This window comes from Dermochelys coriacea, chromosome 3 (assembly GCF_009764565.3).
Source record: "Dermochelys coriacea isolate rDerCor1 chromosome 3, rDerCor1.pri.v4, whole genome shotgun sequence".
Lineage (NCBI taxonomy): Eukaryota > Metazoa > Chordata > Testudines > Dermochelyidae > Dermochelys > Dermochelys coriacea.
The window spans coordinates 92,151,212-92,273,107 of NC_050070.1; the positions used below are offsets into that span (position 1 = coordinate 92,151,212).

The 121,896-nt window shown below is 44.0% G+C and overlaps 2 protein-coding genes across 8 annotated transcripts; one reads left to right on the forward strand and one right to left on the reverse strand.

The window, feature by feature from the left end:
• Positions 1-33,423: 33,423 nt before the first annotated feature.
• MCM9 (minichromosome maintenance 9 homologous recombination repair factor) lies at positions 33,424-107,280 on the reverse strand. 7 transcript variants are annotated; one of them, XM_038394407.1, is made up of 13 exons: positions 107,170-107,280; positions 104,515-104,831; positions 94,345-94,661; positions 86,999-87,080; positions 84,604-84,804; positions 82,097-82,222; positions 80,700-80,819; positions 52,420-52,594; positions 46,644-46,846; positions 44,541-44,744; positions 43,285-43,367; positions 37,837-37,982; positions 33,424-35,644 (listed from the first exon to the last, which is right to left on the reverse strand). In XM_038394407.1, the coding sequence occupies exons 2-13, from the start codon at positions 104,822-104,824 to the stop codon at positions 34,021-34,023; spliced, it is 3,591 nt and encodes a 1,196-aa protein (XP_038250335.1). In that variant the 5' UTR covers positions 104,825-104,831; positions 107,170-107,280; the 3' UTR covers positions 33,424-34,020. The 7 variants fall into 7 exon arrangements, with proteins under 7 accessions (XP_038250335.1, XP_043366811.1, XP_038250333.1 ...); XM_043510876.1 differs by lacking the exon at positions 107,170-107,280 and adding an exon at positions 106,711-106,822 and having other exon boundaries at positions 104,515-104,833; XM_038394405.2 differs by lacking the exon at positions 107,170-107,280 and adding an exon at positions 106,699-106,819.
• ASF1A (anti-silencing function 1A histone chaperone) lies at positions 58,704-73,661 on the forward strand. The gene is made up of 4 exons (XM_038394415.2): positions 58,704-59,046; positions 63,716-63,831; positions 69,803-69,979; positions 73,202-73,661. Exons 1-4 carry the CDS (start codon positions 58,938-58,940, stop codon positions 73,412-73,414), a joined length of 615 nt encoding a protein of 204 aa, XP_038250343.1. The 5' UTR covers positions 58,704-58,937; the 3' UTR covers positions 73,415-73,661.
• Positions 107,281-121,896: the final 14,616 nt, after the last annotated feature.

Below are 121,896 nucleotides of genomic sequence, written 5' to 3' on the forward strand. Positions count from 1 at the left end.
AGTAGCTAGGCAGCCAGGGGAGACCCAGGGATGGTGGTGATGGGGTCAGTCACTCCTCTCGGGAGGACAGGCAGGCCAGCAGGGCCCTCCCTGCTCCACAGCAGCCTGGGGAACAGCTCCAGCCAGCAGGGCAGCCAGAGCAGACTGGCCAGTCGCTGGAGTGAGGCCTTATTGGAAGTCATCAGAGGTGGGCAGGCACAAGCCCACCCATATCTAAAGGCACTTCCCCCAGCCTAAAGGACCCAGGAACCAGCTAAATTTGGGGGACAACTAAGAAACAGGGTTAGGAGTGAAGATCACAGGTTCAAAACTAGGGATCCAGAGGGATCTGTACTTGTTCTGTGGAGACCCAGGCTGCTCTCCGGTGCTCAAACAGGGGCAGGGTTTCTAGCAGCCTCCTGAAGCAGGAGAGCTCTCAGGAAGCTGTGTATATTGAAGCACAGTATCAAAGAGCCAGAGAAGCTTCCTGCTCAGCCACATCTGTTGACTGCAGAGCAGCTGCAGAGCCCCTCCTCTGTTACTGCTGCGGTGGCAGGGATCTAGAGACAGAAAGGAGAGGCTGGTAAGGCACCCTTGGGCCCAGACTTTTCCTACAAGCAATGGCTCAATGCTGGCTGGGAGTAACTATATCATCCATCATGTGTTGGCCCATGTGGGGCATTGGGAGGACTCCCTCTGAATGTCCAAGGTTGGAGCCTGGTGCCCACCATGGAGTGGGGTCAGCTTGTCTTGGGGCCCTATCCAGGAATCTCCCTTAAAGTGTAGAACCTGGGATGCCCCCTTGTAGACCCCAGTCCAGCAGATCAAGAAAATTGCTCAGAAGAGCAACCACAAAGGTCCCTCCCCCAGGAACCATCAGTCTGAAATTTCTCTCTCCTTCTGAAGATCAAGAGAAGCATAAGAAAGGGATCTCAGATGTTCAGATCCCTCTAATTACCCCAACATAAAGCATGTGTGCACACAGCCCTCCCAATCTCCATCTTCTGAAGAGTGATTCAGGGGATTTCTCTAGGAAGTGATCTAAGGTTTTCAAGCTCTTAGTTTAATTGGATACTAGGCTAGTGGTTTTTCATGAACATTATTATTTTCAGTCAGGTGCCAGGGATTTACAGAATACATTAAGAGAACTACATGGGGAAGGTTTTACTCTGCCTGGCCTACACACTAGACTCCCCATGTTCAAAGCTGGGGACTGCTTGTCAGAGTTCCTAAGCTGATAACTGTTGGGATAGTGTAGGAGAAGAGATGTTAGGCTTTGAGATAATCAGGACTCAAAGCAGATAGGTCTTTGTTGATCAAAGCCAACATTTTGAAATGCATCCAGAAACGTACTGGAAGCCAAGCTAGCTGTACTTGTTACATTATTTCTTAGGACACAGTAAAGCTGAAGACTGAAAGTGCCAAGCAAAAGGGCATTCCTTTTCTTCTCTAGTGGCCTCCCTACCCCACAAAAGTGGGCCTTTTAAATCTTCACTGTTGTGTCACAATACAATGGACTTGCTTGTGTAATCACTGAAGCAAAGCACAAGCTATTATTTAAATGGAAAACAATTTTAAATTCTGGAGGTTCTGGAATGGACATTCAGCTATTACGGATACTTTTCATTAATATTTCCTTCATTCTTTTGCCTCCAAATTAGTTGACAAGTGAATCAAAGATTCCTTGGTATCCTTGGAGGGGAAAAAAGATCCACAGTAGAATTCAAAATACAACCTCAAAAATGACTGCAGTCCTTTAGTAACTTGTTAAAGCACAACACGGAAACTCTGTCAAGGCAGAGGTGATCAGATTTTCTGCATTTGCTCCTCTGATTGTTTTCAGCATGTGGGGGTTTGGTTTTTTTGGGAAGACATTGTAGGCATCTTTGCCATCTACATCCAAAGAGCTGCCCCTCCAGCCAGGCAAGATAGGTAAGTTTGGAGGATCTAGTTTAAAAATCCCACTTTGGGGCTTCAGCCTGAACTAGAAGTTTGAGCAGTGGCAGCAACAGCAGCACATAGGGTGCTTTGAAAGTGCCTACCAATGAAACTGTAGGCACCTAAGAAGATTAGGCAGTTCCTGAGCTGTAGCTTGAAAGTGTCAGTGGCACCACATGGTGGATTTAGGCACTTGTCTGTTCTGGCACCTAAATCCTTTTAGGATAGTCTAGCCTACAGACCCTTTTGAAAAACCTCACCCGGAATAACCAAAACATACCCAGTTCTAGAAACTGACAGTTGCATTTAGTCCATGTTCAATACTACTACTGAAGTCAAACCAACACACTGAACTAATTAAGACTTTTGGAACCAGAATCCCACACCTTGCCCAGGGTAATGGCTTTTCTGTGGCAGCAATAAGAACCAATTTAAAGAAACCCCACAAGTCTCAGATATAATAGATGAGACATTGACAGTGGCAGTTTGGATAAAGTAGAAAATTGTAGAGGGATAGTCTCTCAGCAGTATCAGTTTGGCAGGTTTGTACATAAAGGAAGATAATTGAATTGTTGTTTTACTAAGTTAAAGACTTAAATACAAGTTATTGTGGAACAATAGGTTAAAAAGGTTTTTAAATGTTAGGAATAATGGATTTTATATATGCCAGGGTTTAAAAAAAGTTTTGAAGCATTTAGATTAAAGTTCTGAAATCCCTTACCAAATCAGATAAGTTATTTCTAGACTTCATCTTTTAAGATTAAATGCTTGAACTGAAAGAATTATAAATTAAGTGGACATAACCATAACAGATACTGTTTTACTTCTCCAAAGTATTTCTAACTAATCTGGGGATTGTACTTAAAATGACTAAATAGCTCAAAAATTATCTTAAGTGACTAAGGAGCCTAAGTCCCATTTTCAAAAGGGACAATGTTAATTTGACTATTGAAGAATCTAGATTATGAACCATTGTTCTTTTGAGTTACAAAATAGGCACACAGTTAACACATGTTCCTTTTGACATCTGTGCCACTCACTATGACAAATAAAACCCATAGGCTTAGGTAATCACATACATGTATGAATATACTAAAATCCTTTTATTTTTCTCATTGTTTGTCCAAGTTGATATTCATCTCCTTGCTAATACATTAAATTTGAGTGGTGATTATCTTCTGCTTTATGCTTGTGAAATAGCTCCCATCTCGCATTCCCACAGTTTTTACAAGTAGTAAATACATCACAACTAACACACCTCTGGGATCTTGGGCTTCTATCACTAGCAGCACAGCCAGCTAAATACATGCAAGACTCTCAATTAGGTCTGTTTGTGTTTACATCTCCAAGAAAAGCTGAAGACAAACTGGCAGTCCTATTGCCAAGTAAAGGAACATTCCTAATGTTGACAGACTGATCTGGTAGACTATATGGAAAGGCTCAGTGAAATATATAGGTCTTTCAAGAAGCTGATTTTTTGACAGGAGATCATTCCCCAATTGAATACAAGCCACAAATAAAATGGCTCCACAGTTCAATATGATTTGGAGAGAAAGCAACCTACTAAAGGTCCACAGGAAATGCAGATAGAAACTCTGTCCAGTCTCTTCTCATTTTGACTACATACGTCTTTGTACAAGCGATTTTAAAAATGTATAGTTTCCAAGACCCAAACCAACATATACAGCCAACTATCTTTTCTTCATGTCCCCAAATGTGTTGCATTATTGTGTTTATATAGTTTCTTAAATTCAGGATGAGACTAAATTGCATACTACCTCCTAAATTTGAAAGTCTGGACACTTGTCTCTAGAAAATAAATCCCTTGGTTTAGTGCAGGAGAAAAACAGTAGTTTTAGTTATTCTTGCCCAACTGTAGCACTTCAAAGTTGTAACGGAAGTTAGTTGTTTTTTGTCTCTTGTGCAGTGGTTACAAGAGCCAGTGTGATCCTCAGATGTATAAACAGGAATTTCAAGTGGGAGTTGGTAGATATCACCTTTGTCTTTGGCATTAGTGAAACCCTTACTGAACTATTTTGTTCCCAATGTATAAAGATATTGACAAACTGGAAAGGATTCAGAAAAGAACTACAAGAATGACTTTTGTAGACTTGCCTTACAATGAGAGATTTCAACTAAATAGACTGAACTTCTTATCTGAGAAAAGGTAACTGGGGTGGATTGATCAATCTAACACAGTCCTTTGCTGTCAGCCTCACTTCTAGCCCTATTTCCATTGTAGTTGCACCCAGAGGCCCAAAGTAGGACTAGCATTATGCTCGGTGTTGTGCTTACACACAAGTCATCCTTGCACTGAAAAGTTTATAATCTAATTTAAAGTAAGTAGTAACATGTGGGTATGAAATGATATGAAGGGGAGGATAAGGGGGCAGAGGGCTCTGTGTGCTGCCCTTGCCTTCAGGCACCGCCCCCCACAGCTCCCATTGGCCGGGAATGGGGAACTGCAGCCAATGGGAGCTTTGGGGGAGGTACCCACAGGGAAGGGCAGCACCTGGAGCCCTCTGTCCCCCCCCCCCCCGCTCCCCAGGGGCCACAGGGACATGGTGCTGGCTGCTTCTGGGAGTGGCGCAGGGCCAAGACAGGCAGGCAGGGAGCCTGCCCTGGCACGTGCTGCTGTCACCCTGGAGCCTCTCCAGGTAAGTGGCACTAGGCCAGATCGGGAACCCCTCCTGCACCCCAATTCCCTGCCCTGAGCCCCCTGCCACACTCTGCATCCCTTGCCCTGAGCCCCTTCCTCACACTCCCTCCACACCCCAGCCCCCTGTCCCAGCCCTGCATGCAATTTCTCCACCCAGATGTGGCCCTCAGGCCAAAAAGTTTGCCCACCCCTGAGCTAGAGGGTGGGACAGACTGAGGCAGGAGCACAGGAGTTAGTGGGGTGACACTGAGCCAGGGGCTGAATAGGAGTGGCAGTGCAGGGTGACATGGGGATAGGGAGAGTGGGGATGGTTTAGTGGGGGTGCAGGGCCACATGAGAACAGGGGCAGATGTGTGACTGAATGGAAGAGGCTAGTGGGGAGCATCCACCATGCAGACCCTGGCTGACCAACTCCCTAACAATCCTCCCCATCCCCAAACCCTGTTCTATACTTCTCCCACCCACACCCAACACCACTCTAGATTCACTCCCAGGTTCCTTCCCAGCAATTACTTCCCTCTCCCTCAGTTCCCCCTATTGCCCAAACCTTTGCACTGCTTCTTAGGGGTAGGGAAAAAATTCATTTAAACTAAAATACAGAAATGTATTACTCAAAGTTCTGTATTAATATGCCAAGTAAGGAATCTGTTTGCCAAAAAATATTTCCTGAAACTTGTTTGTTTGTTGTCTGTAACAATATAGACATACTTGTTGACAGATATTTTGAAATAAATTACCAAAATAATTGAAACTGGTGAGATTATATTGTATTATTTTGTCAAAATAATATATGCATCATTTAAAATTATGCATAGAATTTTTAATTTTTTGGCACAGAATTCCTGCAGGAACAAAGTAGTTTTAGTTTAACTACCAATCACAGTCTGCAATTTTCAATAGTTACCTACCTTGCTATTATCAATTTCCCCTAAGCATCATCCTACTTGAGCTTCTTAAGAAGGAAGTCTGGATAATGGTTTTACAGATTAGTAGGTTAGATCAGGGAGAGCATTTGGGTCCATATAGGCTAGTGTCTTTGGGTGATACTACAACAAACAGCTACTGTTCAACATTTATATAGTAATCCCTGGAGCAAAGTATCCAAAAGTTTGGTTATAGACTCCATTTAGAGAGATCTGTGGTGGAATTCAAATGCCATCCTGCATCAGCAAAATAACCATTTCCTCTCCTAAAATGTGATAACAACTGATCCCAAAACAAAGACACCAGAAACTTAAGTAGCATACAATTAACTCATTTAATTTGGCCACACCCCCATTCTTGCAAAAGTGGGCTTGACATTTTTGCAGTAGGATAGGGCACATTCTGATTGATGCAGTTTTCCTCCTACCTTTTTTTTTTCTTAACTCAGCTCTCCAGCTAGGTTATCCTCAGTTTCCCCCTTCTGGGGTTAGGTATCTCTGTCCCACAGGCCAGCCACTTCCACAGTGGCAAGAGGGGGAATCCAGGCCCTCCCACTATTCAAGGCCTCAACCCAGAAACCCTGTAAATAGCAATCTCCAATGCTTCATTTCCCGAGGCCACTTCCCCATGGTCCCAGCACCTTCTTTGCCCTTATCTCAGGGCCTCAGCTTCTCAATGCCAGGAGCCAGCCACTGCCCTGTTCAAGGTGCTTACAGTTCTCTCAGGCTTCTAGGGATACAGTCCTTATTCCCTGGGCTCCCAGTAGCAACTAGCCCTACTTTGCCCTGTGGCTTTTTTTATATAGCCCTGCTGGATCCTGATTGGCTGTTCCTTGCAGCCCCTCTCCTATTGGCTGTTTCTCACACAACCGCCACAGGGCTCTATTAACCCCTTCTCTGCCAGTATGGGACCTCAAGACCAGTACCCTTGGGTGGGATGGAGGGTTTCCCACACAGCTGGCCCACTGGGCATCCCTCTTCTGTCTTATCTCTTTCAACAGAAAATGTATGTTTCCTTTCTCCAATTTGGTGTACCAGACTTGGTTTCTCTGGAACCTTAAGTTCCCCTCTGCTATTTTCAGGGCCTCCTCAGCAGTTTCTAATTTTTCCTGCAGCTCCTTTCCCTGCCCCTCAGGGTCCCCGCAATCCCTTTTTCCCCCAGGGTCTGGGTCCCCACAGTAGCCTGCTGTGCCTCTGGGCTCATCCTTACATCTTCCTAGGCCCTCTCTGTCCCAATCTTTTTGTCTATCAGTTCTTTCTTACCCACCCACCAAGTATGGGGGTGGAGCATCCACCCTTTGTGGTTATGCCCACTTTCTCTGTACTCCCAGCATAAGAGTCCTGTCCTGCATTCCTGGGAACATTACCCCTCTCTGGGACATTCCTTTTCTTTCTACAAGGGCACTTCCTTTCTATGTGCCTCAACTCCCCACACAAATACATGCCATCCCCTACCTATTCTCTCAGCGGTGCCCTTGCCACTCGCATTTCCTAGGGAGCTTCCTCATTACAGCTCAAATAGGGGCACTGACTCATTAAGTGTACCCTCTGACCACAGACCAATTTTAGTCAGGCTTCTGATCTCCAAGCATTAGTCCTTTGCCCTTGCTCCCAGCCCTTATGGCTTCTCCCTTTTCTCTCTCTCCAGCACTTAAATAAGTACTGCTGCTCCATAACCTCAAGCAAGTACTCCTGCAGGTACCGGTTTGCCTCCTGCAGTCTTTGCTAATTTTCCAGCAGCTGTATCAGCAGGGCCTGGATCCACCCTGGCTCCTTGTCTATCACCTTCATTGGGGGTGGCAAGTCCAGGCTCCACCCTGAGCGGGTTTTGCCACCTGCTGCAAAGAGTGCCTCTGCCCAAGACGACTCCATAGACTTTGCTCGTCCCCCCTTCCCCACCCCACACGCCTCAGAGGTGTCTGTTCTGCACTGAGCAACACTCCTCCCTTGTATGAGGGGTGACTGCTGTATAGTCTCTTTCAGGTCTCTCTTCTCAGGGCCAATCTCAAGCAATCCTTCACCTGGTGCTCAGACCTCCACACTGACCCCTTACCTCAGAGGCAACCAAATGCCCACATTCTCCAACAAGTTGTCACAAGATACAACCCTCATTGCTAGACTGGCACCTCATCCTGGTCATTAGCTTGAGGCAGATGCCCACAGCTGCAATCTGCACACCAGCACTCTGTCTCTGCTCCCACCTACAGCTCACCTCTCAGAACTGCAGAACTCTTCTTGATTCAGCTCTCCCGCTAGGTTGTCATTTGTGTTTCCCCTTTCCAGGGCTAGGTATCTCTGTCCAACAGTCCAGCCATTTCTCCAGTAGCAAGTGTGTATGTGTGTGTGCAAGGGGGGACCCAGGCCCACCCACTACTACAGGCCCTAATCTAGAGGCCCTGTAAATAGCAGCCTCCTGCTGTTCCTCTGTCCACCAACACTGCTCTATTTCCCTAGGCCACTTCCCCATGGTGCTAGCACCTTCTTTGCCCTTATCTCAGGGCCTCAGCTGCTCAGTTCCAGGAGTCAGCACTGCTCTGTCCAAAGTGCTTACCGTTTTCTCAGCCCTCCAGGGATGCAGTCCTTACTCCCTGGGCTCCCAGCAGTAAGGGACCCTTCTCTGCCCTTGGCTCTTTTTATATGGGCCTTCTGGGCCCCGATTGGATTTTCCTTGCAGCCCCTCTCCTATTGGCTGCTTCCAGCACAGTCTCCCCAGGGCTCTATTAACCCCTTCTCTGCCAGTGTGGGGCAGACACCCCATCACACCCACAACCCCTCCATCTGAACATCTGGCCCACCAAGTTTAAAGAAAGTAAAATATTAAAGAAATGCATTTTGAAAACACTGCCCAAAATTTATGTTTCTATAACACCAAATAAATAGATATCAGTTTGTTACACATATCTGTGTACTTCAGCATTTAAGTATTGTGTGGTCTGGAAATTTACTTAGTACCATGTATTTACATTGCATGATTACATTACAGTTAAAACATTTTCTTGCCCCATGGATCTTGAGGTTCTGGAGGATAGCTCATATCCTACAAGCTCCACATTGTACATATCTCAAATTACTTATATAGACAAACAATAGGAACTATGTAGTTTCAAGATATTGCTTGAGTTGTATTAGATCCTTGATACATTTTTAATTTTTTATAATATAGATAGACCCTGTTCTAATTTCCCCTTTAGGGAATTAGATCCAGAGACCAATGGAATCAAAGGGATTCTTTCCACAAACTTCAGTGCATTTTGGATTAGGGCCTGTTGCTTTGCTCCAAACCTACTGTGTATCACAATAGCTAGTTTTATAGGAAGGACATGAAGCCTTATACACCAATGCATCCTTGATCACAACGGGGACCTTAACATGCAGATTACCACACACAGCAAAACCATTTTGACAATCTCCCCGTATGAAAACTAAAGTAACAGTAAGGTATATTTGGATTATTCTAAATTTATTAGTAAATGAATTCTAATATGTAATATTAATTAGAATACACAAGGTCTAAAAATGAAGAATTTCATAATGGCAAAAATTTCTTTCCTAGATGGACAAAAGGTGTCTGAAGCTATACTACTGAACATTTCCTTACATCATATAAAGCCAAGCCCATCATTTATTAAAATCAGTTGAAATAAATTGCTACCAACCCAAAAACTTGTATGCAAAATTTTAGTTTAGAAAACAAACATACACAGCTAAGTTATAAACCCCTTATAAAAGTATCATTAGGCTGATATAACAGTAATGGAAGTATCACTGATGTAGTTACAGAGATTGCTGATTCAATCAAGATAGATGAGGAATGTTGTTCTGTTAAATGCTAATGAATACATTAAACTAGCTGGGATTACTATATTATTTCAGTGACATCACTTAAAGATTAGAGATGGAACATTAAATTGTTCAGAAACTGAAAGTTAAATAAAAAGAAAAGGAGTTTGATTGAAGAAGATTGATATACAATCTCCCCTCTGTATTTTCCACCAAATGCATCCGATGAAGTGAGCTGTAGCTCACGAAAGCTTATGCTCAAATAAATTTGTTAGTCTCGAAGGTGCCACAAGTACTCCTTTTCTTTTTGTGAATACAGATTAATACGGCTACTCTGAAAGTTAAATGTATATTCCACTGAATTGTTTAAAAAACATTCCCTTGTATTCTCTCTCTTCACCTACTGAACTTTATTTTCCAATTTGTCAGAATAATTTTTTTTTATTAGAAAATTAATTTATTCAGAGGACTGATAATAGGATAAGCAGCCTTCACTCATAAGCCATTAATTTGAATCTAACCAAGGCCTTTAGTGTCTTGTCCAACTCCCACTGTAGTCAATGGAAAGATTCCTTCTGATTTCCATAGGAGCTGGATTGGGCTCTTAAGGACCCGAAAATCATAATTTCACTAAAATTTGGTGGTTTATTTGAAATTAGTTCAGTTGGCGGCCTTGCTTTTCTTGTCTATATTTACTCACCATCATCTTGTAATAGCATGACTGCCAATCCCAAGTATTCAAAAACCATGCATCAGACACACACATACACACACAAAATCATTTGTACTTCTAACCCTCCACGCAAAACAAAAAACAAAAAAACCCTGAGATTCTCAAATGCTCACATGACTCCAGCAGCTTTGGCTTTTAGAAAAAGTATCAAATACTGCAAGACTCTCTGATGGCAAGACTAAGTATTATCTAGACCATCCCTGATGGATGTTTGTCTAATCTGCTCTTAAAAATCTCCTATGATGGAAATTTCACATCCCTAGGTACCTCCCTAGGTAATTTATTCAAGTGCTTAACCACCCTGACTGTTAGGAAGTTTTTCCTAATGTCCAACCTAAACCCCCCTTGCTTGCAATTTAAGCCCATGGCTTCTTGCCCTATCCTCAGAGATTTTATGTACTTGAAAACTGTTATCATGTCCCCTCTTGGTCTTCTTTTCTCTAGACTAAACACGCACAGTTTTTTCAATCTTCCCTCATAGGTCATGCTTTCTAGACCTTTATTCATTTTTGTTGCTCTTCTCTGAACTTTCTCCTATTTGTTCACATCTTTCCTGAAATGTGGTGCCCAGAATTGGACACAATACTCCAATTGAGGCCTAATCAGCACAGAGTAGAATGGAAGAATTACTTCTTGTGTCTTGCTTACACCACTCCTGTTAATACATCCCAGAATGGTGTTTGCTTTCTTTGCAACAGTGTTACACTGTTGACTCATATTTAGCTTGTGATCCACTATTATATGAAGATCTCCTGGTTAAGCGATGGTGGTCTTTTGCCATACTTCGTCTTTCCTATGCAGTGGGATAGTTTGCTCTTTTGCCCTTAATAACGTCTCTTTGAAAAACTGCCAACTGTCTTGAACTATATTCCCCTGAGACTTGCTTCCCTGGGATCTTACCTGCCAACTCCCTGAGTTTGTTGAAGTCTGCCTTCTTTAAATCCATTATGTTTATTTTGCGGTTTTCCCTCCTACCATTCCTTAGAATCATGAACTTCTACCATTTCTGATAACTTTCACCAAAGCTGCCTTCCGCTTTCAAATTCTCAATCAATTCCTGCCTATTTGTCTCAATCAAATCTAAAACAGCGTCTCCCCTAGTAGCTTTCTCCACCTTCTGAAATAAAAAATGGTCTCCAATACATTCCAAGAACTTGTTGGATAACTGTGCCCCGCTGTGTTATTTTCCCAACAGATGTTTGGGTAGTTGAAGTCGCCCATCACCACCAAGTCCTGTGCTTTGGATGATTTTGTTAGTTGTTTAAAAAAAGCCTCATCCACCTCTTCTTCCCGGTTAGCTGGTCTGTAGTAGACCCCTACTATGACACCTAGGGCCATCTTTAGGCATACACAGCTGCGTAGGGCACCATGAAATTTGGGGCACCATATTGCCCCCAATTTCATGGTGCCCCAGGCAGCTGCATACATGGCAGCGCCAGCCCCGGCAACCAGCCCTATCCCTCGGCCAGCCCCCTGTGGGCTGTGCCCACTGCAAGGGTCAGGGCCATCCCTAGGGGGTGTGGGGCCCTGGACAACTCCCTCCGCTCTGCCTCTTACCCGTCCCCCCTGCTCTGCCCATGGCCCGCCCCCATTCCACCTTTTTCCCCAGTGACCCCACACTCACCAGCAGCGGTGCAAAGCGGAGCAACCTGGCCCCAGCCCACTCCACTCTGCCAGCTCCCAGCTGCGTTGCTCCACTTCCCGCTGCCGGTGAGTGTGGGGAAAGGATCACCCCCCGCATGCACTGGCAGCGGGAAGCAGAGCGACGTAGCTCCAGCCCATTCCGCTTCCCTTGCCCCGGCCCCAGCCATGTCGCTCAGGTTGGGGAAAGGACTGCCCCTGCTCTCATCTGCGGCGGGAAGCAGAGCGCCACAGTTGGGAGCTGGCGGAGTAGAGCAGGCTGGGATCGGGCTGCTCCGCTTCTCGCTGCTGCCGGTGAGTGGGGGGGGGAATCCCTTCCCCCAAGTCCCCTCCCCCAAGCAACACGGCTGGGGCCAGGGCGAGGGAAGTGGAGTGGGCTGCTCCCGGCCCCCCACTAATCCCCCGGGCCACTCTGGGCCTGTGGGGCCCCCAAAAGTGGCCCCCCATAGCTCTTGCCTCCAAGACCCTGGGGCCCCACACAGCCTCCCCCATGGGGGGAGAGGCTGCGTAGGGCACCCAAGTGGCTAGGGACGGCCCTGATGACACCACTCTTGGTTTTTTTACCCCTTTTAGCCTTACCCAGACACTTTCAACAAGTCTGTCTCCTGTTTCCATCTCAACTTCAGTCCAAGTGTATACATTTTTAATATATGAGGCAACATCTCCTCCCTTTTTTCCTGCCTGTCCTTCCTGAGCAAGCTGTACCCTTCTATACCAATATTCCAGTTATGTGTATTATCCCACCAAATCTCTGTGATGCCAGCTATGTCGTAGGTGTGTTTATTAATGATCATTTCTAATTCTTCATGCATATTCCCCATACTTCTCGCATTAGTATACAGACATCTAAGATACTGATTTGATCTCCCGCCTCCCCATGTTCTCTCTTATCCCTGCTGTAATGACTCATCCCCTCCTCCCCGATTCTGACCGCTCTCCCATGTCCCCATGTTTTGAACTTACCTTTGGGCTTTTGTCACCTACCCCCATTGAACCTAGTTTAAATCCCTTCTTAGTAGGTTAGCCATATCAACCAATGAGAATGCACCTTTCTTTAGTAAATAGCTGAAGTACAAATGGAAAAGTTAATTAAAATTGATCATTTACAATTGTGGTTTTCCACTTAGTCATTTAAATTTGCCTTGATTTAAATCAATCCACCCTGGTAATAAAACTAGTGTCTCTGAGCCTTGATGTCTTTCAAATGATGTGGACATTTGTTCTCAAAACGGTTCTTTTTGTAGTGGTCTTTTTAGTCACTGGGGGTTTGACACCTGTGATTCCTGTTTGTGGTATTTTTCATTGTCAGTAACTAAGCAGGTCTTTGTTACATCTGCCAGAACAGAAGCACTGGCAGTAGTACTGTCACAGACACCCTTATGTATGATAGACCTAAACCCTAGCCTGTCTGAGAACAGAATAGAATAAAAATGGATATGGATTATGAAATTCATGTCTTGATCTGGAGCAAAACTGTCCCAATGTCCAGACTTGGGACTGGCTGGGGATTTAAACTGATTCTTAAGAACAAGCAAATTGGTTCATAAAAATTATTTAAAGTGTCATTATCAAGAGATCTACTAAAGACTTTGAGATCATGCAGTGAAATTATAGTACAGTCAGATTCTTTTAAAAATTAAAGATACTTATCTAAAAGAAAAGAAAAATCCTAATTTTTCCTGTTATGTATTTTTTTTCAATAAGCTTATTGTAAATGACATTTGGCTAACAAGTTCCAGTCAGTAAATATTGATGGAATAATTTCATTATTCAGAATGATCCATTTTCTTAGCCCATTTTGTAATAATGTGCAGGGACAAAACCAAAGTTGGAAAAAACTCATCTGCATACATGTTCTTCTATGAAGCGAATGTGCTTTTCTTTTAGTAAAGAATAATATTATTCATGGGAGCTTTTAAGTCTTCTGTATAACAGGAAGGCACTATTCTAAATACTGATAATACAGGTAATACCAGGTACCCAGGGGACATGAAGCAATTAGCATTTATTATTAATGAAACTATTACCTCATTCACAAGAAATGCTGAGCACTTAATATTCCGTTACCTCATCTGCCCATAAATAATTGTATTCCCTATAGCATAGGATGGTACTTAACTTCACTTGGGAGATCTATTTCATGTTTAATCCATTAATTAACTGTTCTAGTTCTGCTTTTATAGACTGTCTTTTTTCTTTGGTTTTTAGTTAATTTATTGTTATAATAATTGTGGGGATTACATTGCAATACTTAACACTTTGTTACTTCACAATAATCATGAAATTCAGACTGATGTTCTGATAGTAATCGGAGAACAGAAAAAAACCCTCAGCCATTTAAAAGAGTTTTAAATTATGCAGTTATTTAGTACTGAAAGAAGCATCTAAAGTCTAATTAAAATATAACCAGATTCTAGCTGACAGTGCACATATGACCATGTCAGCAAAACAGCACATGTTCTTGAACTATTGGTGGAGTACATGGCATAGAATGGCCACCACAACCCTGGCTCCTGCCATCCCAAATACACAAAAAACTGCAACACAGAAACCACTAAAGGATGTTAAGGGGGTTGATCAAGGGATTAAAGTGGTATTGCTATTAATGTAAGTATGTTCTCTGAATGGCTCATACGTGTAGTAGGTACATGGGGCTATGAGTGGTGGTAATTACATCTACAATACAATATAGGTATGCATTAAAGATATATACAGACTCATTTGATTAGTAGGAGAGAAACAGTATGCTTGCTGTGACAGGGTCGGGCCAGATGGCTATAGGAGAGTAACAGAAGGCAGATATATTAGCCCCAGGCTAAGTAGGTCCCTTTTCCCTGAGTAAGGTAACAGGGAAGGTTTCAGAACAATCAGGAACCTTCTGGAGACAATTAAGACAGGCTGATTAGAACACCTGCAGCCAATCAAGTAGCTGCTAGAATCAATTAATGCAGGCTAATCAGGGCACCTGGGTTTTACAAAGGAGCTCACTTCAGTTTGTGGTGTGCATGTGAGGAGCTGGAGCAAGAGGCACTAGGAGCTGAGAGTGAGAATGTTGACTGTTGGAGGACTGAGGTGTACAAGCATTATCAGACACCAAGAGGAAGGTCCTATGGTGAGGATAAAGAAGGTGTTGGGAGGAGGCCATGGGGAAGTAGCCCAGGGAGTTGTAGCTGTCGCACAGCTGTTCCAGGAAGCACTCTAAACAGCTGCATTCCACAGGGCCCTAGGCTGGAACCCGGAGTAGAGGGCGGGCCCGGATTCCCCCCAAATCCTCCCAACTCCTGGTCAGACACAGGAGTCGTCGACCTGGACTGTGGGTTCAGAAAAACGGTCAAGCTGAGGTATGTTGTGAAGCTCCAAGGCGAGCAAATCTGCGAATAAGCACAAGACCCACCAAGGTAGAGCAGGAACTTTGTCATAACTGGTGTCAGAAGTGGGATCTGTTGTCTGCAGCGTGGCAGAAGAAGGAGGGTGTTTGGAAGGAAGGGGAAAAAAAAAGGGAAGAGGGTCTATTTTTATTTATTTTTTTTCACCAGAATGAAGGAGGTAGTGCTGGCACTAATACAAGCCATGGCTGCGCAGCAGGAGGCTACTCATGTCCAGGCAGCTGCCCAATAGGAGGCAATGCAGCTGCAGCAAGAGATTAATCGCCTGCTGATGGACCAGGCTGCTCAAGACCGGGCTATGTTGCGGAAACTGGTAAACCAGGCAAAGGCCATTACAGAGCTGAACCGCGGCCATGATGGGACACAGATCATGCGGGCCAACAATTGGCTGCAGAAAATGACACGGGAGGATGATGTAGAGACATACCTCCTGGCCTTTGAGAGGACAGCCCTACGGGAGGCTTTGCCCTGAAAACAGTTGTCTGGCATCCTCGCTCCATTCCTGTGTGGGGAGGCCTACTATGATTTGCCTGAAGAGGCTGCAGCAGATGACCCCCAGCTGAAAGCAGAGATCATGGCCAGATCAAGGGTAATGACCGCAGTGCGGGCCCAGCGATATCATGAGTGGAGGTACCAGGAAAACAAAACCACGTGGTCCCAATTATATGACCTCATCCATCTTGCATGAAAGTGGTTACAAACTGATTCCCAGAGTCCAGAGGAGATACTAGAGGTTCTGGTCATCAACCGGTACACGAGAGGACTACCGCCAGACCTTCGCGCCTGGGTAAGCCAGAACCTACGATGAGGTTGTCACGCTGGTAGAAAGGCGAAGGACGGCGAGGGAGCTGACCCGACCAGTTAAGGAAGAAGCACCCCAGGGTAAACTAGCAGCACCAAGCCCTAGAGCTTGGGTGACTGGGCCACCAGGAGAACCCAGGTGGAAAAAGAGAGGGGCTGAAGGCCCACCAGAAGCCACAAAGAGTCAGAGCACTAAGGGGGAAGAGGATCATGATGTTAGACTACCCAAACCAAGAGACCGGGGAATGCCTATGGCTCCATACAGATGTTACGCCTGCGGGGAGTGGGGACACATAGCTGCACAGTGTCCCAATGCCAAGGAGCCTATGCAGTGTAACCTGGGGAACTGGGCAGACCCATGCTCCCTAATCCACCTTGTGCAGGTCTCACTAACCCCACATATGTACACTAGACCAGTGAACCTAAATGGGGAAGAGACCACAGCACTGGTTGATTCAGGGAGTGCTATCACGCTTGTCTCAGGGAAGCTCGTGAAGTGTAGTCAGCTGCTGTGGGCTAAGCGTACGGGGATAACATGCGTCCATGGGACAGTTGGTTATTACCCCCCCATCCCAGTAAAAATTGAGATTCAGGGGAACACTACTGAGGTAGCAGCAGGGGTAGTCCCTAAACTCCCATACCCAGTGCTCATAGGGAGGGACTTCCCAGGGTTTGGAGATTTAGTCCTGGTAGGGGAATTGGAGAAAGGGGGAAGCCCTGAAAGTAGTGAGGCATCCACAGTAGACTGTCAACACCCAGCATTCTCTGACATATATCCCCAGATTTGTTCTCCACTCCCAGACAGCGTAGAAAGATGAAAAGGGAAAGAAGGGCAGCTAAGGCCTTGGGAACCCGAATGCTGGCCCAAAACCAGAGGGTCGCTCTCATAGGTAGGCAGACCCGAGCAGCTGAAAAGGAGGCGACCCAGGAGGGAGAAGCACCCGATTCTGACCCACACCCTAAGGCCTCTGAACCAGTAGAGGCAACAGAGACTGGCCCCCCAGATCTCGGGAGAGGAAATTTTGGACGGGACCAGGCTGAAGACCCAAGGTACGACAACATTAGGAAGGAGGTGACCGAAATAGATGGGCTCCCCGTGGAAGGGAAAACCCAGGGACCAGGATTCTACTTCATAATGAAGAAGAATCTCTTATACCGAGTTGCACCAGTACAGGGGCAGAAGGTACAGCAGATCCTAGTATCTCAAAACCACCAGAATGCTGTATTAAGTCTGGCCCATAGTCATCTTTCTGGGGGGCATTTGGGGGTAGAGAAGACCCTGGCACGGGTCCTGCAACAGTTCTTCTGGCCTGGAGACCATGAAGAATTGCGGAGGTACTGTGCGTCCTTCCTGGAGTGTCAGCCGCACAGTCCCCATCCCCACCTGAGGGCACCTTTAGTACCCCTTCCCATCATAGAGGTCCCCTTTGAGCGAATAGCCATGGATCTAGTGGGACCCCTGGAGAAGACAGCCCAGGACCACCAATATATATTTGTCATTCTGGATTATGCTACTCGCTACCCAGAAGCCATCCCCCTGCAGAACACGGCCTCTAAAACGATAGCTAAAGAGTTGGTGGGGATCTTTGCCCGAGTGGGGCTACCAAAGGAGATATTAACAGACCAAGGTACCCCATTTATGTCAAAGCTAATGAAGGACCTCTGTACGCTGCTCCATATACATACCCTGAGAACTTCAGTCCATCATCTGCAGACCGATGGGCTGGTAGAAAGGTTTAACTGAACCCTCAAGGCAATGATAAGGAAAGTGGTAAGTCGAGATGGGAGGGATCGGGACACCCTACTACCCTACCTTATGTTTGCAGTCCAGGAGGCACCTCAGGCCTCAACTGGGTTTTCCCCCTTTGAATTATTATACGGACGCCACCCCCATGGCATACTAGATATTCCAAAAGAAATCTGGGAAGAGGAACCCAATGAGGGGAGAAATATAATTGAGCATGTGTTGCAGATGCGAGAACGGATAGCCTGGGTCACCCCTATTGTACGGGAACATTTGGAAAAGGCGCAGGTGGCCCACTGAACCCATTACAATCGCCAGGCAAAAGTCCAACAGTTCCAACCAGGGGATTGGGTGATGGTGTTGGTACCCACGGCAGAAAGCAAGCTTTTGGCCCAATGGCAGGGGCCCTATGAGGTGGCTGAACTGGTGGGGGAAGTAACCTACAAGGTGTGGCAGCCAGGATGCCGGAAACAAGAACAAATTTATCACATTAATCTCTTAAAGTCTTGGCACCAACGAGAGGCGTATGTAGTGGCCCAAGAGACCCCGATCCACGGAAATAATATGCAGGAGCAGATCAGGCTATCCACTGATCTGATACCAAACCAAAAGAAGGAGGTAACTGAGATGATCAACCGATACCAGGATGTGTTTTCAACCAAACCAGGCCAGACCACCGAAGCATATCACCACATTATCACAGACCCTGGGGCAAAGGTAACTTTAAGGCCCTATCAGGTCCCAGCAGCAAAAAGGGAGGAGATCAAGGCAGAGGTAAAAAGGATGTTGGAGCTGGGAGTCATCGAAGAGTCCCACAGTCAGTGGTCAAGCCCGATTGTGTTGGTGCCCAAACTCGATGGCACCACTAGGTTTTGTAATGACTTTCGCCGGCTGAATGAGATATCCAAATTTGATGCATACCCCATACCCCATATTGATGAGTTAGTTGACCACTTGGGCAATACCCGATTTTTGACCACCCTTGATTTAACAAAGGGATACTGGCAGATTCCCCTTGCCAAAGATGTGAAAGAAAAGACAGCATTCTCTACACCAGAGGGTCTGTTTCATTATACTGTTCTTCCTTTTGGACTGCATGGGTCACCTGTCACCTTCCAGCATCTTATGGACAAGCTCCTATGGCCCCATACCAGTTATGCAGTGGCATACCTGGATGATGTGATTATTCACACCCCCGACTGGGAAACCAACTTTGGAAGCAGTTCTGGACATACTAAGACAGGCTGGCCTCACAGCCAACCCAGCCAAGTGTGCTATAGGGCTAGCCAAGGCTAAATACTTTAGCTACATGGTAGGAAGGGACATGGTCAAGCCCCAACTAAACAAACTAGAGGCTATTCAAAATTGGCCCCAGCCGAATTGGAAAAAGCAAGTCCGGGCATTCCTGGGTGTGGGTGGGATACTATCAATGATTTATTCCCCATTTTGCTACCAGAGCGAGACCCCTGACAGACGTGATAAAAGCCCGGGGTCCAGACATGGTGAAATGGACAGATGCCGCAGAGAAAGCATTCATGGATCTATGGACAGCCCTCTGCAGTAACCCAGTGTTTATAGCCCCAGACTTCAACAAAGAATTCATTTTACAAACAGATGCATCTGAAGTAGGATTGGGAGATGTCTTATCACAGATGGCCGGAGATGAAGAACACCCAATCCTCTACTTCAGCAGGAAACTCCTCCCGAGAGAGCAGAAGTATGCCGTGGTTGAAAGAGAGTGCCTAGCTGTGAAATGGGCCATGGAAACACTATGTTATTACCTTCTGGGACCGAACATACACCCCTCCAGTAGATGCAGAGAAATAAAGAGAAGAACACAAGGGTGACAAGATGATTCCTGTCCCTATAACCTTTGCAATTCACCATACAACACTGGGCTGGAAGCCACCATGGCAATGCAGATGGCTTGTCACGAGTACACTGTCTGACATCCCCAGTTGCCCAACCCCGTAGTGTTGAGCCGGGGGGGGGGGAATATGTGACAGGGTTGGGCCAGATGGCTATGGGAGAGTAATAGAAGGCAGATATATTAGCCCCAGGCTAAGTAGGTCCCTTTTCCCTGAGTAAGGTAACAGGGAAGGTTTCAGAACAATCAGGAACCTTCTGGAGACAATTAAGACAGGCTGATTAGAACACCTGCAGCCAATCAAGTAGCTGCTAGAATCAATTAATGCAGGCTAATCAGGGCACCTGGATTTTACAAAGGAGCTCACTTCAGTTTGTGGTATGCGTGTGAGGAGCTGAGAGTGGGAACGCAGACTGTTGGAGGACTGAGGTGTACAAGCATTATCAGACACCAGGAGAAAGGTCCTATGGTGAGCATAAAGAAGGTGTTGGGAGGAGGCCATGGGGAAGTAGCCCAGGGAGTTGTAGCTGTTGCACAGCTGTTCCAGGAGGCACTCTAGACAGCTGCATTCCACAGTGCCCTGGGCTGGAACCCAGAGTAGAGGGCGGGCCCGGGTTCCCCCCAAATCCTCCCAACTCCTGGTCAGACACAATTTATATTTATATAATTAATTAATAAATTGAATTGATCAATTAGAGTATTGTTGTGGTTGTGTTTGTTCCAGGAATTAGAGAGATAAGGATGAGGTAATACCTATAATATCCAGCTTGTCTCTCTGGATCAATTAGAGTGAACTGCCATTATAAAGTACTGATCCTGAAAAGTATTAAGTACCCACCAATCCTACTGCCTCCAACTGCAATTTTAGATACTCACTAGCTTTAAAAAGGATCAGAGCCAGAGTCCTCAATTACAAGTTAAGGGGCCAAATTCATAAGAAAAATAGGTAAAATCTTTTATTTATTTAAAAAATGAGACTAAATGCTATTCCTAATGATCTCCCTACTGTAGCTCAAAAAATATGTTGAAGTGAGTTTTAAGGCATAATTCCAGTGATAATTGTAGCTACTTTGGAGGAAATAGTGCATTGCTTCAACCTGTTGTAGATAATACTAGACCTTGGTATTATTCCTTATGCTAAGAGCTGGGAAAGGGAGTTTGGTGCTGATGCTAAAACAAGTAAGTGCAGGATTACTATCACAATATAATAGGGTCCATGTTATCAATAACATGGGATAATAAACACCACAGACTTTCATCTCATAGGGCCTGATTCCGGAAGATGCAGTGTACCTGAAATTCTCACTTATATCATTGGGAGCTGTAGGTACCCCCTTCCTCTCAAAATCAGGTCCACAGGGACTCTCTCTGCTTTAGTGACTTCATTAGCCCATGGTGCAACTTGTCATCTGTAGAATGGTTTCTCTACAATCATGGGTATGTGGCTCAGTGAGGGTCTGATCCTGCACCATTCAACTGCTACATGATCAGGCCCTAGCCAAGGTAATAAGACAACCTTATGCTGAAATGGTGTCTGGATCAGTAAGTGTCCAATAATACTGGTTCATTCCTATGCACAAATAGGACCTTCAACAGATAGGTGTTGCAAAGGTCAGTGATTACTAAGGTTCACCTCAACTGCTATTGGTTTTGTTTTTTTTTTTTTTTTTTGTGGTAGCAAACATTTGGTTTTGATGAACCAGATTCATACAATATATATACAATTAGTATAATATATTTATTTTATGTTGTCTTTAAAATGATCTTATTCACTTTTAACATGTTTACAGACAAGCTGGGTGAGGTAATTTTTTTTTATTGGACCAACTTCTATATCCTCGGACCAACATGGCTACACCACCACTGCATAATTGTCTACAGTCATTTTGAGAGTGCACTGTTTTATGTCCCCTGTCCTGGCTCCTCATCTCATCCATTCTTTCCATCCTGCCCCATCCTCCAATCACCCCCCCCCCCGCACACACACACAATGTTTCCCATCCCCATTGGCTCTCAGTCCCAGATTCCTTTCACCCCACATTCCTTGCCCAATGTCAGTACCCTCCCTCCCCCACAGCTCCCTGTCCCAGTCCTCCACCCACATGGTTCCTTATTTGATCTGCTTCCCCTTTATCTCCATCTCCCTGCCCCACTGAATCCCAATCCTGGTCTCTTTACTCAGCTAGTCCCAGTCACCCCCCAGTTCCTCATCGGAACTCGGTCACTGCTCCACCCACTGGCTCCCAGTCCCACTGACTTCTGTTTCCATCCCAAGCTTCCAGTCCCAGTCTCTTTGCCCAGCCAGTCCCAGTCTCTGCCTGCCCCCCCAAGCCTCTAGTTCCTGTCTCCATCTCACTCCCGACAGGTCCTCTGCTTTCAAATCAGGCAACTTCCACCTCCACACTTCCTGGGCTGCTGGGCACCAGTAGGGGACCATTGGGAGCACAGAAGAGAGGCTCTTTGATCTCAGTTCTGGTGCCTGACTTACAGCAGCAGCTGGAGCTGCATTTGTAGGGAAAGTCCTGCTTAGCCCCACGCTGGAGCATGCCTCATACAGATGGGATCTTTTGGGAAATTAGCTGCTAAAAAATCAAAGAAGTCTCTACTGAGCATTTTGCTAGCTGCAGTTTTTCAAAGACTTGTAACTTGGCCAAATTTGGGTGGATTTTCATGGGGATCACAAAAGCCATATCCCTGACACAAAGGCCACCCGCAATCAAATTTCAACTCCCACCTGCAATGTTCTGATGCACTAGAGCTTCCCACCGAAAAGGTCACCAGAATGCAATATGAGCAAAACACTCTATTTTTCCCTAGCCTAATTCTTGGAAACAGCTGAACTATTATGGATGAAAGTTTCCAAAAAAGTCCAGCCTAAGGCAGACACCTGGCATGGAAAATTTCAGTCCATGCAGCGAAAATTTGTCAAAGTTATGAGCAACTAAAAACAGGGTCTCATAATGTGAAGTGGCAGGCAAGGCCTGCACATAGCAGAAGCCATTTTGTCTCATAAAAGCCCAGCGAGCAACTGGCACAGTTTTACTGAAAATCTGACAATATTTGGTATTTTTCTTAAAATCCCATCTCCTGGAGTCATGTGATTACCTGAAAATTCTCATTTTCATGAGGAAAATGAAGTGGCAGATAAAAGCTTGAAAATGTGAACCCCAGAGGCACTGAAAGAGCCATATTTTTAAAAATGGGATTTATTAAGCCAGTCTTTTGATTTTAGGACCCAACTCATGATTTTTGAGTGCTTGTGCGTAGCGATGCTGGATAAGGACTGACCCATGGGCGGTGGGTATAATAGGCAGGGGAAGCTCTGCCTTCCCGGCGCTGCTGCGGCCACGGCCACTGGAAATCCTGGTTGCAGGGTTTGGCAGCGAAGGTTTTATTATCCCCCCATGCAGGCTCCGGGGCAGCTGAGGGCTTCTACATCCATAGTGGCTAGGATGGTGTTTTTAGGAAGATCACCAATGGATTGTAGTTTCCTCAGGAAGTCAGTAGTGTCTCGAAGATAGCTGGGAGTGCTGGTAACGTAGGGCCTGAGGAGGGAGTCTACATAGCCAGACAATCCTGCTGTCAGGGTGCCAATGCCTGAGATGATGGGGCACCCAGGATTTCCAGGTTTATGGATCTTGGGTAGCAGATAGAATACCCCAGGTCGGGATTCTAGGACAGCCTCAGAAACAACTCTGACATCATAATCAAAAAGGCTGACAAAGGAGGTGCTGTCATCATCATGAATAGGTTGGAATATGAACAAGAGGCTACTAGGCAGCTCTCCAACACCACTTTCTACAAGCCATTACCCTCTGATCCCACTGAGGGTTACCAAAAGAAACTACACCATTTGCTCAAGAAACTCCCTGAAAAAGCACAAGAACAAATCCGCACAGACACACCCCTGGAAACCTGACCTGGGATATTCTATCTGCTACCCAAGATCCATAAACCTGGAAATCCTGGACGCCCCATCATCTCAGGCATTGGCACCCTGACAGCAGGATTGTCTGGCTATGTAGACTCCCTCCTCAGGCCCTACGTTACCAGCACTCCCAGCTATCTTCGAGACACCACTGACTTCCTGAGGAAACTACAATCCATTGGTGATCTTCCTAAAAACACCATCCTAGCCACGATGGATGTAGAAGCCCTCTACACCAACATTCCACACAAAGATGGACTATAAGCCGTCAGGAACAGTATCCCTGATAATGTCACGGCTAACCTGATGGCTGAACTTTGTGACTTTGTCCTCACCCATAACTATTTCACATTTGGGGACAATATATACCTTCAAATCAGCGGCACTGCGATGGGTACCCGCATGGCCCCACAGTATGCCAACATTTTTATGGCTGACTTAGAACAACGCTTCCTCAGCTTTCGTCCCCTAATGCCCCTACTCTACTTGCGCTACATTGATGACATCTTCATCATCTGGACCCATGGAAAAGAAGCCCTTGAGGAATTTCACCAGGATTTCAACAATTTCCATCCCACCATCAACCTCAGCCTGGACCAGTCCACACAAGAGATCCACTTCCTGGACACTACGGTGCTAATAAGCGATGGTCACATAAACACCACCCTATATCGGAAACCTACTGACCGCTATGCCTACCTACATGCCTCTAGCTTTCATCCAGATCACACCACACGATCCATTGTCTACAGCCAAGCTCTACGATATAACTGCATTTGCTCCAACCCCTCAGACAGAGAAAAACACCCAGAAGATCTCTATCATGCATTCTTACAACTACAATACCCACCTGCTGAAGTGAAGAAACAGATTGACAGAGCCAGAAGAGTACCCAAAAGCCACCTACTACAGGACAGGTCCAACAAAGAAAATAACAGAACGCCACTAGCCATCACCTTCAGCCCCCAACTAAAACCTCTCCAGCACATCATCAAGGATTTACAACCTATCCTGAAGGACGACCCATCACTCTCACAGATCTTGGGAGACAGGCCAGTCCTTGCTTACAGACAGCCCCCCAATCTGAAGCAAATACTCACTAGCAACCACATGCCACACAACAGAACCACTAACCCAGGAACCTGTCCTTGCAACAAAGCCCATTGCCAACTCTGTACACATATCTATTCAGGGGACACCATCATAGGGCCTAATCACATCAGCCACACTATCAGAGGCTCGTTCACCTGCGCATCTACCAATGTGATATATGCCATCATGTGCCAGCAATGCCACTCTGCCATGTACATTGGTCAAACTGGACTGTCTCTACGTAAAAGAATAAATGGACACAAATCAGACATCAAGAAATATAACATTCAAAAACCAGTCAGAGAACACTTCAATCTCTCCAGTCACTCGATTACAGACCTGAGAGTGGCTATCCTTCAACAAAAAATCTTCCAAAATAGACTCCAGTGAGAGTGCTGAATTGGAATTAATTTGCAAACTGGATACAATTAACTTAGGCTTGAATAGAGACTGGGAGTGGATGAGTCATTATACAAAGTAAAACTATTTCCCCATGTTATTTCTCCCCCCCACCCCACCCCCCATTGGTCCTAAGACGTTATTGTTAACTGCTGGAAATGGCCCACCTTGCTTGTCACCCATGAAAGGTTTTCCTCCTTCCCCCCCGCTGGTGATGGCTCATCTTAAGTGATCACTCTCCTTACAGTGTGTATGATAAAACCTATTGTTTCATGTTCTCTGTGTGTGTGTATATAAATCTCCACACTGCATTTTCCACCGAATGCATCCGATGAAGTGAGCTGTAGCTCACGAAAGTTTATGCTCAAATAAATTTGTTAGTCTCTAAGGTACCACAAGTACTCCTTTACTTTTCACAAGTGAAAATAACTTGGTTTTGTTATTGTGCTGTTTACTTTATTTCAATACTCTACTTGCATGTTGATATTTTCAAAGCCACCTAAGGGATTGGGATGCCAAATCCTTTAGGAGGCAAATCACAGTCATGCTGAATATAGTGCTCTCTGTATTTCAGTGTTTCACATTTCCTGAAATACAACCGCTCTATTTCACTTTGTAGTCCGCTTACCCTAATAGAATTTATGTTGCAACACCCTTGCTACAAATAGAATAGTAGAAATAGAACCTTCTGAATTTCACAGCAATATGTAGAATATGGAGGAAATTTGGGTCTAATATTGATTCCCCGCTGATTTAACCCCATTGTAATTACACTGATTTCCACCAAAGTGCTTCTGATTTTCAGTGGTGCAAGGGGAGAATCAACCAGACTCCTTAGCAACTAGATTTAGGAAAATTCCTAAAGTTCCTGGAACCAGATCCTCATTTGGTGCAAATGAGTGTAACTCCATTGATTTCAGTGGAACAAGATCAGTTTACACTAGTAGATAATCTGGCTCCTGGTCTTTTAAGAAAGAGTTATTTACTTGTTCTGTTTTGATTAGACAGTTTAGTAATTCACTATTGCAGGGAAGCAAAGTGGATGTAAAATGATTGTAAGTCTGAAAAATCAGGACACTTTTTTTTCCAGGGTGTGTGTGTGTATAATTGCCTATATAAGACAAAGCCCATAACATCGGGACATCTGGTCACCCTAGCTCCAGCATGAATGTAAAACTCTGATTTGGTAGAGCTTTGCATCCACTTTGCACAGATATAAATGATTAACAAGGTGCAAGGCAATGGAGAATCAAGGCTAGTGTTTTGATTTTATTTTAGTCAGTGACATACCATTTGCCAGATGATATTGATAACATGGGGCAGATTCTGTTGCCACTGAAGTCCTCCTGGCATGGCAGGGATGGGAGTTGGTTATAGCTCCCTGATATAGCAGTGGTGTAAGTTACAGCAGCTTCTAGGAACCATCCAACATGCTGAGGATAACAGACGCACAGTGTGCTCTTGCCATATCCCTTACACCAGGGCTTAAGAGATGTAGAACAGGTTAGTGGGTATATGCTGGCTCAGCACTTTGCTGGAAACGTGTATGTTTTCCACTTCCTTTCAATGACCTGAACAGTGCACAGGGAGTGAAGCAGGGCAGTGTATCTTACCTTATGGTTACATTCTTTCAGAAAAGTCTTGTCAGCGCTTTCTGGCTGTTACCTTCCACATCTCTTATTAGTTGAATACTATAATTAGTGCTGTTCTGCGTTTATTAGTTCTCAGTGAGAACATGTGGGTCTGATTCTCCTCACACTAGATTTACACCAGAATAACTCTCTTGGTTTCATTGGAGTTACTCCTAATTTAAGTGAGTGAGAAGAGAATCAGGCCTTCTATGTGCAACAGAGCCTCTCCAAGGATTTGCTGTGCCTTCTGTAATAGCTCTATTCTCAGCTTACTTTGCAGATAACAAAGATAAAATTCTACAGAGCATCCAGCTACAAGGAGGTCTGTAACAAACAAGAAGAAAAGGAGTACTTGTGGCACCTTAGGTAATTTAGGATTCATATTTACCTGTAAACATGTAATGCATTAGTAAATTAATTTCCCACTGGACAAGCAAACACAGGATAAAGTATGCCACAGAGACTCAATTGTGTGTCAGATTTAACAATATACTAATTATCATTTAAAGTACTTAGATAAACACATGTGCCAAATATTGGGCTGCATTATAGCAGCTTTGCACCGCACTTGCAGCCTGTGCTCTTTCTTCTACAGGCCTCTACCCTATGAGCTGTTTGCCCCCAAATGTCAGCTTCCCCATTTCCCCCTCCCAAGGCCACTTCCTGGGTTCCCAAGGACACATTGTGGCCAACTATCACAATTTCATCAGCAGTGGCATAATTTTGGTTCTGCTGGAGCCAGTCGGGCAATGGTGAGAGAAGCTCCAGCCTTCATGAGATTTCTAGCCTGGCCCAGCAGCCCTCACTGGCTGACTTCCCACCTCCTGGGGAAGAACAGCTGATCAGAGCTGCTGTAGGAGGCAGGTATAGCCCCCCCACCACACACACACAGACCCAGAAGTGTTTGGATAAAAGAGGGGGGACAAGGTGCAGCAATATCATTTTCACAGGAAGGGCGGGTACAGGAGGGAGGGGAAACAGTCCAACAGCTCAGGGCTCCCTCCCTGCTGCTCTCTGCTTCTCTCTCCTCTCAGGTCTGGAGCTGCCCTCTCTCTCTCTCTACCCCTCCGCCCCACACCTTGAGCATCCACAGCTGCAGGAGGAGCAGAGCTGCAATGGGGGTAAGGGTAGTTTTGAGGTCTGGGGACACAAAATGAGTTGATGAGGGGTCACAGAACTGATATGGGGATGGAGGGTAATGCATAATTAATTGAGGGGCTGGTGGCCACAGAGTTGATTGGCATTTGGGGGTTGGTGGAGAAGCTGGAAGGCCCCCCCTGCAACATTTTATACCCATTGTGTAATTTGATCTCTAGCAAGAGCTCCTGCGAGAACAGCAGCAACAGAGAAAAGCCACGAGTATGATTAAAGAATTAGAAACGTGCCTTATAGTGCTAGACTCACAGAGCTCAATCTATTTAGTTTAACAAAGAGAAGGTTAAGTGGGAAGGTTAAGAAGGAAAGGCTCTGGTGGGGAGATGCAGTGGAGAAAGGCTCCAGCAATGGGGAGCCGCAGGGAAAGGCTGCAGTGTTGGGGAACTAGCAGAGCCTTTCCCCACTGCTGGAACCTTCCCCCAGTACCTGAGTCTTTTCCTGTGGCAGGGAAAGGCTTCAGCTGTGGGATACCAAATGGCTAAAAACAGCTTGTAGATGGGGAGGCATGACTTGGGCAAGTAGAGAGCTATGTAGGGTATGTACTCTAGTACGTACCCTCACCCCTCAGGCATGTCTTTACTTGCCTAAGCCATGACTCATGATCCACACCGCTATTGATACTCATGCTAGGAAGGCTACATGTGTACGTACACTACATTCTGCAGAAAGAAGCAGGGTAGATGTACTTTAAAGGACCAGAAAGCTTTGCTATACCTGCTCTTTTCTACTTCTGCTCTAGCTTCCACATTTAGGTTCTGATGCTGCAAACATATACACAGGTGTGATTTCAATGCAACTATATACCAGTAATGTTACACATGTGCATAAGTGTTCACAGGATTGGTGCCTGCATTTGCTGCTACAAATGTACTACCCTAGGACTTTCTTTTAAACATCTTTAAGGTAACCTATGCTCTATATTCCTCCCAGAATGAGAATCTTGCTGCATTTAGCATAGAAAAAAATTGTTCCATATATGGAATTAACCCTAAGCACTGAAAAATTATGGAGATACTATGAGATAACAAAACAGAGAATTAGTTAAAGAAAAAAATAAAAAGAGAAAAATAGTGGGCCTGGAAGTCTGTTGGCAGCATAACACATTGCCCCATGGGTTACACAGATTTTAGAGTGCTTAAATGATCCCAATTATATATAGTTTTTATATAGCTCCCCTATAACAGAGCTCAAAGGATCTTATGATGAACATATCTGGTGTGCACCTCGCTAAGAAGGAACCTATCTAGCCAGTCTATTTCTGGTACAGGAACATGACATGGTGCCAGAAGTAAACTAAGAAGAGAAACAGAAGGAAAATGTCAACAAAGATTGCACACAGAAGGAACAAAGCAATAAAGGTTTCAGGATCTTATCAACATGCCACTCTTCAATGCTCCAGAGAACATCCGCTTTGACAAAGCTTCAGAATGGACAGACTGGAAGCCTTATTTCTGCAAGATTTCACATTGCAAACAAACTCCACAAAAAACTGGAGATATGCAGGTGTCTTCTTTAATTTATGGTATGGGAAAGCAGGCAGAGCATATCTTTAAATCCTTTGATTTTACTGAAGACAGTCACAAAGATAACTGTGAAACTGGTGATGTTTGATGCACACTTTATACTTAGGAGAAATGTGGTTTGTGAAAGAGCACGTTTCCACCAGAGAATTCAAGAAACTGGGGGAAATGCTGAATGGTTTATAAGAGCTCTCCATGTATTGTCTGAAAACTGTGATTCTGGGATTGCAAAACATGAAAATATCAGAGACAGGCAGTTTATTGGATTAACATATAAAAATCTTTCATAGCAGCTACAACTGCAGATGGACTTAACCCTAGCCACAGCTATACAGAAAGCAAAGCAGTCTGAACTAGACAAACAGAAAAAAAGTCAGGAGCAACTTGAAAAACCTGAAACTAGATTAGATACTATAAACAGACATTTGAGTGTTAAAAGTCAGTATCCTAAAACCCCTGAGGCAAGGAGCGAGAATACCCAGGTTAAGAAGGACAAATTCCAGACTACATGACCAAGTTATGGAAAAACTCATATCCCAAGAGATGATGCATGTCCAGTCAGAGACACACTATGTAATAAATGCATGAAATATGGACATTCGACAGTTGTTTTCCACATAAAAGCAGTCAGGGAGTCGACTCGTATTACAGAAAATCAAGATCCATTGTTTCTGGGATCTGTTATTTAGGATGCCATAGAGCCTGCCTAGAGAGTGAAACTGAATATTAATGGCAAGACTATTGACTTTAAAACTTACGCAGGACAGATGTCACAGTCATCTCAGAAGGGACTTACAATCTCTTTCAGTCTGGAGCACCAAACCCTTGGTAGAAGTGGGGGAGTCGTGGTCTTGCCTCCTGCTCCTCCTCTTCCTACTAGGCTTCGTCCGCTGGCCAGGATGGAAGCTGGAGCCAGGCTGTGATAAGAGCCCTTGTGGGCCTGGACCCTCCACCTGCTCTGGGTGGCGTGCCCTGGGGGGGGGGGACACACAGGCCAGGGGCTGCTTTGGGGCTCCTCAGCCCTCCGGCCAGGACAGGTGGAGGGTCCGGTGCTCACCACAGTGGCCTGGGCTCCCTGGGTGGCACTTACCATGGCCCAGCTCCAGCTTTTGGCCTGGCCAATAGGCAGGGCCTCAGGGGGAAAAGGAGCAGGGGCGGGGTCCATGGTGAGGGGGGGGTCTAAAACCCATCTCAGCCCTGCACCAGGAAGAGGTTGGCATCATGGGCAGGGGCTAAGTGCCTGCCTGATTGGGTTGCCAACTTTCTGATTGTAGAAAACCAAACACCCTTCCTGAGGCCCTGCCCCTTCTCCAAACCCCTACCCCCACTCACTCCATCCCCCACTCACTCCATCCCCACTCACTTCCTCGCTCGCTCTCCCCCACCTTCGCTCGCTCACTCACTCATTTTCACTGGTCTGGGGTGCGGAAGCGGATGAGGGCTCCAGCTGGGGGTGCAGGCTCTGGGGTGGGGCCAGGGATGAGCGGTCTTTGGTGCAGGAGGAGGCTCTGGGCTAGGAGGTGGGGCCAAGGAGTTTGGATTGTAGGAGGAGTCTTCGGGCTGGGGTTTGGGAGAGGGTAAGGGCTCCGGCTGGGAGTGCCGGTTCTGGGATGGGGCCAGAAATGAGGCGTTTGGGGTGTAGGGGGGGTGCTCTGGGCTGGGGTGTGGGAGGGGGTGAGGGCTCCAACTGGGGGTATGGGCTCTGGGGTGGGGCTGGGGATGAGGGGTTTGGGGTGTGGGAGGAGGTGCGGGAGTCTGGAAGGGAGTTAGGGTGCAGGAGGCGGCTCAGGGCTGGGGCAGGAGGTTTGGGATGCGGCCTCCAGCTGGGTGGCGCTTAACTCAGGTGGCTCCTGGAAGCGGCTGGCATGTCCCTGTGGCCCCAGGCTCAGGGGCAGTCAGGTGGCTCTGTGTGCTGCCCATGCCTGCAGTCCCTGCCCCTGCCTCTCCCATTGTCTGCGGTTCCCAGCCAATGGGCGCTGCGGAGCTGGCATTTGGGATGGGGATGAGGACATGCCAGCTGCTTCCGGGAGCTGTGCGGAGCCAGGGCAGGCAGGAAGCCTGCCTTAGCCCCACTGCACTGCTGACTGGACTTTTAATGGCCCTGTCACCAGTGCTGACCTGAGCTGCCAGGGTCAAAAACTGGACGCCTGGCAATCCTACTCCTGGTGGCTTGCAGTTTGGAGAGGTGGGGGGGCAACGCGGCCTCCTGCCACCTAAACTATGCCAGTGTTAAAAAGTGGGCAGGCATATCCCTCCTACTTTTAAAAAGTGGAGGGCCATGCCCCCCTGGTCTCCCCTGATTCCGGCACCCCTGCCGTCAGTCCCCGCTAGAGTTGAAGTCACCTGATACAGCTCTGATTAGCCCTGGAGGTACTTTGACTACATGGACCAGTTCATCTCAGAAACAACTTACACAGACAAAAGCTATGCATTTATAATGTATGTAATCAAAGGATCACAGACCAACAGCCTACTCAGCCAGTGTGTGGCAACCTTGATGGGCTTAATGAGAAAGGTGGAAGAACTCAATGGAATATTTGGTGATATTGGACTTTTGAAAAGAAATCCAGTACCAATAACCTTAAGAGACAGTAGTGAACCATATACTGTACGTACACCTCACTGGATTCATATCTCATAAAGTGGAAACTGAGTTAAAGAGAATGGAATGGATTGGCATAATTAAGAAAATCTCTGAGCCAATAGCATGGTGTGCCCCAATGGTATCAGTTATAAAGCAAAATGGAAAATAGCAATCAGTGTAGATTTTAAAAGACTTAATGAAGGAGTTGTGAGAGAAAAATCTATCCTCCCAACACTGAATGACTTCCTCCTGAAAGTGAAAGGATCTACAGTATTCTCTAAGCTAGATGCCTGGAGAGGATTCTGGCAAATTCCTTTAGCCAAAGAAAGTGTTAAACTGACTACATTTATCGCACCCTTTGGGGGATTTTGCCTTCATTGTATTTATTCAAGAAACTTGAACCTCTGTTATCACCAGCTGCCTGACTAGTTGAGGGCACTAGATGTGTAAAAGCTTTACTTCTCCCTTTGACTAAGGAATTTTGCTGTTTGCAATTATTCCCTTGTAGGTCTAACAGTTCTGCAAATCTCACAGGGCATGAAAGGGTGTGAGAACGATGAGCATAGTGTGAGAACAAGCATTTCTATATGTGCTATCTCACTGGGAGAATGTCATCTATCTCAGTGGTTTTCAAACTGAGGTTTCCAACCCAGTACTGGATCGTGGAATGTAAGGCACTGGGTCGCAGCGGCTCTGGTCAGCACCGCTGACCAGGCCATTAAAAGTCCTGTCTTGCTGCCTGGCTAAGGCAGGCTAGTCCCTACCTATTCTGACAATGCGCTGCACCCCGGAAGCAGCCAGTAGCAGGTCCGTCTCCTAGGTGGGGAGGCCACCGGGCTCCGCACATTGCCCCCTGCCCTGAGCATCGGCTCTGCACTCCGGCCAATGGGAGCTGGGGTGGGGGGATGCCTGCGGGCGAGAGCCGCATGGAGCCGCTTGCGTGCCTCCATCTAGGAGCCAGACCTGCTGGTGGCTGCTTCCGGGGCACAGTGCAGTCCACAGTGCCAGGACAGGCAGGCAGCCTGCCTTAGCATCCCCGCTGCGCCGCTGACCGGGAGCAGCCCCAGGTAAGCCCACGCCCCAATCCTGTGCCCCAATCCCCTGCCCCAGTCATGAACCCCCCCCAAACCCAGAGCCCCTTCCTGCACCCCAAACCCCTCATCCCTGGCCCCATCCCAGAGCCTGCATCCCCAGCCCAGAGCCCCGACCCCCTCCCACACCCCAACCCCCGCCACAGCCATGAGCCCCCCCAAACCCAGAGCCCCGTCCTATACCCCAAACTCTTCATCCCCAGTCCAAGCCCAGAACCTGCACCCCCAGCCCAGAGCCCCATCCCACACCCCAAACCACTCATCCCCAGCTGCATTGGGTCGCGGGCATCAAGAATTTTCTTCAACTTGGTCGCGAGAAAAAAAGTTTGAAAACCACTGATCTATCTTCAGGGGGATTTTCTAGAAGAGAGGTGTAATTCTGAGCTAAAAATAGACATTGGTGACACCGAAATGCATACAGAACCCCAGTACTCAGCACAAGCCATCACTGTGTCATGGACAGATGCATGCTGCAAGATCACATTAACAAATGCCTGGACCAGTGGATAATATGGGTTAAAAAAATAAATAAAAAAAGCCGGCATCCCCAACACATCAGAAGGACAATGGACCACAGTAACCACAGACAGAGCAAAATTCTCTTTATATTGATAACACAGGAACACATATCACAACATCATAGTATATCATATCACTAAATGCATCAAGGGAGAAGGCATGTAAAGGAGGAACAAAATATAACTGCATGGTTAGCTTTTGCTTCACCATCTTGCTAACACTGTCCTCAAAAGATTGGAATAAATGGTACATGGGATGCAAGATCAGTTAGAATGGTGTGTGGTTTATGAGATGAATTAAGAAAAAAATGTCAATTAACCCTGCTTCTTTTGCAGGTACCACTATACTCCGAATATGATTACAAATCACGAGTTTTCAAGTTACATCAGGTCAACTGAAACAGTCAACAGATATTATAAACAGTCTTGTAAACAATTAGAGAGGTAAAGGTAGCATCTGACCTGTGGTGTATGTCAAATCCTCAGCTGCTGTAAATTGATGTAGCTCCAATAATTTAAAAGAAACATTTTGATTTATGCCAGCTGAGGTGCTGCCTGAAAGCTTTGAAAATAATTAATATGGGTAATATTGTTTCCCAGTAATATATTGATAATGACAGGTGGATCAGGGCTGGGGAAAGGTAGTATGGTTTATGACCTTGGGTTTTTCCTAATCTCTTCATCCCAATCAAAATCTAATGTGGCATCATCTAAATCTGTTATTGAGAAGAGAGATTTTCCTGTGACCACATTTTTATTGCTGGCATTTCCCAGTCCAAAACACTTTCTTTTGCTGCTGGTGCTCTCAGCATGGATCTTCAGAGGTAGTCCCTGGCTTTCCTTGCTGTTGCTGGTGACATTAAATGATGGTGGATTTTCTGATTTTGATTCAGGAGGTGACATGAAGGAAAACCTGGCTAGTTTTGCTAATGTGCTGGAACACACCTTCTTTGTGCTCAGGCCACCAGACATTTCCTCTGCTTTCCTGTTCTTCTCGGCAGTTGGTGTTAACACAGCATGGTGTCTAATATCTGCAATCTGTTTGGTCTCTGAGTGTCCAGTTGTAGCTTCTTTGATTTCTCTTTGTAAGGTTACATTTAGCTGCTGCTCCTTTCTTTTATTATCAAGGGGTCTCTTCTCCAAACTATTGTTTCCTAAACTCATTGTTAGTTTTTTCTGGTGTTTCGCAGGGGGATAACATTCTTTCTCCGGCTCTTGCCCTTCTGCTACAGTTCTCAAAACCCTGTGAGGCTTAAAAACAGCCTCTGATTGTGAGGGAGGCAATTCTGCATTGCTCTTATTTTCAGAAGAATGAACAAATTTTGTCCTATGTCTGAATGAAAATTTCGCCAGTTTAGCCACTGGAGGTCCTTCAGTCTCAATGATTTCCGGCTCATGGGAACCTGTTGCCATTGCTTCCTTCACAATTTGGTCTTTATTTCTTTTTTTCATAGAAGTTATCAGCTTCTCAGCTACTACAGGAACATTATTCCTACTCTTTCCTATCGCACAAACATTATTCATATCGCCTGAAGGAACTCCTGGGTCAGCTGCCGACTGGAAAGACAATGGAGAAGGAAGGGTGTCTACTTTGGGGTCTTGTGTACTTGCACAAAAATTGTGAGCTCTCTCTGTGCGCAATCTCTGCCACTTCTTAGAGACCTGTTGTGTTACCATGGAATCAGGCACACTAGCACTTGTTGAGGCTCGATCTTTAATATTAGCCTCAGAATAAAGATTTTTATGTCCTTTTGTCCTTTTCTCATCAATAGCAGAAACTACATCCTGTCTAAAAGTAGCACTGAGGTCCACAGTTGCCAGTGACTGTCCCATCCCAGTTTCCCTGCTTTGTCTCGAATCACCTTTTCCTTGAGAACAGGATTCATCATTCAGTGTTTTCAAAGCCAAATTATCTAGAGGTCTCTTGGGGATTAGGGACTGCTGAACACTTTCTTCAGCATCCATGTTGCCATCTAGCATGCTGTCAAACCAGGTCAAGCTGCCATCATCGCTGCTGTCATTGTGTTTACTCAGGTAATTTGTATCTCTGTTTTTACCAGCTGTCTGGCTAGTTGAGCACTCTAGATGTGTATCAGCTTTACTTCTCCCTTTGACCAAAGAATTTTGCTGTTTGCAGTTATTCCCTTGTTGGTCTGACAATTCGGTCGGGGACATTTGCTCTGACTGCCCAAAGGTATCATCGCTTAAGGATCCAAGAGTAGTATTTTTGCTTGTCTCTCCAGGCTGCAACTGGCATGAATTTTCATTCTGTAATCTGTCGGATGAGGAGGAAAAAATATGTTTAGAAGTAAGTAGGTTAATTTTTCATTTTTCTTCTTTTCCCTTTAGCTGCTCCTGTTATATAAATATATTTATATATTATATAAAAAGAAGAGTAGAGAGGCTGCAAATGAATCCAGCAGCATAATAGAATCACTGTGTCCCGTATATACCACCGGCCGTAGTGCAGCAACGTCTGATCTTCTTTTGCTTCTGCAGCAGATTCCTGCATTAAGTAGCAGAATCTGGCCTTCTTATTCATAGTAAGGAGTGCCTTTCTCCATAAGGAGAACTATTTATGGAGTAAGGCATTACTTAGCATGAGTACGGGTGGCAGAATTTGGTCCATACTTATTAAATACTAGCATTTACATCCATATTTGGTTCACTCTTGCAAATTGCCTGTGTACTTTGCTCAAACAAAAAGTGGATTTTAGTATGAAAATGTATATTATTCCATTTGACAATATAATTTATATTTAGTATTATTTACTTAAGTCCTTTTTTCTGCATGTGCATATTCTCTTTTTGGGTTATTCACAACGTGACACACACAGTTAGAGTTAGGAAAAAAGGTTATTGTTTTAAAAGAGTAGATACATAACATATCCTGATCATTACCCTGCATCAAGATATACCAACAAGTTCTAGAAGTTAACCAGAGTTATGGTCTTTGATTTCAATTTTTTAAAAATGGGTTTACAGAATCACAAATGCCTGTAGTGTTATGAGTGATGCACCCTACAGTGACACTTCCTAGAACTATGATCTCATCAGATCTCATGCTAAACAGGGTCAAACCTTAGATGAGAGACAGGTAAGGAAAATTCAGATGACTGCACGAAGAAGTGGTTGTTGGTGATTCAGTAAATGATTCACTTCCCTCAGAGTCACTATGGAACCAATATGTTAAGAAGCTCTATAGTACTCGAGGTGAAGCTTTCTGGATGCTCTGTGAAACCAGGTTCTCACCATTTATGGTGGTTGTTTTCATTTCCATAACTCTTTTTGAAACAACAGAAGTGTTCTGGCCAAATATCAGTCTGGTTAATTGCATTCCGCCTAAATTCACCCATTTTAACAGGAGATGCTATTTTTCCTCACTTCATGTCCTAAATCAGTTTTTTATGCACTAATAAACAACAGCCATGTTCCATCTCAGAAGTGACTGCATTTCAGTGGTGGGTAAAATAATTCCTATGTACCACATATGGCTTGTATACCCTTTGAGACAGAAAATGCTATATAAATATAAGGCATTTATTAATTATTATGTGGTTTCTCCAAGGTAGAAAGGATCTTTAAAAAAAAAAAAAAAGCAAAAATGATGTGAACTTTTTTTTACTTTAAAACTTGCTTTGGTCTCTTGGAGATAGCTCACTTTCATCTTCATTTCAGTTGCTTTTATTGCTCTGTATGCTTATTTGGAATGTGACTTACTCTGTGTTATAATACAGAGCTGAAAATTTTTCAAGGGAAATTCATATTTTCACAGCTGCTTTTATTCCTTTAAACAATATTTTTTTATCTTTCTTTAATAAAAACAAGTATGTGTTTCTTATGGAGCTTGCTGTCAGTTCAGGAGACAAAAGTTATTTTTCTTTAGATTATTATTGCCTCAGCCTCAATAAATTAAAAGGAGTCTTCTATTATTAAAACAAATAGACTCTCCGAAGATGATACCAATGAGCTAAAAGCTGATGACCATCCAGTGAGAATCTAAAATATTTTCAGTATCAAAAAAAATGTATCACCCAAAAAAATAACTTTGATCCAGACTTATCACCCGTTATCACAAAGAAAGGGATCCCAACCAGCCAAACATAAAATAACTTTTTAAAAAAAAATAAAACAAAGCTTGCTGTACTTTAACAAACAGGAATCAAAAGGTTAATAAAATTAATCATTCAGCCACAATGAGCAACTTTCTGACCTTACTGGAATTAGATTAAATTTATCTGGATGTATCATTAAATTGTTATTTAACCCTCCATAAATTCAATAATCCCAGAATGAAAAATGATATTGTAATGATCTCAGTATGCTACTTTATAAATCCCCTGCCCTTTCAACTCCACTGAAGGTCTCTTTCCTAAGTCAAATTCTATTTTTAGAATCTCTTAGTACAGTTATTGTCAGCAATTCTTTTACTCTATTGGATTCTTTTGTTAATCTTCATATTATCACCTGTCAAGTCTTTTGAATTCTTCATGCAGAAAATTTTGCAGCTCCAGTCGCTCCAGGATGAGTTCACATTGCATTCGATACTGCTCCATTGGGTTTTCTGGAAATGAGGTATGCAGTGCATTGATGCCTCCAAGAAGTGCACCTCCCTGTGCCACCAGGTAGAATGGAAACATCTTGGTTACTCAGCATCAGATTTTAACACCAAAGACAGTTTTATCTACAACCTGCCATTGGCTATTTTAGCACTTGATGTGGCAAATACCCAATAACTTTACTCACACAAGTAATTCCATAGAAGTCAACAGGACAACTCACATGGGTAAAGTTATGTACATGCATAAGTGTTTGCAAGGTCAGACTCTTTGTTTATTATTATTATTACTTGGATTTACACAAAAAATACAGGAGTGCTGCCCATCCAGCTGCCACATGGTCAGTCCAAACTTTCAACACTTCTGATCAGCATTTAGCTCTTTGTTTGATACACATGTAGGCAGAACAAGAAGCAGAGCACCAGAGGTTCTCAACCATTCAAAGGAGTTAGCAGTGCTCCCAACAACTGGAGAACAGCGATGTGAACGTGAGGGTTGAGGAGCTAGGAAAGGAGACTGAAAATGAGAAGTACAAGGGGGAAATCGGAAGCAAGGGCGAGGGAAAGGAGATGGATAAGGAGAGGAAATCATGGAATGAAAGACGGAGGTAAGAAGGACAGAGAGCAAACTTTGGAGTAAATCAAGGCTGAGAGTAAAATGTGAGATGGAAAGAGGGACAGGCAAGACAACAGGAGGACACGGAGCAAGGGAACGGAATGAATCAAGAAGGAGAGATAAGAGGAGGCAGACAGACAACAGGGAATAGAGGAAAAATAAAGGTGGAATAAAAGATAAAGACAAGGAAATAAAAAGAGGTAAGAACAAGAGAGGCCAACCAGCCAGTCAGCTGCTCAAGAGGACCAGAAGAAATACATGACTACTGAGCTAAACACCATGACCCTTGGTTTCGCACTGGGCGGGGTAGGATATTGTAGGAGTTACAAATGCAAGGCTTGATTCTGTCTTTCCAAAGCTGAAAGGTGGCAGCCGCCAGCCCCTCTAGAATTATTCAAATACCTGCTTGTTTCCATCACCCTCCCACACTCTAAAAAAAATTGACAGTTGGAGAGAAAATAAGAGAAACTATGTGTCTCTCACCAAATTCAATGTACAAAAGTGAAGAAAATAAAGGAAATCCCAACAAAACCGGTTGAAAAAGTAAGTAGCAAATGCTGTTGTTAACCAAGAAAAAAAAAAAGAGGGAAGCAGAGAACAAGATACTAAGGAACTATGAACTACTATAATTATAAGCAACCCTAATTATTTCCAGTGATTAGCACACAGAGAGAGATGTTCAGATACTATGGTGTTGTGGGCCATCTAAGTCCCCAGAGACACAGAGTGAGAGATTTCAACCATCTCAGGTACTGAATGAATACATTTTTTCTTGTTTGTTTTAAAAAAATCTTTTAATAAAAATAAATGACCCCCCTTCAAGAAAAAGCTGTTACAAGGGAAAATTCACACGTCACAAGTGGTTGAAAACACATGGTCCCCATAGTGGTCTTGAGGTATGCAGGTATTTGGCATATTGGGGTAATTATGAAGATCATACCAGCTAATGTCAAGCCCAATCCTGCAATCCTTCAGGCAAAACTCCCACTGACATCCACTAGACAGGTACTAATTATGCATTTCAGAACCCCCTCAGTCAATCACAGTGTAGGGCTATGCATAAATAAAAGAATAATATACAATTATGAAACAAACAACTTTACTTTCTTTCTGCACTCTGAGTGGATGAAAATTTGAGTGTAATGTGTATATTAAATTTAAGTCCATTATTGCATCAAATTAAAAAAATAAATAAATAAATAAAAAGAGGTAATTAAAGATGGTCTTGTATATACAAAACTGTGTGCAGGATTTTTTAACGGTACTGATTTAAAACCAGTATCCTGTCAAATTCTAATCTGGTAATTATATCCTGTCTCCCTAACTTTCCACTGCAGTTTTATTTGAAAATGTTATTCTACATCACTTTGTAACTTACCCTTTGTGTAATGTTGCTGCATACTGCTAAAAAGCTGACCTGTTCCAACCCACTAGTGGCTGCCTTTCAGCAGAGACTGTAGTAATCTTTCTACGCTGTATAGGGTCAGATTCTGTAGTTCTTGAAGAAGCAAAATTCCATTTGAAGCAATTGTGGGATACATTTTCAAAGGCACAAATGCCAATTACTCACCTAACTCGCATTAAAAGTCAGTGGCAGGTCATAGATGCCCAACTGCCATTTGTGCCTTTGGATATCTACCTCTCTGAGCTTTGTCTGAGAAAAAGCAGCAGGGTCACAGCCATAGTCTATAAAATGGGATCAGTTCTGGGTCTGGTTCTGTTCAATACCTTCATCAATGATTTAGATAATGACATAGAGAGGACACTTATAAAGTTTGTGGATGATACCAAGCTGGGAGAGGTTGCAAGTGCTTTGGACGATAGGAATAAAATTCAAAATGATCTGGACAAACTGGAGAAATGGTCTGAAGAAAACAGGATGAAATTCAATAAGGATAAATGCAAAGTATTCCATTTAGGAAGGAACTATCAGTTGCACACATACAAAACAGGAAACAAGTGCCTAGGAAGGAGTACACCAGAAAAAGGTCTAAGGGTCATAGTGGATCACAAGCTAAATATGAGTCAACAGTGTAACACTGTTGCAAAAAAAGCAAACATCATTCTGGGATGTATTAGCAGGAGTGTTGTAAGCAAGACATAAAAAGTAATTCTAATCCACGCTAATTAGGCCTCAACTGGAGTACTGTGTCCTGTTCTGTATGCCACATTTCAGGAAAGATGTGGACAAATTGGAGAAAGTCCAGAGAAGAGCAACAAAAACGATTAAAGGTCTAGCAAACATGACCTCTGAGGGAAGATTGAAAAAATTGGGTTTGTTTAGTCAGAAGAACACTGAGAGGTGACATGATAGCAGTCTTCAATTACATAAAAGGTTGTTACGAGGAGGAGGGAGAAAAATTGGTCTCCTTAACTACTGAGGATAGGACAAGAAGCAATGGGTTTAAATTGTAGCAAGGGCAGGTTAGGTTGGACATTACGAAAACTTCCTAACTTCCTAAGCACTGGAATAAATTGCCTAGGGAGGTTGTGGAATCTCTGTCATTGGAGATTTTTTAAGAGCAGGTTAGATAAACAGCTGTCAGGAATGGTCTAGAGAACACTTAGTCCTGCCTTTAGTGCAGGGAACTGGACTAGAAGACCTCAGGAGGTCCCTTCCAGTCCTATGATTCTATGAGAATGCTTTGAGGTCCTTCTGCTTGAAAGGTGCTACATAAAATGTATCATTTGCATATATGGTTTCTCATAGTCTTGAGATATCAACCTGTACAAGAAAATAGGCAATGTCATATTAGATCAGATAGAGCCAGTATCACATACTTCAGATGAAGGTGCTAAAAATCCCTCACGGATAATTTGGGGATAAACTACTCATAGGGGATGTTTCTTCCTAGCTTCTGTTAGTGGCTAGTTTATGCCCTGAACCCTAAGGATTCATATCCCTTCAAATAGCCTATCTAGTATAAGCTCTTGGCCTGAATGATATCTTTTCACAATGAGTTCCAGGGGTTAGTTATTCATTGCGTAAAAAATATTTCCTTTCATTGGTTTTAAGTCTGTTGCCTTTCATTTTAATTGAATGTCCCCTTGATTTTGTATTATGAGAAATAGGAGTGCCCAGTTACATTCTCTATACCATTCATTATTTTGCAAAATTTTACTATGTTCCCTTCTCATTCATCTCCTATCAGAACTAAACACTTGAACTATCATGCACTTTTAGTGAAATAAGCAAGAATTTTGAGAAATAGCAAGAAGGTCCACATCATCTCCTCCCTGCTCGAAAATCAATGTTTCTTTGTTGAGATGGGTGGTCAGAAGAGTTGATGATGTACTCTGCAGAGTGGATTACCCCATGATTCAGTGCTATCACCCTTGCTGTTTAATATCTACACAAATGACCAAGCAGAATCCCCTCATGTGCAAAGATTAATGTATGCTGATGCTCTTTGAATTGCCACTCAATCGGAAAGATTTGAGGATAATGAGCGCATTTTAACTGGCTCCCCGAGTGGTGCCTGGAAAGTACGATTGCACATGGTTCCTAAAAGCCAACTCCAGCAAGACATAAGTGTGCACCTTCCACCTGAAATACCATCAGGTCAAGTGAGACTTCCAGATATTGCAGGATGGTACAATCCTTGAGCACTATGAATATCTGGTGTACCTTGGGTCACATTAGACTGAATACTGACATTCAAAGAGCACATCAAGAAGCTGAAAAAGAAAGTGAACTCCTGGCATTGTATACTCCAGAAACTGGCCAATACAAAATGGGGAGCTATTCCAAAAACACTCCGAGCAATCCTTCTCAGTCTGTGTCACTTGACTGCAGAATACTATACATCAGTATGCTCTTGCTTGGGCTATGCACACAAAACTGATATTGAACTCAGTCAATCCTGTAGGATCATCACAGGAACTTTGAAACCAACTCCCATGCTGTCACTATACTGCCTCACATGAATTGCACGAAGATTTGTAAGATGGGATGTCTTCAGTAAAAAGGAGAAACAAAAACAGGTGCATGTGTCAAGACATCCACTGTTCGGACACATTCCACCACACAAGAGACTGAAGTCCAAAAAGAGCTTCGCCCCTGAAAATCCCTTACCCCAAAGTACCACCATGGAAGGCTACAGAGTAACTAAATGGCAAGAAATGCTGATGCTCTGGGAGAACCTGGTTCCTTTAGAACAACTCCCCCCAGGGACTGACTTCAAACAAAAACAATGATGTACTCCAAATGGAGTGAGAGCTGGGGTGGCAAAGATGGTGACAATATGACAAAATGGAATGCTGCAAATATGAATGTGGAGAGTCTAGGCAAATACTTGAATCCTGCCTGATACAGTGCTACCTGTCAATACCTTGTTCTCCCAAAGAGCTATTTGATTTAAGCAACACCACCACGTCATGGCTACAATTTTGGAGTGACAAACTATGATGATGACTAAATGTTCTGGGCCTGTTTCTAATTTATGCTCAGTCCCTTTACACGGCTCTAGCACCTGTTAATCTTTCTAAAACTTTTTCAAAACTCAATCTTTTTTTGGTTCTCACATACAATAGCTAATGTCTAACTGAAAAAATACAAGTGTCATTCATCCATCCATCTATGATAACCCAGTTTCTCAACTCAATTATATTTCAATGTCTGAATATTAAAATGGATTGTTCTCCAAGGAGATGGAGACAGTTATACATAGTAGTCTCCTTAAATGGATTGAATCATATAGAATGGGATTGTAGTAGTGTCATTTCCTATAAGAAAGCTTACCTGCATGGACGATTCCATCACTGAGACCACTGTTATAGCATCTTCCAAAGTTACAGTGTCCCTAAACATCAATCGAGCATGGGCTAGCAAAAATAAATGAGCAAAAAAAAAAAAAAGAGTGCTAGTTAGCGCCCCAATATTGCAAATGCATACTTATGTAAAAGACTTTATAACATAAATAGCATGAAATATCTGCAGGATAAAGGCTTTAAATGATAGGAAGGTTTACAAAACAAAACAATCTTCCCCTTCCCCCCCCCACCCACATACAAAGAAATTCAAATAGGAACAACTGACTAATAAAAGAGACATCTTTGACAAAATAAAACATTGTTCTGGCTGAAATTTTTTATACAAAGTTACTGTATGTTCTTTTAAAATTCATTTTCAAAAATTGTTAAGCCATTTTAAAGGATAAAAGAACACTACCCTAGATATTTAACACTTCCTTTATTTTTTGTTCTTAAAACTCGAAGTTTTGATTTTAAAATGAAATTTTGTAGCACGTTAGTACACAACGTGGACTGCATTCTTGGTATTTAAAATGGAATAATTGAAATGTTTATATTTAGTAACATTATGGGATAATAAGGGCTAAATCCTTACACCTTTCTTATGCCTTCCTCAGGCAATAATCCCTCTGGCATCAGAGTGAGCAGGAGTGGGGTGTGATTGAAACGTGCAAGATTGGACCCAAAATTAAAGAAATCAGCCCTAAGCCAGGCGTTAAGTAAAAACCATGTGATTTATGTAATCCTTTACTTTTTTAGAGTGCTGTGCAAATATTAACTAATTAATTAATCAATCCACATTTCTTGCTTAAAAATCTCTCCCCAGAAATATATTTACACAATTAGCTACAATGGACATATGCAGCTTTATTAGATTTATAAAGGAGCCAGTCATTGTGGGCTCATTGGGATAACTGACATCATGTGCCGGGTGTTTGCAGTATTGGATCCTTTGGATGTAATTAATCATTGCTCATTTCCCTCTAACTTAACTTCTTACACTGATTTACATTTTTTGGGGAGGGAATATAATAAATTAAAATTCAAACTAGTCTTGTATATCTAAACCCCCCAAAAAATCTACATATTCTCTAATGCTAAAACTCCAGGTGGTTCATCCATCCCCAGTTTAGCTGTAAGGTCACTACTTAACCTATGAACTATAACTGCACTTCTAACATGTCCATTTTTTAAAAAAAAAAAGTTAATTGTTAGGCAGAAAAACAAAAACTGTCACGGGCTCACCTTCTGCTAAGCGTATCAAACTCTCTAATAAGCGAATGGTAGTTCGGGCAGCATTTCTGCAATCACTCTGCCGCTGCATCTGGTAATAACGGACAAGAATCAAGTTGCTCTCATCAGACAATTTTGGCTGAAGATTCTTGATAAGACAAAAGTAGGTTTTCATCTTTTCCATGCTCCAGAGGTTTTCTGATTTGCTTGGGCATCCTGCATAACAAGTGCTCAGTCAGTAACTTCAAAACAATGACAGAGATAAAATGCTTTCCTAAAGATTCCTGTTAAATAGATGAATGAACGTAAAATGAGGTTTTATTACATTTTGGGCAGAAAGGGACTATCATTCTCTTAGCTCATCTATGATTTGGCCAAATTCCAGAGTGGGTTATTACATTCTATCTGTTGGGATTCTCTCCAAGACCTTTTCCACTCAGCTTATCCAGAACACCTTGTCCAGCATGTCACTCATGTTGTATTTCCTAGCTCCTAACATCTATACTTCTTTAATCGAATCGATATGGACATCATAGGGTTCATGTAAGAACCAACTGCTTTGCAGATTGTGTAAGGACTTATTGCTGATGTCCTCACCTTAATGACATTTCAAGCTTATCAGTTCAAGGTGTTCGCACTTACCTAGCCCCAAAACATCATCTCCAGTCCACAACCTGTCACATCATTGTTCACAATTTAACCTTGCACTCAGATCAAGCTACATGCAAGTTTACACATGGCCAGCATGATTCTATGCCTACACTACCTACCTAATTTCCCCATTGTTTAAACTGCTCATGCTCTGCTGCAAGTTCTTGCCCTAAACTGTTTTGTAACATTGCTATGTTTCACTCCAGGGCTCCAACATCCAATCCTGCTCCTAGTAAAGTCAACAGCAAAGCTCCCATCAATTTAAATGGGAGCAAGATCAGGCTCACTGTTTATCAGCTTGTTCAGTCTGCAAAACACCCAGGTATCTTTGAGATGAAAAGTGCCACATAAATATATGATTATCTCCTCTAGCTGTCTTACATATTTTATAGGGCCAATCATTATGTGGCACAGGTGGGCACTGGAGGAGAGACTGCAAGAAGATTTTCCTCACCTTTTTTTTTATTTATTATTATTAGTGTAGCACCTCAGAGCTCCAGGCACGGACCTGGACCTCATTGTGCAAGATGTTGTACAAACACAGAACACAAAGACAGTCTTTCCCTCAAAGAGCTGACAGTCTTAAGTATAGGACAAGAGACACAACTGATGGTACAGACACATGGGGAGTACAAGGAATCAAGAGACAATATTGTCTAAATAGACAAGACAGGGTAGAGGAAGAGGGGCAACAAACAAGCCGAGTGAACAATATGAGGGCTGCAAATGTCATGTTAGTTCCACTTTTACTTTGTAGGGTATGTTACTTAGTAGGGGATCAGCTAAATGAAAGGGAAGAGAAGAGGGTGTGGAGGACATGGTAGAAGGGGCAGGCATGGAGTGAGGCTGATTGAAAGTTGTCACCATCTGACAGGTGTTTAGTAATCTAGGTCAGGGGTTCTCAACCTCTTTCTTTCTGAGGCCCCCTGCAACATGCTATAAAAACTCTACCGCCCGCCTGAGCCACAACAACTCTTTTTCTGCATATAAAAGTCAGCACTGGCGTTAGGGGATAGCAAGCAGGGCAATTGCCTGGGGCCCCATGCACCCTGCAAAACTAAGTTGCCCAGGCTTCAGCTTAAGCCCCAGATGGCAGGGCTCAGGGTCCCAAGCTTCAGCCCCCCGTGACAGGGCTTCGGCTTTCTGCCTTGGGCCCCAGCAAGTCCAACACTGACCCTGCTTGGCGGACCCCCTGAAACCTGCTTGTGGCCCCCCAGGATCCTCGGACCCCTGGTTGAGAACCACTAGTCTAGGTGACAGGGATTGGTGGTCTCTGTCTGATTCCTAATGGACAGGCAACCACATCACAACTGGCACCGTGCAAGAAATCAAGGATCAAATGAAAATAAACTCAACTACCCTTTCAGTCACTAAACTGGTCACTCCAAAACTGGGCTGTAGAACATCTGGGAAAGGTCAGTGTGGAGGAGAAGCTTTAGATACATTCAAGGAGTCTGTTCTTACCTTTGTTTTCCAATATGAAAGAAGAAATTATGCGATCCCAGTCTTCATTTCTCGTATCTAGTAATACTAAGACCAGGTCAAATCTGCTCAACAGAGGACTGCCAAGGGCTATGTTCACAGAGATTGATTCATTAGGGTCATACTGGCCTTTTGGATTTGTTGCTGCCAATATAGTGGTTCTTGTGTTCAGCTTACACACTAAGCTAAAGACAAAGATGATGTACATCACTATTCTGTGTCATTGGATATAGAAAACAATTTTGAGTAAAATAAAATAATCATATTTTATGCTTGCATAGCACCATTCATAGAATCATAGGTTTGACACAACTTGTTCTTGACAAATCCATGCTGACTGTTACTTATCTTATTATCTTCTAGGTGTCTGCAAATTGATTGCTTAATCAATCTTTTCAGGTATTGAAGTTAAACTGACTGGTCTGTAATTCCCTGGGTTGTCCTTATTCCCCTTTTTATAGATTGGTACTGTATTTGCCCTTTTCCAGTTCTCTGGAATCTCACCCATCTTCCATGACTTTTCTAAGATAATCGCTAATAGCTCAGATATCTCAATTCAGGGTTAAAAAAAGAAATATATATATATATACTATTCCTATGGCTAAGCGTTTTACATATTTTTTTACAATGAAAAAGGTATTTTCTCCTTGAATCATGTTGTCTTAGCTCCTGTGTTTTTAGTTGCAGTGGGACACTTTTGTCCCAGTAGTCATAGCACAATCCTTTCATTAAGGCAACAGAAGAGTTATTCTAAATTTGGTTTATCACCAACCTATTTCCAGTCAGCTCCAGGCTAGCTACTACCTCATGTCCAGAACCTGAATGTAGGTTAGAGCCAATAATCTTAGCTTTCCGATTTACAGTACACACCACAAGAAAAGAGCATTGGTTCCCAGTACAAAGAGAGATTAAATGAACAAAGCAACATTTACTTCTCTATGTAATATTAAAATTATTTAAAAATACCAAAGTAAATACAGTCCTTTATAAAGTAAGTGACTGAAGCTTTGTGTGCTGAGAGCAAAACTGTGTTCTAAGTTCCTATCTACAAAACAAAATCAACTATATCAGGGGACCCAGCTAAAACATGGATCTATTTAATAGCATAGATTGAATCAAACCATAGCAAATCCAAGCCATTAGCATGGTTCAAGTACATGGGGAGTTCCCATCCATACTGCTGCAATAGATCATCAGGACAAGAGGACTTGTAATAGCACACTTTCAGCCTTGCATATTTGTTGTAGGCAACATCCTCATGAGCGGATACTTGGCACACTGGGGATACTGTGTCCTGCTTTATTCGAATTGCTCATATAAAAAAGATAAAGACCTCACCTAGAATACTGTGTGCAGTTCTGGTCTCCCATGTTTAAAAAGGATGAATTCAAACTGGAGCAGGTACAGAGAAGGGCTACTAGGATGATCCGAGGAATGGAAAACTTGTCTTATGAAAGGAGACTTAAGGAGCTTGGCTTGTTTAGCCTAACTAAAAGAAGGTTGAGGGGAGATATGATTGCTCTCTATAAATATATCAGAGGGATAAATACAGGAGAGGGAGAGGAATTATTTAAGCTCAGCACCAATGTGGACACAAGAACAAATGGGTATAAACTGGCCACCAGGAAGTTTAGACTTGAAATCAGACGAAGGTTTTTAACCATCAGAGGAGTGAAGTTTTGGAATAACATTCCAAGGGAAGCAGTGGGGGCAAAAGATCTATCTGGTTTTAAGATTCTACTTGATAAGTTTATGGAGGAGATGGTATGATGGGATAATGGGATTTTGGTAAGTAATTGATCTTTAAACATTCAGGGTAAATAGGCCAAATCCCCTGAGATGGGATATTAGATGGATGGGATCTGAGTTACTATAGAAAATTCTTTCCTGGGTATCTGGCTGGTGAATCTTGCCCATATGCTCAGGGTTTAGCTGATTGCCATATTTGGGGTCGGGAAGGAATTTTCCTCCAGGGCAGATTGGAGAGGCCCTGGAGGTTTTTTGCCTTCCTCTGTAGCATGGGGCATGGTTGACTGGAGGGAGGCTTCTCTGCTCCTTGAAGTCTTTGAACCATGATTTAAGGACTTCAATAGCTCAGACATGGGTGAGGTTTTTCATAGGAGTGGGTGGGTGAGATTCTGTGGCCTGCGCTGTGCAGGAGGTCGGACTAGATGATCAGAATGGTCCCTTCTGACCTTAGTATCTATGAATCTATGAATCTATAAATATGGAGAAAAAGTTGAAAACAGATTCAGTGTTAGGTCATTGGATTAAGTTAAATACCATTCTGAAGAGTGTAATTGTTTAGGTTGACTGGGCACTCCCCTCCCCAAAAAGCAACAATGGTGAACCAGGTTTCCCCTCCGCTCCAGCCCTCCCACAGTTTAGAACAGAGGGCTGCAGGAGAGGGAGCCCCAGCACACCTTAACTATTAGACGCTGGTGACTTCTACTGGCTTGCTCAAAAAGGAGCAGCCATTGTACCTGTTTGGAGTTGCTCATATTGAATTAAATATGGAAATGAGCCATTCTGTACCCTTGGTTTATGTATTTTGAAAATTAATTTCACTCTATTCTACTCCGCTCCTAAATTTTAATGTTCATTATGCTACAGATTTTTGCACTGACAACAAACACATAGCTACCTGTGAGAAGTTGTTAGAGGGGACTCTGGTGGTTTTGGCAGCTTGGCAGAAGACCCCAGAAGACATGGAACACAGTTTGGGATTATGAGATAAGGGTAGTTAGCTATATGTTTCTGCAGTGAAGTGGTTAACAGTGTTGAAATTTAAGTTCATTGGGTTTCAGAGGCTAGTTTAAGCGAATGGGGCTGTCTGTTCTCGATTTACAGGTGGTTTTTTGGGGGGGTGTACAATCTGTACCCACTAACCCCCCTTTTATCCTGTGACTACAGTGGTGTTAATGGCCACTTTACCTTGAATGGTCCCTTAGAAAAAGTGCTAATTACCTATGCTAAACTATCTGTTTAATCTTGTATTTAGCTGTGACACTCTCAGGACCTTTCCCAGACCTGAAGAAGAGCTCTGTGTAGCTCAAAAACTTGTCTCTCCCACCAACAGAAGTTGGTCCAATCAGGGCCAGCTCTACCGTTTTTGCCCCCCAAGCAGTGAAAAAAAATCTGCCGCCGCCAATGGCAAAAGGGAGAAGCTGCTGTCGATTTACCGCCGCAGCCAGCGGGACAGAGAAGCCGTCGCCGCATTGCCACCGCTGTGGAAACACTGCCGCCCCAAGCACCTGCTTGGAACGCTGGTGCCTGGAGCCGGCCCTGGGTCCAATAAAAGATGCTACCTCTCCCATCTTATCTCACAGATATTTTTCAGTCTGTTTCCAGGCTTAGACAGAAATGAATCATTTTATACTTGATTCACATTTGGAAGGCAACAGTCTGGGCTAGAAACATAAGGATCTATTCTCTGCTATGTTTGTTACATTAGCTGTGGGCAGCTGTGTCTGTGTAAGGTTAATGTAAAGTGGGACTTGCCCCTAGTGAATTGTGTGCGCACAACACTTCTGAGGTGATTTTCCCCGTATGCACAGTGGGCAGCTGCAGTTATGCTGAGAAGAACTGCGAGCTGAGCTGTAAACTCCAACATGGGCAAAGGTTAAACCAAAAGGGAGGTGGTTAGCAGAAATCCACAATCAGGACCAATGCAATATTGTTAGGGATTCAGTAACTCAGAGCAAGTTAGTGCACCAGATGGTGAAGTACGTTTGTTGGCTTGCTTTTGTAAGTAGAATGAGATCAGTGGTTTACTTGGCTAATTTCTTGTAGCCTTTGTGAAAGAAGCAAGTCTTGAGGAGGGATTTAAATGAGGAAAGGCCATTCAGCATACGGCAATGTGGGGAAAAATCCTGGGATGGTTGTGGAAGAAATGGATGAATGGGGTCTCAAAGCTGTTGTCATTGGCTGAGGATGTGGGGTGCAGGAAAAACTAAAAAGAGACGGGGCAAATAAGGAGGGAGGGACAGAGCATAAAGTGCCGTGTGTGTGGGCGGGGGGAAGAGAGCAAATAGCTTGAATTTGCTGTGTGTGGAAAAGGGAGAGTCAGTGGAGATACTCAAAATAGGGAGTCGGTTTGAAAGGCCAAGAAGATGTGGATATCAGGATACCAAAGAGGAGGAGATTACAGCAATCAGCACAGGAGACGATTTGGGCCTGGACAAGAGTTGTGTGTGACTGGACAGGAAGAAAAGGTTTGATTTCAGATATATGTTAAGCAGGAAAAACCAGCAAGATACTGGACACAGTCTAGATGTAAAGGGAAAGGGAGGAATTGAAGACTCCCAGGTTCCAAGCATCAGTGACAGGGGGAATGGTGGTACATTCATCAGTAACAGAGAATGGGAGGAAAGTTTTGGATGAAAGACAAGAGACCAGATTATTGGTGCAGGGGCTCTGTGCCTTCATAAACCAGACCATTTGTATGTAAGTACCTAAATTTAGGGTTTAGGAACCTAATTTTAGGCACCCAGGTTTGACTTTTTTTTTTGTGTGCGCATAGTCTGCTGGCACCAGAGTCTACAAAGGAGATCAATTGGTGCAGTCACCTCAGGTAGCAAGGTCACTTAATTGCAAGGTCATTCTTCAAATTTAACTCCTGCAGCACCCTGCAGTCCTCAGATTCTGAGGTAAATGCACTCTTTCAGTATGTCTGCATGTCTTGTCAAACAATGGCATTCCTACATAGCTAAGAACTTACTGCCTCATAAACCAGTTAATGGATTTTAGTTATGTAAATAACTCATTTATGAGTGGGCTCTTTAAGAAGACCTACCTCCTTAAACTCAAGTTCTGGCAAGCTAGGATAATAGCAGGACCAGAAGACAAAGGTGGCTTAAAACCAGCTTTGTATCCCCCCCAAGGTTGAAGACAGCTATGGGCCAATTCAGTCCCTGGTATAATTTAGAGCAGCCTCAAGACTGCTCTAACTTACACAGGCAGTCACAACAGCCTTGAAGCCTTTCTGCTGGACCAAGATCACTGGAATGCAAACTGCCCTGGGCCCACCTCCTTCCACCCTTGACACATCTGAACTGCAGAGAGGGTGGGATAGAACTGGCTAGGCTAGCTCTGTGCCACCCAGAGATTCTGCTACCTTAGGGAAATCTCCAGCTGTTCTATTAGGGAGGCTGCCTGTCTCCTTTGTGGGACAGACTGAGGATTTGGCCAGTAGCTTCACTTGCCACAGAATTAAAAAATCCAAGTTTTCAGAAGTAGCATATACTATTTCCCCTTCACAGGTTAGTGGCCAGTAGTCTCTTTCATGAGATGGGCCACCATATAAAAGCGAGCAGCCTAGGAATTGTTCCCTCTTCTTTTGCTGCTTGACTAATTATTTGCCATTCATGGAGGGAAAAGAAAAAAGTGTTTTAAGTCCTGGCTTCTGAACTGCAACTCACATTTTAAAAATTGCTTCACTCCCCACAGTACCCCACCCTCCAAAACACTCTTCCTGAAGTGCCCTCTCTATATGCAATGGCCAGATTTTCCAAAGATGATGCAGGGGATCCATAAGTATTTTATTTATATGCATCCATTGGTCCATTGCACTCTCCTTTGAAATTCTGACTCACAGTCTAAGAGTATCTTTTAACGCAAAAATGTATAGTACAGTATAGGAAATATTTCAATTGGTCAGAGGGGCAAATCTAGATCTAACATTCATTTTCATATTTTGGAATTCAGATATTGGAAAGATATTTTGTTACTTCATCATGTGTATTTAAATGCCACTTACCCTGCCTTAGCTACACTGATGGTTTGTTGCTCCATTGCTTCATGTATGCTGGTTCGGTCATGTTCCTTGATGCTATTAAACTCATCAATACAACAAAGACCTCCATCTGCAAGCACGAGTGCTCCAGCTTCCAAATTCCATTCTCCAGAATCCTTCACTGCAGTTACCGTCAAACCTGAAGAATATTTATTTCAATTCAATCTTTTTCAAAAATGTGTGCATGCATTTGAGTGAAAGGGAGGGATTAAATACACTAGCTAGTACCAGGAAGAGAGAATGCAGGCAACGTGCAAGCTTCAATGCATAGCTCTGCTAAAGCACCTCAATTCAGATCTACTGGTATGACATCCCATCTATTAGAGCCCAGGTAATGGTCTGTGGAGCAAAATCTGCCAAGCATGCCAAATTCTGAGGTGATGGTTTTATGATATGAACAAATTTACAAAAGGAACTAGGACGAGAGGACTAAATCCATCGAGTCAAGCAAACTCAATGATATAAGCAAAGTTACACCAGGAATACATCTGACCCACTATCCACACTTAAAGCATCTATAAGCATCAAAAGGCCATGCAACAAACTCTGCAAAATAAAAATATTTTAACATATCTTTTAACAGAGACCCACTCCTCAGTTCACGAAACAGAAGTGATAGACTAAACTTTGAACTTGTTCTGACAGAGTTTCCCTTTGATTTTTGGGTTCATTTGAACATAAAATTTAAAATGAAACCTGAGAGTAGAAATGCATGGGAACTAAAACCAAAGAAAAAGTTCCCCAAAGCATCTGCAAATGGAAACTGATGATTGTGACACTGATGTAATTAAGCCTCACAGCTCTGAGTGCATGAAGAGTTTGAACTGCTGCCTGACCTGTTTCTTGTTTACATATCAAGACTATTCAATTTTCACTTTTTCCAGTGAGTCAGTTTTTTTCTTGGATACAGTAGTTAGTTCTGAAGAGGAGTTAACCTTAGGACAATGGTACTAGTAGGTATTTATGTAACATAAGGGGATTTGGGGTTTCTTCCAAATCTCTTTCTCCCTTCCTCTGATCTCTCTTCTATCTGTTACCTCTTCTGTCTAGTTCCCCCTGTTCTCCCTCTCCAGCTCTTTTTTCTCCACTCCATCACTGCTTGAATCACAAATGGTCCTATAACTCACACTCCATAGCTAGTAAAGATATTATGGAGTGCTAGGGCCACATCCAGTCCAAAGATCCTCCTGCTAGGACTGCAATGGGCCCAAGGACCTTAATGGAGCACTGGAACCAGAAATCACAGCCTTTTGGCGGGTACACAGTTCTTGTCAGTGCAGTTCTGTACTCCCAATAGTCAGTGAAGAGTCAATGAAAATGGAAATTTCTTACTGACATATTGCATGTTTTTTTAGGGAAACTCACTATGATGAACCATCCTCCCTAGTTCTCTTCGGTTTTAGTTCACTGTACTAACCGCAGGACAACGTAGGCAGTACATCATCTTGCTGGTTTAAATAGCAGAATTACAAAAACCAAAATGACAGGTTTCAGAGTAACAGCCGTGTTAGTCTGTATTCGCAAAAAGAAAAGGAGTACTTGTGGCACCTTAGAGACTAACAAATTTATTTGAGCATAAGCTTTCGTGAGCTACAGCTCACTTCATTGGATGCATTCGGTGGAAAATACAATGGGGAGATTTATATACACACACAGAGAACATGAAACAATGGGTTTTATCATACACACTGTAAGGAGAGGTTTCAGAGTAGCAGCCGTGTTAGTCTGTACTGTAAGAAGAGTGATCACTTAAGATGAGCTATTACCAGCAGGAGCGGGGGAGAAGGAGGAAAACCTTTTATGGCGATAATCAAGGTGCACCATTTCCAGCAGTTAACAAGAATGTCTGAGGAACAGTGGAGGGGTGGGGTGGGGGGGGAGAAATAACATGGGGAAATAGTTTTACTTTGTGTAATGACCCATCCACTCCCAGTCTCTATTCAAGCCTAAGTTAATTGTATCCAGTTTGCAAATTAATTCCAATTCAGCAGTCAAAAAGGCTGACAAAGGAGGTGCTGTCGTCATCATGAATAGGTCGGAATATGAACAAGAGGCTACTAGGCAGCTCTCCAACACCACTTTCTACAAGCCATTACCCTCTGATCCCACTGAGGGTTCCCAAAAGAAACTACACCATTTGCTCAAGAAACTCCCTGAAAAAGCACAAGAACAAATCCGCACAGACACACCCCTGGAGCCCCGACCTGGGGTATTCTATCTGCTACCCAAGATCCATAAACCTGGAAATCCTGGACGCCCCATCATCTCAGGCATTGGCACCCTGACAGCAGGACTGTTTGGCTATGTAGACTCCCTCCTCGGGCCCAACGCTACCAGCACTCCCAGCTATCTTCGAGACACCACTGACTTCCTGAGGAAACTACAATCCATCGGTGATCTTCCTAAAAACACCATCCTAGCCACGATGGATGTAGAAGCCCTCTACACCAACATTCCACACAAAGATGGACTACAAGCCGTCAGGAACAGTATCCCTGATAATGTCACGGCTAACCTGGTGGCTGAACTTTGTGACTTTGTCCTCACCCATAACTATTTCACATTTGGGGACAATGTATACCTTCAAATCAGCGGCACTGCGATGGGTACCCGCATGGCCCCACAGTATGCCAACATTTTTATGGCTGACTTAGAACAACGCTTCCTCAGTTCTCGTCCCCTAATGCCCTTGCTCTACTTGCGCTACATTGATGACATCTTCATCATCTGGACTGATGGAAAAGAAGCCCTTGAGGAATTCCACCAGGTTTTCAACAATTTCCATCCCACCATCAACCTCAGCCTGGACCAGTCCACACAAGAGATCCACTTCCTAGACACTACAGTGCTAATAAGCGATGGTCACATAAACACCATCCTATATCGGAAACCTATTGACCGCTATTCCTACCTACATGCCAGAAGAGTACCCAGAAGTCACCTACTACAGGACAGGCCCAACAAAGAAAACAACAGAACACCATTAGCCGTCATCTTCAGCCCCCAACTAAAACCTCTCCAACGCATCATCAAGGATTTACAACCTATCCTGAAGGACGACCCATCACTCTCACAGATCTTGGGAGACAGGCCAGTCCTTTCTTACAGACAGCCCCCTAACCTGAAGCAAATACTCACCAGCTACCACACACCACATAACAGAACCACTAACCCAGGAACCTATCCTTGCAACAAAGCCCGTGGCCAACTCTGTCCACATATCTATTCAGGGGACACCATCATAGGGCCTAATCACATCAGCCACACTATAGAGGCTCGTTCACCTGCGCATTTACAAGTACTCCTTTTCTAAAAACCAAAATAAATTCTAGCACTGTGATAGATAGGTATAGAACAGGGATGGGCCACATCCGGCCCGTCAGATCATTTAATCAGGTCCTCAGCTCCTGCCGGGGAGCAGGGTCAGGGGTTTGCCCTGCTCCAGTGCTCCAGCCAGGGAGCGGGGTTGGGGGCTTGCCCCGCTCCGCGCAGCTCCCAGGAAGCAGCCGACATGACCCCCTCTGGCTGCTACATAGTACGTGGAGGTGTGGCCAGGCGGTTCTGCAGGCGCCGCCCCCAAAGCTCCCATTGGTCGGGAACTGCGGCCAGTAGACGGGTCAGTTTGCAGAGCTGCCTAGCCATGCCTCTGAGCCAGAGGGGGGACATGTTTCTGGGAGCTGCTTGCGGTAATCGCTGCTGGAGCCTGCACCCCGAGCCACCCCTGCGCCCAATTCCCTGCCATAGCCCTGACCCCTCTCCCACCCTCCAAATGCCTCTATCCCAGCCCAGAGCCCTCTCTTGTACTCCAAGCCCCACATCTCCAGCCCCACCCCAGAGCCCGCACCTCCAGCCAGAGCCCTCACCTTCCCCCATGCCCCAACAGCCTGCCCCATCCCTGATCCCCCTCCCGCCCTCTGAACCCATTGGTCCCAGCCTGGAGCACCCTCCTGCACCCCAAATCCCTCATCCTCAGCCCCACCCCAGAGCCCTCACCCCCCCACACCAACCCAGAGCCCCCTCTCACACCATGAAGTCCTCATTTCTGGCCCCACTCCAGAGCCCGCACCCCCAACCAGAGCCCGCATCCCCTCCTGCACCCTACCTCCAATTCTGTGAGTATTCTTGGCCCATCATACAACTTCCATACAACCCTGATGTGGTCCTCAGGCCAAAAAGTTTGCCCACCCCTGGTATAGAAAGTACTAGTGAACACTGATCACATGTTCAGGACAGTGTAATTTCTTTTTAAGTACAGACCAAGGTTACCCCTGTATTGGAAGAAACTACAGGTGGGAGCCATCTGAGAGGAAAACTCACTGTGACCTCAGGGATCTGCTGAAGACCAAGGGCTTCCACACAGAATCTCTGTGCCCCAGCACTGCCCTCCAGCCCTATACAGCTCTGCTGTGGCTCCTTGTCAGCATAGCTCAGGCTTTCCAGGCAGGCAGTAGCCCCCAAAATACTGTCTTACATAGACACTCTAGTACACTCAAAGGCTCAATTCAGAAATTAATACAGCCTGCGCCTGTATTTACTTGTGGGTAGAGTCCCCATAGAGTTGGGAGAGACAATTAGCATTTCACCCAGCCTGCCCATCTTGTCCCCTCCTCAACCACAGATCCCTGACCCTGCCAGTTGCTCTCTTCAGAGGCTGGAGATAAGGAGCCTGGTGCCACAGATCTGGGTCACTGCCCCATTCTCCATGTACAAAGAGTGAGATCTTCATGCAGAAGGCCCCTTCCCCATGGAGCTTGATGGGATGTACAAGCCCATTGTACCTCACTTCCTGATTTATGATTTCACCTTAAAGCATTTTTATTTTTTTTCTACACATCTAAGTTTGCCATGGTGGTGAGCTGTAGGGAATGAAGGTTGCTTTTGGCAGAACATGCTCGTGCAATAGCTTTCCTAAAGCTGAGATTTCTTTAGGTACTTAAATGAGGATCAATACTGTTTAAACAGTAAGGCTCCAAACCCACAGTGAGCTCTGTGCAGGCTGCCCCCTATGCCCACGGTGGAGCTCATTGTGGGATCAGGGCCTATAATAATTATTCTTCCACATCCTCATAATCTAGCATCCCTTTTACTGAAAAGCCATTCATGGAAAGCATGCCCTCAAACATAACATAAAGCTTGATCCCACAGCCCTTCTTCACCTATTCACTTGTCAAGTTAACAGTGCCATTGTCTTCAATGGCTTTAATTGTATAGATTCTGGTCTACGGTAGGAATTTACTTTGGTATAGCTACATCTCTCTGGGGTGTGAAAAATCCACACTGCTGAGAGACATGGCTCGTGACCTAACCCCTGGTGTAGACCAGGGCTAGTGAGTCCTACTGCTTTTTGGGGAGGTGGATTACCTACACTGACAGGAGAAGCCCTTCCATCAAGCATAGGTAGTATCTACATTGAAGCACTACAGTGGTGCAGCTGCACTGCTGCAGCATTTTAAAAGTAGACAAGCCCTCAGTAAGGCCTACTCGTGTCAGGGTTTCATGACTTAAGATGCACCGTTGTAAATCAGGAGTAAAGCCACTGGGGTTAACAGATTTAAAACTAGCAAAAGAAAAAAAAATCGGCAACCACATCTTTGTTTTCCTTATGAAATAATTCTATTCAACATCCGGCCACACAGAGATTTTGGATTTGGAAGGAAAAAAAAGAAAAAGAAAAAAAAAAGGGAGGGGGGGGTTAAATAAAGTAAGGGGAAGAAAAACAAAAAAAGCCAACTCGAGCCACTGATGCCCTTGCACACGTTTTGTGAGCTCAGTGCTCCGGCAATGTCAGAAAGAAAAGGAGCACTTGTGGCACCTTAGAGACTAACACATTTATTAGAGCATAAGCTTTCGTGAGCTACAGCTCACTTCATCGGATGCATAAATTTATTAGAGCATAAGCTTTCGTGAGCTACAGATGAAAGTGAGCTGTAGCTCACGAAAGCTTATGCTCTAATAAATGTGTTAGTCTCTCAGGTGCCCCAAGTCCTCCTTTTCTTTTTGGGGATACAGACTAACAGGGCTGCTACTCTGAAACCAGCAATGTCAGAGGAGCTCGCCCTTCATTCTTCCCTTCCTCCCAGATTCAGCCAGGCCATTTTGTTCCAAGCCTTTCTCCTCCTCTGGCCCAGCAGGTGGAGCAGCAGCTACTGTTTTCAAGCCCATTCGGAGCAAAGGAGCCCATCTTGTTCTCTCAGGAAGCCTCAGGAGGAGGGTCAGAGCTCAGTGCGCAGCCAATCAGTGCCGGGGCTGCCAGTTAACCGAGCAGAATGGGCTGTAGTTTAGTGAAATAGGAAAGCTGCAAAACAGTGTGGAGTGTTCCTGGTGTAAATAAAAGAAAAAGAAAAAAAAGTTTCTCAAGTCCTAGCGCTACAGCCTTGATCAAATACTAGCACTGGAGTTTGGGCTTTACAGAAAAATAACACATTGGACTTCACTGTGCTGCATTAACACCCTATTCCTATTGTGTGTGTTTTTTTCAAAATATGGCAAAGGTTCAGGTGAACAATGTAGTGGTGTTGGATAATCCTTCTCCTTTCTACAACCCTTTCCAGTTCGAAATCACGTTTGAGTGCATAGAGGATCTGTCTGAAGGTGAGTCGATTCCCCCCCAGTACGGATTTTAGAACCCAGGACCCCTAGTTGCTGGTTGCAGAAGGTTTCAACTTTGCAAAGGCCTGCTTCTGCGATTTAACACTTTCTCCTTCTCTGCCTCGGTGTGACGCGCTGCAAGGATGTGCCGGCAGGCATCCAAACGCTGTTTAGAAATGCTCGGTCCGAGGCTGGCGCGTTGAGGTTGAAAGGCGAGGGAAAGTTGATGATGATTGTGTCCTCTGCTGCGGAGTTGGGTGCTGCTGTATTTCGGCTCCAAACACTGCATTTTATAACGTAAGCTCAAGTTGCCAGGAACTTGTTGGAGTGGTGGTGGCCATGTTGCCAGCTTTGTGGGGGGCGGCTGGACGGGGGGTGGACGAGCACATCTCCGCATGCCTCCTTTTTGCTGAGCAGAGCAACGCGATATGCTGCCGAAACGTTACACGGAGTGGGGGAAACGCATCCCAGGAAATATTTTCATTGTCTTGACATTCGAGTTGAATATTTTTTTTGGGGGGGGGGGGAGGAGGGCAATCTTTCTGGGGGCGGCGGGAGGGTTGCTTAAAGTAGAGACTCAAAAGGTAGCTGCAGCACTTAGTATTTTACAAAATGTCTGAAAATAATCCAAGCAGCCGACTGGATCCCTTTACGGATTTAGTAGTATTGTGGATACTAAACCCCCCCGGAGAGGGAGGGCGGGGGAAGGAAATAATATTTCTAGAACTCACTTGAAAGTTGCTGTTTGTGGGCGAGCGGGGCGGGGTCCAGGTGTACCACGCTATGTCCTGCCAGCTGGGGATCTCAGGTTCAGTCTTCACACCTAAGTCTTTTGCTCCCCAGCCTATAGGGAGCGGGATGCAGCGTGCAGGGAGTGAGGTCGGCAATGTACCCACCCAGGGCCGGGTACAGAGGGCGCACTAGGCATTCACCTCTTGCATCGCTCAGCAGCGACTCCTCCAGGGCGGGTGACTCTCGCCAACTACTACAGCGATCCACAGGAATCGTCCAGAAGGGTTCACAGCAGCGACCCCGCCGTGTACTGGGCCAGTGCTGCAAGTTAATAAACAGGATTTTTACAGCAGAAAGCAAAATCTGCTTCTCTTCTGGCCAGAGGAGCCCTCTGGGACCACTGGTCTCGCCACTGGGAACGGGGCGTGGGCTCCCTTTGGCTTCCCTCAGGAGCACTGGCACAACAGGTGAATGAAGCAAGCTATTAGTGACCAGTCTGAGAGTTACTTAACTGTTGGAGAGAGGAGTGGGAGTGCCTGTGGCCACAACTCATTTGCAGCTTGCACTCTCTGAGCCCCCGTGAAGACGACAGATCCAATAGGTGCTAGTCACCCCCCCCCCCCAACATCTGATACATGGGGATCCCAACATTTAAGGGGTAGGGGGAAATGAACATACTTATTTTGGTTTCAATTTTATGGGGGGACTAAACAGTTCAAAGCTTTGGTAATGGGATATATGGAGTGTTTTGTACCTTTGTGTCACCAGTTCAAATCTAGCCCAGATTTGTAACTTTCGGTCACTGCTGTTTTACTATGTGTTGGTGGCTTACACAAAATGCATTTGGTCTAATGATCATACTTGCTGGTACTCTCCGTAGAGGCCCTGACTATACTCAAGATTTTCTTAAATTCTCTAACTGTTGCTCTAGCATTATTGCAACTCACCAGTTTTCTCAGTAATAGAAGTAAAAAGAAAAGGAGTACTTGTGGCACCTTACAGACTAACAAATTTACTTGTGGCACCTTACAGACTAACAAGCTACACGAAAGCTTATGCTCAAATAAATTTGTTAGTCTGTAAGGTGCCACAAGTACTCCTTTTCCTTTTGCGGATACAGACTAACACGGCTGCTACTCTGAAACCAGTGGTAGAAGTGTTAGTTTAGGCCAGCTGCCATTGTTTGTACAGATATGTGGGAAACACCTGTGCTGAGGTGGTGAGAAATTTTTTTAAAGATTTCTCTAGTGTAAACAAGGCATCTATGCCATGGTGCTCATCTTTCAGACTATTTGGATGCTATAGCTGGTGCAGAATGCAGCAGCCTGTTTAATTGGTGGTGCTCCAGACAAGACACAGATTACATCAGTGCTGCAAAGACTTCAACCCTCCCTTTCTATTTGTGTGTGTCACACTCAACACTAGATGGATTTAAATGAAAGTTGGACCAGGTTGATTAGTGGCTAAACGAGCAGAAATAAAGATGGCTAACTTCAATTTTTTTTGCATTATTATCCCTGTTTTCAACTGAGAATGAGAAGTACAGGTATAGCATAACCACCAATCACCGTGTGTCTACCTCCACATGGCCACAGATATTGATCTTTCATATAAGTCAGCAATTCTCAAACCATGGGTCAGGACCCCTAATAGGGTCGCCAGGGCCAGCATTAAACTTGCAGGGATCCAGGGCTGAAGCCCGAGCTTCACCCTCACCCAGGGCAGTGGGGCTTGGGCTGTGGCCCCTTCTCCCCCGACCCAGGGTGGCAGGGCTTGGGCTCTGGCTCTGGCCCCTGCTCTGCCCATCCAGGCTGGTGGGGTTTTGGTTCCACCCCTCCCCCTGGGGTCAGGTAGTAAATTTGTTGTCAGAAGGGGGTCACAGTGCAATGAAGTTTGAGAATCCCTGATATAAATCATTCAAATGATTATTATTATAGAATCTTTTCTTCATACATTTTATGAAGAAAGGTGTATCCTTACTTTAATTTTCAAACACTAATGTCTTGATCATTCACTGTATTTTTTTCCTCTCCAAATCAGACCAATCCCTTGCCAATTAAATTTTTTAACTTCATCTATTTAGTCAAAACTATTTTAAAAGTTACTGATGGGCACACAGTCCTAAACAAGTAGGATTTGATAGTTACCTTTTTAGCATATAATTTCTGAAGTAGCTTTTACTCCCTCTGCCCCCCCCCCCATATTATTCCTAGTCTCAGATGTTGTAAACTATCAGTACAGAATGACTTATACAGTGCTTTGGAACGGTGGCTTATAATGGATGTGCTATGAACTTTCCTGGCCTACACAACAATCCTCAATTATGTGTGGTATATTTACATAGGAATTGCCGTAGTGGTTCCAACCATTTGCCTGTCTAGTGTGATATCTTGTCTTGGCAGTATCCAATACCAGGTACTTCAAAGGTAGGCAAATAATTCCCATCCAGCACCTGGAAAATTATGTTGTGCTATACAAGGGGAGAGAGATGCCTTCCTGAATCCTATGAGTTATGCCATATAAAAAATAGACATACAAAAAAAGCTGTGTTAAATGATGAAAAATAGTGATTCGAATCATAAAGCAGCAAAGCTGTGTTACAGTGTTGCTTCAGTTGCTACAGTTTTCTTCCTTACTTAGGGCTAGTCTAAACTGGCAGCGCTTTAACATGGCTTCTGTGGTCGTGGCTCGCGGCACTGGGGCACTGTCTACACAGGCGCTTTACAGCGCTGAAACATGCTGCATTCAGGGGGGTATTTTTTTCACTCACCCTGAGTGAGAAAATTTGCAGTGCTGTAAATTCCCAGTGTAGACAAGCCCTTAGGCTCCTATCCTGCATTAGAAATGCCTAGCATAGACTCCTGTTTGCACCAGTGCAGTGTGTCTTATTGAAGACTATGGAATAGCACACGAGTATGTGCTAATGACGGTATATGCATGATCAGGGCATTGTTCCATACTGAAAGATAAGATGAAAATGTGTCACATCAGGGTTTTTTTTTTTCAAGGCACTCTTTTGAAACAGATTTTCAAATAAGTTCCAACTTAAAAAAAGAAAATCATCACAAAATGGCATCTTTCAATAAGAAAAACCCATCATAGTGACCTTTTATTGTCTGTTTAAAATGCAAGAATTCTGGCAGGTTAGTTCTGCCGTGTGTGTTTTAACCAGAAAGTGAAAGTTAAAAATAAGCGGAAGTAAGAGCTAATGGATGTTAGTTGATAGTTTGTTTTTAAACAGGGAGTGGGGGCAGAGAGTAAGCACAGCAATACAAATGGGCCAGAAAACCTATGAACTGTTAGCATTGTTTGGTTTCTTTAAATTGTATTATGAAACAATAAAATACATTAGATTTTACATAAAATGGTTATAAATTCCAGCTCAAGATTCAGGTTACATCCAAACACCAAAACCTTTACTGAGAGTATTCTGTAATCACAATATAAATTATGTATCTTTTTGTGTGTGTGTGTACGTACAGTGGGCTATGTATTCAATTAACAAGCTAGCTGCTGTTTAGGCCATGGCTACCTCATGTAAATGAGCTCTTCACTTTCTACACATCACTATTCCCTACTGTCACTATGTCCAGTGTCCCTCTCTCTCCATCCATGAGAGGCCTATGTCCAAAAATGGCATTTCACAGCCCTTTCCTGGGGGCATACCATTTCTGAATAATGTTGGCAGCAAAGGCTGTACAACTTAGAAAGCTCATGTAGAGTTGTATTGGTATAATTAAAGTGGTATAATTATGCTAGTAAATTTCCCCTTGTAGACAAGCCTTTAGTCTTTCTGGACCAGCAGCTATGGAGGCTAAATAAAGTCCTAAATAAGCAAGACCTGGGACCCTTAGCTGGAGCTGACTTGTTCAAAGAGAGACAATTAAAATAAGTGCAAGTTGTGGGCATTTTTTAAAACGTTGTTTTTGTTTTAATGTAGATTTGGAATGGAAAATAATTTATGTGGGTTCAGCAGAAAGTGAGGAGTATGATCAAGTTTTAGACTCGGTTTTAGTAGGACCTGTTCCTGCAGGAAGGCACATGTTTGTATTTCAGGTAAGTTTATTATTTTCAATATTTCTAAAACAATTGAGTTAATTCGGTGTTTAAAGGGGACAGCCTAAAGCAAAGCAGCATTTCAATAATATATTTTTTTCCTAGCACACATCGTTTTGTGTCAACTCCTTAAATCTACTGTTCCTTACTTTAAGGCCTTGTCTGCACGAGCCCTTGTTTTTCCTGAAATTTCCTACTGCTACAGCTCCACTTGTGGTATCAGTGAGGGAATGGGAGGAGGGGGCTAGTGTAGACAGGGCAAAGTTAGACAACACAGTAGTTAAAAATGCCAGTTAGCTGGTCTATGATACCACTTCCCAACATTTGTACCACTGGTGAGGTTATGGTGGGGGTAGCAAGTCAGTCTTCACTAAAAAGATTAATGGTGACCAGATACTTTACACAATTATTATTATTAACAAGAAGGGGACAGGAACACAAGCCAGAATAGGGAAAGAACAGGTTAAGGAATATTCAGATGAGTTAGATATACTCAAGTGGACAAGACCTGATGAAATTCATCCCACAGCACTTAAGGAATTGTCTGAAGCAATATCAGAACTGCTAGTTCTTATCTTCAAGAACTCATGGAGGACAGGTGAGGTGGCAGTGGACTGGAGAAGGGAAAATATAGCACCTATGTTTAAAAAGGGGAACAAAAAGGACCCAGGAATTATAGACCAGTCAACCTAACTTGGATACTTGGAAAGATATTGGAACAAAAATATTAAACAATCAATTTGTAAGCACCTAGACGACAACAGGGTAACTAGCAATAGCCAACATGCATTTGTCAGGAACAAATCATGACAAACCAACCTAATTTCTTTCTTTTACAGGGGTACTGGCCTAGTGGATCAGAGGGAAGAAGTAGATGTGATAGATCTTGATTTTAGTAAGGCTTTTGACATAGTCAGTCCTACATGGTAATCTCATAAGCAAACTAGGGAAATGTGGTCTAGATGAAATTACTATAAGGTGGGTGCACAACTGGTTGAAGTTCTCTTACCTTTTTCTTTAGGAAAGTACCTGCAGCCCAAAGTATATTAAACTTTGATCATCAAATTTCACAAGAGGGCCTGGGCCTGGTTAATACTTAAATGGGAGACCACCAAACATAGGTGGCAACTCCGTGGCTGCTCCAGGGCTGGAGCACCCATGGAAAATAAATGGGTGCTCAGCACCCACTGGCAGCCGCCCCCAGTCAGCTCCTCCTCCTTCCCCCAGTACCTGCTTCCTGCCAGCAGCCCCACTGATCAGCACTTCCCCTTTCCCCCCAGTGCCTCCTGTGATCAGCTGTTCCATGGCGGGCAAGAGGCACTAGCGGGGAGGAGCTAGAACGTTCAGGGGAGGGGGTGGGACAGGGCAGGAAGAGGCAGGGCGGGGCAGATCAGGGGTGGGGCTTTGGGGGAAGGGGTGGGGGCTGGGGAGGAGCCCAGGGGAGCATCCCCCCACCCCACCCTGCACATTAGAAAGTCAGCATCTCTGCCACCAAGAACAAAGCAGGGCACTGCAGGAAGTCATGCTGGTGATTCAATAGGCAGTATTTTCTTCCCTCTGAGTCAGTAACTGAACCAATTCCCCAGCATAGGATGCTGTGTTGCTGTAGGTGCAATCTTTTGATAAGATGTAAAATCACAGTTCTGAACACCTGTGGACATTAAAGATCTCTCCACACTTTCTGCACAAAAGTGTGACTTGGTGGTACTGTTTAGACTAGGAAAATTAGGTGAGTTTGGCAAACATCTAAATAGTTTACATATGTTGACTAACATATTGTTAAACAATGCTTTGTACCTAGTATAGATGAAGACAGTGGCATTTAAAAAAGATGTTAACTGGTTGTGGTTACTAGTAAGGGACAAGCTAATGACCATGACAAGATAACATGTTTTAAAGGCCACTAGTCTTTGTCTATGCCAGGTTCGAAGTGGCTTTAAAAATGTGTTAACGCACATTAACCAACACTGAGAGAACACACAACATGTGACAGATGTTTTGAGTCACATCACTTAATGCACTACTGGAAGGCATTAAGATACTGCAGTGATGAGTGCTATATAAGAACCCATATAGAATGCAACAGACTACAACATAGATTCATAGATATTAAGGTCAGAAGGGATCATTATGATCATCTAGTCCGACCTCCTGCACAATGCAGGCCACAGAATCTCACCCACCCACTCCTACGAAAAACCTCTCACCTATGTCTGAGCTATTGAAGTCCTCAAATCGTGGTTTGAAGACTTCAAATGTTTGCTGAACACTTCGTTCTCCTAGTCTAGATGGGGCCATGCCTTTCTATAACACTATTTGCTTAATTAAATTCTGTCTATTTAAATGCTCCCTGCAGTTTCAAGGCATTATTTTCACTCTCTGTATAAATCTGTTGTGCATCGATGGAGTTGCTAAATCTCTCCCCAGAAGCCTCCGCATTTCATTGGCAGGTGAAGGGAAGCAATTATTGTATGTGCACGAGTATGTATATTTTCATATAGGGCCAAATTTTCTGGTGGCGTAACTCTAGTAAGTGGAGTTAAGCCAGAACCTCCAGTGACGTGATTCCACAAACTCCCTTGAATGCCTATTCCAGCTCTCAACTATCCTCATAGTTAGAAAGTTTTTCCTAATATCTAACCTGAATCTCCCTTACTGCAGATAAAGCCCATTACTTCTTGTCCCACCTTCAATGCCAGTGGACAGGGAGAACAATTGATTACCATCCTCTTTATAACAGCTTTCAACATACTTGAAGACTGTTCTCAGGTCTCCCCTCAGTCATCTTTTCCCAAGACTAAAATGCCCAGCTTTTTAACCTTTCCCCCTAGGAGATTTTCTAAACCTTTTATCATTTTTGTTGCTCTCCTCTGGACTTTCTCAAATTTGTCCATGTCTTTCTGTGTGGTGCCAGGGCCTGTACACAGTACACCAGCCTTTCCAATGCCAAGTACAATGGGAGAGTTACCTCCGATGTCTTACATACGACACTCTGTTCATACAGCCCAGAATGATATATGCCTTTTTCACAACTGCATCATATTGTTGGCTCATATTCCACTATAACCCCCAGATCCTTTTCAGTAGCACTACTGCGTAGCTGGTTATTCCTCATTTCGTAGTTGTGCATTTGATTTTTCCCTTCCTAAGAACAGAACTTTGCACTTGCCTTTACCGAAGTGCATCTCACTGATTTTCAGACCAACTCTCCATTTTAAGGTCGTTTTGAATTCTAATCCTGCCCTCCCAAGTGCTAGCAGCCCTTCCCCCATTGATTTCATCTGCAGATTTTAGAAGCATACTCTCCATTCCATTCTCAAAGTCATTTTTAAAAATATTGAATAGCACTGGACCCAGGACAGACGCCTATAGTACCACACTAGATATGTCCTTTCATTGGACAGCAAACCATTGATAACTAGTCTTTGAGTACTGTTTTTCAACCAGTTGTGCACCCACCTTATAGTAATTTCATCTAGACCACATTTCCCTAGTTTGCTTATGAGATTACCATGTAGGACTGACTGTGTCAAAAGCCTTACTAAAATCAAGATCTATCACATCTACTTCTTCCCTCCGATCCACTAGGCCAGTACCCCTGTAAAAGAAAGAAATTAGGTTGGTTTGTCATGATTTGTTCCTGACAAATGCATGTTGGCTATTGCTAGTTACCCTGTTGTCGTCTAGGTGCTTACAAATTGATTGTTTAATATTTTTGTTCCAATATCTTTCCAAGTATCCAAGTTAGGTTGACTGGTCTATAATTCCTGGGTCCTTTTTGTTCCCCTTTTTAAACATAGGTGCTATATTTTCCCTTCTCCAGTCCACTGCAACCTCACCTGTCCTCCATGAGTTCTTGAAGATAAGAACTAGCAGTTCTGATATTGCTTCAGACAATTCCTTAAATGCTGTGGGATGAATTTCATCAGGTCTTGTCCACTTGAGTATATCTAACTCATCTGAATATTCCTTAACCTGTTCTTTCCCTATTCTGGCTTGTGTTCCTGTCCCCTTCTTGTTGATAATAATAATTGTATAAAGTATCTGGTCATCATTAATCTTTTTAGTGAAGACTGACTTAAAACAGGCATTATACACCTCAATCTTCTTGATATGATCTGTTAGCTCTCCTTCCCAGCTAAGTAGTGGACCTACATGTTTCTTCACCTTTCTCTTGCTCCTTATGTATTTATAATTTTTCTTATTGCCTTTTATTTCCCTTGCTAGTTGTAACTCATTTTGTGTCATAGCCTTTCGATTTTGGATATACTGCCTGGCTGCCTTGGTCCCTGCCTGATTTTGGATAACACTGCCTGGCTATCCCCATCACACTGGTCCCCAAGGGGTGTAACATCTCTTCCTTCTGCTCAGTAGCCAGAGACCCTAGTTAAGGTATCTAGGTTGGGTTATGGATACTTGTAGAATCAAGGAAACAGGAGCCAATGACATATGATCAAGCAGCTCAATAGGCCACAGTACTAGCATGTATAATAAAATATTAGAAATATGTTTGACTGTAACTTTCCCAGCAATAGTGCAGTGCTTAATTGCTGCTCTTGTATTTTTTTATCCCAAAATTTGTAAATATGAAGCAGTTTAAGCAATGTTCCCTTGAAGAAACATGCATTGTTACAAGTCCTAGGTCTAGGGTGAAACAAAAAAATTCAACAGTAAATTATAGCCAAAAAGCACTTCAGAAGATTGGGGTTGAGCTCCATTTTATGATGCACATTTTTTTTAACAACAACTAGCCTGCCACTGCTTGATCATTTAGAAAGATTAATGCATATTAATTAGGCCTGAGTTACTGGTTGAAAATGTGTCAGAATTTCTCTCCAAGTTAACAGAGAGTTGCATTTAACAACACACACTGTAACAAACTTAGTTATGGGGAGGGAGACAAATAGGGTTGCCAACTTTGTAATATTTAAAAACTGGACACTCCAGCAAGAGTGCTGGAACCTCCCCTGGTCTGTGCTTTCTCCCCAACGTCCCACCCTCCCTGCCTCACCTCTTCCCCCGCGAGGTCCTGCCCTCTGTTTGCTCCTCTTTCTCCCTCCCCCCTGTTGCTCACTGCTTTTCCCCTCTTCCACCCGCCTGGGTCAGGAGAGACTTTCCTGCGAAGCTGGGGTCAGGAGCTGCAGCTGCCCAATGCAGGTAGGAGGTGGCCCTGGATGAGTAGGAGGCTGACGTGGGTGATGAACTGGCACCTCCACACATCCCCCCCATACAATAACTAGACTTTAGGTGTCCGATCAGTAGATCTGACCAGATACTATCAGGTCCCCTTTTCGAACGGACTTTCCAGTTGAAAACTGGGCACTTGGACACCCTAAAGGCAAAAGACAAACTGCTTCCTTCTCTCATTAGCCTGTGGGATAGCTCAAATCTCACGGCAATTCAGTCCCTTCTTCTTGCTGAAGTATGATTTTCAGTTTTTCCTTACCAGATTAATCTGTCAGCTATGAAAACATATGCACCCCAGTGTAACCTCACAGACCTCATGAAAAATAAACCAGCAAGGTTTATAATTCTTTCAAGGTTGGGGTGGAGAACAGTGGCACAGCAGGTTTGGAGGAATATTAGTGCACCTGCCCGAACTATAGATTACCTGGTAACTGGTCAAAAAAACCCATTTAAGATGCAAAAGCTGACTATTCATATAGGTTTCAGAAGCAACAAAAAACAAAGAAATAAACCCTGGAGATTGAATTGCTATGTATCTCTAGAGAGTAGTGCCCTAAATCCAAGGTTGCAATTACTGAGAGAGCAGTGTAGATGTGCTTGCACTCTATCTCCCGACTATGCATGAATCATCAATTTAAAATCTGTGCACAGCCATTGCTTAATCCACATGATGGATGTGACATACAACCCTACGGCCCCCTGCTAGATCTCCATATATTATACAATTGAAAATGAGGTAGATCAATCTGTATTGTTTCAATAACCTTTTCCTTTTACATTTTAGGCTGACGCTCCTAATCCAGGACTTATTCCAGATGCAGATGCAGTTGGTGTAACAGTTGTATTAATTACATGCACCTACCGAGGCCAAGAATTTATTAGAGTCGGCTATTATGTAAACAATGAATATACTGAAACAGAATTGAGAGAGAATCCTCCAGTAAAACCAGACTTTTCTAAGGTAAGAAATGTTCTTATTCTGGTCATGTATTCAAAGAAGGGTTAACATAATAATAGACTTTCTTTCTTAAAAAACAAAACCAAACAATTCCTTAAGCCAGTGATACTCAAACCTCAGTGGTTCAGGAACCAAATTAGTGATCAGCATTACCCAAAAGAGCCACAGTAGTGTGAATTCATCGTATTTACTATAGTACTATATATTTGTATTTAAACAGTATGCTGGGGAAATATTTAATTTATATATGTAATTCTCACAGCAAAATGAGTGACCAAATATTGTTATTTTATCAACTAACCATAATAACATAATATGAGTTAATAACATAGCAAAAGCATCCTCATAGGTTAATAACTTAGACTGGTTAATAATTAAAATCACGATATTTTAATATCATGTGCTGCAATGACCAACAGGAGACACAATAAAGAACCACTTGCGGCTTGTGAGCCTCAGTCTAAGTATCACTGTCTTTAGCCATACAAAACTAGCCATCAAATCAAGCAAAAATAAGACCCAGAAAACAAATTTAAGGTGACACATAGTTATCATACTTTTGAAGGGGATTGGGATACAGGGTCTTTTATCCAGAATTCTTCCCAGATCAGTAGCGATCGGAAGCTATTGCCATCTTATATGGATTATGTGAAAGGAGTTGTTGGTCTCTTTCCACTTCCTAATGGACAAATATCCATATCACAAATATCATAATTGATATCCATATTAACAAAAACTGGAGATGGGCCAAATTTGGGCTGTGGAGACTGTCCTGATTAGAGTTGGTTGAATAATCACATAGTTGATAAGTCACATATTTGACTTAAAAAAATCAAAACACACAATCTAAACTAAGAACATGAGCTTAAAAAGAGTGTCTGTTTTTTGTCAAACTAAATCAGGACTAGCATTAAAATGACTTGTCAAATAAGAATTATTTGGAACACAACACCGCACAGAGGGAGGGCATTGGCACATGTCTGTTCACCTGCGAAGTGTTCCACATAGGCAGACCCCCGTGGAAGTCATTGGGGTTCTATAAGGGCACAGTGGTCTGCCTCCTTGGAACACCTTGTCAGGGTCAGGGCGTTATTTGCATGGAAATTTAAGGAAGTAATGTATATAAACTGATGTTAGAAGGCTAATGGGAGAGGGTAATGAGGTAAAATTGTAACAACATCCTATCGTTTACCTATAATGGGAAAACAATCTGAAGAGTGGACCAGAATAATGCATGTATTGCAATAATTAGGCCAGCGAAAAGCCATGTATTCCCAAAAAATGATACCCAATATAACTACGCTTAAATTGTGGATCAGTAAAAGACACTTAAGGCCATGATTTTCAGAAGTGACCAGTGATTTGGTGTGCCTAACTTGAGACACCCTACGGGGGTCTAATTTTCAGGGGTCAGGTGCATAGCAGTTCCTGAAAATCAGGCCACTTGAAGGGGCCTCGAGTTGGTCACCCAAATTTGCTATTAACTTTTGAAAAGCTTCACCTTAAATCTCCCATATGTTCCTTTCTTTCCCCCATTTTTTATTTTTCACTTTATAATCATTTCCTTTAATGACATTTTTATGGTAAAAAGAAAAGGAATACTTGTGGCATCTTAGAGACTAACAAATTTATTTGCCACAAGTACTCCTTTTCTTTTTGCGAATACAGACTAACACGGCTGCTACTCTGAAACCTGTCATTTTTTATGGTGTAAATGCTAAAGTTTTGGCCTCTAAATATCCAAGTTTCTTCACAAGTACTTGAACTAAAACAAAACAAAAAACCCCTCAACTACTACTATAATCTAGTATCATTTGTTTATGCAAAGTTAACTTTGCTTTTAACAAAGAAGCAGCAAACTACTTTTGAACTATTTTCAATCACCAATACCCCAGAAGGTTCTTAATTTTATCTAGCAATTTTGGTGACAGAGCAAACGATGAAAGTGCAGAATTCTTGGCTAAATTAGAATTCTTCTGTGCAGAATTTAGACATTTAGTTTGAGTTGAAGATGCATTGGTTAAAAACATATTATAATATTATAACTAAGCAGATCAGGTTTGAAAATAAAAGGTTGTCAATTTGGGTAAGAGGAATTACTCAATGACCGTTTTTTCTTTCGAGAAAAAGGTCAGTTTTTAGCTCCGGGACAGAGTTTTCCCATGACTAGTTTAATAATTAATTGATTGTACTGTGATCCATATGCAGTGACTTCGAGGGATGGTGTAGATTGCTGTCTTCCATTTGGCAAGAGTGTGTGTGTGCAAGAATCAGAGACATAGAACTCACACTGCTAAGGAAGCTAAGCTTTCAAGATGAGGGCAGATGGTTCTGCAACATGGGAGATTCTGGTGTCTTAAACCCTGCTGTAATATGCACATTTTCAATAGTTAACAACAAACTTTCCAAAGTATCTTAATAAAAAAGTAGAAAGGAGGCAGTGAAAAATGAATCAATTTTTTGGCTGTATCCATACCTGTCATCTTGTCAAAAGAAAAATAAGGGTCAACAATACTATCTAAATGGGGCCAGTTCACCTTCTTGTTCCAAAGCTAAGCAAGTTTTCAGATTTTTTTTAATAGGAATTAAATTAAATACAATTAAGTCAAGATCAAAATGTGATCTAAAGCACACTTATGGGAAAAAAAAAACCTCAGTAATGTTACTAAAATGAGGAAGGATTGCAGGATCAGACAAGAATAAAGAGACACTGGATGTAATTAGAGTAAATAAACAGTATTACCTGTACTACTTTGTACTCTGTTACACAAACTGACTGATTACAGTCAGTTTGTGTAATTCACTGTTGCAGGTTAGTGCCTCAGACTGTGACTAGATTTTTTTGTTTGTTTGTTTGTACCGTGACTGGATAATTTAATTCTGTGCTGAACATTTGTATATATGCACACTAAGATAAACACACTCAAATCTCATGTTTAGGGTGGGATGTTAAGAAGGAAATCTACCCCCTTCGGGTGAGCATGGCACATTTAGCTTGGTGCAAGATGAGGGCTCTGTCATCCTCTGAAGCAAGTTTGGCCACTGAGGCAGGATATTGGACCAGATGGATTGATTCTGTATGGTAAACATCTGTTCCTGATACATATGCAGCATCTGTAGATTAAAATTCAAGTGCCATAAATTCATAGAGATTAGTTATGTTTGTACAAATCTATACAGAAATCTTGCATGCACACACGACTAATATACTTTCTCCTCCTCCAGCTACAAAGGAATATTTTGGCATCTAACCCCAGAGTCACAAGATTCCACATTAACTGGGAGGATAACACTGAAAAACTGGAAGATGCAGAGAGCAGTAACCCAAATCTACAGTCACTTATTTCTACAGATGCATTACCTTCAGCATCAAAGGGGTGGTCTACATCAGAAAATTCATTAAATGTCATGTTAGAATCTCATATGGACTGCATGTGACTACCATCGTTTTGATACTGTACATGTGTTAAGCTGTAAAAACAACCAGAACTATTTGCCTGAAATTCCTTAAGTACATAGTCAACAAACAACGTGAAGAAGTTGTTTTAAAACACCCTGTAGAAAGTTTATAAGAAAAAACCAGTATTTGAGCAAATTGTGGAATATAAATACAACTATTTTTAAGTAGTTTTTTCTCTAATTTTATTTGCTCTAAACATAATCTGATTAAAGTATATGTATTATTTTTCTCTTTCTCTGTAAATACAATTAAAAACCTAAAGAACAGAAAGTTAAAAATATTTAAGCACAGATGGAATAGTGATGACTTGGGCTCGTCCCTAATATCAATAATGAATACAATTTCATTGCCCTTTAATAATAGGTTAGTAACAAAACTGTTTTTTATAACTTTTTTTTCCCCCTTTCCTTGCATTTTATCTCTAAAAATAATCCTAAAATGTCCCCTCCTGTGAAAACAGACAGCACAGTATCATTTTAGGTGCAAATGTCTATGCCTTTCAAGGCACATACTTGTTACTTAAAGCATGCAATTTGAGATCTGCCATCTGCTATCTTGGATTTTAGGACTTGATTTTTTTAAAATCTCCTCCTGCTGCTATTAAGTCATGTTATATAGTCTGTTAAGAACAATATTTCTTTTGGAGTAGGTGGGTGCAGCAAAGAACTCTCTTTCAACTATGTTAATGGCTTGCACAATTGGTTGAAAGGTTTCAAGCAATTACAAAATTTAAACTTCAAAATATATAGCATGAATACTTAGTAAAAAAAAAAAATTGCTCCCTGTGGGATTATGATGTACAATCATGGCCTGGTACATTCACTTTTTTAAAAGCCTCTTTATTCATGTAGTCTGTTTAGATCGTTAATAAGAGGTTGAAGTGCTTCATCCTACCTTAGCTTCATAAAACAACTTGGGTTTAAGACATTTTAATACACAATTTTATTATCTTTGTATTGTAGTAGTACCCAAACGTACAATTTAAGATTGAGGCTCCACTGTGATACCACTGTACACAAGTGCTCACACAATACCTGACCTGAAGATCTTGAAGCTAAAGACCAAGCAGTAATTGCACAGATTTGACATTTAATAATTATAAGACTAACAATTTAGCTGTTCTTCCAAATCCTTTCATTAATCTTATTATGTGAGTCGAGGCAAAGAGGTGGATAGATTATGCACGCCTATAGCTGATATAACATTTGTAATCAGTCTGGTAAGAACATTGACACTATGAACCTGTTACGTTCCAAAACTTATTTCTCTTAAAGGAAGGTAAAGCCCATGATGATTGATCACTTAAAAGAAAAAAGGGAGCATTTTCTCTTATCCTCCAACATTGCTTAGGAAGGATGCAGGTGCCCTAACTAGTAAGAATTTCTATTATTTCAGGGCATTAGTGAGATTGTCTTCATTTTTAAATAAACACTTTTGATCAAATTTCCACCTAGGGCAGAAGGTGCACTGAATGAATAAACTGATTCATATTTTTGAATATTTCCTCAATGTACACATAATAACAACAAAAACCCTTCAGGTTTTAAAATAAATACAGTTGTAGATTTTCAAAGGTACAACAGACAATTAGGTGCCCCATTTGCACTGAAAAACTATAAGAGTTCAATGCCTAACTGCATTTTTTGCCTTTACACAAACTACATAATTGGGTCTACCACCATCATAGCTACAATATAGTGGCAACAGAACTATTCCACCGAGCTAATCATCCCAGATTGCATCATCCAGAGCAGTGGTCCCCAAACGTTCTTATTATTGCTATTCCCAGAAGACTGGCAGGTGCCGGACACCCAGCCACCGAAAAGCGGCAGCAGGAAGAAACATCGCTGCTGAAATGCTGCCGAAAACCGGCAATGCTTTTCGGCAGTGGGGTGTCCTGCGGGCGCACAGAAATGCCCCGATGGGCACCATGGTGCCCACAGGCACCCCATTGGGGACCCCTGATCCAGAGACTAGACCCAAGCACTGAGTGCTCTGAAAAGCTCCTATCCTAATTTGCAGAAAATATCAACTGTATTTAGGAGGAACTCACTGAGGCTGTACACTTGAAGATGGACTGGATGTCATTAATCAGCCCCCTTCCCTGACAGAATTTGGCCCCATCACATACTAGTATCCATTACGAATAGTGGAATACCATTTGCAAAACCAATTCATGTATGGTGAAAGCCAGAGAAGAGAAATTATGTCCACTACTAACAGTTTCTCAAAATCTCCTTCAGAGAAATAATTTTTCCTTTCTTCCTGAACAATGCAATAGAGTGCTTGATCATCCAGATACAAACATGTAACACAGGTCACCCCGCCAACCTCACATTTCTAGGCAAAATCATTTAGAACTCAAACTCCAACATCACGTAGCACCTGCCAACATCGTGGATTCTTCTCAACTGATTTTCAGGCCAAGGCACAGTGCAAAGACAGCCCTAGTGGCACTAAACAATATGGCAATGAATAGAGGCTCTCTCTCCATGCTCATACTACCTGACCTCTGTGAAACTTTCATTACAGCTAACCTGATACAGGCAGTCCTCGACTTATGATGTTTGACTTACGACATTTCTGAATTGACACTCTCATTTGACTTACGACAATTGGTTTAGACTTTACGCTGCTTGGTCGCGCAATTCCAAGTTACGACGTTTCGACTTATGATGTAATTTTCAGGAACCAGTTGTGTCGTAAGTCCGAGGACTGCCTATACATGACGTAGCTTGAGTAGACAATGCAGCACTACAATTTCAGGACCAAAAGAATGATAAGGAGATGAGCTACTCTTCCCACACCAGCCCTCATCTGTGGATTCCCCTCCCTTGTCAATATCTATATGGGACCTATGTCAAAAATAAACTGATGACACCTTGCTGTGCATTTCCTTTTCCAGATGAAGCAAATCCCCATCGCAAAGGTGTCATATTCTTGTATGAAGAGGAGTTGTCCTAGCAGACAAGGTAGCATTACCTTGTAGTAAAATGTCCTCTTTCACCTTCCAGTTTGCTAGGAAGCTTTGTCCCTCTCTCCTAGGCAATGCTATGGTCACAGTGAGCCATATATTTGTTATCTCCAAACTGAATTACTGCAATTCATTGGATGTGGGTCTGAAGATGGCAGGAAGGTAGAGGCCCCAAATCATACATAATATGGTTATTCACGCCCCCATTTTGATAGGCTGCTGTGATCCAAGCCAGTCAACTTCCATTGATAATCCTGATCTTCAAGGCCATCAATAGATCAAGACCAGCTACATTAGCTACCACATCTGCATTCATGACCCACTCAGACAACTCTCTTGCCTGGGACAACACACTCAAAAACCCCATAAAGCATGAGCGAGTCTGGGGACAGATCATTCTGACACATGGGGCAACAGCTGTTGAACGAGTTTCCAGAAGAAGTCAGACGGATTCAGAGTCTGATCACTTTCAGGACATACTTCAAAACCTCCTCTATGACAATGCTTTTCCACAATCACCAGATTAAAGGTGGAAGAAGAGACCACAAACAAACAAAATGCATGGATATCCTCCTCTGCCAGAGAGTGGAAAAGAGCTGAAGACTGCTCCAGTAGCAAGCTCAGCATTTTCTTGAGCAGCTCTTGACTACTACAGTAATGGGTGGTAACCATATAGAAAACCCTTTAGCTACCCATGTATCTGCTCTGCAGTATTTCTCAATCCTACAATGAACAGTCAGCAATTTATATATTTTTTATTGAGACTCACATTTTTGATATTGTGACCAACTACTTTTTAATATAGGATTCCTGGATTGGGTCTTTCTACCTTGGGAAAAAACCTGCAAATTAGAAATTATTTCTTCACACAAAACAGGAACTGAATAATCTAAAACATGTAAAATAATTAACAAGGAAAGCAACATGATTTAACAACTCTCAAAACATTACTATTCTGGGCATCTGTTTGAGTTGCTGCATAAAAAATTAGTTCATAAAGTCAATGTTTTAGGGAGAAAAGTATAAACAGTCTAAAAACAATGCACTTCAAAAAAGAAAACACTGTGACCAAAAAAAAAATACTCATTCCAAGTCCTCAACCAGTCAAACTGAACGCTAAACATCAAGGTCTCAAGGACATGCTTGACTTTACGTCATTGTTAGTCCACTAAATATCTTAATAGATATGCTACCAGAAAAGCATAGATGGGGTGGCTCCTCCAAGGAGTCACTTAGCAAACATCTATCCTTATTTTGCTTAGCACTTCTTTCTGATTCAGGAAGCACTCTTCCAATACCTTCTCTTTGCCTTTTGGAAAGAATCTGTACTGTTTGTAAATTAACAGAATCCCCATTTTACCCCCATTTCTCTCTAATATCCAGGGTTTACTCAAGGCAAAGACAGGTTTCAGAGTAGCAGCCGTGTTAGTCTGTATTCGCAAAAAGAAAAGGAGTACTTGTGGCACCTTAGAGACTAACAAATTTATTAGAGCATAAGCTTTCGTGAGCTACAGCTCACTTCATTGAGCTGTAGCTCACGAAAGCTTATGCTCTAATAAATTTGTTAGTCTCTAAGGTGCCACAAGTACTCCTTTTCTTCAAGGCAAAGAGGACAAGTTTTTTTGAGGAGACCCATTTTTAAAATACTGGCTGCACATTGCTTAATTATTGTATTATATATTATGGTTAAGGAAAGTACCAATTCAGTTTTATACTCTCTCAGTTTAACAGAACATGTCTCTCAAACATGTCTTTTAGGAACAGCATTTTTAAGTACTTGATCTTATTACAAAGATGATTTTTTTCCTGACAAGCTCCAGCTATTTGAATATAAAATTTCAAAAGCAAAACGAAGTTTTACCGTATACATTCCATTTGGAAGTTACACTTGGACAGCTCAATAAATGTGGGGTCTTTTTAATAAATTGCTTTTAGGAAAATATTTCTTTTAATAAATTGCTTCTAAGATCCAAAGCAAGTCTGAAGGAACTTCATTCAGTAAATCTATTCATTCAGTAGTTAAAAGAGTCTTATTCTCAATTACACTAAGGCACCTTGACACCACACTGGTAGTGTAAAGGGGTTTTGAAGTGAGTGTAGATGTAATTTGCACAGCCAGCCAGATGTGAGCCTGATTATCTCTTATTGTAACGGGCCTTACCATAAGAGTTTAAAGTTGGAAAAGTGATGTACCTGCAGTGGAATTTGCGGGGCATGGGGTTTCATTTCTTTTTAAAAGCCTCACTGATGTAGAGCCAAAGGCGATTTTAGGATTTTGGAGAACCCCCCCTGCAAGGAATGAGCTGGAAACCCACAGAGAGCTTCATCGCTACACACCAGGACAGCTTGTTGTATTGCATCATAAATGTGGTTTCCCCATTTACACTAAAGTGACTCCCAGCTCCAGCCATCCTTGGTGATCATGTGTTCAGTGCCCTTTGGGAAGCCATCTCATGTGGAGCAGGAAATGAAAGTGAGAGCTCTGGAAGATCAAGGCAAAGCAGAAGTACAAGAACTTGGCTGGCTTAGGGAGATCATTACTAAGGCTAAGATTTTGTCTCGGATATTTTTAGTAAAAGTCACGGACAGGTCACAGGCAATAATGAAAAATTCACAGAAGCCCGTGACCGGTCCCTGACTTTTACTAAAAATATCCACTGCAAAATGGGGAGCCCGGGCAGCTGTGGGTGGGCTGGGAGCTCCAGGGGTCCCCACCACACTGAGGGCTTGGAGCTCCAGGGTCCCCTTCCGCTGGCAGCTCCGAGCTGCATTTCCCCTGCCACCCGTGGAGGCAGGGGACTGCAGGGGGGTCTGCCTGGCAGGAACCCTGCTACTCCCAGCTGGTGCTGGCTGAAGTCACAGAGGTCTTTGGAAGTCACGGATTCCGTGACCTCTGTGACTAAATCGCAGCCTTAATCATTACTGCCGAAAGTGGGTGCAATCATGTAAGAAATTATTGCAAGGTTTTTAGTCCAGGTCACTATCTGTGAGACACCAGTCCCCTGAGGAACCATGAACAAGCCCAAAGTACACCCTGTTCTGTTCTTACTATTGTTGGATGTATTCAAGGTGATCCTGAGCATGAACATGCTTGTGGCTCTTCTGCAGACAGGCTTGCAAACATTTTGATTTTAAAGTCAGGAGTAATAGTATTTAATGACATATCCTCTGTACATAGGTTGTACACACAGGATGGACAGGGCTAAGGGATTAGGAAAAGGTATTCTTTTGTTCTTCCCATTTAAACACAATGCTGTTTCCCAGTCATAGAAATGGAAGAAGAGCAACATTGTCTGAGAAACACATTTCTATTAAACATCTGATGAAGTGAGCTGTAGCTCACGAAAGCTTATGCTCTAATAAATTTGTTAGTCTCTAAGGTGCCACAAGTACTCCTTTTCTTTTTGCGAATACAGACTAACATGGCTGCTACTCTGAAACATTTCTATTAAACGCACTAGTTGAAATCCTTTGTACTTTACTTTACTCCTGCATATATTGGATTCCTGCATATATTGATAATACAGCAATTTGTTCAAACTAAGTAAACCTGCAAGGGTGGAAGAAGGACCTAAGGCTTTGTACTGTCTCTCAGAAAGAGTTCTTTATCCCTGGCATTTGGTGCCATCTGGGCCATACTAACGGAGAAAAAACTTGCTCTTCAGATGTTTCTTTATGGGCCAGAGTCAAGATAAGGCTTCAGCAGCACAAGGCAGTGCCTCACAGCAGGGAACTGACTCTCAGCCTGCCATTTACCCAAAACATGGAGAGGAAGAGAAAAGAGGAGGAGTCTCTGTTAAGCAGAAAGAGAATGATCCTACTGCATGTAACAGCCACATAGTGTGTACTCATTCTGGAAGAATCGAAAAAGCCAGAAAAAGAAAAAATATAGGCCTGAATAATTTTCTGCAGGGGGAAAAAAAAAAAAAAAAAAAGGCAAAAAGCAACATCCATAGGATGATCCTTTGGGGGAAGGTCCATGAGGATCCCCTGACAGAGATCCTACCACACCATCCCACTGCAGGGGCTGGGGTGAAGCAAGTTTGTCCCCACCACAGGAGAAACGGCTACAGGGCTGATGTATTCCCAATGGTCTATAGGGAGCCATCCCAGCCCTCACTTGTCCAGTTCCATGGTAATTTTTTCTAGAAACTATATTAATACAATCAAGAGTAGCTTATAGCATTGCTCACACATAAAACCCCTCTCTGCTTAGATGCAGACTCCCAGATAAACTGTAATAAAAATTAAGAGCACACCCTGCTTGGCACACCTGGAACATCAGATACCTGCACTTGTAGATCCAATTCCTGCAGTAAGCACAGATCGTGGTGTAATCTTTACTGCATATTTGAGAAACTGAGATTTCCCTGTGCCAGGATCTCCAACCAACAAAAGATGTGATTCACCTTTGGAAAAAATAAATACACAAAGCTTGAGGTTGCCTGGGTGGCATACTGACTACTACATTTATAAAGACAGACAAGACATAGAAGTTTTTAACTAAAATAATAATTGTAATTCTTCATATAAAATTTACCTCTTAACATATGATACAATAAATAATTCAGGTGCAATACTGTCATATCTAACATTGCTCAGACAGTGATAAAATTGTATAATTCACAAGTAGTACCTAATTGTATTGCAGCGTTCAAACTCAATTCTCATCATAAAAGATTCTTTAAAATAATCACATATCCAGCCTTATAGGGTCATCCAGTTATTGTTATTATTTTAATAGACTTGTTTTGCAGAGGCCAGCTATGGTAAATTTTTCATTCCCGCCTTGAGTAATGAAGGGAATTGGAACTACTGCTTAGTTCTGATACCAATATTTAACTACTTGAATTATTGTACAAATAAGCAATAAAGTCAGCCTTTTTTCTTATTAAATAATAATTGAATATATTTTTTATAAGTTGAATAATCATGAATTTTAGTAATTTCCAAATACAAAGCAATTACAAAAGTAAATATTTTGGTTATTAAGTACTTCATTAAAAACTTCTAAAATGATTTAATTATCTTATATAAACAATATAAACAAAATTACTTCACTTTAAGGATATATATGACTTGATTTGGTTGCTGTAGCATTTTTTAAAAACATATATTCCATACTTGTATATACACACATTATTTTAGACTACATAGTCTATGACCTACATACCACCTGGCACATTTGCCATGTAATAACAACAGAAGGAGAATCAGCAGGCGGATAGCTTACAGTAACAGTTCTAAGAGAAACGTGTTGACAATCACAGATGGAAAAATCTGGCATTAGGAAGTAGAGTGAATCTTATTTTTTCCCTTCAATGCAGGATAGAGATTCACATGTTGGAAATATTAATATTCCACATACCATTAGGGATGTGCTACTCCAAATCATTTAAAAATGTCATTTATAAAACTACTTTTTATCTGAGCCTCTGTTTTACCTAAAACAATTGCTTTTAATACTTTATTCAATGGGGCATTGAAAACTGGTTTCTATCACTCAAGTTATTTTGGAAAAATGAAATAAAAAAATAAAACTAAATATAGGAAACCCAAATGCTGATTAAACAACATTCTCACTCAGAACGATTATGTTTCTGCAGCTTTATTTGCTCTAATATTCATTTTGAATGTTTGTATGAGTGGAGGGAAGAAATGTACTATTAGAAACAAGAATACTAACCTCTCACTCGAGTTCCTGCAGCATCAGCCCTTTGTACACCCCCAGCAAGCACCATGGCTACAGCCAACTTCACCAGATATAATCCAAAAACCTGGGGACACAAGCTGGCCAAAATTTCATTCCTCCCTAGAAAAGAAGTGAAAAGAAGCATTCAGCACTGTTTTAAAGTCAAATCTGATGTAAATTAACGCACTCTCCTCAGGCAAACCCCCAAAGCAGCTGTTAGACCCAAACATCCTTCACTTTGATGACTAAATATCATCACACCAGATCCTCAGTTGATGTAAATCAATATAAGGACCTTGCTATGCCAGTTTAAGGTGGAAGGCACTCAGGTACTTGGATGCTGGGCACCAGTACAAAGTCCTAAAACTGAATACTTTAGTTCACAGATGAAACCACAGAAGACAAGTTCTTATAGCCCCTCAGTTTATCCTCTTGAATGCTAGTACATTGTGTGCATACAGGAACCAGAGAGCCAGACACAAAGCTGGTGTAATTTGGCATAGCTCCACTGACTTAAAAAAATGTTTAATGCCAAGATATACTGTACTGTACATGACGCAGAAAATAGGCTCATCTCTCTCTATTTTTATTTTACTGAATCTCCCTGTCTCCTCACCCTTTTCTATGTAGTCTTTCCCTCACTGTCCATAAACTCTCTCAAGCACTAAAATGTTCCAGTCTGTTCAGCTGATTTTGCTGGCAGTGAAGAGAGATGTAATAGAATTAATTCTGCCCTCTGAAGCACTGAACTAGCAGCATATCAGAGATCAAGATTCTGGGACTATACACTACCCTTCACTGTTAGCACACAGAGCTGAGCAACCAACCTTAAAGATAAGGAAGTGCTGTGAATCCCTAAAAGGGATGTTTTATACTTGGACCCAGGGCCAGCTCCAGGCACCAGCGTTCCAAGCAGGTGCTTGGGACGGCAGTTAGAAAGGGGCGGCAGTGTTTCCGCGGTGGCGGCAATTCGGCGGCAGCTTCTCTGTTCCGCCGGCCGTGGCGGCAAATCGGCGGCAGCTTCTCCTTTTTGCCGTCTGCAGCGGCAGTTTACTTCACTGTTTGGGGCGGCAAAAACTGTAGAGCCGGCCCTGCTTGGAAGTAAGTGTGTGAAGACACGGTGTGTTAGATTAATGGATTTACCATTACAAAGGTAGAAGGTAAGGATACTAAGGATAGGGTGGGGCCTACTTTGGGTAAGATGTGATGTGCTATACCTATGGGCAGTGCAGCATGGTTAAGATGCAGGGCATAATTCACCACTGCATTACTTTAGTTTTATGGCAGCATGACCCCAATGAAAACATTGGGAGTGACCACAATGTAAATCCAGAATAACACAATGGCAAACCAGGCTCTCTATGTAAACAAAGCACATATAAAACTTCTGGTAGCCAGTTAGAGTTTATACAACACAGATCATCAGTTAACCATAGCTGCTCAAATTTAAAACAAAAACAACCAACCAAAACCCACTCCACAATATGAGGGAGAAAAAATAACATTTTATGAAAGTGTTTGCATTCCTGTGAGGTAATGTGTATGTGGCCATGAAGAAGACAGCACATAATTGCCTAATGTATTTGCAACCTGGTGTGCTTATTTATTTGACTATGAAGTTTTCCCTCAAAGACTAGTTATATCTTACGTCTCTTATGAAGATGCCAGCAGGACAGACCTTGTATGAAGAACTGTAGTTTAAGAAGTAAAGGTGTTTTTAATTTGTAAAATTGTTATAGAAACAGATTGGTTTTAATATTACTCAGGTGTGTGACTTGTTATAAATATATAAATAAATCCTAATTCAATTCACAGAAGTATGGGGTACAGAGACACAGAGCCATATTTTTAAGCTATTAACATAGTCAACAGAGCAATGCTGACTAAACCAGATCTGACCCAAACGATCGCTTCACAGTGCTGCGACTGACCTAGTGTGTTTATTTTCTTGTTGCACATAACAGCATTGTGTTTTTTCTAATACTCTTACCATTTCTGACTCAGGCTCACTCCCTGTTAAGTGCTACATAAAACATTGCAGCAACTACAATGGCATAAGGCTCAAAAGAAAAATCACAGAAATGCAGTTTTGGTGTGGATTAAGTGTGTCCTATTTTTAAGTTCATTTCAAGTAAGAATTTTATATTCCTTTGTTGGAAATGTTGTGTAGCAAGAAATTATTCCTTAAACTACCATGACAAGACAAACAAGCACACAAACATATGCTCTACGCAGTTTTAAAACAAAGTTCTTGGAGTTTGTCTTGTTTGCCTGAGACAAGCTCTGACAGACTGAGACATGGTCTGAGCAGCAGGAGAGCTGAGTGCACAACACCCCTGAAGTGAATGGGATCTGAAGGTGCACTACAACTGGGCCAATAGCTTCCAAGGAGGAGTGTGGGATAAGGGAATGAAATAAAAACGTTGTCAATAATATAATTTTCAGTGTTGTCTCCAGCAAAAATCCAAGCATAGTTCCTGTTTTCACTTTCATCTACAAACCTGCTAAGGGATCACGCTTATGTTTTTCCCAGAAGTCTTCAAATTCCTTCTGAACCTCCTCATCAACTATAACCCCTGTCAGTTGTTCATTGTTCACTTGAATGTAATTGGCTTTCAAAACAATCTCTACGTCACAGCGCACATCCTGGTGGAAGGGTTTCCATCTCTGCATTACCACGCCATACACTGTGATGTCATCACCTGCGAGTAAGGACAAAATTAGCCTCAAAAACATCCTGCTCAGTATATGCAGATACATAAATTAACAGCTAAATTAAACATAATAAGGCAGTTTAGGCCTTTGTAGAGCAAATATTGCTAGAAAAAAGAATTTACTCTAATTACTGCATATCTAAAATAGGCAACATCATGTAGCCTTTTTTATGTCTACGAATAAAAGCTGGGACTAATATTTTGTAATCATTTTTTAAAAAATTGTGACTCTAAAACAAACAAAAGAAATGAATATAACTTGTCATAAGAGTTATAAAGAAAAACTATCAGGTTCAATAACTTACTTAAAAATTCCTTACCTATTTAATAAGCAACAGTGACATCTAAAACGTATATTATTTACTTCTACTATTAATGTTCTTTATTTACTTGTTTAATCTCTTTTGTTTCAGTCAATAAAAATAAGACTACTTAGTCTAAGGTTTGTTTATAGTCCATTTCACTTTCAGGTTTCATGCATTCATAAAAACGCTGCAATATTTCATAGAAACTTTTCACTGGGCCTTATTAAACCTAAAACTGGACCAAATTTCATCTGATAGTTTTACTAAATAATTCCATCTCTGTTTTTTTGTATTCTTGTCATGCCTTTTGATTTGCGGATATAATTAGTCAAAAACCTCTATTGTTGTAAATACTAAAACTTCGACTTGCTCTTTTGTTTTGATACAGACATTTAAATCACAAGTGGAACTCTGTGCATTATGCTATTCGTTTCATTCAGAAGTTGCCATAACTCTATACAACCACTTTGCTGTTTCTGCAGGTTGAATGTATTGGACACATCAGGGGCTCCTTGCATCCCTCCGTTCCCCCACCCAAGCTCCAGGTGTGCACCCTCCCCCATCCCTCTCTATTTCAGGGACTTCCTCCAACCCCCTACTCCAGTGGTTCCCAGACTTGTTCCGCCGCTTGTGCAGGGAAAGCCCCTGGTGAGCCAGGCCGGTTTGTTTACCTGCTGCGTTTGCAGGTTTGGCCGATCGCGGCTCCCAGTGGCCGCGGTTCACTGCTCCAGGCCAATGGGAGCTACTGGAAGTGGCAGCCAGTATGTCCCTCGGTCCGGGGCTTTCCTTGCACAAGAGGTGGAACAAGTTTGGGAACCACTGCCCTACTCCATGCCAGCAGCAATGTGTGTGCATTCCTCCCTCCCATAACATTGTCCTCCGTTCTCTCCCCCATGCCACATTGTATGCCTCCCCCATTTTTACCTCCCCTCCATACCAAGGTCCTCCATTCTTCCACCCGCCAGAGTTTCTGTGTGCCTCCCATTTCTTATCCACCACATGCCAAGGGACTCCTGTGTTCCCCATGTCCCTCTCCCAGCATACCATTGTCCCCTATTCCCTATATCCCAGAGAGTCTGTGTTTTGTCCTCATTCCAGGGTCCTCCACACCAGGGACTCTGTGTGCTCTCCTTTCCCCCACTTCATTCTCATTTGCTGATATATTGGATCAGTCTCGGCTAATTACATAGAAGCTGCTATATTGGATGATACCATCTAGGTTTTGTTTCCTTTCTACAACAGCGGCCAGTGCCACTTGGGTAAACCTTGATCTCTGTATCATTTTGAGAGTGGGTGATCAGTAGTGAACACAGTATTGCTGGGGAAGGGGTACTATCCATTTATATAATGGACTTATAACATTCTGAATATTATTTTCTATCCCATTCTTTGTACATCCTAATGGTTTGTTTGCTTTTTTGACGGTCACTGCACACTAAGCTAACATTTTTACCTGCAACCTTTCTTTGACAGGAAGCTATGATACTTGGTTTCCCAAACCACCAAAGGACACTAAACTGTTAGTATTGTCACAAGTTTAGTAAAGGAGATTCAGTATCCTGACATTTACAGGTCTCAAAATAATTTCTGGAGCCCATGAAATATTGCATAGCAATGTTTTTCTGTCAAAATGTTATGATGTCACACAAGGGGATGGTCTTTTCTGCAACAGAATTAATTTGCCATGTTAACACACTGACTTAGCACAATAACAAAGTGATACATGAGTGTTTCCCATCAGACAAGCCCTAAAAACTGACACCCTTATTGGAGATGCCTTCCTTCAAATGAAATATAAACTTGAAAACACCCAAGGTACAAATGTGTGTAATTGAAACTACATATAACTTTACATGGGAACAGTCCATTGTCCTCACCTGACTTGCAACTGTCCACTAAGTCATCTTCCAGGACAACCACCATAGAACGAGGGATGCTTCCGACAGATAGCCTTTGAACCTAGTAGACAGCAAGAAAAAGTGTATAAATTTATTACAGGCAGGTGCCATCAAACAACCACATGCTGTTGCTCTGGTTTACAGCCTGGTTTGCAACAGAAGCATTATTCTGCACACCAAAGACCTTATTTTTCATTCCCTGCAAAGGAGTATCTCCTTAGTTTCTCTCACAGCACTCATACAATGAGCATGCAGCTGCTCTCATTAAGTTAGGGGAATCTTGCCACTGACATCAATGGAAACAGAACTGGACCTTACATTATCTCTAGGGGGCCGTATTCTGGGAGGTGCTGAACTTGCTGGATAAAGCTTTACAAAAATAAGAACAGGAGTACTTGTGGCACCTTAGAGACTAACAAATTTATTTGAGCATAAGCTTTTGTGGGCTACAGCCCACTTCATCAGATGCATAGAATGGAACATGTAGTAAGAAGATATATATAGGTGGCAATTTTGCAACAGAAAAGCTTCAAAACCAGACTCCAATGAGAAACTGCTGAACCGGAATTAATTTGCAAACTAGATACCATTAACTTGGGCTTGAATAGAAACTGGGGGTGGCTGGTCATTACACAAATTGAATCTATTTCCCCATGTTAAGTATCCTCACACCTTCTTGTCAACTATCTGAAATGGGCCATCTTGATTATCACTACAAAAGTTTTTTTTCTCCTGCTGGTAATAGCTCATCTTAATTAATTAGCCTCTTAATTAGCCTCCATTCTATGCATCTGATGAAGTGGGCTGTAGCCCCTGAAAGCTTATGCTCTAATAAATTTGTTAGTCTCTAAGGTGCCACAAGTACTCCTGTACTTTTTGCAGATACAGACTAACACGGCTGTTGCTCTGAAACCTACAAAAATAAGGTAATTGTAAAAAATGAACTTTTTTTTTATATTAATTGAGAATTACTTTAGGCATGATTTCAATAAACAAAGTTTACTGTAGGCACTGATGCCTGCTTAAAAATTAAACAGTTCCTCTTAACTGTATATATTGGAAGATGCCACTTCACTACAGATATTTAATCAAGATTTGACAGGGACGGAAAGAAGCTTACACTTAAATCCCAAAGACTAAACCAACAGCAGGTGAAAAGCAAATCAAACACAACCAGGAGAATACATATTGACAAGTACATCAGTAATTGTTGTATTTTTTTTCCATCCAAGACAAAAATCTATGCAATCTTGTCACAGGCGATTTCCATATAAAGCACTTTTTTTCTAGTTACTCACAAAGCCCTGCTGTAACTGTTAAATTGAACTCTGCAGACAGAATAGTAATCTGAAATACCTACTTCTTTTGTAGCAAATGCTCATCCATATTACAATTTTAGGTTAATTCATTCTCCAGTGCCTAGAAATTGTTTCTGCATTTTTGTCTATTACTTTATTTCTACAGGCAACTCGCATCTCTGTGGGTATTGGTGGCAGAAACATTCGTTACTGGCAACACTAAACAGGACAGATCGTATATACAGAGTCAATTTAATCCCTGATGTAACTCCATTAATGTTAATAGGTTCATACTACTGATGAAACTGTCTCGCAGTGCAGATATTTGCGACACAGTAAGAGAAAAAATTGAAGTTCTAATAAAAACTAAAAATCTGGAATAAGCATAAAGAGAATATGCAACATAGGGAACATGCTATCAGAAATATTTTAACTTCTTCAGTCATTGATCATCCTTAATTTGTTAAAATATTTTTCATTTCTCACTCTACACAGTTCTATTTTTATACATATGATGTATATGTACACATATCTCAGAGCTCTCTTAAATTGGACATCATATCATCCCAATTAAGAGAAGAGGCCACTTAAAAAGAAGTCTGAATAAGTTACTGTACTCAACAAAAATACAATAATAGAAATATTAACTAAAATTTCTCTTTTTTTCAAATTTTGTAGAACTTAGAATTTTTCACCTATTTTTCACTTGGTTAGGCACCTCCTAACCACTTGGCACTGACCAAGTATGTCCCCATTATACTGAGTTTTTGTTATAACTTCCCCAGTTATGCAACGATCACGGGCACTCCCTCCGGGCTGACTATCATACAAATGACTGCATGTTGCCTTGGGCAGCAAAATGTTCAGTGACCATTTTTGTAGGTGACTGCAGATTGGCAAGGGTAGATATTTGCAGATTTGCTCTTGGGGCAGCAGCACCCATAGAGACGGCATTTGCCATAACTGGGCTAAATTGGTTCCATGGGAGCCATCTCAAGTATCATGATCACATATAAAACAAATGTACAGTTGATTTATAGTTTATCTACACAGGAAGATTAATCCAGTATAGGATAGCATAGGAATTTAAAGTAGATTAACTATTTCTGATTAACTCCATGTGAATTAAGCGAATTTGGAATAAAGTACTCTTATTCAGAATAAGAGGGTACACATATTGAGTTAATCAAGAAGAGTTAATCGGGATTAACAATTCTGAAATAACTCCTTGTGTAGCAAAGCCCTTATATAGACAACATATACTTAGTATTGTATTACGCAGCAACGTATTGTGGAAGGCGAAAGGCATAATGGGGCACTACAGAAGTCATGGTTATCCACTGTAGCTAAAGATGCCTCCAGCTGTAACAGTCTTTGTCCCACTGGGCCAAGCTTCAGCAGCCAAGAGAATGGGACTGTCCCAGTGCAACGACGCTCCCATTTTAATCAACTTCACACACACGTCATTCATGTACCTCTCTCTTCAAAAGTCCTGTGGCGATGGGGGAGTGGCAAAGCGACAGGTGAAGATGATTACTGGTAGTCATAGCCACAAGCCTGCATGCAGGTGGCCTGGGACATTGGTCGCCCATCCCTGACCCAAGGGCAGCAGGGGAGCTCGGCAACACCCCAGGTGACAGAGCAGCCCTTTTTAGGAATGCACTGCTCTCCCTTTGTAAGAGAAGTGGATAGAAAAGGTGCCTCAAACACTGCCTGCCGAAATTAAATCCAGCCATTTTACTGTGGCTGGTGGATCATCCCCAATGCAGTCGAAAACCAAAGATAATCAAAAAAGCACTACAGATAGTCCTCATGTTCCAAGCAGCAATGATAGACAAAGACGATACCTCTCAATTTGAAAGAACAGCTTTCCTTTCCAAAGAGATAGCCCAGTATGACATTGACATTGCAGCACTCAGTGAAACTAGATTGGCAGGCGAGGGCATTATTACAGAACCGACTGGGGGTTACATCTTCTTTTGGAAGCGAAAAGAACCAGACAAAGATAGAATCCATGGAGAGGGAATTGCCATTAAGACCAAACTATTGCAATGTCTCGAAGACCTTCAAATAGGCATTAACCAAAGACTCATGAAACTCCGGTTACCACTAAATAAGTCACGATTCGCTACCATCATCAGTGCATATGCAACCACCTTAACACGCCCTGATGATGCTAAGGAACGGTTCTATTCTGATCTCAACTCTCTCATCAATACCACAAAGTAACAAACTAATCATCCTAGGAGATTTTAATGCAAGAGTAGCTAAAGATGACAACAACTGTCAAGGTGTCATTGGGAAAAATGGCACTGGAAAAATGAACGAAAATGGTCTCCTACTCCTAAGCAAGTGTGCAGAGCATAGCCTGACAATTACAAATACCATATTCAGACAGGAAGACAAATATAAAACTACATGGATGCATCCCAGATCCAAACAATGGCACCTAATAGATTCCATCATTGTCCGACAATGTGACATAAGGGGTGTTAAACTACATTAAACATCCTATCAAGACAAACTACAAAGTGCACTAGAAACCAACCTTGGTGATAACCCTGTCTCATAGGAGGAATTTAGAGCGACAGTAGAAAGCCTGCAACTGACATCCCTGGATGGAAGAAAAGGGCTCACCAGGACTGGTTTGATGAAAATGATGAGGAAATCACAGTACTCTTGAAAGAAAGAAAAAAAAAACGAGGCTTTCCAAATCTGGCAAAATGATATTCAGTCCTCCTCAAAGAGAGATAGATTTAAACACCTGCAAAACAAGGCAACTATGCTTGATACAAGATAAATGGTGGGAGAAGATAGCAGAAGACACTCAAATATATGCAGAAACAAATGAAACAAAGACGTTCTTTCATAGAATCATAGAATATCAGGGTTGGAAGGGACCTCAGGAGGTCATCTAGTCCAACCCCCTGCTCAAAGCAGGACCAATCCCCAACTAAATCATCCCAGCCAGGACTTTGTCAAGCCTGACCTTAAAAACTTCTAAGGAAGGAGATTCCACCTCCTCCTTAGGAAATGCATTCCAGTGTTTCACTATTCTCCTCAGTTTAGTGTCATCTGTGAACTTGCAGAGTGTACAATCCATCCCATCATCCAGATCAGTAATGAACAAAACCGGCTCCAGGACTGACCCCTGGGGCACTCCGCTTAATATCGGCTGCCAACTAGACATCGAGTCGTTAATCACTACCCGTTGAGCTCGATGATTGAGCCAGCTTTCTATCCACCTTATAGTCCATTCATCCAATCCATACTTCTTTAACTTGTTGGCAAGAATACTGTGGGAGACAGTATCAAAAGCTTGCTACAGTCAGGGTATATCACATCCACCGCTTTCCCCATGTCCACAGAGCGAGTTATTTCATCATTGAAGGCAATCAGGTTGGTCAGGTATGACTTGCCCTTGGTGAATCCATCTTTACTGTTCCTGATCACCTTCTCTCCTCCAAGTAGATACTTAGATTCATAGATACTAAGGTCAGAAGGGACCATTCTGATCATCTAGTCTGACCTCCTGCACAACGCAGGCCACAGAATCTCACCCACCCACTCCTACGAAAAACCTCATCTTTGATTCCTTGAAGCTAGTTTATGGATGTTCAAAGGTGGGCACAGGTTGTCTCATGATGGCTGATGGCAGGACAGTCATCAAAGACAAACATGGCATGGAACAGAGATGGGCTGAACATTTCAGCCAGCTACTGAACACACCATCCTCAGCTGAAACAAGTGCTATTAATCTAATACTTCAAAAGCCTATTCAGCACCACCTTGATTTACCACCCTCACTTGAAAAAATAGAAAAGGCAATCAGTTTGATGAGCTCAGGAAAGTCCTCAGGACAGACATGGAATACCGGCAGAAATATATAAATCTGCGGGTCCAAAACTGGTAACAACGCTCCAGAAGATCCTTACTGATATCTGGAACAGTGAAGAAATGCCACAAGACTTCAAAGATGCCACAATTATTCCTTTATTTAAAAATAAAGACAGCAAAGTGGTCTGTGCTAACTACCGTGGGATAGCTCTCCTATCTGTTGCTGGAAAAATCTTTGCTCATGTCCTCCTGAACCAACTGATTTCATCTGTCTCAGAAGCCAATCTACCTGAGACTCAGTGCAGATTCAAACCTGGTCATAGCACCATAGATGTGATTTTCAGTATCAGGCAAATGCAAGAAAAATGTATCGAACAAAACATGAATCTGTTCAGTGTTTTCATCGATCTGACAAAAGCATTTGATACAGTCAACAGAGAAAGATTATGGATGATCCTCAGCAAACTTGGTTGCCCACCAAACTGGTAAAGATCACTCATTTATTCCATGAGGCGATGCAAGGTCAGGTACTTTTTAATAGAGATCTTACTGACTCCTTTCCCATTTCATATGGAGTCAAACAAGGTCCTTGCCCATGTACTGTTCAACCTCTTCTTCCCTCAAGTTCTCAACCATGCTACAGATGGGCTCAACAGAGGCATATACATCAGATACAGACACAATGGCTCAGTCTTCAATCTTACAAGGCTTAAAGCAAAAACAAAAGTAACAGAACTACTAATAAGAGAAGCACTCTTTGCAGATGATTGTGCCCTTCTAGCACACACGGGGGAGATCTCCATTGTATCATAGATTGCTTTGCTGAAGCATCAAAATTGTTTGGCCTCACAATCAGCCTGAAGAAAACTGGTGTTGCACCAATCATCTTCACTGCTCTGTGTCATATCCCCTAGCATATCCATTAGTGGAATCCAACTAAAGCAAGTTGGCAGTTTTACCTATCTCAGCAACAAAATCTCCAGTGATTGATCTCTTGACAAAGATCATGAACAGGATACAGAAAGTTTCTCAGTCCTTAGGAAAGTTACGTAACAAAGTCCTGAAATCCCACAACATAACGCTCTCAACAAAAATAAAACTTTATAATTCTTTTGTGCTCACATCTCTCCTCTACGGCTGAGAGACCTGGACACCATACAAATGGCATATCTAACAGCTAGAGGCTTTCCATATGCGATCTCTGCGCACCATTATTGGGATCCGTTGGAAGGACAAAATTACCAACCTGGAGGTTCTCCAAAAGTCAAATGCCATAAGCATTGAGGCCATGCTGATAAAAGCCCAACTATGCTGGGTTAGACACATCATTGGGATGCCTGAATATTGACTCCCCAGAAAAATTTTCTGTGGAGAATCAGTACGAGGACACCGGAATCAAGGCTGCCCCAGAAAGCACTATAAGGACAGCACCAAGAACAGCACATGCTCTGTTGCAATAAAACCAGATTATCTGGAGAAGGCTGCATTAAATAGATCAGCCTGGCAGCACACAGCATTCAGAGCTTTTCAAGCCTTTGAAGAGGACAGAAATAACCGAATGTCAACTGCAAGGGAAAAGCATCATATTACTGCTATAGTTACCCAGACACTCACCAATGACTTTGTCTGCCCCATCTGCTCATGAGCATGCGCGTCACGCTTTGGACTTCAGAGTCACTCCAGAATCCATAACAAGAGAGAGCATGAAAACATCACCGTCGAACCGATGGACTACACACGCTTAGTACTTAATTTATGAACACCCTAATTTAATCCATGCATTGGCTGTAAGTATTTCTCATGATGCATAAAAATGACTTCAAATAACAGTCATATAGCAAATGGAATAAACTTGCATGGGTGTTTCTGTGGATATTCATTTTTCTAGCTCTTTAGCTTGAAGTTTTGGAATTACAGGATAAAGGTGTCCGGTAGCTTTCCTCTCACCCGGGCAATTGTTCTAAATAACTGTAAAGGGTTTATACAGTTTTTCCACTTACAGTAGCATGTTAACAAATCTTTTATTAGTTATAAGGGAACAATTCATCACTGGCATAAGCAGTATAGCTCTATTAGGGTTGCACTTGCTTACACTAACAACAAAGGCCGTAGTACTTTTACTAGCGTAATTTATTTTTCCACATGATTCATTTATTTTATTCCTCCTCTTCCCTCTATTTTTTTCTTTACCTGTTCCTGAATTTTGATTTCTTGATAGTCTCTGCAGCTGGTGGGAACAGAGGATGTTCCTGAGAGACAAGTGAATTTAGATGAACTGCAGCCTTCTCCATTAGGGCAAGTTGATGGACGGAAGAAAGCATAGTACTGCTCAAAATCTGCTTTGACCACAAAAACGTGCTTGCACTTGTTACACATGTAATCTCGTTCAAACTCCAGGACTTTCACTAGACTGGTACGAATAACAGTTCCAGTAATGGACAAAAAGTGACCCACATCTCTGGTTTTAGGGATGCGTTCTCTGGTTAGCTCAGGGCAAACAGGTAAACCTGTTAAATAAAAATACAGACATTATTAAGACCACAAGTCTAAGTTTATAAACATGAACTGTATCTCCACTAGCAGTGTATGGTACAAAGATGTTTTCTCAACTGGAAAAGGAGAGAAAGACAGATATGAATAGCATCCATGGCCATTTCATTAATCTGACATACTTGTCACAAATATCAAAACACATAAGAGAATTAACATGGAGAGAAAATATAACAGCATTACAATCCTGTTCTGACCAAAAGCTAAGGAGTAATTTATTGTGACTGATTTGAGGGTTTTTTCCTTCTCCTGTTCGTGGATTTTTCTCAAATGAATTTATTAACTGAAATTATTTGATGACCTTTTAGCGAGTTTCATTTACTCTATGACTTTTATTTATCACCTTCTATGACTTCCTATTTGAAATATCAAATTTGCTGTTTATCTGTGATCAGCCATATAAATCATATGGTATTGTTTCCCTGGTTAAACCAGCATAACTCATAATCTGGTGTGAATCCTCAAGATAAGCAAATTTAAAATTCACATCCTGAGCATCTGACCTTAAAATTCTCTTTCCTCTCGGATCAATACTAGTAAAACTCACTTTCAGGAAAGCTGACAGAAAACAAATACAAAGGAGTTATGAACGTACCTGAAGTATGTTCACTTATAAATTCAAATGAATAGTCATAGCATATTTTTTGCAGTACTTGCCCTACTCTAGTTCTACCCGCAGAGCCAACGCTGAGCCCTCCATTCAACTGGCCATAAGGCATTCAGAACCATGCAGGATAAAATCCTTAGCTAGGAAGATTAATGTACCTCAACAGCCTAAAACTCCTTTACAAAAATGAATGCACCTTATAATACTTGATATGTGATAACACTAATAGCTGCCTCCCAGGAAGTTACTATTTTCTTTAATATTACACAGTAAAGTGAGTAATTACTGTATGTTCTGGGCCACGGTGCTCGAAGCACCACAGGTCCGGCAGGAGTACTCTGAGAAAAACGAGGCTTACACACAGCTGTGATTTACTGGCTTTACTGAAGGTTAGTGACCCACCCACAACGGGGACTCCAAGCGTTGCAGTCATGAAGGCGGGAAACCCAGCACACGGGAGCTCTGCCTGGGACGGAGTCCAACGGAGGGGCAGACAATCAGCATTAATAAGCGCTACACAAAAACAGCTCATGAATATAGAATTAGGTACTTCCCAAAGTGGGGGACCGGTCCCAGCTGCTTTCCTATGTCCTTCAGTAACTATCTATGTTTCTGTGTCCTTCAGTAACTATCTATGTCCTACAGTAACCTTTCGGCTCGAGAAAGCGGAAATTCCCTAGCTAGGCCATAACGAAGTCTTCCGCAGTCCCCTACACTGTGTAACTGTGACAGAATTTCCTCTCCCCGCTCCCTTGGAACATTGGAGAGCAATGTATTTCCTTATCATTTTGCCTTTGGCATAATTTTTTCCAGTAACGGGCATGAATTCTATGACCTTCATAAAACATAGCACATCTGACACCAGGGAGAAAGCTGTAGCACTTCAGCTGGCTACTGTACATCTTTGTGGCATGACTGTTTGAGCGAGCATCAGCGGGGCAGAGAGAGAGAGACTAGATTTGGGGGAAATTAATGTATTTTGAGCAATACAGAGACTCCAATCCATTCATTTTACTTTGTTTCCCAAACTCTTTGCCTGGGGTGTACATGTGTACTTGAGTAGGTTTTAGTACATTAGTAATAACATTATAGGTTCAACTTTACATATATGCTTTGCTACTGAGCACACACTGGTGTTTAAGCTAATGGTAATTACGCAAAAACTCCCTCATCCATGAACAGATTTGCAGTGAAAGGAAATCTTATGCATTCATATTTGCAAAATGCAAAACTTCAGATAGGCAAGTTTATCTTTTAATTCCCCCTAAAGCAGAGGGGATCTATGCAGCTGAGTGCAGCTTCTCTCATCCCACCTGACCCAAACCAGTGCATATGCCAAGGTGCTCTCACCCCCTCCTCCACCCAAGGGAGAAAGAGGCTTTCACCCAGTTTTGGATTCCTAGACATCCTTTTTCTATTCAAGAACATTTATTTCTTTGGTTAAATGAGAACTATATTCTCCACTGTGGTCAGGGCTATTACCCCTGCCCCTTCCATAGTGGGAAGAAGGCAGTGCCCTACTGACCCACTTTGGAAGAATGAAGAGAAACCCCACAAATCAAAACGTTTCTAGTCCCTTATGCCCATTTAATGGAAGATAGCATCCTTAGGAAATTAGGCTGAAAGAATCTTTAATCCATGTAGCCCATCTTTTTTATTCCTAGAGCAATAATCAGCCTTTCTGTAGGTATGGTCTATCCAAAAATTATTTGACTCCTATAGCTTCCTATACTTCTTTGGTAGCGTATCTATAATTATAATCTATAATCCCATAGCACTACGAGTAAAAAAAGATGGTCATTATAACGAAAGGAGGTGTGCAAATGCAATCAGAAAATTGGTTTAGAAAAAGGAAGCTACATCACATTTCATGACTTTGAACAGGTAAGAAAGAGGCCATGCATCCCTTCTATATCACAAAATTAATAGTTGCATATAGTCTACATAAATTGTAAAATGGGTGGCAAATTGTTTTATTTTTTGCTAGGATTATGAAAGACACAATCACAATTCAGATTACATTCCTGAATGAACGTGTGTATAATGATGATAACTTTTTGAAACAAGGTTTATTGGGGTGAAACACCAGATACTGTATATTGTATAACTGATTCTTCTAACTTGACACTACTGAAAGATTAAATAAACATATACCATCAAAATCCAAGGACATAGGTTTATATATAACAACATATTAATAAATAAACTTTAACTCTGTCTGATACAACTAACAGCTGATAAATGCTTCAGCAATTTTTTATTAAGAAATAAACCAACATTCAAAATCTTATATTAAGAAATTGATGGATTTTAGTACAGTATATATTTATATAAGAGTGATAACTTCTTGGAAACTATCATAAGCACTTCAGGCCTGATATCACTCTGTGTAATGGGAAACTGAAACCCTTAGCTCAAAGGCCAGGAGTTCTCCAGGCAGAACACGAATATTTTAGTAACTTTTGGAAAAGCTGCAATCACACTTGGCCAACATAGAAAACCACTAACTCCTAGGAGTAACCAACTTCAAATAATCATGCATGGCATTGCTTTCAAGATCAACACTTTGACAACAAATTTAGGGTCAATAGAAAGGACAATACATTATGACAAAAAGGTTGAAATGTTCTTTTATTACTGATAATTTCTTCCAACAAGGTATTCTGTTTTTAAAGTGAGCAGTTTAAATAAGATCCCACCTGCACTACAAAAATCAATAGTGTCAGACGAGTTACAATGCAGATAAACTATCCCCAAATTGATTAAAATATAACTCTGTCTTGTAGCCCCAACCATCTTTTAACCATGTACCTGAATTGTACTAAAGCACCTGCAACAGCCAGGCTGCTGAAGGGCTAGAGAGGATTGAAGTAGTAGTATCAACTAACCACTCTCTGCTGTACACCCTGCTACTTTCATGAAGGGTTGAGGTGCAAATAATGCTTCCCCACACCAATGAAAGAATGCATCTGAAACTAAGTGCATACTCATGGAATTTCCTGACTCCTACTCAGGCTTTTCTTGGTTAACATAATGGGCCCAGAGCCACTGTAGTTCTATCAGCAGGCATCTGCCTTCCTCAGCTCTCTGGATCTTCTTAAGTGCCTGATCCTGAACATAAATTTTAACATTACAGTGGAAGCACAAGACCACCTCGGGATAGAGAAGTGCTAGGCCACCTTGGACATTCTCAGAGAGATTGTCAACCATCACTCCCTGGTTAGACTACCACCCGGACAACTCTACCACCTTCACTTATGTATAGTGCCACTCCCAGTTAGACTGCATTTACATTTCTTGATTTCACATCTTGCTGGGCCTATACCTCCAGCATCAGGCTGGACCCATTCTTGGACCACCATCTGGTGGACATAATGGCCTCGCTAACACCTGAGCAGCTGGGGCCAGCCTACTGGCATTGCAATTAACAGTCTGTTGGAGAATGTGGGCTTTGCAGCATCCTTCCAGGAGTTCTGGCTGGCCTGGAGGAGCCAGAGGCATGCCTTTCCCTCAGCACAGAAATGCTGGGATGTGGGGAAGGTATGTGACCAGCTCTTCTGTCATGACTACACCCGAGGGGCCAGCCGGCGGTGGGATGTGGCAATAGAACGGTTGGAGCAGGAGGTTTTGGAACTGAAGAGGCACCTGGCCTCTCGCCCCAGGAATCCATCCCTCTGAAAAGTGTGTCAGAAAAAATGTGATGAGCTCAGGGCCTTGGGTGCCTCTGTTTGATCCCGCATCAAGTATCTTCAGGAAATGGATTGCGACTCCTGCTTCTTCTATACCCTGGAGAAAAAGAGGGGAGCCAAAAAGCATTCCACAAGCCTCCTGGTGGACGATAGCACACCTCTCATAGAGTCAATTGAGATGCGGGGAAGGGCCAAGGACTTTTATGTCAGCCTTTTCTCCCTGGATCCAATAGATGCTGATGCCTCTGGGATGAAATTTCTACAGTCAGTGCAGGGGACCAGGTTTGGTTAGAGTAACTTCTCACTCTGGTCGAGTTCTTGGAGGCCCTCTGTCTGATCCCCACCAACAAATCACCAGGGACTGACAGGCTGACTCTTGAGTTCTACCACACATTCTGGGCAGTGATCAGCCCAGACCTCGCAACTATCTGGGCTGAGTCCTTGGGGTTCTCTCCCTATAGTGTAGGCAAGCCATGGTCACCCTGTTGCCTAAACAGAGGGACCTCCACGACCTAAGGAATTGGCTCCCAGTTTCGCTCCTCAGCACAGACTACAAATTCATAGTGAAAGCCATCTCACTGCAGTTGGGGTCTATGCTAGCAGGAACGAACCACCCTGACCAGACCTAGACCATCCCCGGCTGGATTATTTTTGACAAACTATCTGGTCTAGGACCTACTCCAGCTAGCACACAGGGATGGTCTGTTACTCACCCTTCTGTCCCTGGACCAGAGAAGGCGTTTGACAGGATGGATCACAGATATCTCACAGGCACTCTGCTGGCGTTTGGCTTCAGACCACTTCATGGGGTTTCTACAGGTGCTGTAGGCCTCTGTGGAGTGTCTGGTCAAGCTCAACTGGGCCTTCACTGAACCGGTCACCTTTGGTTGCGGGGTGCATCAGGGCTGCTCACTGTCTGACCATCACTATTGAGCTCTTCCTCTGCCTCCTCTGCAAGAGGATGACGGGGTTGGTGCTTTGGGAGACAGGCTTGTGGTTGGGCCTTTTGGCATATGCTGACAACGTGCTCCTTGTGACCCCAGACCTGAGAGACCTGCTGTGGGTGGAGGCTTGTCAAACCATCTATTCAGCAGCCTCCTCTGCCTTAGACAACTGGGTTAAGAGCTCTGGTCTGATGGTTGAGGACAGGTGGCAGGCAGTCTCCCTTTCATCCATGCACCATGTCGTCCGGTGGGGTGTGGGACCACTGCTCTATCTGGACATGTACCTTTCTCCCCTGAGATCTCTCTGAGCTGCCAGTCTTATACCAGGACCTCCTCAGGACCTGGAAGCTAGTGTCAGCAACCAGGTCCATAGTGGCCACTGAGGTGGAGGACCTGCTCACAGACCCCCTGCTACATAACCCCCACATAAGTGTGCAGGGGATGGAGTCTTGATTGGTGTCAGAGGACAGTCCTGGCTGGTGCCACCAGAACCAGAGACCTTCTGGATTATGATCTGATAGACTGGGTGAACCTTGCGGTGCTTGGCCAGCACGTGGGGCTGCCCACCCTGTGTGTCTGCTGTCATTTGTTGCAGTAGGCAAGGACAGCCTTGCCTCTTGCTTCTCTCACTTTTCTCAAGAAGGTCCTGTGGGATGGTGCTCCCTGCCCATGCCTTGCTCCTGACCCTCCACAACTCAGCATTGGGACTGCAAGCTTCCCCAGTCATCCCCAACAGGCTGCCTGAGTTGCCTGAATGACATTTAGCCAGTTTGCCTCCAAGACATGCCAGAAAACATCTGTACACCCTCGTTCTTCATACCATCCACTTCCTCACCCTTGTGTCTCACCTCCTCACCCAATGGCGAGACCTGTTACTTCCTGCAGAGGGAGAGGAACTCTGGTGGGCCAGTCTGTACTTGACCCACTGGGGATATTAGTTGCAAGCTCCTCCATCGAGCCATGAGCATGGGCACATACCTGGCACAGTTCACAGACTCCCTAAATATCTGTCCCTTCTGCAGTGAGAGGGAGACTCTGGTGCACATCTACACATAGTGCACCAGGTTGCAGCCCCTCTTCTCGCTCCTCCAGAACCTCCTACTGAGGTTCTGGTTGCACTTTTTCCTGCACCTCCCTGATGTTTGCATACCCCATCTGTGGTCCCACAATGTTGTGGGACCTTCTTGTCAACTTCATCCTGGCACTGGCCAAGATGGCCATCCATCATACCAGGAGGACGATACTAGACAGGAGGGTTCTCTGCAACTGTAGGGTATATTACTAGTTCCTTGTCTGCTCATGCCTCGGGGCAGCATCCATGGACTCCTCAGACACCTTTGAGGAGCAGTAGCGGTGAGTGCTGTTCCAGGTTCTCTGTTTGGTGTCCCCCTCTGAAACCCTGATTTTCAATCTTTATCCTCACTCCTGTTCTGTTTTCTCCTTTGTTGTTCCCAGCAATCAATTTCAGCCAGGACCTAGTGGTTCCTCACTTTCAGTTGAAGGGGCAGGCCTTTAATTATGGGTCAGCCTAGACTAGCCTGTCCCAATACTACAAATAAATACACAAGTTTTGGTTTAAGCCCTGATCCTAAAATGAGCTCCACACATTAAGACCTTAGATTATCATTACACTCATCTATTCCTCCGTTTCCATCCCCACCTCTATCTTACTAGCTGTTGTAGACCATATTGTATTTGATACAGTACATTTGTCTTTATAATTCAGTAGTTCAAGTAATGTAATTTTTTTTCCAAGAGATTTTATATGTATTAATATAATTTTACCTAAATCAAGTTTAATATTATAACTGTAACACAAATAAAAAACTGTAATTATAAAAACTTTCTTTCTCTGCACTGGTCTTGAGAATTTCAAATAATGCTCCTTTAATTGTAACCAAGCCTTTTATCTTGTGAAAGTTTTCTGTTCTCTCATGCAGGGCTTTATAGAAGCAGCACTGGTTTGTTGCAAATTGTGTTGGGGGTTTCTTTGGCTTTGTTAATGAGGACTACATTTTCTGCTTTTCTTAGACAAATAGCAGTTCTCTGTTGACTCTCATAGATTCACAGAGTTTAAGGCCAGAAGGGATTATTAGATCATCTAGTCTGACCTCCTGTAGATCACAGGACATTACATTTCCTCCAATTACCCCTGCATTGAGCGCAATAACATGTGTTTGACTAAAGCATAACTTGTGTTTGGCTAAGGCATATCTTCCAGAAAGGCATCCACTCTTGATCTGAAGACATCAGGAGATGGAGAATTCACCAATTCCGCTGGTAGTTTGCGCCAATGGTTAATTACCCTCACTGTTAAAAATTTATTTCCAATTTGAATTTGTTTGGCTTTAACTTTCCAGCTACTGATTCTTGTTATTCCTTTCTCTGTTAGATTAAAGAACCCTTTAGTACCTAGTGTTTTCTCCCCATGAAGGAATTTATACACCATAATTAAGTCATCTCTGAAGCTTCTTGTAGCTACACTAAACAAACCGGACTCTTTAAGTTACTCACTGCTAGGCATTTTCTTCAGCCCTGACATAATGTTTGTGGCTCTTTTCTACACCCTTCTCCAGTTTTTCAACATCCTTTTTAAAATGTGGATACCAGAACTGTAGAGAATATTCCAATATCAGTTGCACAATTTTCATATATGGAGGTAAAATCACCACCCGATTCCTACTTGCTATTTCTCTGTTTACACATCCAAGGATTGCATTAGCCCTTTTTGCCATAGCATCACACTGGGAGCTCATGTTCAGTAAATCCAGTAAATCCTTTTCAGAGTCACTGCTTTCCAGGATACAATCCCGCATGCTGTTGTTATAGCCTGCATTCCTTGTTCTGAGATGTGTAACTTTGCCTTTGGTTGTATTAAAATGTGTTTTGTTTGAATGGGTCCAGCATACGGATCACTCTGCACTGACCCGTTCCCACCATTATTCATCATCCTGTCAATCTTCCTGTCATCTGCAAATTTCATCAGCAATGATTTTATATTTACTTACAAATCACTGATGAAAATCTCAAACCATGTCAAGCCTCATACTGATCCCTACAGAAGCTCACTAGCAACACCATTTGATGATGTTTCCCTGTTAACAACTACTGAGATCTGTCAATTAGCCAGTTCATAATCATTTAATATGTGTTCTATTGACATTTTACAGTGCTAATTTTTAATTAGAATGTCATAAGTATTAAGTCAATCACCTTACAGAAATTAAACTATATTACAACTATGTAGTTACCTTTATCAAACTAGTAATCTCATCCAAGAATGAAATCAGGTTTGTTTGATAAGACTTATTTTCCATAAAACCATGTTAACTGGCATTAATTATATTCCTAGATTTTAATTTTTTAATAATATCCCATTTCAGCTTTTCCATTATTTTCCCCCAGATTGTTGTCAGGCTAACCAACCTATAGTTCTCCAGATCATCCCACTTAAACTTTTTGAATATTGGAACAACATTAGCACTATTCCAGTCTTTTGGAATTGCCCTGGTATTCCAAGAATTATTAAAAATGAACATCAGCAGGCAAGAGATCTCCTCAGACAACTCTTTTAGGCCTCTTGGTGCAAGCTATCCAGGCCTGCTCTTTTAAAAATGTTTATCCGTAGTAGATGTTTAACATCCTCCATACCTACCAGTAGTCTGGAAAGTACTTATTCTCCTTTGAACAAAACACAACATCCTGCTTCTTTTCAAATACAGAATAGAAATATTTATTGAACACATCTGCCTTTTCTGAATCATTAACCATTTTGCCATCTGCATCTAATAGTGGCTTTTTTCATTGTTAGGATTTCTTTTGTTTCTAATATACTTAAACTCCTTATTGTTCCTTACATATCGAAATTGCAAAAATAAAAACACAAAGGACACTAGTTCCTGGCAAATAGAGTACACTGGAACTTTTAAGGTGGGATGTACAAGGAAGATTAAGGCACTGCAATGCTCAGTGTTACATTGCTCTGCTGCCCACTGGAATTCAAAACCCTGAATTAGGTGCCCAGGCTCCTTATATAATATATGGGGAGAGTTAGGCCCCTAAGAATGGGATACACAAAAGCCAGCAAGTTGTTCAAGCAGCCGCCAAAGTTAACCAATAGGAAATGCTAAGGAGAAGGGTGTGGCCTAAGCGGTATCCCTCAAAGGGAATTAGGGGCTTAACTCTTGGCCAGAGGGAGGCATCATCTCTGTTTGGGATCCACAGCTGGGAACCTTCTCCTGAAGTTAGGCACCTACATCCTTTTTCAGGAAAAACTGAGGTAGAGGAAGTAGTGCTGGTGCCCCCTTATAATCTTTGGCCCATTGGTTATGGCACTCACCCAGGATGTGCGGACCTAGGTTCAAATCCCCGCTCTGCCTGATGGGAAGCGGAGAGAATGGAACCTGGGTCTCTGACCTCCGAGGTGCCCTAAACAGTGGACTGCTCAGTCTTTAGGAACTTTAGGTGCCTACAGGGTTAGGCAGCACCCAATTCTCTTGTGAATACTACCCTTTGTTAATAAAACATTAATCCACAACATCTCATGGAATTACACACCTCAATGACTCACCTGATACTCTGGCATGAAGATTCTGCTTAATGCTAAAATCATGAGCCTGGGAAGCAGACTGCAGAGCTGTCATGGCTGCCCTGCGCAATGCATTATCAAAAATAGGGAGCACTTCATTTGGAAATGCATTGAAATATTCTCCAATCTCCATGTTGGTCTCAAAAAGGGTGAGGGCATCAACAATGACTGGGTAATGTCCCTCATCATCTCTTTCCCTTAAGATACGCAAGATGTCAGTCCTGTGATGTTCCAGAACATAGGATTCAAACACTTGTCCAGTTAGGTTTACTTGGTCAGCATTTAATAGCATATTGAACCTATAATTGTAAAAGGGAAAAAACTTAAAGATCTCAAAAACTAAAAATCAGTTTTTTTTAAAAGAATATTTTTGTTAGGGTCACAAGTGAACACTGTAAACTATTTTACACTAAGTACATTATATGCCATGACAAAAAAATTGTTAAACTGGGATAAAGATAGTTTGCTTTGAAAATTATGAATAAAAAATACCATATGGCAATCATGCATATTATCTTTAGCTAAGAGTCTTAGTTCACACACCTTACTCAGTGAAAACTCTCAGTGACATCAATGAAAATTTAAGATATTTATTTCAATTTCTATTAAGTGCCTCTCATTAGCCCTAGGGCCTTTTACAAACTTAACTACAATGGGACTATTCACATGCAAAAAGTCAAGCATGGGCAGGTTTGCAGGATTGAGTTTCTCAGGGTTGCAACTATATTTGTCTTCCATATATTTGTAGATAATGCCTAACACATTCTGGGTGCTACTGGAATATAAATAATAATAAACTATAATTACATAATAAACATGTTATACCAGCAACTTGCAAAGAAGCAGGAACCTTCTCTTGCTCAAGTTTACCATCTATGAAGTTTAGCACTTGGAATGTTTTCCTTTGAGTCAGTGTGAATGGAACAAATATCAGTGAGTTGTTTGCTTGAGTATAAATGACTTTTGGGCAACAAACAAACTAACAACTAATCAAAACTTTTTTTTTTTTTTTTTTTTTTTTAAAGACCAGGTGGTCTGTGGTTCCTGTGACATTCCTATTTCTCAACTTCCTAAGGGACAGAACATATGTAACATAAATATGTTCTTTGATTGGCTGAGTGTAGTGAGGTCCTCCATTCAGCATGATGGCATTTCTCTGTGAATGTATAAAGTGATAACTTTTGAATGCCACATCCAATCAGAAGGGGGTGTGTGGAGGAATGGAGAATGCACACAGAGCCCCTGCTGTGGGAGGAGGAATGAAGGGTCCCGCCATGAGAGGGAATGGGGGCACACAAAGAGCCACTGACATAAGGGGAAGGGGCAAATGGGGGGGAATGGAGGGCACCCAGAGACCCTAGTAAAGGGGGGAAGAATGGGGGATGCTGGTGTGGGGAAGATGAAATAGGGGGCACACAGAGCCGGGGGGGGGGGTGAAGCAGGGGATGGGAGGGTGGCACACAGGAAACTTGTAGGGGGGAAATGAAGAGACATAAGAACCCCCTTGTGAAATGCATCCGATGAAGTGAGCTGTAGCTCACGAAAGCTTATGCTCTAATAAACGTGTTAGTCTCTTAAGGTGCCACAAGTCCCCCTTTTCTTTTTGCGAATACAGACTAAGACGGCTGCGACTCAGAAAAGGAACCCCTAGTATGTGCCATGAGCTCAGCCCACAGAAGCTACAAAGTGCGCGACCCCCGAGTGCCATCAGCGCGGAGTCAGGAGCCCCAGCCCGCTCAGGCCTGTCCAGCTGTGACTACCGTTACCAGGGAAGTCGAGAAGAAGGGGCTGAAGAAGCGAGGCAGCCTCCCCCCGGGGGGCCAGGCCTGCCTTTGTGTGTGCGCAGCGCCCAGCGCATTGCGGGCACACACACACACACACACACACGGGAGAGAAAGGGGCCGAAGAGGCAGCCAGGCCTGAGGGGCGTCTCCGCCGCCGCAGGCAGGGGGCACACGGCGGCGGCGCGGGAACCTTGCAGCCCCACCTCCCTGGGCCGGGGCAGCCCATCCCGCCGGCACGTGGCGCCGGGCCAGCCCAGGGCCACGGGGAACTCCCAGCCACAAAGTTTCTCCCCGGAGCTCCTGCGGCGGGGGAGGGGCGCGGGCAATGGCCCGCACTGGGGCCGAGCCCAGGGCTCCTGCTCCGGCCCCCCGCCGGGGTTACCTGCCTGCCGCCGCCGCCGCCGCCGCCTCCCGAGCCGGGCTCTCGCAGGCAGCCGCCGCGCCGAGGCAGCGACCCTGAGCGGCCACCCTCACCCGGCAGGAGAAGCGGCTCCGTCCCGCCCCCTCCGCTCCCCGCCCGGGCCGGCTGCCGGCGAGAGGGGCCCAGCCAGCCGGAAACGTGCCTGGCGGCAGCGTGGGAAGCACAGAGCCTCCCCCCGCAGGCGGAGCAGAGCGAGCCCGGGGGCGGCCCGCGGGGCCGGGGTAGAGGCGCAGACTGCGGCCCGGGGAGGCAACTCCGCCAGGGAGCAGTTTGGGCTACTAGGCGGGGGGCCGCGCTGGGCCTCTCGGGGGGCCCTGGGCTCTTCCCCGGGCCGCGGGGTGAGCCGGTGCTGAGCCCTGCCCGGGAAAGCCCCCGAGCCACATCGCGTCTCTCGTCCCCAGCCCCGCTGATCTTTCGGCCGGTGTCTTTTACGCCGCTCGTTCCTCCCCCCCAGGGGCCAGGCTCGCCTCTGACTGCAGGGAGGGTGGTCATCTGAGCCGTGGTGCGAATAAAAACAAGCCGAGCTGTCGCGCTGGGATAAGAAGAGGAGACCCGTGGGGGGCGGGACTGGAAGGGAGAACGAGAGGGCCCGCAGAGGCAATCATGATCTTCGGTAAAGGACTACAGGGCAAGAAGCAGGCTTACATGGGGTTTGTTTGGTTTGTTTTTTTTTAAAAAGAATACTGTTTTAAATGATTTTTTTTTAACCGTTCTGCTTAAAATGTTTTAAACTTGTCCCCAACAGCAAGTAACCGTCACTTTTAGCAGGTTTCGGAGCAGCAGCCCTGTTAGTCGGTATCTGCAAAAAGAAAAGGAGGACTTGTGGCAACTCAGAGACTAACAAATTTATTTGAGCGTAAGCTTTCGTGGGCTGCAGCTCACTTCATCGGATGCATTGAATGGAACATAGAGTAAGATCTATATATACGTACAAATAAGTTGGAAGTTAACTAATTAGCCTCTCACAGTTTGTAGGGAAACTTCCAATTTATCTAAAAAGAAAAGAAGCACCTTAGAGACTAACAAATTTATTAGAGCATAAGCTTTCATGAGCTACAGCTCATGCGAATACAGACTAACAGGGCTGCTACTCTGAAACCTTCCAATTTATCTGTATGTGTATCTCCCTCTCTCGCTGTATGTTGAGCCCCTCCAGACTAACTAAGGATTCATCCAAGATTACTCAGCCTTCTACCTTACTAAGGCACCTTCTATGCTACCACAATAAATGTTAAATGTACCTAGGTTTTGGCATGACCACAGTTTGATTGAGTCAGCAGTTCCACACACTAATGTAACAGACTTCCCCTCTGCCATTAACTGGAATGGAGGTGGATGTGAGCCGAAGGAGGTTGGTGGGGAAACTGGGGGAGGGAATAGGAATTGAAACATTGTCCTTAGATGGTGAGGGAAGGTGGGTGCAACTGTTTGAGGGCTCTGACTGTGTTATAGTTCGTTGGATTTTTAAACAATGTAGCTCTGCTGGATTCCTTCAGATACAGGAATAACTGTCAAACATATTGGTCTGTGCACTAAGCTGCACAGCTGTTTATATGGGTGCATTGCAGATGGGGATGGTTAAATAGTTCTACTAAAACCACCAGTGTGTTGGGACATGGTTATATGGCTCAATAATAATGTTAATGTTCTGTGGCAAGCAGGGTGAAAACATAGTATACTTGCACTGTTAGGAATTATCTGTCCCTGTTTTATGTGGACACACACTGTTTGTGAAGCCAGCAGTATTACAACTTTTAAATCTGTAGTACAGGCAAGGCCCTAAGAGGTGGAGATCATTTAGGAAAGTAACTGAGTTAGAGTTTCTTTAGACTATATACAATGGAGAGGGAATACTCAGGATTTATTAAAATAGAGGTTGCTGTCTTGGAATTAAATTTCACAAGGATTCAAACATCTAGACTCTGTGACTTGGTCTCTTAAGATGACAGAGTGCAGATGCATAGCAAAGAGACATTATACTATAGAATGTAAGGTAGCAATATGTATAATGACTGAATAACCTTTTATATTTCATCTTTTAGCAGAGATTTAAAAGTCCTTAATGACTTACTTTGAGGATATCAAACATTAGAAAAGCTTTTTACCTCTATGACAATGAGATCTTTTGATCAGACTAATTGTCTATTGTAAAGGAAGACTTTGTCTACAGAAGTTTTTGATTTTTCACTGTCAGCAATGCCAAAAAGACCTCCTTGGTAGCAGATCCAAATTCAATTTGCAGTTCTTCTACAGCCATCTTACTTGAGCTTAGGGAAGTTTGCTGTTTGTGATTTTTCCTCATCGGTACAATGGGGATACTACAGTTACTTACCTTTCAGGCAAACTGTGAGAACTACAGATAGTTATAGATAAAGGAGGAAAATGCAATAGTAGTAGTACTCCATTTAAATAAAACTCCCAATTAACTGAAGCTTAGTTAGGTCCATGTCCCCCATCCCCATAGCTGGACAGATACCTCGAGGTCTTCTGAATTTTGGTCTCTAAAGCCAGTCAGGCTGATAGGCAAGCCAGTTTTCTCCTCTTTATGCTGCAGGGACTGGGATACAGCCACGAGTTGTTTTTTTATTATTTGTTTGGTGGGAGTGGGAGGAGTTAAATGTAAGTTTCCTTTTCATCTGAGTATTTGTGATGTGTTCTGTTTAGCTTGTAAAGGGGAGAAAAAATGTTTACATATTTAACTAATTGTAATATCTCACAGTAAAATCTTTACTGCATTTTAAAGTTAAAAAGCAAAACCTCCCATACTTCCTCGTGCCTGACATTCCATTCCAATCCCCATGCACTAGGCCTCTATCCACTCTACAGTCAGATTTCTCCTCTAACATTCATTTAGTCCACAACTACTTTCCTATCTTATTAAGAGTGCTGTTATCCACCACCAACATTTTAAATGCTCTGCTCTTAAATTCTAATCCTGCTTCTGTTGACTTCAAGGGATGGATGATCAGGCCCAAAGATAACTCGCATCACTGAGTGTATGTCTTCTTTTTGTTGTTTGATTGTGCCCCAGTCCTGCAATCGCTTTCTCTGCAGGATGACTGGGCTTACTCCGAGATAGGGGGAGGAGCTCGGCTATATGGAACGGCCACGGAGTAGAGATGCTACTCCTCTGGATCTAGAGGAGTTAGTTGAGGTGGTTCAGGCACCTGATAAGGATGCTCCTTGGGAGGCTTCTGTTGGAACTCTAGTAGGCATGCTGGAGAATCCCCCACGAGGAACTAGAACCTGTTGTGGAGGAAAAGGAGGTGTGGTCCTTTCTACTCTCCATGGTGCTGCTGTGACCCTCACCAGAAAAAGTGGCATAAAGGAAAAAGAACTTTATGCATGTGAGTAGACCCGCTTAGCCTAGGGGACTACTCATCTGCATAAGTATTTGCAGGATCTGAGCCTTCTATTGTAAGATGCTCATTGCAGAGATCTGTGAGGGCAAAAGCACCTTGAAGAGCCATAATTATTGAAAGGTAAATAATAGGGCTGTTGATTAACGGCAGTCAACTCACAGGATTAACTCAAATTAAGTGCAATTAAAATTAATTGATTAATCACAGTTTTAATAACACTGTTAAACAATAGAATATCAATTGAAATGTATTAAATCTCCCAAGAGGAGAAGGCGGGTGGTGGTGGTCGGGGACTCTCTCCTCCGGGGGACTGAGTCATCTATCTGCCGCCCTGACCGGGAAAACCGAGAAGTCTGCTGCTTGCCAGGGGCTAAGATTCGTGATGTGACGGAGAGACTGCCGAGACTCATCAAGCCCTCGGATCGCTACCCCTTCCTGCTTCTCCACGTGGGCACCAATGATACTGCCAAGAATGACCTTGAGCGGATCACTGCGGACTACGTGGCTCTGGGAAGAAGGATAAAGGAGTTGGAGGCGCAAGTGGTGTTCTCGTCCATCCTCCCCGTGGAAGGAAAAGGCCTGGGTAGGGACCGTCGAATCGTGGAGGTCAACGAATGGCTACGCAGGTGGTGTCGGAGAGAAGGCTTTGGATTCTTTGACCATGGGATGGTGTTCCATGAAGGAGGAGTGCTGGGCAGAGACGGGCTCCATCTTACGAAGAGAGGGAAGAACATCTTTGCCAGCAGGCTGGCTAACCTAGTGAGGAGGGCTTTAAACTAGGTTCACCGGGGGAAGGAGACCAAAGCCCTGAGGTAAGTGGGAAAGCGGGATACCGGGAGGAAGCACAGGCAGGAAGGTCTGTGAGGGGAGGGCTCCTGCCTCATACTGGGAATGAGGGGCGATCAACAGGTTATCTCAAGTGCTTATATACAAATGCACAAAGCCTTGGAAACAAGCAGGGAGAACTGGAGGTCCTGGTGATGTCAAGGAATTATGACGTGATTGGAATAACAGAGACTTGGTGGGATAACTCACATGACTGGAGTACAGTCATGGATGGTTATAAACTGTTCAGGAAGGACAGGCAGGGCAGAAAAGGTGGGGGAGTAGCACTGTATGTAAGGGAGCAGTATGACTGCTCAGAGCTCCGGTACGAAACTGTGGAAAAACCTGAGTGTCTCTGGATTAAGTTTAGAAGTGTGTGCAACAAGAGTGATGTCATGGTGGGAGTCTGCTATAGACCACCGGACCAGGGGGATGAGGTGGATGAGGCTTTCTTCCGGCAACTCACGGAAGCTACTAGATCGCATGCCCTGATTCTCATGGGTGACTTTAATTTTCCTGATATCTGCTGGGAGAGCAATACAGCGGTGCATAGACAATCCAGGAAGTTTTTGGAAAGCGTAGGGGACAATTTCCTGGTGCAAGTGCTAGGGGAGCCAACTAGGGGGAGCGCTTTTCTTGACCTGCTGCTCACAAACCGGGTAGAATTAGTGGGGGAAGCAAAAGTGGATGGGAATCTGGGAGGCAGTGACCATGAGTTGGTGGAGTTCAGGATCCTGACGCAGGGAAGAAAGGTAAGCAGCAGGATACGGACCCTGGACTTCAGGAAAGCAGACTTTGACTCCCTCAGGGAACAGATGGCCAGGATCCCCTGGGGGACTAACATGAAAGGGAAGGGAGTCCAGGAGAGCTGGCTGTATTTCAAGGAATCCCTGTTGAGGTTACAGGGACAAACCATCCCGATGAGTCGAAAGAATAGTAAATATGGCAGGCGACCAGCTTGGCTTAATGGTGAAATCCTAGCGGATCTTAAACATAAAAAAGAAGCTTACAAGAAGTGGAAGGTTGGACATATGACCAGGGAAGAGTATAAAAATATTGCTCGGGCATGTAGGAAAGATATCAGGAGGGCCAAATCGCACCTGGAGCTGCAGCTAGCAAGAGATGTCAAGAGTAACAAGAAGGGTTTCTTCAGGTATGTTGGCAACAAGAAGAAAGCCAAGGAAAGTGTGGGCCCCTTACTGAATGAGGGAGGCAAGCTAGTGACAGAGGATGTGGAAAAAGCTAATGTACTCAATGCTTTTTTTGCCTCTGTTTTCACTAACAAGGTCAGCTCCCAGACTGCTGTGCTGGGCAACACAAAATGGGGAAGAGATGGCCAGCCCTCTGTAGAGATAGAGGTGGTTAGGGACTATTTAGAAAAGCTGGACGTGCACAAGTCCATGGGGCCGGACGAATTGCATCCGAGAGTGCTGAAGGAATTGGCGGCTGTGATTGCAGAGCCCTTGGCCATTATCTTTGAAAACTCGTGGCGAACGGGGGAAGTCCCGGATGACTGGAAAAAGGCTAATGTAGTGCCCATCTTTAAAAAAGGGAAGAAGGAGGATCCTGGGAACTACAGGCCGGTCAGCCTCACCTCAGTCCCTGGAAAAATCATGGAGCAGGTCCTCAAAGAATCAATCCTGAAGCACTTAGAGGAGAGGAAAGTGATCAGGAACAGTCAGCATGGATTCACCAAGGGAAGGTCATGCCTGACTAATCTAATCGCCTTTTATGATGAGATTACTGGTTCTGTGGATGAAGGGAAAGCAGTGGATGTAGTGTTTCTTGACTTTAGCAAAGCTTTTGACACGGTCTCCCACAGCATTCTTGTCAGCAAGTTAAGGAAGTATGGGCTGGATGAATGCACTATAAGGTGGGTAGAAAGCTGGCTAGATTGTCGGGCTCAACGGGTAGTGATCAATGGCTCCATGTCTAGTTGGCAGCCGGTGTCAAGTGGAGTGCCCCAGGGGTCGGTCCTGGGGCCCGTTTTGTTCAATATCTTCATAAATGATCTGGAGGATGGTGTGGATTGCACTCTCAGCAAATTTGCGGATGATACTAAACTGGGAGGAGTGGTAGATACGCTGGAGGGGAGGGATAGGATACAGAAGGACCTAGACAAATTGGAGGATTGGGCCAAAAGAAATCTAATGAGGTTCAATAAGGATAAATGCAGGGTCCTGCACTTAGGATGGAAGAATCCAATGCACCGCTACAGACTAGGGACCGAATGGCTCGGCAGCAGTTCTGCGGAAAAGGACCTAGGGGTGACAGTGGACGAGAAGCTGGATATGAGTCAGCAGTGTGCCCTTGTTGCCAAGAAGGCCAATGGCATTTTGGGATGTATAAGTAGGGGCATAGCGAGCAGATCGAGGGACGTGATCGTTCCCCTCTATTCGACACTGGTGAGGCCTCATCTGGAGTACTGTGTCCAGTTTTGGGCCCCACACTACAGGAAGGATGTGGATAAATTGGAAAGAGTACAGCGAAGGGCAACAAAAATGATTAGGGGTCTAGAGCACATGACTTATGAGGAGAGGCTGAGGGAGCTGGGATTGTTTAGTCTGCAGAAGAGAAGAATGAGGGGGGATTTGATAGCTGCTTTCAACTACCTGAAAGGGGGTTTCAAAGAGGATGGCTCTAGACTGTTCTCAATGGTAGCAGATGACAGAACGAGGAGTAATGGTCTCAAGTTGCAATGGGGGAGGTTTAGATTGGATATTAGGAAAAACTTTTTCACTAAGAGGGTGGTGAAACACTGGAATGCGTTACCTAGGGAGGTGGTAGAATCTCCTTCCTTAGAGGTTTTTAAGGTCAGGCTTGACAAAGCCCTGGCTGGGATGATTTAACTGGGACTTGGTCCTGCTTTGAGCAGGGGGTTGGACTAGATGACCTTCTGGGGTCCCTTCCAACCCTGATATTCTATGATTCTATGAAATATTTTTGGATGTTTTTGTACATTTTCAAATATAATTTCAATTCCAATACAATACAAAGTGTACAGTGCTCACTTTTTTTATTACAAATACTGCACTGTAAAAATGATAGAATAGCATTTTTCAATTCACCTTATAAAGTATTGTAGTGCAATCTATCGTGAAAGTGCAATTTACAAATGTAGATTTTTTTGTTACATAACTGCAATCAAAAACAAAACAATGTAAAACTTTAGAGCCTACAAATCCACTTAGTCCTATTTCTTGAGCCAATTGCTAAGAGAAACAAGTTTATTTACATTTATGGGAGATAATGCTGCCCACTTCTTATTTACAATGTCACCTGAAAGCAAGGTATTTACGTGCCAGATATGCTAAACATTCGTATGCCCAATGCTTCAGCCGCCATTCCAGAGGACATACTTCCATGCTGATGACTCTCATTAAAAAAATAATGCATTAGTTAAATTTGAGAGAATGAACTCCTTGGGGGAGAATTGTATGTCTTATGCTCTGTTTTACCTGCATTTTACCATATATTTCATGTTATAGCAGTCTCGGATGACAACTCAGCATATGTTGTGTATTTTAAGAACACTTTCATTGCAGAGTTGACAAAATGCAAAGGTACCAATATGAGATTTCTAAAGATAGCTATGGCACTTGACCCAAGGTTTAAGAATCTGAAGTGCCTTCCAAAATCCGAGAGGGATGAGGTGTGGAGCATGCCGTCAGAAGTCTTAAAAGAGCAACATTTCGATGCGAAAACTACAAAACCTGAACTACCACACACACACGCAATCAACCTTCTGCTGGTGGCGTCTGACTCAGATGATGAAAATGCATGTGTTGGTCCGCACTGGTTTGGACTGTTATTGAACAGAACCCGTTATTAGCATGGAGGCATGGCATCTGGAATGATGTTTGAAGCATGAACGGGCATACTTCAGGTAACACTGTGAACAAGAAACGGGCAGCATTATCTCTTGCAAATGTAAACAAACTTGTTTGTCTGAGCGACTAGCTGAACAAGAAATAGGACTGAGTGGACTTGTATGCTCGAAAGTTTTATATTTTATTTTTGAATGCAGTTATTTTTTGGTATATAATCCTACATTTCTAAGTTCAATTTTCTTGATAAAGAGATTGCACTACAGTACTTGTATTAGGGGAATTGAAAAATACTATTTCTTTTGTTTTTTACAGTGCAAATATTTGCAATCAAAATAAATATAGTGAGCACTGTATACTTTGTATTCTGTGTTGCAATGGAAATCAATATATTTGAAAATGTAGAACACATCCAAAAATACATAAATGTATTCTATTATGAACATCATGATTAATTGCACAATTAATCATGATTTTTTAAAAATCACGTGATTAATTGCAATTAATTTTTAACAGCTCAACAGACCTAGTAAATAACCATATTTATTCAAGCATTTGTACACATGGATTCTAATGAATGGCTAGTAATCACTCCATAGTGGAGAAGGAGGATAGGACCCCTATCAAATAATGACCCCAGAACAGCCCTGCCAAACTGGACATCTGTTGTAGAAGCTGCCACAATGGAGTATGAATGGTGTGACAGGGTAAGGCCAGCTGGCTATAGAAACGTAGTCTTATTGGGATCTGGGAAGTGGGCGGGCGAAGCCCGTCCACCGCTAAAGGATCCCCCCCAGCCTAAAAGGGGAATCCACAGGACCTAGATACCCAAAAAATTGCAGGGGACAACTAATGAAATAACAGGGACAGGAGTGCAGTCAAAGGGTCAAACGAAAGGAACCAGACAGGGACACCGAGCAGAGAACCCCGGACAGCGCCCACTGCTATTCAAAGGCCTCAAGGGAGTCAGAGGACGCCGCCCAGAGGAACTCTGCCCGGATACGTGAATGGACCGAGGATCGGAAATAGGCCCCACAATCACAGGAGACTCCATTGGCCAACCTCCTCACTCTGGTTTTGTAGATGGCCATTTTTGCTAGGGCCAGGAGGAGGTTGACCAGGAGATCCCGTGACTTTGTGGGGCCACGGATAGGGAGTGCATAAATGAGAAGGTGAGGGGAGAAGTGCAACCAAAAACGTAATAAAATATTGGTGAGGAGCCGGAATAGGGGCTGCAGCCTGGCACGCTCCAGGTATACATGTGCCAGGGTATCCCTCACGCCACAAAAGGGGCAGGTGTCTGGGATTGAAGTGAACAGCGCCAAGTACACGCCCGTGCTCATGGCTCAATGAAGGAGCCGCCAACTGACATCCCCGGCGAGCCTTGGGACTAAGATGGAGTATAGGCTGGCCCACCGGGGCTCCTCACCCTCCAAAGGTGGCAGGAGGTCCCGCCATTTTATATCGGGGCGGGACACGAGGGTGCGGGCTTGAAGGGTGTGGAGCACGAGCGTGTAGAGATGTTTTCTTGGCGTGGTTTGAAAGTAGACCACCTGCATCTCGTGCAGCCGGCTTCTAGTGAAGGGGTCGGTTGGGTCCACGGGGCAGGGATCGAATTAAAAGGTCCGGTGGGCCTGGGGTAACAGGTGGGCAGGGTGTGCCCTCGTGCAGGACCCGGTCGAGATGAACCCGAGCAGCGGGCGGCAAAGCGGCCTTCACCTCCTGAAGTATGCGCCGGGGAGTACAAGGTCTGGAAAGCCCCATGCGCTGAGCAAGCGTCAGGGGATCCAGCCAGTCTCCTTGGTCATAGTCCAGGAGGTCTCCGACTCTTGTGACCTCTGCCAGGATCAACCTCTGGTGCACCGAGTGGGACTCCGCCACATGCACACGGAGCTGGGGGTTGTGTAGCAGGGGCTCCGCGAGGAGATCTGCCCCCTCGGTGGCCACCATGGACCTGGTCATTGTAAAGAGTTTCCAGGTCCGGAGGAGGTCCTGGCAGCCCAGAGAGGTCTCGCGGAAGACCTCTCGGATGGAGATAAAGGAGCTGCCGGTCGTATTGGAGCCCTCGGAAGCGGTGCAGGAAGGCGTGCGCCAGTATGCTCCACGCCGGACTACCTGCACCATAAAGGAGCCTCTGCAGGGTCTGGAGGCGGAAGACATGGACCTGAGTGAGCAGACATTTTAGGCCCTGCCCTCCCTCCTCCAGAGGTAGATGAAGAACCCCTTCAGGGACCCAGTGCAGTCCTGACCAAAAGAACTCCAGAATCGATGTCCGGAGGTTGGCCAGGAAACCCGGGGCCGGGACCAGGGTGTTGAGCTGGTACCAGAGCATGGACAGGACTAGTTAATTAAGCACTAGCGCTCTCCCTCGAAGGGAGAGGCACCGGTGTAGTCCAGTACATTTCTGGAGCCGCTCTATCACCCCGCCCTCTAAACTCTGCCAATTCTCCGGCGGAGAGGGATGCGTGGCAGAAAGGTAAACGCCCAGATAGAGCAGCGGACCCGTGCTCCACCAGATAGCCTGAAGCACGGGTGGGAGGGAGCTCACCTGCCGCCAGTCCCCTACCACCAAGCCAGAGCTCTTGATCCAGTTGACCTGCGCAGAGGAGGCTGCCGAATAGATGGCCTGGTAAGCCTCCACCCGCACCAAGTCGCCCGGGTCCTGGACCACGAGGAGCACGTCATCAGCGTACGCCGACAGGACCAGCCGCAGCTCTGGCTCCTGCAGCACCAACCCTGTCAACCTCCTTTGGAGGAGACAGAGGAAGGGCTCGATCGCCAGAGCGTACAGCTGGCCTGAGAGGGGGCACCCCTGCCGTACTCCTCGCCCGAAGTTGACCGGTTCGGTCAGGGTCCAGTTGAGCCTTACCAGACACTCTGCGGAAGCGTACAGCACCCGGAGAAAGTTCACAAACCTGGGTCCGAAGCCAAACGCCTGCAGAGTGCTCAGGAGATACCCGTGATCCATCCTGTCGAATGCCTTCTCCTGATCTAAGGACAGAAGGACGAACGACAGACCATCCCTACACCCAAGTTCCAATAGGTCCCGGACCAGATAGAGGTTGTCGAAGATGCTGCGGCCCGGGACGGTGTAGGTCTGGTCTGGGTGGACCACGTCCGCCAGCACGGACCCTAGCCTCAGGGAGATGGCTTTTGCTACGATTTTGTAGTCCGTGCTGAGGAGCGAGACGGGACGCCAATTTCGTAAATCGCGGAGGTCCCCCTTCTTCGGCAATAAGGCCAGCACGGCTCGCCTGCACGAAAGAGGGAGGACCCCGCTCTGCAAAGACTCGGCCCAGACGGTGACTAGGTCTTGGCCCAGGACATCCCAGAACACGCGGTAGAACTCCACGGTCAGCCCGTCTATGCCCGGAGATTTATTGGTGGGCATGCGACGGAGGGCTTCCGAGAACTCGGCCAGAGTGAGAGGCAGCTCGAGCCGGTCTCGGTCGCCCACGCTGACCGTCGGGAGCTCCTCCCACAGCACTCTGCAAGCGTTAGGATCGGTCGGATCCGGGGAGAATAGGCTTGCGTAGAAGGCTCTCGCCCTCTCGCACATCTCCACCGGATCCGTGAGGGGGGTGCCATCTTCTGCCAGTAGGCAGATGATATGTTTCTTAGCCCCCCTCTTTTTTTCCAGGGCGTAGAAGAAGCGGGAGCTGCAATCCATCTCCCGAAGGAGACGGATGCGGGATCGAACAAAGGCACCCCGGGCCCGATGGTCCTCGAGGCTCCGGAGCACCTCCCGCTTCTCCCGGCACGCTCCGCAGAGGGGTAGATCCTCGGGGCTGGCGGCCAGACGCCTCTCCAGCTCTAAGACCTCCCGTTCCAACTGCTCTATCGCTGCATCCCTCCGTCGGCTGGTGCCCCGGGTGTAGTCACGGCAGAAGAGCTGGGCGCGCACCTTCCCTACGTCCCACCACCGCCGTGCCGAGGGAAAGGCACGCCGCTGCCCTCGCCAGGCCAGCCAGAACTCCCAGAAGGACGCCACGAAGCCCGCATCCTCCAGCAAGCTGTTGTTAAAATGCCAATAGGCCGGCCCCGGCCTCTCCGCGCATAGGGAGGCTGTCACGGTGGCTATGTGATGGTCAGAAAATGGGGCCGGCCGGATGCTGGAGGAGTGGGCTTGTGAAAGATGAAAGCGTGATAAATAAATGCGGTCCAACCGGGAGTGGCGCGACCGATGGGCCTCCACCCGGACAAAGGTGAACGTGGAAGTGTCATCCGGGTGGTGGTCGTGCCAGACGTCCACCAGGGAGTGGTGTTCGACTATCTCCTGGAGGACGGGGACGGCGGCTGGACTCTGCTCGGTCCCCGAGCGGTCCCGCTCCTCAAGGGTGATGTTAAAGTCCCCTCCCAGGACCAGGCACTCCTGAGGATCCAAGGTGCCGAGGAAGGCGGACGCCTGCTAATAGAATTGCAGCCGCTCCGGGCTCGCTGCTGGGGCATAGATGTTGACGAGGTTGACTACGAGCCCCTCCATGTGGACCCAGAGGTGCAGCAGGCGACCCGGCACAGCCTCGGCGACCCCCAGCACCTCGGGCCGTAGGTCGGGGGAGAACAGGGTCGCCACTCCAGCCGTATGAACTATGAGGTGGCTAAAGTAGACCCTGTCCCCCCAATCCAGCCGCCAGCTGTCTTCGGGGGTCGGATCTGTATGGGTCTCCTGCAGGAAAACCACAGAGTACCTCCCCTCCCGAAGGAAGGAGAGCACCTGGGACCTACGGAGACCCATCCTACAGCCATGGGTGTTCAATGTTGCGATGGTAAAGGGTGCCATGAGGAGGGCTGGGGGGGATCCTCGCCGGCAGGGATGCTAGTGGCTCCCTGCGGGCCGCGCAGCAGTCCGTGACCAACCCCGTAAGTGAGTAAGGAGTCACGGAAGAGGCGGACCCACTGGTAGGCCGCAGCGCCCTGCCTCCCGGTCCTTTTACCCTCCCCCATGAGGGCCCTTGCGGTTCGGAGGATTTGATTAAAGTCCCCCCCATCGCTGGAGGGCAAGCTGGACTTTGTTGCGGGAGCCACGGATGTCTTCTAGAAACTCCCGCAACTCCTCTCGCAGCGCATGGGGGGCTGGGGTTATGGTCTGGTTACTCCCCGACGGGGCCCTTGGTACAGCCCCATGGCCCACCGAGACAGGCAGACAGGGTGCGGACCCCCGACGGGGCTCCTGATGGGTTGACCTGAATGCCGGGGTGATAGGGGGCGGCGGAGGGAGGATAGCAGCCCCTGGTAGGTCGGGACGTAAACACAAAGGCCGCTCCCTGGGGGTCATCTTTTGGCAAGGGGAAGGAGACAGTCCCAGGGGCGGCAATAACATCTCGGGATGTGGACGGGATAGGGACAGGGGCAGGGGCAAGGTTAGAGGTGAGTTTTTGGGTTGGGAGAGGGCTCTCAGTGATGCCGGGCGCAGGCTCTATGGTGGATTTGGCAGCCACGGCATCAGGGGGTGGACTCTCTCCTGTGGGGCCCTCTCCCGGGAAGGAGGTCGAATGCTCCTCATCAACGACGGGTGCCCCTGGTGGCTCAGGTCCCAGTTGCGAGGCACTGGCCGTCGCCTCAACAGGTTCGGCGGCCCTCAGTGGGGTGCCATCTGCAGCCAGGTTGATGGAGGAGTCCAGAGGCCCCTCGGAGGTGGGAGCGGAAGCAACGGTTAGTGCGAGGGAGCGTGAGGAAAGGGGGGGTGGAGTGAAGTCGCCTATATCGAGGCCCGCTGGCATAGGGTCGTCCTCCCCTTGGGTGACCGGGGTCAGACCCAGGGTCTCGATCTCCTCGTATATTGATAGATCAGTTTCTGCCACCCCGGGATTCTCCCTGCTGCCACCTGACGCGACTGTTGCCTCGGGGCACACTGAGGTTTCAGATGGAGCCTTGGGGGCCATTGAGGAGAGGGACTCCCATGGAGAGGAGATACCGCCTTCCAGTGCTGCCACGTCTTCACCAGCCGGCACCGGTGGATGGAACACACCCTTGGGTAAAGTGGAAGGCTCGGCATCGGTGCCCCCCTTCCTGGTCTTCCGGGGGGCCTCCGCATCAGATGGGAGGAGCGGAGCTCGAGCTTTCCGCTTGCCCCGCTTCCCCTGGACTAGGGCCCAGTCCTCCATAGCATCATCTAGGGGCTGGTTAGCAGCGGTTGTGTCGGGGCAGAAGCGATGGCTCAGGGACTCGAGGGGGTAACGGTGGAGCAGCACAAGGGAGGGAAGATTCCCCTTGGGGTGGGCCCTCTCCCATGCCTGGCAGTGTCCATGCCGCACCCTCCTCCACAGGCCTCACCAGATTGCAAGGGGTGGGGCTCTCCCGCTCGTCTGGGTATAGTTGGGGAGGTGCCCCTTGGGCCCGAGCGGGAGCAATGGTGGACTGGGAAGGAGGAGGGGTGGTTTGGGGCGCCGGCGATGACGGGGCTGGTGCCCCGCCGGGGCTCGGGAATCCCGGATGCCCCTCCTTGCTGGGCCAAGGGGCAGTTCCTCCGGACGTGCCCCATCGCCCAGCAGAGGTAGCACCGGGCCTCCCCCGTGGAATAATGCACCCGGTAACGGACCCCCTGGTAGGGGACTAGGAAGGACCCCTCCAGCGCCTCTCTGTCACGTGCTGTCGGTGGCAGTTGAAGCTGCACTTGCCGGCGGAATGAGAGGACGTGACGGAGGGTGGGGTCTTTGCAGCCCAACGGGAGAGGGCTGATGACAGAGATGGGCTTCCCCAAGGTAGAAAGGGCAGGTAACAGGGCGGAATTGGGGAGAAAGGGAGGGACGGAGGTCAGGACCAGGCGGACGCCGAGGTCCTCTAGCGGCTCTAAGGGGACGAACACGCCCCCAACAGCCAGGCCCTTCTCCACCGCCTCCTGGGCGGCGGCCTCCGATGTTAAGAAGAAGACAACCTTTGCATACGTTTTGGAGGCCGCCACAATGGCTGTGGGCCCCACCACCCTCGCCAACGCCCGCACATAGGTCTCCACGTGGGGCGAGGCGGGCACCAGGAGGCAACGGACGCCGTGCTTCCTGGTCATGGTGGGAAAGGGGCCCCGGCTGCTATAGATGGTAGCGGAGGTGGTGGGCTGGAGAAATGACGTAGCAGCAGGCAGGGGGGCTGCCACCACCTGGGCGTATGCTCTGGCGGCCGGGGGAGGGACATCTGCAGAGCTGGTGGGG

What these genes read in the sequence shown, in the direction of transcription:
- ASF1A (XM_038394415.2), top strand. Translation starts at nt 58,938, where the DNA reads ATGGCAAAGGTTCAGGTGAACAATGTAGTGGTGTTGGATAATCCTTCT. An exon ending in GGCACATGTTTGTATTTCAG is followed by an intron (nt 63,832 to 69,802) that starts GTAAGTTTATTA and finishes TTTACATTTTAG; the next exon opens with GCTGACGCTCCTAATCCAGG. An exon ending in TAAAACCAGACTTTTCTAAG is followed by an intron (nt 69,980 to 73,201) that starts GTAAGAAATGTT and finishes CTCCTCCTCCAG; the next exon opens with CTACAAAGGAATATTTTGGC.
- MCM9 (XM_038394404.2), bottom strand. An exon ending in TTTGATACGCTTAGCAGAAG is followed by an intron (nt 43,368 to 44,540) that starts GTGAGCCCGTGA and finishes TATTTTTGCTAG; the next exon opens with CCCATGCTCGATTGATGTTT. An exon ending in TGATGGAATCGTCCATGCAG is followed by an intron (nt 37,983 to 43,284) that starts GTAAGCTTTCTT and finishes CTGGTGGCACAG; the next exon opens with GGAGGTGCACTTCTTGGAGG.